Source organism: Mobula birostris, chromosome 5 (genome assembly GCF_030028105.1).
Source record: "Mobula birostris isolate sMobBir1 chromosome 5, sMobBir1.hap1, whole genome shotgun sequence".
NCBI lineage: Eukaryota > Metazoa > Chordata > Chondrichthyes > Myliobatiformes > Myliobatidae > Mobula > Mobula birostris.
The window spans coordinates 80,127,244-80,271,422 of record NC_092374.1 but is presented as its reverse complement, the minus strand read 5'-3'; the positions used below and the strand labels follow the sequence as shown (position 1 = coordinate 80,271,422).

The following is a 144,179-nucleotide window of genomic DNA, read 5'->3' as shown; positions in this document are numbered from 1 at the left end:
TACAAAATGCAGCAGGTCAGGCAGCATCAGTGGAAATAAACAAACAGTTGATGTTTCTGCCGAAACCCTTCATCAGGACTCAAAAGGAAGCGGGAAGAGGCCAGAATAAAAAGGAGAGGGAGGGAGGCTAGCTGGAAGGTGATAGGTGAAGCCAAGTGGGTGGGAAAGGTCCAGGGCTGGAGAGGAAGGGATCTGATAGGAGAGGAGAATGGACCACCGGAGAAAAGGAAGGAGGAAGTAATAGGCGGGTGAGAAGGAAGTTGGAGAGAATCCTCGTGTTCGAGTCCGGAGGGATTCAGACCCAGCAGCGTTCACGGCTTGAGTCCAGCCCTCTGCCGCCCTCTGGTGGTGTTCCAGAAAAGTGCAGACAAACTCTCCGGTCCTCACCGTGTCAGCTGACGGGAGCTAAGAATCAGCACACCTCTCCCCTCAATCCGAGGGTGAGGTTCAAGGCCCACTATGGAAACGTGGAGACAGAACATAGAACATTGCAACACGTCCTCCACGATTATTCTGAACACCGGTGCCCTACGAGGTTATGTTCTCAACTCCCTGTGGGCAGGTTCTACTCTACCTCCTTTTATATACATTTGTGGGGAGGGGGGAGAAATGTAGATGTAATGGGAGATAGTATAGCCAGGGGAATAGACACAATTCTCTATTGTACGGATGGAGTGTCTCAAAGGCTGTGGGTTTGGGATATCTCATCTGACCTGCACAGGAATTAAGAGTGGGAGGGGAAAGGCCTAGTTGGTCAGTACATTTGGATAGCAACGACTTAGGGAGAACAAGAAATGGGGTTCTGCTGAAGCTTACGCTAAATTAAAATTCAGAACCAAAAAAAAGGAACAATCTCTGGGTTGTTACATGAGCTACATGTGGGCAAGTTGGATGACACAGCCATTGCTGGCAGATTTTCAGAAGGTGATGAGGAGGCGTACAGGAGTGAGATAGATCAGCTAGTTGAGTGGTGTGGTGACAACAACCTTGCACTGAACATCACTAAAACCAAGGAATTCATTGTGGACTTCAGGAAGGGTAAGTCGAGGGAACACAAACCAATCCTCATTGAGGGTTCAGTAGTGGAAAGGGCGAGCAGTTTCACATTCCTGGGTGTCAGGGTCTCTGAAGACCTATCCTGGGCCCAGCATATTAATTCAATTACAAAGAAGGCAGAACAGCAGCTATATTTTATCAGGAGTTTGAAAAGACTTGGTATGTCACCAAAGACTCACAAATTTCTACAGGTGTACCACGGAGGGCATTCAAATTGCATACATCACTGTCTGGTATGGCGGGGGAGGAGGAAGGCACCACACTGGACCGTAACAAGCTACAGAGAGTTGTGAACTCCCAGCTCCATCATGGGCACTAGTCTCCTCAGCATCGAGAACACCCAGAAAAGCCAATGTCTCAAAAAGGAGGCATCTGTCATCAAAGACCCCCACCACCCAGGTCAATCTCTCTTCTCATTGCTACCTTCAGGGAGAAGGTAATGATTCAGGAACAGCTTCTTCCCCTCTGCCATCTGATTTCTGAATGGACATTGAACCCATGAACACAACCTCACCACTTTTCCCTCCCCTTTTGGACTAGTTATTTAATATATTTTAATATGTACAATACTTACTGTAATTTACAGTTTTTAGTATTATGTGCTGCTGCCACAAAACAGCAAATTTCACAACGTATGCCGGTGATATTAAACCCGATTCTGATTCTCATTCTGATGGTTTTCTGGAGGGGAAGTCTGGCCTGATCAATCCTGTGGAATCCTTCGAGGTAGTACGAGCAGGACAGAGAAAGGAGAATCAGTGGATGTTGTTTAATTGGATTTTCAGAGGGCCTTTAACAAGGTGCCACACATGAGGTTGTTTAAGAGCCCATGGTATTACAGGAGAGGTACGAGCCTGGGAAGAAGATTGGCTGACTGGCAGGAGGGAAAGAGTGGGAGTAAAGGGGGCTTAGCTTGCATACTGTTCATACAGTTCAGATCATCACATGGCGGAACAAGGAGAAACAATAACTATGCAGAATAAAGTTTAACAGCTACAGAGCTAGTTCAAGTTCAAATTCAAAAGTCAAAGTACATTTGTTATCAAAAAATGTATAAATTATTCAATCTTGAAATTTGTCTGCTTACAGGCAGCCACAAAGCAAGAAACCTGAAAGAACCCAATTTAAACAGAAGACCAATACCCAAAGTGCACAGAGAGAGAAAAAAGAACAAATTATGCGAACAATAAAATAAGTATCAGCATTTGGAACAGAATTGAGTCCATCGACCCAAAGCCGGGAGCAGCCAAAGTCACAGTCTCAGTTCATCACACAGAGGCGAATCGCTGCTAAACTCGCAGACACTAAACCCGGAGCAGTCCGAGTAGGCCCAAAGCCTCAGTCTCAGTTTATCACACTGTGGGTAATCACCACGAAGCTCACAGGCCTGAAGCAGCCAGAGTAGGCCCAAAGCAGTTCATCCCATGTGGGAAATCACCACAAAGCTCACAGGCACGAAACCTGGAGCAGTCCGGGTAGGCCCAATGTCTCAGTTCATCACACTGTGGGTAATCACCATGAAGCTCACAGGCCTGAAGCAGCCAGAGTAGGCCCAAAGCCTCAGTCTCAGTTCATCACACTGCTGACATCCCACCCTGCAAAAACTCATTTCAGGGAGGTAGCACCCCCACCTCCCCGCAACCCCATATCCCCCCTCCCCGGTCGACCTCCAAGGGTGCACATAATACTTTGTTTAGTGATTTTGTCTAATCCGTAAACCAAGTTGGGTATATGCAGCAAATGTGACATTAAAAAAATGTACTTATATTATCATGTTTATTCTATTACAACTTTAAGCAAGTCTACAGGGAGTTTGGCCTCATCACGTAGGACATCAACAGCGTAGCTCCTTGGCAGCTAGCCAGCTAGTTTAAATCAGGGGTCCCCAACCTTTTTTGCACCGTGGACCGATTTAATATTGACAATATTCTTGCAGACCGGCCAATCCGGGAGTGGGGTGTTAAACGCGACCGATTGCGTTTCCTCAGATCTGGGCGGACAATTACGTGCCAGGCGGCACCTAATCAATCAGCTTTTTTATTTCGGCTTTTTTCTTAAAGATGTGTTGGGTGCGTTCTGGCCACGTTTTCAGTGATTCCGTGGCTATCTCAGGATATTCAGCCTTGACTTTGATCCAGAATGCCGGCAGAGATGTTATGTCAAACATACTTTTCAGCCGGCTGTCATCTGCAAGCTCGAGGAGTTGATCTTTTTCCCACGCTGACATGGAAGATTCTCCAGGGCCATTCACAAGTGGGTCACAGACCCATTCCTTTGCACGTCTTGGGTCACTGATGACCTCGGGTGTGTTAAAGTTCAACAGTGCGTGACTGGAAATGAGAAAAGGTGCAGCTGACTCATATCATTTCATATCGCCAAATCATATTGTTCCCTTGCGGCCCGGTGGTTGGGAACCACTCTTATCACGAAGAGAGACCAATCAGAACACTCGCTGTCCCTCTCCCTCTCAAAAAAATCGCTTTCCAGGATATTGTATATAATTTCCGGGCGTCAGGGAGCAACTATCAATATGCGGGAGACTCCCGGAACTTCCGGGAGAGGTGGGATGTCTGACACTGCGGGTAATCACCATGAAGCTCACAGGCCCAAAACAGCCAGAGTAGGCCCAAGGCAGTTCATCCCATCACCACGAAGCTCAAAGCAGCCGGAATAGGCCCAAAACATTTCATCACACTGTGGGTAATCACCACAAAGCTCGTAGGCATGAAGCTTGAAGCAGCCAGAGTAGGCCCAAAGCAGTGCATCCCATGTGGGAAATCACCATGAAGCTCGTAGGCATGAAGTCTGGAGCAGTCGGAGTAGGCCCACGCCTCAATTCATCACACAGAGGCAAATCGCCGCGGCCTCAGTGTCAGTGCCGAAGAGAGTGGAGTAAGAATGTCACAGCAGAACCAGCCCTGACTCTTGCCTCTGGCCCCGACACCCTGCCTTTTCAGTCCATCTGGGCTGGCACTTAAGTTGTCCAAGCACTAGGTCATCCCCGTACTCGGACCCAAGCCCCAGTCTTGCAAGTAACTGGGAAGGTGGGAATCATAATAATCAAAGTCAAGAGAGGGAACCATTCAGTAGTCTTACGACACTGGATGGAAACTATCCTTGAGCCTGGTGGTATGTGCTTTCAGGCTTCTGTATCTTCTGCCTGATGGGAGAGGGTGAGAAGAGAGAATATCCCATTCCTTTGCAGTTGCTTTCATCTGATTAGAGACCTTGATTTGAGATTGACGTAAATTAACATCATTTGCTTTATAAAATTCTAAAAGTTATGTTCAGTCTTGCTGGAACATAACTTTTAGAATTTTATAAAGCAAATGATGTTAATTCAGTCTCTCAATTATCAAGTCACCAATTAATCTTTTCTCAGTTAAAACAGCCTGTTCCTTGAGAGTTGCTCAGCAAACTTTTCCAAAAGACTCTCACTGACACACTCTACACTGTTACTGCCAACCTGACCCGCCCAGCCTGTCTACAGTTATATCTTCTTCACTTGTGTGTAACTCAATATAACCCCTCTAACTCCCTGATCTGTACAATATTTTACAGGCCACTGCTAATTTCTGCCACTCAGTGTTTCTTGTGTCCACCCATGCTGCGGATTTCTTATACAGTTTTATTTCAATACAACACAGAAGGGGAACATTCGGCCCATCTAGACTGGGAAACAAAATTTTTCGGAAGTGCTGCTTCCTCAGATTTTTTTCTGTTAATGGTAAACTACTCGAAGCTGAACACAAATATAATTTCAGACCACTTGTATCAGATAGGAATTTAGAGAAACAAGAAGTTAACTTTTATTGAATATATTATGCTGACGCTTTGCAATATTTACTTTATCGTCACCAAACAACTGATGCTAGAGCATACAATCATCACAGCGATATTTGATTCTGTGTTTTGAGCTTTTCAACTAAGCTAAAAATATTTTGTTGATGATTTTCATTTGTACTCAGTGTCTGAGGCTTCTCGCTTCAGTGCCTAACAATAATCAGCCAGCATTGATGGATTCCAGTTGCCCTGATACTGTTTTTCCATGACTGCAGTGTCCTGGAGAAACCTTTCACCATGCTCGTCACTGACAGCACTAAGATATGCAGGGAAGAAGCCTAAATGGGAATGCAGAAAATGAATCTTTAGTGACATGTTGCACTTCACAGTTTTGGGTGCTCGAAGCATGTTGTCAACCAGCTGCACGTAGTTTGGTGCTCTGTAGTTGCCAAGAAAATTTTCAGCAACATCCTTGTATGCCTTCCATGTGATTTTCTGCAGTCTCACGAGACATTCTTTGAATTCCCTGCTATTGATGACCTGCTTGATTTGTGGAATCTTGGCACTGGTTATTCTGACTTGAATTAGGAATTGAAATAACAAATATAGGCAATTTAAAAAAAAATGGTGCATGATAGGGAAATTTCGTAGTGATTTTCATGATCATCAGCCCAAAATCCACAAGATACACCCCAAAATTATCAGGGAGCAAAATCGTTGTTGTTCAGTGTTATCAGAACAATCCTATTCCCCCACTGACTTCCCTGTAACATACATGTTCTCGTGCCCTTGTTAACTCTGTCGATAGTCCCACCACACATTTACACTTGGGTTCGTTAGCAAGGGCCAGTCACACTCCCAAAACAGGGCAGCGTCTGGTGGAACTGGAGCACCCAGGGAAAAGCTGCGTGGTCACAGAGGAACGCGCAAACTCGACGCTGGCAGCAGTGGAGATTGGGAACAGACATTGGTCTCTGAAGCAATGAGGCAGCAGCACTACCCGCTGCCCCCCCAATTGTCAGTCAGCGTCACTAACACTGGGTAAAATGAACCCACAACACTTGGCTCCTGTCCTCCTACCGGAGCTGGAGGCAGATTTCCTTCAGCAAGTGGTTAGCAGAAATAAGAACACAGGAATGAAGAGCAAAGGAGGCCATTCAGCCCTTCTAGCCACTCTGCCACTCAGTAAGACCCTGGCTCAGGTCCCTGTTCCTGCACCGTCCCTGCAGCCCTCAGTCTCTTCAGATCCAGCTCTCTGTTCTCCTGTTCAGACTGGGTCTCCAGGTGCTCCAAAGATTTACCACCTCGGCTGAAGGAATATCCTCACCCTGGATAGAGTCCATCCACCCCCTTTCCTGAGACTGTGACTTAGAATCATAGAGGTCTGCAGTACAGAAACAGGCCCTTCTGCCCAACTCCGTGCTGACCAAGATGCCTATCCAAGCTACTCCCATTTGTCTGCACTTGGCCTGTTAATGTACCTGGCCCAAACACTTCCTCTGGCAGCTTGTTCCACACCCCCACCACCCTCTGTGTGAAGAACTTAGCCCTCAGATCCCTGGTAAATCTCTCCCTCTCATCTTAAACCCATGCCCAGTGGCTTTGGACTCCCTGACCCTGGGGGAAAAAAGTCTGTGATCATCCACCTTATCTGTGACCCTCAAGGTTTGATACATCTTAGTAAGGTCACCCCTCTGTCCTCTACACTCCAGGGAAGCAGTCCCAGCCCATCCAGTCCCTTTTTACAATTGAAACCCTCCAGTGCCGGGACATTCCTCAGATGATTGTTTTTGCACCTTCTCCAGTTCAATGACAACTTTTTTTCAGTTTAATAACGTGCCTAAGAATCCGAGGGCCCAGTCAGGCGAATCTTCACTACATTCCTCGTATGTAAAGTATGTTCTGGGTTAGGTGAGGAGACCAAATCCATACACAACACCCCAGGAGATGTCTCACTCAGGTCTATGGAACTGTAGAGAGATATCTTCACTCCATGTCAAGTCCAGTCGAGTTCATGTCCTGGGCTTAAGTGAGCAGACCAGAGCTACACACAACACCCCAGCAGATGTCTCACTCAGCTCCTTGTCAAATCACGTCGAGGTTATTGTCAATTGCCCATGTATGGTGAGGTACAGGTACAAGGAAAACCTCACTTACAGCAGCATCACAGACACACAGGTACAGTACAGACAACACACAGAATATAAACTATAAATAAGACACTAAAGGACAAGAAATGCAATAGAAAGAAATCAGGAGGGTTAAAAGAAGGCTTGAAATTGCTCCAGCAGACAAGGTGAAGGAGTCTCCTAAGGGATTCTACAGGAATGTTAAGGGCAAAAAGATTACTAAGGATAAAATTGGTCCTCTGGAAGACCAGAACTGTAATCCATGTGTGGAGCCAAAACAGATGGGGAGATCTTAAATCATTCTTTGCATCTTTATTTACTTGGGAGATGGATACAGAGTCTATAGAAGTGAGACAAAGCAGCATGAACTTCATGGACCCTGTGCAGATAACAGAGAAAGAGGTGTTGCCACTCTGAGGTAAGTCAGGGTGGATAAATCCCCGGGGCCTGACAAGCTGTTTCCTGGGACCCTACGGGAGGAAAGCGCAGAAACTGCCAGGACCCTAGCAGAGATATTTAAAACATCCTTAGTGACAGGAGAGGTACCAGAAGATTGGAGGATAGCCAATGATTTTCCACTGTTTAAAAAAGGCTCTAAACAGAAACCAGGAAATCATAGGCCAGTGAGCCTGACATCAGTTGTGGGAAAGTTATTGGAAGGGACTGGATATATAAATATTTGGATAGACGGGGACTGATTAAGGATAGTTAGCATGGCTTTGTGCGTGGTAGGTCGTATCTAACCAATCTTATAAAGTTTTTTGAGGAAGTTACCTGGAAACTTGAAGGCAAGGCAGTGGATGTTGTCCACATGGACTTTCGAAAGGCATTTGATAAGGTCACACATGGGAAGCTGGTCAAGAAGGTTCAGTTGATTGGCATTCAAGAAGAGGTAGTAGATTGGTTTTGACATTGACTTTGCGAGTGAAGCCAGAGAGTGGCAGTAGATAATTGCCTCTCTGACTGGAGGCCTGTGACTAGTGGAGTGCCATGGGGATCAGTGCTGGGTCTGTTGTTATTTGTCATCTGTATCAATGATCTGGATGATAATGTGGTTAACTGGATCAGCAAATTTGCAGATGACACCAAGATTGAGAGTGTAGAGGACAATGAGGAAGACTATCATAGCTTGCAGAGGGATCTGAATCAGCTGGAAAAATGGCAGGTGGCATCTAGTGCAGACAAGTGTGAGGTTTTGCGCTTTGGTAGGACCAACCAGGGTAGGTCTTACACGGAGAATGGTGGGGCACTGAGGAGTGTGGTGGAACAATGGGATCTGGGAGAACAGGTCCATAATTCATGGAAAGTGGTGTCACAGGTAGATAGGGTTGTAAAGAAAGCTTTTGGCATATTGGCCTTCATAAATCAAAGTATCGAGTACAGGAGATGAAATGTTATGTTGAAGTTGTGTAAGACATTGGTGAGACCTAGTTTGGAATATTGTGTGCAGTTTTGGTCACCTACCTACAGGAATGATGTAAATAAGGTTGAAAGAGTACAGAGAAAATATACAAGCATGTTGCCGGGTCTGGAGGACCTAAGTTATAAGGAAAGATTGAATAGGTTAAAACTTTATTCTTTAGAATGTAGAAGGTTGAGAGGAGATTTGATAGAGTTATATATGAGGAGTTAATAAAAGCAGGCTTCTTCCATTGAAGTTGGGTAGCACTACAACAAGAGGTCATGGGTTAAGGGGAACATGAGGGGAAGCGTCTTCACGCAGAGGGTCATGAAAGTTTGGAATGAGCTGCCAGCACAAGTGATGCATGTAAGCTTGATTTCAATGTTTAAGAGAGGTTTGGATAGGTAAATGGATGGTAGGGGTGTGGAGGGCTATGGTCCCAGTGCAGGTCATTGAGAGTAGGCAGTTTAAATGGTTTCAGCGTGGACTAGATGGGCCAAATGGCCTTCTCTGTGCTGTACTTCTTTATGACTCTATGAAAACTAAGATACTTATTTTATTTTACTTATTGAGATACAGTGCAGGACTGGCCCTTCCAGACAGCAGCCCCTGATTTAACCCTAGCCCAAATACTGGACAATTTACAATGACCAATTAACTAACTAACCAGTCCATCTTTGGACTGTAGGAGGAAACTGGAACACTTGAAGAAAACCCACATATTCCATGTGGAAGATGTACAATAGCGTGGGAAATGAACTCTGAACTCTGATGCTGCGAGCTAGAACAGTGTCGAGCTAATCTCTATGTCACCATAGGTCCAACTCCATTCTCCCACACCCAGAGCTGCATTAGTGTCGAGCAAAGCTCTATGTTACCATGGGCCTAACTCCAATCTGCAATGCCCTGAGGTGTACTACTGTCGAGCTAACCTTTGTGTTACCATGGGCCCAACTCCAGTCTCCAATGCCCAGAGTTGTATTGGTGTCGAGCTAACCTCTATATTACCATAGGCCTGGCCCAACTCCAATCTCCAATGCCCTGAGGTGTATTAGTGTCAAGCAAAACTCTATGTTACTGTGGGCCTAACTCCAATCTGCAATGCCCAGAGCTGTAGTAGTGTCGAGCTAACCTCTATGTTACCATAGGCCCAGCCCAACTCCAATCTCCAATGCCCTGAGGTGTATTAGTGTTGAGAAAACCTCTATGTTACCATGGGGCCAAATCCAATCTCCAATGCCCTGAGCTGTATTAGTGTTGAGCTAACCTCTATGTTACCATGGGCCCAACTCCAATCTCCAACACCAAACTGTAATAGCTATCCTCAACGCTATCGTGGGCCCAGCTCTGATTTCCGATGCCCCAAAGCATAATAGTCTCAGGCTAACCTCTACGTTACTATGGCACCCAATATTAGTGCAAAAATAATACTTGAAGTTACTCACTGCTTCTTTAATGAAGAGCAGAATATCCAGAATATCCAAGCACAGTTTGATTTGAGCTTACACTTTCTTCAAACAAACTATAGTTTTTCTTTATTAACAGGAACAGATTGGAGGAAGCTAAGGGAGATGTCAGAGGAAAATGTTTTACACAGACAGTTGCGGGAGCACTGCTGTGGCTGGTGGTGGAGACAGATACATTAGGGATATTCTATGACATGGATGAAAAAAATGGAAAGTTACAGGCTGCGTAGGAGGGAAGGATTAGATTGATCATGAGTAGGCTACAAAGTCAGCACAACAGTAAGAACTCGTCAGATGTGTACAGCAATTCACTTTTCCCCCGCACAATTAAAGCATGAAATAATCTTCATCCTACCATAGTCACACAACCAAACCCAATTAAATTTAAGGCAGCTTTTCTTCTTCAAAAATCTCCTTCTTAAGTCCACCCTCCACCACCTCCAGTTTATATTCCATGCAGAATATTTTGGAGGATCAAGAACCAAAAACATCGTGGGCCAAGGTGCCTGTACTGTTCTATGTTATATGAAAGTTTAACTGATCCTGTTTCCATTGGCCTAGATTATCTCCAACCAGGAGCCCTTCCATTGGACCAGCTCCTGATGACTGACTCAGCCTCTGTAAATGAGCCAATCAGTGAGATTATTGGATGGAATGACATCATCACATGGTTGAGTTTCCCCTCCCTGGTCCAATCAGTTCAGGTGTCTCATTCCCATTGAGGCCTCTGTTTCAATGATCAACAGGCCCCTGAAGCTCTGCATTGACTAGTGTGTAGCCACTCTGAGCCCAGACAAGAACACCACTCTCAGATACACCATCATTGACTACAATGAGTAAGGAGCTGTCTGCTTTCTCCAGCTGTTCCTGTCTCAGTGGTTTCAATTTACTCAATTCATATCCCTATATCCCCAGCTGCCTCCTGGACAGTGGAGTTGATGACTCCTCTTCGACCTTCGTGCTGCCAAGAGGTGAGTGTGAGCTGGACGTGCTCCATTTTGACCTGGATGTATTCTGCTTCTTCGAAGGTGACGGTTCCTTGGTAAGAAGAGCTCAGACATGAAGATCTCCATGTTGAGAGGGAGTCAGAAAATGAAGTCAGTCATAGAAATGTACAGGATAGAAACAGGCCCTTTGGCCCATCTAATCTCTACCAGACCATTTAAACTGCCTACTCCTGTTGACCTGCACCGAGACCACAGCACTCCATACCTCTACCATCCCTGTACCTATCTGAACTTCTTTCAAACATTGAAATCAAGCTTGTGTGTACCACTTGTGCTGGCAGCTTATTCCACACTTTCACGACTCTCTGAATGAAGAACTTCCTCCCCGTATTCCTTTAAGTTTTTCACCTTTCACCCTTAACCTTTGATCTCTAGTTGTAGTCCCACTCAATATCAGTAGAAAAATCCTGCTTGCATTTACCCTATCTATACCCCTGGGGTGTAGGGCCTCTGGATAGAGGTCGAACCTTTGCCTGGCAGGTGTACTCCACCTTGTAGGTTGGGTGGGCATCACTGGTCCTCAGCCGTCTCCTAAACCTCTCATGGCTGCCTCCAAGTGGCACAGCCATGTACACTGCTTCAGCTGCCAGGCTAAATGACGTGAGGGGCTGGTGTTTGTTAACACGGCACCTCAGGGCGAAGGACCTTGTTGGTGAGTCACCAGCCAGGGCAGATGAGTTCCCCGAAGAACTACAACAGCACGTGTTCAAGACCAGGGCAAGCCACTGAGTTGGAGGACATTGGCTGTGGTCCTGCCTGGAGAGGAATGGGCGTTACCAGGCCTCAATAGCCTAAGACACACGAAAGCACCCCTATGAGGCATAGGGGGTTGTGCGATCCAAGCTGAACTGATACCCCTCATAATTTTATATACCTCTATCAAATCTCCTCTCAATCTTCTACACTTCAAGGAATAACCTATTCGATCTTTCCTTAAACTTGGGTCCTCCAGACATGGCAATGTCCTTGTAAATTTTCTTTGTACTCCTTCAACCTTATTCGCATCTTTCCTGTAGGTAGGTGACCAAAACTACACACAATACCCCAGATTAGGCCTCACAACTTCAATGTAACATTCCATCTCCTGTACTCAATACTTTGATTTATGAAGGCCAATGTGCCAAAAGCTTTCTTCACAACTCTATCTACCAGTGAAGCCATTTTCAATGAATTATGAACCTATTTTCCCAGGTTCCACCACACTCCGCACTATTCATTGTGTAAGACCTACCCCGGTTGGTCCTACCAAAGTGCAACACCTCAAACACCTGCGGTAAATTCTATTTTTCCACATTTTCCAGCTGGTGCAGATCCTGCTGCAAGTCATGATAGTCTTCCTCGCTGTCCACAACACCCCCAATCTTGCTGTCATCTGCAAATTTGCTGTTCCAGTTAACCTCGTTATCATCCAGATCATTATATACTGTAGATGACAAACAACAATGGACCCAGCACCGATCCTTGTGGCACTCCACTAGTCACAGGTCTCCGGTCAGAGGCAACCTTCTGCTACCACACTTTGGGTTCTCCTCCAAAGGAAATGCCTGATCCAATTTGCGACCTCATCTTGAAAGGCAAGCGACTGAACCTTCTTGGTTAAACTCCCATGTGGGATCTTGTCAAATTCCTTGCTAGACTCCATGTAGACAAAATCCACTGCCCTGCCTTCATCATCTTTTATGATAGCTTCCTCACAAAACTGTGATTGGTTAGACATGACCTCCTGCAAGCAAAGCCATTCTGACTACCCTTAATCAGTCCATGTCTCTCCAAATACTTGTATATCTGTCCATTAGAATACATTCCAATAATTTTCCCACTACTGATTTCAGTCTCACTGGTCTATAATTTCCTGATTTACTCTGAGAGCCTTTCTTAAACAACAGAACAACATTGGCTATTCTCCAATCCTCTGATACCTCTTCTGTCACTAAGGATAACTTAAATATCTCTGCTAGGACCCTGGCAATTTCTGCATTTGCCTCTTGCAGAGTTGAGGGAACACCTTGTCAGACCATGGGGACTTGTCCATCCTCACTTGTCTCAAGACAGCAAACACTTCTTGTAATCCGTATTGGGTCCATGAAGTTCATGGCAGTTTGCCTCACTTCTATAGACTCTGTGTCAGTCTCCTGAGTAAATACAGATGCAAAAAAAATTACTTAAGATCTCTCCCATCTCTTTTGTCTCCACACATGGATTACCCTTCTGATCCTCTCGAGGACCAATTTTGACCCTTGCAATCTTTTGCTCTTAAAATATCTGTAGAATCCCTTAGGATTCTACAGATATTTTAAGAGCAAAAGATGGCATCCCTTAGGATTCCCTTAGGATTCTCCTTCACCTTGTCTGCTAGAGCAACCCCATCCCTTCTTTTAGCCTTCCTGATTTCCTTAAGTGCTCTCTTGCATTTCTTGTATTCCATAACCACCTCATTTGTTCCTACCTGACTATACCTGCTATACATCTTTATTTTTTTCTTAACCAGGGTCTCAATATCTCATGAAAACCATATCTTTACCTTTTATTCTGACAGGCCCATACAAACTTTGTAGTCTGAAAATTTAACTTCTGAAGGCCTCCCACTGACCAAGTGCAACTTTGCCAGAAAACAACTGGTCCCAATCCACACTTGCCACATCCTTTCTGATACATCAGAATTGCCCTTTCTCTAATTTAGAATCTCAACCTGCAGACCAGACCTATCTTATTGCATATTTATGTTGAAACTAATGGCATTGTGATCACTGGTCGCAAAGTGTTCCCATTCACAAACTTCTGTCACCTGTCCTGTCTCAATCCCTCATAAATTCACTCACTGGGTCTTCTATGTACTGATTAAGGAAACTTACCTGAACACATTTGACAAATCCTTTCCCGTCTAGTCCTTTTATAGTATGGGAGTCCCAGTCAATATGTGAAAAGTTAAAATCACCTAGTATAACAGCCTTATGTTTCTTGCAATGGTCTGCAACCTCTGCAAATTTGTTCCTTGAAATCCCTCAGACTGTTGGGTGATCTGTAATCTAGCCCCATTAATGTGGTCATACCGTCCTTATTTGTCAGTTCCACCCATATTGCCTCACTGGTCGAGATCTCCAGGCTGTGCTGACTGAACACCGCCATGGCAGTTTCCCTGACTAGTAACACCATCCCTCCTCCATTAATCGCTCCCACTCTGTCACGTCTAAAACAACGGAAGCCTGAAATATAGAGCTGCCAGTCCTGCCCCTCCTGCAACCAAGTCTCACCGATTGCTACATGTCATAATTCTAGGATTTGTTCCATACCCTGAACTCATCACAAAGCTTTCATTGTGTCCCCAGGTTTTCAGCAGCTGTCTCCTGAGAGTTGCTGCAGTGGATCGGAGAGATTCCATGAGCAAAGCTTGTACTTTCCAGAAGATGCAGAATGTGAGCGTCCCACCTCCCCCTCGGGAGGGTTCCTGGTGAAGTGTTGTCCCACCTGACTGATGGATTAGCTTGACTCCACTGGAAGAATCAGACACTGATGTTTGTGCTTGTTGTCACATGGGCAACTGCAGAGACACAGAGGAGTTCTGATTCCCTTCCAGAGGAAGGAGGGACCTTGTTCCTGAAGCTGGTAGGATATTGGTTGCCTGGATGATAGAATGTGCTCGCTCTCTTTCCCACCACAGTCACTAACTGGAATGTGTGACCCTGCAGGGAGGGATGGAATTAGGGGAAGGCTTTGCTGGGACCCCTGGTCATCCTGAGACTCTACGACTCACCTGGCAACTGATTCTCTGAGTGAGATTGAACCTCGGACACTGGAGAGGTCTCCAGGGGGTGAATTAGCCCACTGACTGTTCCCACTTGCCCTTTTGTGTTTCCCTCACCGACCATGGTTTCTCATTGCTCTGTAGTTGTGGAGACTGTGGTGGCACAGTCTGTGGCTCTGACTGTGACAGCTCTCTCTTTGATCTCTGCTGTTCTGACAGTGTCATTCCTGGACAGGAAACCCTGGTAAACCCTGTTTAATTACTGATTAATGACCAATAAAGCAGTGGTTCTTTCTGCTTGATGTGGTGTCTCCTGTCCCTGGGTTTGAGGGTTGGCTATTTTGCGCCAGAAGTATCACCATGGTAACCAGGAACCAATGAGTGGGTTTCTGACCCTGCAGTTCTGCGTGGTCACTGGGTGAAATGTAATTGGTTACCTCTGCTTTGAAGGGAAGCGAGACATTGGTTTTGGTCCTTTAGAGCAGTATTGCCTTGAGTGGTGTTTGAGATGCAAATTGGATGGGATGAGGGTGGAATCCTATGCAGAGGGAGTGAAGTTGGGGCTGAACTCGGTGGTATGAGCAAATCATCATTGGAAGGTTTAGATGGAATGATTAGCAGCCTTGGTGCCAACTGGGCCACAGGATACAAATTAATTCTTCCTGCGACCTTTCCTGGTGTTGGTTCAGTTTACCAACATGTGCACAGAGGTACTGCAGAGACTTTGTATCTTCTGCTTTTGTCAGTGACTTTGTCCTCTAGTCCTTTGGGCAGGATTTGTAGTTAGTTATTATCCAGCCTGGATCTTTAAGGTTTTCATAGCTGGGGGTGGTAATGGGGACAAGCTCCCATTACCTAGTAAATGCTCCCAATAGTGTGCATCTCAAGTAGCTTCTGCCAACTAAGTCCAGCTCCTGGCCTTCTCCTGTGGTTTAGCTACTAAATCTGGAGGAACATTTCTACTTCAGGAGAAAGGGCAAAGGTGGATTACTGGCACCTCAAATCCAGTCACTTTGGGCAGATGGGGCTCATCATCTGAGGCTGTGGCTCATTTAGGAGAAGGGAAACTCGGATCTCAAGCCTGTACTGTTATACCCGCTCATGGGGAAGGCTTCAGGAGTAAACCTCTGCTGCCTTGCAGTTATGTCCATTCATGGGGAAGTTTTTGGGACTAATCCCTGAGGGGGAAAAATCCAGAGCTGGAGTCCCTAAGTCCTATGTTGAGTTCAGTGCTGACTGGCAACTCCTGCAAAGTGGCTGATGCCAAACTGTGTCGGTCTCTGCTGTTCCTTTGAATGCATCAGCTGCATGGAGAGGGGGAGAGTGCTGCTTGGGCAACAGCTTGTTCTTCATATCTTATGGCCATGGCTTGCATATCACGTAGACAGTTAGGACTTAACATCTATGATCACCCCCGACCTACAGAGGCCTCAGTATCCTCCTTGACCTATGGAGGCCTCAATATCCTCCCTGATCTACGGAGGACTCAATATCCACCCTGACCTACGGAGGCCTCAATATCCACCCTGACCTACGGAGGCCTCAATATCCACCCTGACCTACGGAGGCCTCAACATCCACCCTGACCTACGGAGGCCTCAACATCCACCCTGACCTACGGAGGCCTCAATATCCTCCCTGACCTATGGAGGCCTCAATATCCTCCCTTAACTGGAAAAATAAAGGTACTAATTCTTTTTTGGATTTATTTAAAGAAGATAGACTGATGTCTTTTGAACAATTAGTTGATAAATATTCTCTTTCATACTCACACTTTTTACAATACCTTTAAGTTAGACATTCCTTACAAAAATACTGAAGTAATTTTTCTTATATATTGGATGCTGACCTGTTAGATACTACTATGAGTATGAACCCTTGGATGAAGGGTTCTATTGGAAGAATTTATAATTTACTATTACAATGGGATAAGCGTCCTTTATTTAAGATGAAACAAGATTGGGAAAAGGAACTCAATTTGACTTTTATGATGGAGGATTGGACGCGGATTCTGAAGCTGGTTAACTCTTCTTCGATCTGTGCTAGCCAATCACTGATTCAATTTAAAATTGTACATCGTTACCATTTGACGAAGGAGAGACTGTCTAAGATATTCCCTAAAGTTGATAGTTTTGTGATAGATGTAAAACTAAGACAGCTATATTGACACATATGCTTTGGTCTTGTTCTATACTGGAACAGTTCTGGAAGTCAGTTTTTTCAACAATTTCTAAAGCACTTAAAATTAATTTACAACCTAACAAATTAACTGTGCTTTTTGAAATAACTCCTCAAAATATCCGTGGTATCTCTGTGTCTGACCAACATGTCATTGCATTTGTTACATTGATAGCTAGGAGGGCCATTTTGTTGAAGTCGGAGGATACATCAGCTCCCACTTTGCCAGAATGGTTCTCTCAAGTGATGCTATGTCTTAGTTTGGAGAAAATTAGAAGTCGAACCTTTGAACCTATGTTTGATTTTGAGAAAAGATGAGGATTATTTGCTTGTTATTATTATTTGAGTTAATTGATAGATTTCCTCCACGACCTAATTGTAAACTTTGGTACCTTTTTTTTTCCCTTGCTGGCGGTTTGATGTTTATCTTTAAAAGCTTTTTGTATGACATATGGCTCTGGGTTGAACACCTACTGGGGTTTCTTTTTTTCCCACTTTTTCTTGCTTAGGAGGGTTTTTTTATTTATCACCAAAATTTTTTCAGTCTTTAAAGTAATGTTTTTTTCTCGAGTCATTGTAAGTGTTGCTTACTTCGATATACTCTTGTTAATTTTGGATAATAATAATAAAAAGATTTGAAAAGAAAAGAAAGAACAATGTCCAGGCAAGCATAGGTTGCTGATAGGGTTAACAGTGTTCTGGCAAGGATAGGTTGCTGATAGGGTTAACAATGTCCTGGCAAGGATAGGTTGCTGATAGGGTTAACAATGTCCTGGCAAGGATAGGATGTGATAGGGTTAACAGTATCCTGGCAAGGATAGGTTGCTGATAGGGTTAACAATGTCCTGGCAAGGATAGGTTGCTGATAGGGTTAACAGTGTCCTGGCAAGGATAGGTTGCTGATAAGGTTAACGATGTCCTGGCAAGGATAGGATGTGATAGGGTTAACAGTATCCTGGAAAGGATAGGTTGCTGATAGGGTTAACAGTGTCCTGGCAAGGATAGGATGTGATAGGGTTAACAGTGTCCTGGCAAGGATAGGTTGCTGATAGGATTAACAATGTCCTTTCAAGGATAGGTTGCTGATAGGGTTAACAATGTCCTGGCAAGGATAGGTTGCCGATTGGGTTAACAATGTCTGGGCATGGATAGGTTGATGATAGGGTTAACAGTGTCCAGGCATGGATAGGTTGCTGATAGGGTTAACAGTGTCCGGGCGTGGATCGGTTGATGATAGGGTTAACAGTGTCCGGGCATGGATCAGTTGATGATAGGGTTAACAGTGTCCTGGCAAGGATAGGTTTCTGATAGGGTTAACAGTGTCCTGGGAAGGATAGGTTTCTCATAGGGTTAACAATGTCCTGGCAAGGATAGGTTTCTGATAGGGTGAACAGTATCCGGGCATGGATCGATTGATGATAGGGTTAACAATGTCCGGGCATGGATCGATTGATGATAGGGTGAACAGTGTCCGGGCATGGATCGGTTGATGATAGGGTTAACAGTGTCCGGGCATGGATCGATTGATGATAGGATGAACAGTGTCCGGGCATGGATCGGTTGATGATAGGGTTAACAGTGTCCAGGCATGGATCAGTTGATGATAGGGTGAACAGTATCCGGGCATGGATCGATTGATGATAGGGTGAACAGTATCCGGGCATGGATCGATTGATGATAGGGTTAACAAGAGTAGATTGCAGACAGTGCACAGCCAGCCCAGGCAAGAGAGCTCTTCTTGGAGAGGTCTTTGAAGAGCATAGCTTCCCTTTGCACAGCAACAGGGGCTGGAGCCATTTGGCATCACACAGAGACAAGATGAGAATGTAATAGCCTCTGGTCATGGAAACTAGTGTGCAAATTCAGTTCAAAGTTGCTGGTGAACGCAGCAGGCCAGGCAGCATCTGTAGGAAGAGGTACAGTCGACGTTTCAGGCCAAGACCCTTCGTCAGGACTAACTGAAGGAAGAGTTAGTAAGAGATTTGAAAGTGGGACGGGGAGGGGGAGATCCAAAATGATAGGAGAAGACAGGAGGGGGAGGGATGGAGCCAAGAGCTGGACAGGTGATTGGCAAAGGGGATACGAGAGGATCATGGGACAGGAGGTCTGGGGAGAAAGACAAGGGGGGGGGGGACCCAGAGGATGGGCAAGGGGTATATTCAGAGGGACAGAGGGAGAAAAAGGAGAGTGAGAGAAAGAATGTGTGTATAAAAATAAGTAACCTGTCCAGCTCTTGGCTCCATCCCTCCCCCTTTCAAATCCCTTACTCACTCTTCCTTCAGTTAGTCCTGACGAAGGGGCTCGGCCTGAAACGTCGACTGCACCTCTTCCTAGAGATGCTGCCTGGCCTGCTGCATTCACCAGCAACTTTTATGTGTGTTGCTTGAATTTCCAGCAACTGCAGAATTCCTGTTGTGTGCAAATTCAGTTTTGTTTTTACATGGACTTTCCTACTCTATGATTCTGTATTTCCTCCCCACCACCTAGGGGGCCATGCACCTTGGGTTGGAACCACAGTTCTTGGGGCTGGTCTGGAAATTTGCAAAGGAATCCTGTCATAGCATCCAAATGTGACTTCTAATCTCGTGTAGAATTTCTGCTGTCCTTTGGTGCTGTTCTGACTTGGATAACAGGTGCATCATCAAAGTTGCTAACGTGTGCTCCAAGGTTGTTGCTGAGGCAGACAGGTAATACCTCATTCCCCAGAGGGCGTGCGTTTACAGTGAAAGGGGTAACCTCAAATGAGATGTGTGGGGCAAGTTTCTTTACAGAGAGGTGGGTGCCTGGAATGCCTTGGGAGGAGTTGGAGGCAAATATGTTCGAGGCCCTTAGATAACTCTTAGATAATTTTGAAAGGGATAGATAAGATAGAAGTAGGAAAGTTGTTTCCATTGGTAGGTGAGACTAGAACTAGGGGGCATTGCCTCAAGATTCAGGGAAGAAGATTTAGGATGTAGATGAAGAGAAACTGTTTTTCCTAGAGAATGATGAATCTGTGGAATTCTCTACCCAGGGAAGCAGTTGAGGCTTCTTCACTAAATATATTTAAGAAATAGTTAGACAGGTTTTTACATAGTAAGGGAATTAAGGGTTATGGGGAAAAGGCAGGTAGATGGAGCTGAGTTTACGGACAAATCAGCCATGATCTTATTCAATGGCGGGGCAGTCTCTACGGGCCGGATGGCCTACTCCTGTTCCTATTTCTTATGTTCTTATGTTCTTGTATTGAACATCTCCTGCCCCATTTGTGGGTGAGCTTGCAGTAAGCTTCCACATTGGCCTTAACAGTCATCTCAAAAGAGAGCAAGAGAGACTTGCAACCCATCAAACACTGCCTGTCCTGCTGAGTTCCTTCAGCATTTTGCGTGCTGCTTAGATTTCTGGCATCTGCAGAACCATTCGTGTTTGTTAATAATTTACCCTTGTCCACCTAAACATTCCCATCAGCACCAAGTACCTCCTGTACCTAAAGTGGACACTGGGTGTATGCTTGTGGTTTTCTGCTGCATCCACATCAAGATTTGATGTGTTGTGTGTTCACAGGTGCTTTTTCGCACACTACTGTTGTAAGACGTGGTTACTTTTTACCTTCCTGTCAGCGAATAGTGCCCACTGAGTACAAGTTAAAATAATGCTAAATAGTCATAGTCATACTTTATTGATCCCGGGGAAAATTGGTCCAATAAACATAACGTTAAACTTACCTTTGTGCAAAATGAACATAATGACATAGTGCATTTGAACAAAATAGCCCAAGACAGTCACAGGGTGGACATCAGCTTCCTGGGACATCATACCTTGTAGGTGTCTTCAATGGTGGGGAGAGCTGTACTAAAGATGGAACTAGCTGAGCCCCTGTAGCCTCTTGCAATGTCATTTTCATACCAGGTTGTGATACAACCAGTCAGAATGCTCTCCACTGTACATCCTTAGACAGTTGCCAGAGCCTTCAATGACATGTCAAATCTCCTGAAACTCTGAAGAAAGTAGATTCACTGTGGTGCTTTCATTTTTACTTCTACATGCTGGAACCCAGGATAAGTCCTCTAAGATACTGAAATTAATATTTACATAATTTGTTATTCCCATTACTTAATATCAGCCCAACTGGTGCAACATGCAGACACAACCTTGGAAGTTTCTGGAGAGTCAACACAGCTTTCAATTGATTTGTGACCAATTGCTAAGAAGCAGTTCTCATTGTGGCACCTGTCTCTGGTCTGGAAGTGTGATGAAAATTTTGCCTTCATAGACAACGTTTAGCTCTGTGAGCTTCAGGCAGACAAGAGGACACTTTCTACCTTCTACAGCAGCCATGGTGGCAAGTGGAACAGGTGGCCAAGATGTTCACTGCAGTCAAGGTGAACAATATGGAGGAAAGCAGCCTCCTGGACCTTCTGAGATGTAAGGGATTCTGCAGATGCTGGAAACTGAGCATTGCAAACAAAATACTGGAGGAATTCAGCAATTCAGGCATTAGAACGAAGGGTCTTGGCCGAAAACATCAACTGTTAATTCCCCTCCATAGATGCTGCCTGTTTTGATGAGTTCCTCCAGCATTTTGTATGTGTTGTACTTGGACTTCCACCTGCAGTGTTACTGCAGCGTAACAGTGTTGCTTGTGGAAATGTTGCTGGATGTCTGAGCCTTTGAAAAAGGGGAGTGATTGTCATTACTGGTTCTGAAGGCAGAGCCTCTGTTTACTCTCTCGACCTAGAAGTATGCACACTGACTACACGTGTTTAACCCTCATGTTTTTATTGTGGACACACTGTTGTTCCTTTCAGGATACATTGAGAACACAAGAAAATCTATCAGTCTCACTGATCTCTTTGACTGATGTGACATAAATCTTTCACCGACTGCTGATGAGAAGAGAGCCACTTGGCAATTGGAGAACATCAGTTACATGGGTTTCGTGGGAGAGCCCAGAATGTGTAACTAGTAAAACTGGACAGATGCGGATTCAATGCGGACAGCTCAACTCTACCAATTGCACCAGACCAATGTTTGCAAAGAGACCAGGTAACCTCTACAATGCTAGCCCCAAGAGTTCCTTCAACAGTGCAGAGAGAGTAAGAGGGGAAGCTGTTAACAAACCCTCCAGGAAGCAAGCACCACCCGTCTCCCTCTGGCATTCCAAATGGGAATGAGCGCAGGGGAAAGGAAGGAAAATCTGACCACTTAAATCTGCCAAATCTGAATCGTCAGCCTCCCCCCCCCCCCCCACCCCCCGCCGCCTTTTCTGCAGCTGGTGTCTAACGGCCAGGCAAGTGCATGTGGCTGAGTCTCCTGTCCCAAATTAGTGACATTGTGTCCCAAATAAATGAAGGGAATCCGGGCTACTTCCTCTCAGTTTTTTTGTTCTTTAAGAATTGTCCCAAATAAGCAGCCAACCCAATTAACTGATGGCCCAATTAATTGGAATCCAATGTATTGCATTCTATTCTGGTTGCCTCATTATAGGAAGGGTGAATAGGGTGAAGAGGAGGTTTACCTGTATGTCACCTGCTTTGGAGGACATGTGGTATGAGAAGAGGTTGGACAAGCTGGGGTTGTTTTCTTAGGACTGGCAGAGATCTGAGGAGAGGTCTTGTAGAAGATTATAAAAGTCCTTGGTAGAATAGACAGCCAGTACCTTATTCCCATGATTGAAATTTCTAATTCTAGGCAACAGGCATTTACTAAATTACAAAGAGGATGAGTGAGGCAAGTGTTTTTTTTATACAATGTGGAATTACTGCCCGGTAATAGTATCATTGGAGCATTTAAGAGACAGAAAAGCACATGAATGTGCAGAGAAAGGAGGCTTCTGGTCAACGTGTGGGGAAGAGGGATTAGATTAGTTAGAAGTCATTAGGTTGGAGGTTAAAATCCATAAAACCTAGAAACAAGAGTTCAGGGGGTCTAGAAGCTGATCGTCGCAGCGTATAGACTCTCCGTGTGTAGCACTGAGGGATGTGAAATGGAGCTGGTATTGAAATATTGATTCAGGTGTCTAGGATACCTGAGAAGGCTTCTTAGAAACTAAATAACAGTGATCGCGTTGCTGAGGATGTGTAACAGGCCTCCTCACAGTAAGAGCTGGAGGAGAGATACAGGGACATAGAACAGTGCAGCACAGGATCAAGCACTTTGGTCCTCTTGCAATTTCCTACCGATGTACCATGGAGAGCGTTCTAACTGGTGGCATTGCCATCTGGTATGGTGGGGCCACTGCGCAGCATCAGAAAAAGCTGCACAGAGTTGTAAACTCAGCCAGCTCCATCATGGGCACTGGGCTCCCCAGCATCCAGGACATCTTCAAATGGCAATGCCTCAGAAAGGTAGCATCCATCATTAAGGATCCTATCACCCAGAGCACGCCCTCCTCTCATCAAGTTGGAGGTACAGGAGCCCGACGACACACACTTGACATTTCAGGAACAGCTTCTTCCCCTCTGCCATCAGATTTCTGAATGGACAATGAACCCATGAACACCACCTCAGTATTGTCCCCTCTCCTTTGACACAACTTAATTAATTTATTTTCTGTATATTTCTTATTGTAAATTCTAGTTTTTATTATTATGTATTGCAATGTACTGCTGCCACAAAACAAATTTCACAACATATGCTGGTGATATTAAATCTGATTTTGCTTCTGATTTGGATATCTGTGTTGATCATGGTGTCAAGTTGAACAACCCCATCTGCCTGCACGTGATCCATGCACTCCCCCCCGCTTCCCTTCATGTTCTCCAGCCTGTCTAAATGCCTCTTAAACATCGCCAACACATAAATACAAGAGATCCTGCAGATGCTGGATATGCTGGGCAACACAAACAAAAACAGAACTCAGCAGGTCAGGCAGCATCTGTGGAAGAGAGGAAGTGGTTGGTGTTTTGGCCTGAGACTGAATCATCGAGGTGCATCAAGATAGTACAAGGTAAAAGAATAACAGAATACTGAATGAAGTGTTACAGTTACAGAGAGAGTGCAGTGCAGGCTATGTTGGTGTTGGAAGCCTGACAACAATTATGGGCTGCCGAGCACAATCCTTGCTGATTTGATTTGATGCACAATGTCATATTTCACTATGTTTCGATATACTGTAATATGACAAATTAAGCTAATCTTTAATCAATAAAGTGCAAGTTAAAGAGCTCTTGGGCAAAATGAACGGAATGTTTTTAGAAATGTAAGAGATTTTTCAGATGCTGGAAATCCAGAGCAATGCACTCAAAATGCTGGAGGAACCCAGCAGGTCAGGCAGCTTCTAGTTGATGTTGCCGGTGAGACCCTTCATTATGGTCGGAAAGGGGGATGGGGGAGAGCAAGGAGTACAAGCTGAAGGTGATAGGTGAAGCTCAGTGAGGGAGGGGGGATGAAGTAAGAAGCTGGGAGGTGATAAGTGAAAAAGGTCAAGGGCTGGAGAAGAAGGATAAGAGAGGAGATTAGACCATGGCAGAAAGGGAGGTAGGAGGTCACTAGGGGGAGGTGATAAGCAAGTGAGGAGAAGAGACGAGGAGGATCAAGATCGGGAAAATTGCAGGACATTGGGGAAATCAATTTTCATACCATCAGGTTGGAATCTACCTAAACAGAATGAGGTGTTGCTCCTCCACTCTGAGAGTTGTAGAAGAGAAGGCTAGTTATTTACTTAGTGTAATTTTTATGTTTTGCAATGTGGTGGTTGTCCATCATGTCCGACGATGACAGGAAGCCTGTGCGGGTGGGTTTATAAAGTGGAAGAGCTGTTGCACCTGGACAGTTCCAGTCTCTCAACCCCAGTGGTGTAAACTGAGGTCTTCCTTGGTTGCAGTGGATGACCATGATGTCTTCTGCGCCTCATCTTGCCCTTCGCTCTCCACGGAACGTTACAGAACTGCCTTCCTGGCCATTGGTGGCCATTGGATCTCATGGTAGATCTCATCTGCCCAGTCCGCCAGTGCTGACTTCGCATGCTAGGATAGGACGTCCACATCTCACTGGGGTATGAGAGCGCTGGCTACCCTCACCTGGTTTAGCCCATCTGTCGAGGCGGTGTACCGGGGTGTGGCTGCTGTTGCATGCAAACAGCTACCTGGAACCACAGGGGAGAGCAGAGTGTCCGGTGGGGACCAAAAGTGAGTGAGCTGCCCCAGAACGGACACAACAAGTCCCTTTTCCAGGGGTGCTACCCCTTCCCTGGACACCCCATAAATCATAAGACCGTAAGACGTAGGAGCACAATTAGACTACTTGACCCATCGAGTCTGCTTTGCCATTTCATCAAGGCCGATCCAATTTTCCTCTCAGCCCCAATCTCCTGCCTTCACCCCGTATCCCTTCATGCCCTGACTAATCAACCTCTGCTTTAAATATACATACACACTTGGCCTCCACAGCTGCCTGTGGCAACAAATTCCATAGATTCACCACTCTCTGGCTAAAGAAACTCCACCTCGTCTCCATTCTAAAAGGATGCCTGTCTACTCTGAGGCTGTGTCCCCTGGTCTTAGACACTCCACCATAGGAAACATCCTCTCCACATCCACTCTATTGAGGCCTTTCACCCCTTCCACTGTACTGCTGCTACAAGACAACAAATTTCAATACATAGGTGAGGAATAAGATATATGATTCGGATCCTGGATTAAAAGATTAGCTTTATTAACACAGACAGAATTCTGGAGATGAAGGGTCTCAGCCTGAAACATCTACTCTTTATTCCTCTCCGCAGATGCTGCCTGACCTGCTGATTTTCTGCAGCATTTTGTGTGTGCTGCTCTGGATTCCCAGCATCTGCAGAATCTCTTGTGCTTATAATTTATTTGTTACCTATACATTGAAACATCTAGAGAAATGCGTTGTTTGTGTCAATGGCCAACACAGCCTGACGATGTACTGGGGGCAGCCTGAAAGTGTAGGCACACTTCCAGAACCAGCAGAGCATGCCCACAACTCTCCAACTGCTTTGCAATGTGGCAGGAATCCACATCACCCAGAGGAAACCCAGAATATCCATACTCCTTACAGACAGGGGTGGGAGTTGTACCTCATCCACTGGCTGTGCAAAGTGTTATGCAAGCTGCTATTCAATGGCTCCCCTAGGAAGGGTAGGGAACTGAGGGAGAGCTCCCTCCCTGGGGGACAAATAAGTCAGAGGGTAAAAGAGCAGTAAAAAGGCAAATATAAGGTTGTCAACATCAGAATCAGAGTCAGGTTTATTATCACTGGCACGTGACGTGAAATTTGTTAACTTAGCAGCAGCAGTTCAATACAATATATAATCTAGCAGAGAGAGGGAGAGAAAAAAATAAATAAAATTAAATGTAATAAAAAATAAACAAGTAAATCAATTACATATATTGAATAGATATTAAAAAATGTGCAAAAAGAGAAATATTGTATATTAAAAAAAGTGAGGTAGTGTCCAAAGCTTCAATGTCCATTTAGGAATCGGATGGCAGAGGGGAAGAAGCTGTTCCTGAATCACTGAGTGGGTGCCTTCAGGCTTCTGTATCTCCTACCTGATGGTAACAGTGAGAAAAGGGCATGCCCTGGGTGCTGAAGGACTTTAATAATGGACGCTGCCTTTCTGAGACACCGCTCCCTAAAGATGTCCTGGGTACTTTGTAGCAACACACACAAAATGCTGGTGGAACGCAGCAGGCCAGGCAGCATCTCTAGGAAGAGGTACAGTCGACATTTTGGGCAGAGACCTTTCGTCAGGACTAACTGAAAGAAGAGATAGTAAGAGATTCGAAAGTGGGAGGGGGAGGGGGGGATCCGAAATGATGGGAGAAATGATGGGAAATGATGGCAGCATCTATAGGAAGAAGCACAGTCAACGTTTCGAGTCAAGACCCTTCGACAGGACTAGCTGAAAGAAGAGTTAGTAAGAGATTTGAAAGTGTGGGGGGGAGGGGGAGATCCGAAATGATAGGAGAAGGCAGGAGGGGGAGGGATGGAGCCAAGAGCTGGACAGGTGATAGGCAAAAGGGGATACAAGGCTGGAGAAGGGAGAGGATCATGGGACGGGAGGCCTAGGGAGAAAGAAAGGGGGAAGGGAGCCCAGAGGAAGATGGAGAGGGTGGGATTGGGAGGGGGAAGGGGAGTAATGGAAGGAAGGGGAAGAGGGAGGGACTGAGAGGGAGTTGAAAGGAGGAGTGGATGTGTGGGGGAGGGATGGAGAGGGAGTGTTGGAGGGGGAGAGGTGAATGGCCTGGATAGAAGGGGAAGAGTGGAGGGTGGAGAGGAAGGGGAAGGGGCGGGACTGAGGATGAGGGGAGGGATGGAGGAGGAGGGGTAGAGATGAGAGGGGGGGATAGAGGGTGGAGTTGGGGAGGGATGGGGGAGTGGTGGAGGGTGAATGGTGAAATTGCATGGATGGAGGGGGAGGGAGCAGGGGAGAGGGAGGGATGGAGAGAGAAGGGATGGAAGGGAGGGGGATGGGCAGAGGGAGGGATGAAAAGGGAGTGGGAGGGAGAAATGGAGTGGGACAGGGAGTGGGAGAGGGAGGGATGGAGGGATTGAGGGGAGGGGGAAGGGAGAGGGGGATGTGCAGGGTAGAGGGAGGAATAGAGGGGGAGGTAGGGAGGGATGGATGGGAAAGGGAGATGGAGGGAGCAGGTGGGATTGAGGGGGAGGGAAGGTGGAGGGGAGGGGCTGGGGAAGGGTTGGAGGGGAGGGGAAGGGTTGGAGGGGGAAAGGGAGAAAGGGTTGGAGGGGGAGGGATAAGGTAGGGGAGAGGGAAGGATGGAGGGGAGGGGGAGGGATGAAGGGAAAGGGAGGGATGGAGAGGCAGAGATGGAGGGGGAGGGATAAGGTAGGGGAGAGGGAGAGATGGAGGGGGAGGGATAAGGTAGGGGAGAGGGAGGGATGGAGGGGGAGGGATAAGGTAGGGGAGAGGGAAGGATGGAGGGGAGGGGGAGGGATGAAGGGGAAGGGAGGGAAAGGGAGAGGGAGAGATGGAGGGGAGGGATACGGTAGGGGAGAGGGAGGGATGGAGGGGGAAGGAAGGGATGGTGTGGAGGGAAAGGGGTGGGATGAAGAGGGAGGGGCAGGAGAGGGATGGAGGGGAAGGGAAGGGATAGAGGGTGAGGGGTGGTGAAGGAATGGAGGGAGAACATGAGGGAAGGATGAAGGTGGGGGAACTGGGAGGAATGGAGGGGTGGGGAGGGGGAGGATGAGGGGAACGGTTGGAAGGATGAGGGGGATGGAAGGCGAGGAGGAGGGATGGAGAAGAGAGAGTGAGCGGATGGATGGAAGGGGAAGGGAGGGCTGGAGGGGGAGGGGGACTGATGGAGGGTGAGGGTGATGGATGGAGGAATGGGGATGAGTGTGAGGGGGTGGAGGGGAGGGAGATGGAAGGAGGGGGAGGGATGGCGGGGAGGGGAAAGCGGTGTGATGGAGAATGAAGGGAATGGCGAGGGATGGCGGATGAGAGGAATGGGTTGGGATGGAGGGTGAGTGAGTGTGAGTGGAAGGGAGAGGGTTGGGGGAGTGTTGGTGTGTGGGGGAGATGGAGGGGTGTGTGAAGGCGAGAGGGGAGTGGGGAGGGGGAGGGGAAGGGATTTGTGGATGAGGAGAGGTACAGTTTGTCAACAACAGGGCTTGTGCAATCGGTTTACTTTTGTTGCGGAGTGTACCGAGATCCGGCGAGCAGCGATGGCTGGGACAGAGGGAGGAATCGTGAGGCAAGTGTGGGGGAGAGGTGGGAGAGCGCTTGGGGAGGGTAGGTTGGGTCCACACGTCCGTGTGTGTATCCCACACTAGCGAACGCACTGCGGGCGATGAGTTGGATCAGCGGCGAGTGCGAGTACGCCGGGGATTCGCCGCCACTCCTCCTCCGCCGGGGAGGGTCGCAGTACTAAGCGGCTGGGCACTTGGCACCGCCCCTTCGCCAGATGTGGAGCTGTTGCTGTTCCTGCTCCCAGCCAGGTCCAAACGGCAGCATGTGAGGGACGGAGGGAGGAGAGTGTCCGGAGGCACAGGCATGAGGTGAGTACCCGGGCCGGGCGGGGACGAGTGTCCCGGGACGGTGGAGCTATCCACTCAGGCGGTGCGTTCACCTCCCCCTCCCCTTGAAAACAATGCTGAAACCGCAATGGTAGGAGTGTCTCTCACTGAATTCTTCCAGGGCTTGTCCACAGCTCTGCTTTGTACAGGCCGGTATCTCTGTGGGCTGACGGGGTTATGGAATTAAAATGCACATTGCATATGTCAGGGGCGCTAGAGACTCTGTGGGACGAGGTGCGGTCTCGTAGGGTGCTGGTAAAGTCTGTCTCCCGAAGCGGAGACAGAGATCCTGGGAAGGGAGTGGAGTTTCGGCAATGGTCCCCGAGAGTTTGAGCGTACGTTGGAAGTTAGCTGAGAAGGCGGTAGGATGGATGAGTTCCGCGAGGGTGCAGAAGCAACTCCGATGCAGTGGGGAGTGTTCCCCTGATGCCGGGGTTTCCACTTGAAACATCGACGATTTCTTCAACCCCCCTCCCCTCCGTCTCCGCCGAGTTCCTCGAGGTCACAGCATTCCCACGGACATCGCAGTTAGGGGCAGGGGTCCATGGAATAACAAAGGCTGGGAACTCCTGCTCTAGGATTTAATTTGTTGCTCCAAGTTCCAGTGCTTAGGAGTCACGATGTTACACAGACCTTTCACATCCCGCGTTTGGCACATAGCCTGCCGAGACCTCTCCTCAAAGTTTAAATATATTGCCGAAGAAAATATATGTCACCATATTTTACCCTGAGATTCATTTTCTTGCAGGAGTTCACAGTAGAACAACGTAATACAGTAGAGTTAATGAAAACGGCACACAAAAACACAGATAACCAGTGTTCCAAGGCAGGGGGGCGGGGGTGAAGGTTTATCAGAGTGGATGCAAATGCAGTGCTAAGGTTGGAGTGAAACCAGCCGCAATCTCGCTGACTACAGGAGCAGATTCAGAAACGGAATCAGGTTTTTATCACTGAATCTGTGGCATTTGTTGCCACAGGCACCTGTGGAAGCCAAGTGTGTGTACATATTGAAGGCAGAGGTTGATAGGTTCTTGATTGGTCAGGGCATGGAAGGCAGGAGATTGGGGCAGAGAGGAAAAATGGATCAGCCTTGATGAAATGGCAGAGCAGACTCAATGAGCCAAATGGCCCAATTCTGCTCCTATGTCATATGGTGTTATGGACAAGTTGTGAAATTCATTTTCTGGCAGCAATGCAAAACAAACTTAATAAAAAAAATAGTGAGGTGGTGTTCATGGGTTCAGAAAGAGTTCAGAAATCTGACGGGAGGGGAAAAAGCTGTTCCTAAGACATTGAGTGTGTGCCTTCAGACTTCTGATGGTAGCAATGAGAAGAGAGATGGTGGGGGTCCTTAATCATGGACGCCACCTTTGAAGATATGCTTTATAGTGGGGAGGCTTTTGGGCATGATAGGGTTGACTGAATCCTCATCTGTCTGCAGCCTCTTGCGATCGAATGCAGAGGGACCTCCGTACCAGACGGTGATGTAGCCAGTCAGAACACTCCCTACCGTACGTCTGTAGAAGTTTGCAAGAGTCTTCAGTGATATATCGAGTGCCTCTTAAGGGGTTGGTTGGCTGAGGATGAGAGACAGTGATGTGGTGACGAGGCGAAAGTGAGTGAAGTGGGTGGGCTGGTGAGCAGGGTTGTGGGGGGTGGGGGAAGGTATGGGGGTGTGTGGGGGAGGGAACCACAGTAAGTGATCTCGTTCTGATGCACGGTGCTGTTTGTGTCTGTGCTGGGAAAGGAAGAGCCAGATCTGGGTGGTTAGTCTCCACTATGCTTACAGGGGTGGGGGATGTGGTGTAGTGGCATGGTGCGAGGTGACAAACTGAGGTAAATTCACTTCGGGGTTAGGTCTGTGGGATGAGAGGTTCCTGTTTCGAGCATCCTACATTGTCAGTGGGTATTGATGTGATGTGTGATCAATGTGCCCAAGCTGCTGGTTCCTGAAATGATCATTAAAGAACATCCTTTAACGAAACAATGGAAATAACCAGGATGGGCAGGAGATTTAATATCTGCCTTTAGTGATCGAGCAGCTTGCCTGCCTTTGTATCGGCCGATGAAAGACTTTCGGCATGGAAAAGCTGAGGCTTTTTGCCAGGAAACACCAAGCTGAGCTGTTACAGGAATTGCCCTGTTAGGGGAGAGGGGTGGAAGGCAGGAATCGATGGAGCATGTCTGCAAAGCAAGGTCTTCACTGAACTCCTTGGGAAGTTGAACAAAACTCCCTGCTTCCTGTGAGAATGGTGGGAGGGAGAGGTGGTGTGGTGCCTATGAACAGCATGGGGTGCATTTGGGACGAGACATGAGGAAGAGGGGGATGTGGTGCTGGAAGACAGGAGTGGGGTAGAACAAATGCTGTGGGCTGAATGGCCTGTGTCTGCTGTAAATCTGAAACAGCTCAGTGTCTGCTCTCCATATATGGGAACCTAGAGCTCTGGAATTTACACTGAATCCAGCTGTTGTTGCAATCAGCTCAATAAATGATCCCTTTGACAAAAATATGTTTCTTCTCTCATTTGGTTTTGGTTTTCTTTCCTCAGAAGGGACGGGGTGGGTGGGGGGGGGAGGGAGAAACAGCAAGTTTGATTCAGCACTGCAGATGCTTGAGTGGTTACCCAGGAAGAGCTGGCAGTATTTAAATCAGAATCAAGTTTGTGAATTTTATTGTTTTGTGGCAGCAGTCGAGCGCCGTACATAAGCATTACTATCAGTGACAATAAGGCAAACAGAGAGCAAAATACTGAGATTGTGTTAACGAATTCATGGACTGCTCAGAAATCTGATGGCGAAGTAGGAAGGAACTGTTGCTGAAATGTTGAGTGTGTGTTGTCAGGCTCCTGTACCTCCCCTGTGTAGTAATGAGAAGAAGGTTTTCCTGGCTGCTGCATGTCTTCAGTGATGGATGCGTCTCATTCTCAATGTGTCCCTGATGCTGGGGAGGCTGGTGCCTATGATGGAGCTGGCTGAGTTTACAATCCTCTGCGGCTTTCTCTGATCCTGTACTTGGCATCTCTGTCCCAGATGGAAACACGTGGTAATGATCGTAGCTGATCAAGGCTGAGTGTCTCTCATGGTGCCAGCTGGATGGCCGGAGCTGATCTCAAGGCTGCTGGGCCAGGAGGGATCAGAACAGTGGAACAGCTCTCTGTCTCTGCCTGTACGATACCACAGGTGGGAGCAGTCCAGAAAGGACCCCAAGAACAACAGGCTGAATTTGTGAAGCTCCAGTGGGGTTGGGAACATCAGGCAGGAATTTACAGTGAGCCCTTTAATACTGTGGGGTGGGGGGGAAGAAATCTTGATCAGAGCAAAATGCAAGCGTTGGAATAATATCCTTTGTTTGGACGAGGCACTTGGGGCAGGTTGGCAGGAGAAGGGGTGGTTCCCTGCCCTCCACAGCAAACATGAAGCAGAAAGGTTTGAAGCTGCACAGGTTGGGATCTCCCACCATGGTGGGAATCAAACTGCAGAATTTGAAACAACGTAGGAAGAATATGAAACACTTGGGCCGTCGAGCGCATCTATGCAGAGAGAACCTGAAACACTGCAGAAGGAATATGGAAACACTCAGGTTGTCGATCAGCATCTGTGGAGAGGGAACCTAAAACTTTAATTAGAGTCATGTGGCACAGAAACAGATGAAGAGTCTCCGCCCGAAATGCGAACTGTTTATTTTCCCTCCACATATGCTGCCTGACTTGCTGAGGTCCTCCGGCATTTTGTCTGTGTTGCTACAGAAACAGTCCATTTGGTTCAACTGGCCATGCCAACCAAGAACCACATCCAAACTCAGCCCACTTACTAGCAGGACTAGATGTGACTAGGCAGAGGTTTCAGGCTGGCATGGACTAGATGGGCTGTAGGGCCTGGTTCTGTGCTATGGCGCTGAATAACTGGCGGTTCAAGAAGACTCATTGGCCCTTTCTCAAGGGTAGTCAGTGATGAGCAATGAATATACCCATGTCCAGGAAAACTTGAGTAAAACATTGGAGTAAAATCCCTCTTCCCTTGTGTCCAGATTCAGGCCTTCAATCTGATGTTGCCACCTCTCAATTGTGCGGAGGATCAGAGTGCCTGGGGCCAATGCCCATGCTTCCTGCTGCCTAGGAGACTGCAGTGGACTTGGCTCCCACCTCACTGCATCACTGAACTTGCCTGTGCATGAGAAAGCACTCGGACTGAAGAGGGTTTGCAGACACAGCCACAAGTAGGAAAATGTGAAAGTCAACTTCTGGTTTTGCTGAAACCGCAGGTTTTTTTTGTGGTTTTCTCTACAAGATGGTTTATCTCATGCCAGGCTTTGCATTCTACACTTTGGTGATTTGTGGAAGCACATCTATTGCGAGTGTGTGAGGCTGGGGTTAATGGGGATTGGGAAGGCACAGAACCTCACTGAAGAACAAAGGGAGTGTCTCTTTCTCCTTTTCTTATGATGTGTGTGACTTGTCCCTTCAGAAATGACTACCCATGCACTCTCTTGTGCTTGGGAACAATAGGGAAAGAGTCCATTCAGCCCCTCGAATCCTTGCCATCAATCTGACCCTCACTTACAAGTACAAGTTTGGTTTACTATCATGGGCATAAACACCCAGCGAAGAGATACTATGGAAGGTAGCTAGTTTCAGCAGCAGCACAGTACATTGCAAGACAAGGACAAACATAAGTAAACAACAACTTAAAATAACTGGGATGTGTGGAAAATAAACAGTGACACTAATGCAAGTTGAGAGGGAGAGAGAAAAAAAATCTAGTCCTAGGTAGTAACACACACAAAACACTGGAGGAACTCAGCAGGCCAGGCAGCATCTGTGGAAAAGAGTAAACAACTGAGATTTCAGGCCAAGACTCTTCATCAGGGACTCTAGAAGCACTGCAGGGATCACAATCAAAATCATGTTTATTATCATTGTCTAACAAGATGTGAATTTTGATGTTTTGTGACAGTAGTACAGTCAAAGGCATAACATTACTATAAATTACAAAATAAATAGTGTGAAAATGAAAGGAATAATGAGATAGATAGATACTTTATTGTTCCCAAAGGAAATTAATATCACAGTAGCATTACAAGTGCACAGATATACAAATATTCAAAGTAAGAAAGAATAAAACAAATAAGTTACCTCAAAAATATGTACAAGATTCCCAAGTTGGTAGTGCAAGAATTACCATAATATTACCATAAATTTGTAAGGAGATAGCTTGATATTTGTAGTAAGCACAAGGTTGTGATTGTGGGAGATTTTAATTTTACACACATAGACTGCGAAGCTCATACTGTAAAAGGGCTGGATGGTTTGGAGTTTGTAAAATGTGTGCAGGATAGTTTTTTTGCAGCAATACATAGAGGTGCCAACTAGAGAAGGGCCAGTGTTGGATCTCCTGTTAGGGAATGAGATAGGTCAGGTGACGGAGGTATGTGTTGGGGAGCACTTTGGGTCCAGTGATCACAATGCCATTAGTTTCCATATAATTATGGAGAAGGATAGGTCTGGACTCAGGGTTGAGATTTTTGATTGGAGAAAGGCTAACTTTGAGGAGATGCGAAAGGATTTAGAAGGAGTGTATTGGGACAATTTGTTTTATGGGAAGGATGTAATAGAGAAATGGAGGTCATTTAAAGGTGAAATTTTGAGGGTACAGGATCTTTATGTTCCTGTTAGGTTGAAAGGAAAGGTTAAAAGTTTGAGAGAGCCATGGTTTTCAAGGGATATTGGAAACTTGGTTTGGAAAAAAGAGAGATATCTACAATAAATATAGGCAGCATGGAGTAAATGTGCTCGAGGAATATAAAGAATGTAAAAAGAATCTTAAAAAAGGAATTAGCAAAGCTAAAAGAAGATACGAGGTTGCTTTGGCAAGTAAGGTGAAAATAAATCCAAAAGGTTTCTACAGTTATATTAATAGCAAAAGGATAGTGAGGGATAAAATTGGTCCCTTAGAGAATCAGAGTGTACAGCTATGTGTGGAACCAAAAGAGATGGGGGAGATTTTGAACAATTTCTTTTCTTCGGTGTTCACTAAGGAGAAGGATATTGAATTGTGTAAGGTAAGGGAAACAGGTAGGGAAGTAATGGAAGCTATGATGATTAAAGAAGAGGAAGTACTGGCGCTTTTAAGGAATATAAAAGTGGATAAGTCTCTGGGTCCTGACAGGATATTCCCTCGGACCTTGAGGGAATTTAGTGTAGAAATAGCAGGGGCTCTGACAGAAATATTTCAAATGCCATTAGAAACGGGGATGGTGCCAGAGGATTGGCATATTGCTCATGTTGTTCTATTGTTTAAAAGGGTTCTAAGAGTAAACCTAACAGTTATCGGCCTGTGAGTTTGACGTCAGTGGTGGGTAAATTGATGGAAAGTATTCTCAGAGATGGTATATATAATTATCCGGATAGACAGGGTCTGATTAGGAATAGTCAACATGGATTTGTGCGTGGAAGGTCATGTTTGACACATCTTATTAAATTTTTTGAAGAGGTTACTAGGAAAGCTGACGAGGGTAAAGGAGTGGATGTTGTCTATATGGACTTCAGTAAAGTCTTTGACAAGGTTCCACATGAAAGATTAGTTAGGAAGGTTCCATCGTTAGGTATTAATATTGAAGTAGTAAAATGGGTTCAGCAGTGACTGGATGGGAAACGCCAGAGAGTAGTGGTGGATAACTGTTTGTCAGATTGGAGGCCGGTGACTAGTGGTGTGCCTCAGGGATCTGTACTGGGTTTGTCATATACATTAATGATCTGGATGATGGGGTGGTAAATTGGATTAGTAAGTATGCAGATGATACAAAGATAGGTGGCGTTGTGGATAATGAAGTAGGTTTTCAAAGCTTGCAGGGAGATTTAGGCCAGTTAGAAGAGTGGGCTGAGAGATGGGAGATGGAGTTTAATGCTGATAAATGTGAGGTGCTACATTTTGGTAGGACTAATCAAAATAGGACATACATGGTAAGTGGTAGGGCATTGAAGAATGCAGTAGAACAGAGGGATCTAGGATTAATGGTGCATAGTTCCCTGAAGGTGGAATCTCATGTGGATAGGGTGGTGAAGAAAGTTTTTGGTATGTTGGCCCTTATAAATCAGAGTTGGGATGTAATGTTAAAATTGTACAAGGCATTGGTAAGGCCAAATTTGGAGTATTGTGTACAGTTCTGGTCACTGAATTATAGGAAAGATGTCAACAAAATAGAGTGAGTGCAGAGAAGATTTACTAGGATATTACCTGGTTTTCAGCTCCTAACTTACAGAGAAAGGTTGAACAAGTTGGGTCTTTATTCTTTGGAGTGTAGAAGGTTGAGGGGGGACTTGATAGAGGTATTTAAAATTATGAGAGGGATAGATAGAGTTGACATGGTTAGGCTTTTTCCATTGAGAGTAGGGGAGATTCAAACAAGAGGACATGAGTTGAGAGTTAGGGGGCAAAAGTTTAGGGGTAACATGAGGGGGAACTTCTTTACTCAGAGAGTGATAGCTGTGTGGAACGAGCTTTCTGCAGAAGTGGTAGAGGCAGGTTCGATATTGTCATTTAAGGTAAAATTGGATAGTTATATGGACCGGAAAGGAATGGAAGGTTATGGGTAGAGTGCAGGTCGGTGGGACTAGGTGAGAGTAAGCATTCAGCATGGACTAGAAGGGCCGAGATGGCCTGTTTCTGTGCTGTAATTGTTATATGATTATATGGTCATTATACAGTAATGGGTGCACATTCACACCATCCAGATAAGAAGTGATGGTAGTATTGCGCAGGGTGTAGTGAACAGAGATTAATAACAGTCTAACAAGAGGGGGCCATCATTTCCCCAGCTATGGGTTGACTCATTTTAGAGCCTAATGGCCGAGGGTAAGAATGATTTTATAGAGTGCTCTTTTGGAACAGTGCAGTTGTCTTAGTCTTTTGCTGAAAGTGCCCCTCTGCTCAGCCAAGGTGGCGTGCAGAGGGTGAGAAACATTGTCCAGAATTGCCAGGATTTTCCATCGGGTCCTTTGTTCTACCACAGTCTCCAGTGTACGCAGGTTAACTCCTATAACAGAGCCAGCCTTTCTATTCAGTCTATTGAGCCTGTTGGCATCACCCATGTTTTTGCCATTTTCCCAGCACACCACTGATTAGAAGATTGTACTGGTGACAATAGACTGATGGAACATGTGAAGGAGGGGCCTGCATTCTCCAAAGGACTCAGTCTCCTCAGGAAATAGAGGCAACTCTAGTCCTTCTTGTACACAGCCTCTATGTTGGTGCTCCACTCAAGTCTGTCATCCAGGTGCACCCGCAGTTGCTTGTAGGTCCTTACCATCAAAAGTAACTGGGAGCAGTCCAGGCTTAGACTTCCTAAAGTCATTACCCATCTCCTTTGTTTTCCTGATGTTGAACAGCAGATGATTCAGCTTACACCATTGACAAAGTTCTCCACCTGGGCTCTGTATTCATCCTCCCAGCCTCCCTTTACACACGCAATTATTGCTGAATCATCAGAGAATTTCTGCAGATGACATGACTCAGTGTTGTATCTAAAGTCTGAGGTATAGAGGGTAAACAGGAAGGGAGCCAGTACAGTCCCCTGTGGGGCCCCAGTGCTGCTTAAAGCCATGTCTGACACACAGCTCTGAAGCCACACAAACTGTGGTCTGCCAGTCAGGTGATGAGGTAGCATTCATGGACTGTTCAGTGAAAAAAAAGGGTCGGCCCAAAACGTCGACAGTTTATTCCTCTCTCCATGGATGCTGCCTGATCTGCCGAGTTCCTCCAGCATGTCGTGTGTGTTGCTTTGGATTTCCAGCCTCTGCAGATTCCCTCGTGTTTGTAGTCCGATGTAATGCTCGGGTTTTCCAAGTCATTTTGAGAATCTGATGGAGGTGGGAAGAATCTGTTGTTGAACCTTGAGGTGTGAATCTTCAGGCTCCTGTACCTCCTGCCTTACGGAAGCATTGAGAGTTGAGCACAGCCTGGGTGGTGGGAGTCCCTGATGATGGATTTTGCCCTCCTGAGACATTGTCTCTTGTAGATGCCTTCGATGGTGGGGAGAGCTGTACTCGGGGTGGAAATGGCTGAGTACACCCCTGCCCCACCCACCCCCTGTAGCCTCTTGCAATCCCATGTGCTGGAGTTTCTGTACAACTACAAGAAGAAGAAAGGCAATTAGGAAAACAAAGGCCGGTTATTTAAAAAAAAAATACACTGACAAGTAAATAATTGAGAATCCAATGGAAAGAGACGAAGGGATGGAGAGGGTAGGCACCTCGGAGAGGATGCTGTATTATGTGGAAGTGGTGGTGCTCACTCTGTGATCACAATCAGAATCAGGTTTATTGTCATTGTCTAACAAGGTGTGAATTTTGTTGTTTTGTGGCAGTAGTGCAGTGGCAAGGCATAAAATTACTATGAATTACAAATTAAACACACAATATCATAAAGAAAGCTGTGATGAGGTCGTGTTTGCGGTCCATTCAGAAATCCAATGGCAGTGGGGAGGGGTGGGGGGGAGGGAGAAGCTGTTCTTGGATCACTGAGAACGTGTCTGTAGGCTTCTGTACCTCCTCCCCAATGGCAGCGACGAGAAGACTGGACAGTGAGGGTCCTTAATGATGGATGCACGGCCTCCTCATGATGTCCTTGACGATGGGAGGGTCGTGGCCACGATGAAGCTGATTGAGCCCTCACCCCTCTGCAGCCTCTTGTGATCCCGTGCACTGGAGCCTCCCGACCGGACAGTGAAGCAACCCGTCAGAACACTCCCCACCGTATGTCTGTGGAAATTTGTCAGAGCCTTCGGTGATATATCGAGTGCTCCTTCAGGGGTTGGTTGGCCGTCTTTGAGTGTTTGTGTATCTGTGCGTGTGTAGATTGCATGTTTTCTTTGTGTATGTTTGCGTGTGTGTAGTTCACATGTTCTGTCTGTGACCATGTGGATTTCCCTAGGGTGCTCTAAAGTTAACTGGCCACCTTCATTGCCCTTAAGTGTAGCTAGATGTCAAAAGAATCATAGGGGCTTGTGAGACAGGTAATCTTAGGGAATTTGTTGGGCTGGTGGTCAGGGAATCATAGGGGAGCTGACAGGCTGGTGAGACAGGGAATTGTAGGGGAATTGATTATAAGGCTATAAGTAGGCCATTCGGCCCATTGAGTCTGCTCCGCTATTCAATCATGGGCTGATCCAGTTCTTCCAGTCATCCCCACTCCCGTGCCCATACCCTCTGATGCCTTGGCTAATCAAGAATCTAACTATTTCTGCCTTAAATGCACCCAATGACTTGGCCTCCACAGCAGCTCATGGCAACAAATTCCACAGATTTACCATCCTGTGACTAAAGTAATTTCTCCACATCTCAGTTCTAAATGGTCGTCCTTCAATCCCGAAGTCGTGCCCTCTTGTCCTAAAATTGCCATATCTAATCTGTTCAGGCCTTTTAACATTTGGAATGTTTCTATGAGATCCCCCCTCATTCTCCTGAACTCCACGCAATCCAGCCCAACAGCTGCCAGGTGTTCCTCATACGGTAACCCTTTCATTCCTGGAATCATTCTCGTGAATCTTCTCTGAACCCTTTACAATATCAGTATATCATTTCTTAAATAAGGAGCCCAAAAATGCACACAATACTCCAAGTGTGGTCTCATGAGTGCCTTATAGTGACTCAACATTACATCCCTGCTCTTATATTCTATACCTCTGCTCTAACCCCACTAAGAATAGGGTTCCCCTTGTCCTCACCTACCACCCCAACAGCCGTCGGGTCCGACATATAATTCTCCGTAACTTCCGCCACCTCCAACGGGATCCCACCACTAAGCACATCTTTCCCTCTCCTTCTCTTTCTGTTTTCCACAGGGATCACTCCCTACGCAATTCCCTTGTCTATTCGTCCCCCCCATCCCTCCCCACTGATCTCCCTCCTGGCACTTATCCTTGTAAGCGGAACAAGTGCTACACATGCCCTTACACTTCCTCCCTCACCACCATTCAGGGCCCCAGACAGTCCTTCGAGGTGAGGTGACACTTCACCTGTGAGTCAGCTGGGGTGATATACTGTGTCTGGTGCTCCCGATGTGGCCTTCTATATATCGGCGAGACCCGAGGCAGACTGGGAGACCATTTCGCTGAACACCTACGCTCTGTCTGCCAGAGAAAGCAGGATCTCCCAGTGGCCACACATTTTAATTCCACATCCCATTCCCATTCTGATATGACTATCCACGGCCTCCTCTACTGTAAAGATGAAGCCACACTCAGGTTGGAGGAGCAACACCTTATATTCCGTCTGGGTAGCCTCCAACCTGATGGCATGAACATCGACTTCTCTAACTTCAGTTAATGCCCCTTCTCTCATTCTTACCCCATCGCTTGCTTGCTTGCTTATTTATCTATTTATTTATTTATTTATTTATTTCCCCTTTTTTTTTCTCTCTCTGTCCCTCTCACAATCACTCCTTGCCTGCTGTCCATCTTCCTCTGGGTTCCCCCCCCCACCTTGTCTTTCTCCCCGGACCTCCTGTCCCATGATCCTCTCATATCCCTTTTGCTAATCAACTGTCCAGCTCTTGGCTCCATCCCTTCCCCTCCTGTCTTCTCCTATCATTTTGGATCTCCCCCTCCCCCTCCCACTTTCAAATCCCTTACTCACTCTTCCTTCAGTTAGTCCTGACGAAGGGTCTCGGCCTGAAACGTTGACTGTACCTCTTCCTATGGATGCTGCCTGGCCTGCTGCGTTGCACCAGCATTTTGTGTGTGTTGCTTGAATTTCCAGCATCTGCAGATTTCCTTGTGTTTATGTCTCTCTGTTTCCTCAACACTACCTTCTCGTCCACCTATCCTTGTATCGTCGGCAAATTTAGCCACAAATCCATTAATACCGTAGTCCAAATCATTGATGTACATTGTAAAAAGCAGCGATCCCAACACTGACCCCTGTGGAACCCCACTGGTAACTGGCAGCCAGACAGAATAGGATCTCTTTAATCCCACTCTCTGTTTTCTGCTGATCAGCCAATGCTTCACCTATGCTAGTAACTTCCATGGGCTCTTATCTTGCTAAGCAGCCTCATGTGCAGCACCTTGTCAAAGGCCTTCTGAAAATCCAAGTATACCACATCTACTACATCTCCTTTGTCTAGCCTGCTTGTAATTTCCTCAAATAATTGCAGTAGGTTTGTCAGGCAGGATTTTCCTTTCAGGAAACCATCCTGGCTTTGGCCTATCTTTGGCCTCCAGGTACTCCATAATCTCATCCTTAACAATCGATTCCAGCAACTTCCCAACCACTGATGTCAAGCTAACAGGTCTATAGTTTCCTTTCTGCTGCCTCCCACCCTTCTTGAATAGTGGAGTAACATTTGCAATTTTCCAGTCATCCGGTACAATGCCAGAATCTATCAATTTTTGAAAGATCATGGTTAATGCCTTGGCAATCTCTCCAGCTGCTTCCTTCAGAACACAAAGGTGCATTCATGCGTAAGGCCAGTGATGTCGTGGGGTTGGAACTGGACTCTCTGACAGTGGTGTCTGAAAAGAGGATGCTGTCCAAGTTGCATGCCATCTTGGACAATGTCTCCTATCCACTACATAATGTACTGGTTGGGCACAGGAGTACATTCAGCCAGAGACTCATTTCACCGAGATGCAACACAGAGCGTCATAGGAAGTCATTCCTGCCTGTGGCCATCAAACCTTACAACTCCTCCCTTGGAGGGTCAGATACCCTGAGCCAATAGGCTGGTCCTGGACTTATTTCCTGGCATAATTTACATATTACTATTTAATTATTTATGGTTTTATTACTATTTAATTATTTATGGTGCAACTGTAACGAAAACCAATTTCCCCCGGGATCAATAAAGTATGACTATGACTGGTCCATCAGGTCCAGGAGATTTACCCACCCTCAGACCATTAAGCTTCCTGAGCACCTTCTCAGTCGTAATTTTCACTGCACATACTTCACTTCCCTGATTCTCTTGAATGTCCGGTATACTGCAGTTGTCTTCCACTGTGAAGACTGATACAAAATACGCATTCAGTTCCTTTGCATCTCTGCATCTCTCATTACAATATCTCCAGCGTCATTCTGTATTGGTCGTATATCTACCCTCGACTCTCTTTTACCCTTTATATACTTAAAAAAAGCTTTTAGTATCTTTGATATTAGTCGCCAGCTTCATTTCATAATTCATCTTTTCCTTCCTAATGACCTTCTTAGTTTCCTTCTGCAAATTTTTAAAAGCTTCCCAATCCTCTATCTTCCCACTAGCACTGGCTTCCTTGTATGCCCTCTCTTTTGCTTTTACTTTGGCTCTGAATTGTCAGCCACGGTAGTGTCCTTCTTCCTTTTGAAAATTTCTTCTTATTTGGAATATATCTATCTTGCACTTCCCTCATTTTTCACAGAAACTCCAGCCATTGCTGCTCTGCTGTCCTTCCTGCAAATGTCCCTTTCCAGTCAACTTTGGCCAGTTCCCCTCTCATGCCATTGTAATTTCCTTTATTCCACTGAAATACTGACACATTGGATTTTATTTTTTCCCTCTCAAGTTTCAATGTGAACTTGATCATGTTGTGATTACTGTTCCCTAGGTGTTCCTTAACCTTAAGCTCTCTTATCACATCTGGATCATTGCACAACACCCAATCCAGCACAGCTGATCCCCTAGTGGGCTCAACAACAAGCTGTTCCCAAAAGCCATCCCTTTGACAATCTACAAGTTCTCTCTCTTGAGGTCCAGTACTGACCTGGTTTCCCCAAACTACTTTCATGTTAAAATCCCCAATGATTATCATGACATTGCCTTTCTGACACACCTTTTCTGCTGGCCTCACCACGCCACATCGACTGGTGAAACAGGGAATCATAGGGGAGTTGACAGGCTGGTGAGACAGGGAATCATAGGGGAGCTGATGAGATGGTGAAACCGGGAATAGTCTGTAACTGAAGAGCCGGCAAAAAAGGGAATAATGGGGAATTTATTTGCTGGTGAGACTGACAATCGTTGGGGAGTTGATGGCTGTAAGTACTGTAGTTTGTAAGTCAGGTTTCTTTAGGTTGTCCTAGCTGGGGGAGGTAGTGGGGATAGGCTCCCACTACCTATTAGATGCTCCCAGTGACGTGCTCCTCAAATAGCCTCTGACAACCAGGTTCAGCTCCTGGCCTTCGCATGTGGCTTAGCTATTAAACCCCACAGAACCATTTCTTTCTTTCTTTTTTTTCTGGCGTGTGCCTGCGTGTGTGCAAGTCTGTGCGTATGCATCTGCGTGTGTGCGTGTGCGCATGTGTGCGTGTGCGTCCGTGATAATGTCTTTTTCATGGCTTTTACAAGGCACGGAACGCAACAGAGACTGTGTGGCGCGCCACTCCTCACACAGACATTTTCGTAGTATTTTCTGTTTGTTTTACGAGGTCGAGTTGCGATCTCGACACTCAACCTGGCATGGATGGAAAGGGTACTCAGGAGTGGACCCGACTGGTTTCGAACCCGGGAACCTCTGCTCCCGGGTCCGGCGCCGATGTCGTTGCGCCACCAGCCGGCCCAGGCAGAACCATTTCTGCTGACAGGAGAGAGGAAAAGGTGGGTTACTGGTGCCTTAAAACCAGTCGCTTCGAGCAGATGGGGCTCGTCAGTCGTGGATGGCAACTCATCTAGGAGAAGGAAAACTGATCTAAAGCCTACGCTGTTTTACCCGTTCATGGGAAAGGCTTCAGGAGTAAACCCTGAGGATAAATCCAGAGGTAGAACCACCAAGGCAGGCCTTTGTTGACTGTAACACTGACTGGCATGTTCTATGACGCCACTGATACCAAACTTTTATTGGTCTCTGCTGTTTCTTTGGATTCATCAACTGTGTGGAGATGGGGAGCCTTCTGCATGGGCAACATGTACTAACCTGGCTTGTGTATTGTGCAGACAGCTTCAACACAACACCCCTGGTCAACCCCAAACAACAGAGGGCCTCAGTAGTCAGTAGGACAAAGGAGAACGTAAACTGCAAGCTGCATAACTCATGACACGGTTAAGAGAGAGGTCACTATGATGAGGAAAACATCCAATGTCTTTGGGCAGAGCTGCTAATGAATCAGAACTAATGAATGGCTGACTCTTCGAACACAGAACTTAAAAACCTACAGCACATTACAGGCCCACAATGCTGTGCTGACCATGTAACCTACTCTAGAAACTACCTAGAATTTCCCTAGCACATAGCCCTCTAATTTTCTAAGCTCCATCTACCTATCTGAGAGGCTCTTAAAAGACCCTATTGTATCTGCTCCCACCACTACTGCCGGCAGTGCATTCCACACATCTAGCACTCTCTGTGTAAAAAACTTACCCCTGACATCTCCTCGGTACCTATCTTAAAAGGTCATGTATAGCTGTAACTGTACCTCACAGCTTGAATTCAATCCCATGGTTGATGAAGGCCAACACACCATACGCCTTCTTTACAACACTGTGAACCTGCGCAGCAGCTTTGAGTGTCCTATGGACACGGACCCCAAGATCCCTTTGATCCTCCACCCTGCCAAGAGTCTTACCATTAATATTCTATTCTGTCTTTAAATTTGACCTGCCAAAATGAACCACTTCACACTTATCTGTGTTGGAGTCCATCTGCCACTTCTCAGCCCAGTTCTGCATCCCATCGATGTCCCGCTGTAACCTCTGACAACCCTCCACACTATCCACAACACCCCCAACTTTTGTGTCATCAGCAAACTTACTAACCCACCCTTCAACTTCTTCATCCATTTGAAGGACAAATGGACCATGACCATCAAGTGCTAGATAAATGGCATTTCCTGTTTCTGAACACCACCTCACTGTTGAAGAAAAGCTTTGCATTATCAGCACTGACCCCTGTGTTGCCCCGTCCATCTGAACCTTAGTTCCAGCTCCGTCACGTACGATGATTTTGTTTGCTGAAGATATTTAGCATGGTTTATTAATTTGGCTCACTCCTTCTCTGCCTGCCTGCCTGAAGCAGGAAGCAGCTGTCTTTCATTCAGTTAAACTTAGTATGAAGACTAAACAAGATTGGAGAGCGCTCGTGATCTGTGGCCACATGGTTGGAAGTGTCTGTCCCACAGACTAGCATTATCCGACCACTTTCTTCTCCAATTTTCCTGCCTGAACTGAATGGAATACTTCCTAGCGAAGAACATAGAAACAAAAGCATAAATTGCTTGAAGAACTCAGCAGATCAGTTAGCCTGCACAAAAGAGAATTGATCCTGGAACTTCTGAGGTCTTGGGCTTGGGACTTCCCTGCTGCAGTCTTGGCCCTGGTACTTTACTGCTGTGATCTTAACTTTGGGACTCTTCTGCTGTGGTCTTGACTCTTCAAGTTTTGCAAAATCTTGTGCACACACAAAATACTGGAGGAATTCCACAGACCAGGCAGCATCCATGGAGGGGAAAAAACAGTCAATGTTTTGAGCCTTTCACCAGGATTCCATCTGTTGCCTGACTTGTTGAATTCCTCCACCAATTTCTGTTTGTTACACAAGATTTTCAGCACCTGCAGAATCTCTAGTGTTTATGATTTGCAAAGTCTTGAGTTGGTTTATGCTGCTGATTCACTTTTATAATCTCATCCTCACATACATACAGTGCCCATTGCACAGACATGTGCACAAAGTATATACGCAGGATTGGAAATCAAAGTTCAAAGTACATTTATTATCAAAGTATGTATAAATTGTCCCGTACCGGACCGCAAAGCACCCCAGCGTGTGGTGAAAACTGCCCAGCGGATTATCAGCACCCAATTGCCCACCATTGAGAACATCTACCATAAACGATGCCTGGGCAGGGTGAAAAGCATTATCAAGGACGCATCTCACCCTAACTATGGACTTTTTACTCTCCTCCCATCCGGTAGGCACTACAAAAGCCTCTGCTCCCGCACCAGCAGGCTCAGGAAGAGCTTCTTCCCTGAGGCTGTGACACTGCTGAACCTCACATCACAGCGCTAAGCAGTATTGCACCCATATTGTACTGTCTCGGTATTTTTATATTTGTGTGCTGTAGCACTTTTTTAATTCACAGTTATTTTGTAAATAACACTATTCTTTCCATTTCTGGTCAGATGCTAAATGCATTTCATTGGCTTTGTACCTGTACTCGGCACAACGACAATAAAGTTGAATCTAATCTAAATTAACACACACACACACACACACACACACACACACACACACACACACACACTTGGATACAGCTTCTCATGTGCATTCAGACAAATAATCGAGGACCCCTCCCACCCCAGTCATTTTCTCTTCTTTTCCCCTCCCATCAGGGTAGAAGTTGGAAAGACTTGAGCTCGAGGACAGCCGACATCCCACTCTTGATTGAACCTCTTATACAACAGCAAGGAATTGTTGAACTCTAGAGAAATGTGTAAAATATACATCCTGAAATGCTTTTTCTTCGCAAACATCCACAAAAAGAGAGGAGTGCCTCAAAGAATGAACGGCAGATCAATGTAAGAACCCCAAAGTCCCCCCCCCCAGCTCCCCTGCCCCCCCGCACGTAAGCGACAGCGAGCAACAATCCCCCCTCCCCCCACCGGCAAAGAAAAGCATCAGCACCACCACCGAGCACTCAAGCGAGAGCGAAGCAATAGCGAAGACACAGACTTGCGGTTACCCCGAAGACTTTGCATTTCATCCGGCATGCGACGTACCGCAGATTCTCTCTCTCTCCCTAATAAGGGAGAAGGAGGTTTTTCACCAGTGAGTGGGGAAACTTAACAAACAACTTGCTGGTTTACGATGTTAAAAGTCCGTTACGCCACTTTTTCCGAGCTCCGAGTCCGAAGATCGCAAAGATCTCGGGTCTTTGGGCCCATAGCAGATATCCTGACTCCTCCGTTGACATAGGGGTCTCCTGCCATGACACCGACCCTCGATTCAACCGTCTCCAGAGCCCTGAGATCTTAGGCTTCCAAATTTGAGCTGGGCTCTCAGGCCAAACCCTTGGCGTGCTGAACAATGGCCAGTTATGGAACCTCGGGAATGTGTGTAACTTCAGGTCAGGGTCTTCAAAATAAAGATGAAATAAAGATGAAAATAGAGCGGTGTTTCCGAAGATGCAAACAAAGGAGTCACTGTTTAGCGTTATCTTAACTCTGTTGTTATTTTTCTTTTTTTATTATCTCAATGTATTTATGTATGGAAAAGGATCTTGCTGATTGTAGGGATGACTTACAGGAGCCTGAAAAGCTTGAGAATGTATATATTAAGAAAGAGGATGTGCTGGAGCTTTTGGAAAGCATCAAGTTGGATAAGTCACCGGGACCGGACAAGATGTACCCCAGGCTACTGTGGGAGGTGAGGGAGGAGATTGCTGAGCCTCTGGCAATGATCTTTGCATCATCAATGGGGATGGGAGAGTGATGGGAGAGGGTCCGAAAGATTGGAGGGTTGCAGATGTTGTTCCCTTATTGAAGAAAGGGAGTTGAGATAGCCCAGGAAATTATAGACCAGTAAGTCTTAGTTCAGTAGTTGATAAGTTGATGGAAATGATCCTGAGAAGCAGGATTTATGAACATTTGGAGAGGCATAATATGATTAGGAATAGTCAGCATGGCTTTGTCAAAGGCAGGTCGTGCCTTACGAGCCTGATTGAATTTTTTGAGGATGTGGCTAAACACATTGATGAAGATAGAGCAGTAGATGTAGTGTATGGATTTCAGCAAGGCATTTGATAAGGTACACCATGCAAGGCTTATTGATAAAGTAAGGAGGCATGGGATCCAAGGGGACATTGCTTTGTGGATCCAGAATTGGCTTGCCCGCATAAGGCAAAGAGTGGTTGTAGATGGGTCATATTCTGCATGGAGGTTGGTGACCAATGGTGTGCCTCAGGGTTCTGTTCTGGGACCCCTACACTTCATGGTTTTTATAAATGACCTGGATGAGGAAGTGAGGGATGGGTTAGTAAATCTACTGATGCCACAAGGGTTGGGGGTGTTGAGGATAGTATGGGGGGCTGTCAGAGGTTACAGCGGGACATCGATAGGAATCAAAGCTGGGCTGAGAAGTGGCAGATGCAGTTCAACTCAGATAAGTGTGAGGTGGTTCATTTTGGTAGGTGAAATATGATGGCAGAAAATCATATTAATGGTAAAACTCTTGGTGGTGTGGAGGATCAGAGGGATCTTAGGGTCCGAGTCCATAGGATACTCAAAGCTGCTGCGCAGAATGACGGAGGCTTTTTCCCAGGTTAAGAAGGCAGGCGGTGCATTGGCCTTCATCAGTCGTGGGATTGAGTTTAGGAGCCGAGAGGTAATGTTGCAGCTATATAGGACCCTGGTCAGACCCCACTTGGAGTACTGTGCTCAGTTCTGGAACCTCACTACAGGAAAGATGTGGAAACCATAGAAAGGGTGCGGAGAAGATTTACAAGGATGTTGCCTGGATTGGGGAGCATGCCTTATAAGAATAGGTTGAGTGAGCTCAGCCTTTTCTCCTTGGAGCGACGGAGGATGAGAGGTGACCTGATAGAGGTGTATAAGATGACGAGAGGCATTGATTGTGTGGACAGTCAGAGGCTTTTTCCCAGGGCTGAAATGGCTAACACGAGAGGGCACAGTTTTAGGGTGCTAGGAAGTAGGTACAGAGGAGATGTCAGGGGTAAGTATTTTACACAGAGAGTGGTGAGTGTGTGGAATTGGCTGCTGGCAACGGTGGTGGAGGCGGATACGATAGGGTCTTTTAAGAGACTCCTGGATGGGTACATGGAGCTTAGAAAAAAAGAGGGCTATGGATAACCATAGGGAATTTCTAAAGTAATGACATGTTCTAAGATAAGGACATGTTTGGCACAGCTTTTTGCTGTATCTCAGATGATTCAAGATTCAAAGTACATTTATTATCGAAGTATGTATAGAGTACACAACCCTGAGATTTGTCTTCCCCACAGTCATGAAAGAAAGGAAAACATTAAACCCTTCCCCCAACGCACAAAGCAAATAAATCACACAAACGGTAAAAATAACGAATCATAGAACACAGAAGTTAAAACACTAAATTGAGAGTCCAGCCATGTTCAGTTCAGTGTCATTTGTTAGTGGCAGGCCACCCCCCCCCCCCCACTCCGATCAAAATAACCCAAAGGAGCAACCGGTAACCAGCAACACATGGTAACATGAACTGCCAATCCCAATCCATATATGGATTATCCCTTCTTCAGGAGTGGAAAATCAGATGAAAAGTCAAGGTAAGAAGGTTGGGGGGGGGTAAGGAAGGAGTACAAGATGATAAGTGAAAGTGGGAGGGGGCATGGAGTAAAGAATTGGGAAGTTGATTGGTGAAAGGGATACAGGGTTGGAGAATTGGGAATCTGATAGGAGAGGACAGACGGCCATGGAAGAAAGGGAAGGGGGAGGAGCCCCAGAGGGGGGTGATGGGCAGGTAAGGAGAGAAGGTGAGAGAGGGAAATGGGAATGGGGAATAATGAAGGAGGGGGACGGCAAATAACCGATGTTCATGCCATCAGGTTGGAGGCTACCCAGACAGAATGTAAGGTGTTGCTCCTCCAACCTGAGTGTGGCCTCAATGTGGCAGTAGAGCAAGCCATGGACTGACATGTGGGAATGGGAGGTAGAATTGAATTGTGTGGCCACCGAGAGATCTTGCTTTTTCTGGCGGTGCTCGGAGGACAATCTATGTCGGAGGCCACACCGGGAGCACCAGACACAGTACATGACCCCAATAGACTGACAGGTGAAATGTCACCTCACCTGGAAGGACTGTTTGGGGCCCTGAATGGTAGTGAGGGAGGAGGTGTAGGGGCTGGTGTGGAACTTGTTCCACTTGCAAGGGTAAGTGCCAGGAGGGAGATCAGTGGGGAGGGACAAATGGACACAGAAATCGCGTAGGGAGTGATACCTGCAGATAGCGGAAAGTGGGAGAGGGAAAGTCGTGCTTGGTGGTGGGATCCCATTGACCAATTAGTTAGACAATAAGACAGGGGAGCAGCATTCGGCCACTTGGCCCATGAAGTCTGCTCAGTATTTAGTGCCTGCAAGCTCTTTGAAAGTTGTGTAAACCTTCTAATCTGGCCTCCCAGATGCCTGAATGGTCCCACCATTAGTGGCTGTGTCTTCACTTTTCTGTTTCACTTCCACAATCGCTCCTCCTCTTTCAAAGGCTCTGCTTAACACAGACCCTTTGACTAAGCTTCAGCCTCAGTACCTCCGTGTATCCCTGAGTGGCTTGGTATCAGCTTCTGTCTGGCAGAATTCCTATGAAGGGCTTTTGGGGACTTTCATAAGTTTGACACATTGCAGGAGCCTGTGCCTTACCCCTTTACCTCTCAGCGATGCCAACCTTCCTGCAAGATTGTCCCCTGCTTCTGTGTTCCCTGACCTTGCTCCAACCACCTGCTGTGGTGACGAAATACTGTTGAGTGTGGGCGAGTGAAGGAGAGTGTGATAGTGTTGACTGGCGGTGCAGTGGGTCGAGCTGCTCACTGTCTCACAGCTTGGAGACACGGGTTCAATCACGAGCACAATCCAGCGCTTTGTGTGTATGCATGAACTTTATAGCATTCAGAAATCTGATGGCGGAAGGGAAGAAGCTATTCATGAAACATTGAGTTTGTTATTGTCATTGCTACAGTGCACAGTGCTTCCTCCCCGGTGGTGGTAATGAGAAGAGGGCATGGGGTTCATTGTTGGCTGAGATGATTTCACTCGGCTGAAGTGAATGAATCTGTGCTGCGTGACTCCATGATAAGTGCAGCATATGACTCTCCCTCCCTTTCTCCCTGAGTGTAGATTGACAGGAATTGTCTTTTACCAGCGTGGGCTGTGTGTGTGCTTGTGCTCAGCCAGGAACTCTCAGGCAGCGTCACGAGGAAAGCCTCTGGAGGGAACTGGGCACATTGTTTGAAGGAGTGATGGGGATCGCCGGGAGAGTCTGGGGAGTGAGGTTAGTTGATGTTTAGAAAGAAGGGGAAAGTATGATGGGCTGAATGGCCTTGTGTATTATGATATTCTATCATTCCATGAAATCTCCCTTCCAGATATTGCTGTACTACCATGAAACAATCCATCCCATAATGATTAATGCCAATTATAGCATCTTTATCCTCCTTCTCCCCTCCCCCGAAATGTTTTTCTCTCTATCCCCCCTGTCTCTATTATGCCTCTTCCCTCTCTACCCTCCCCTTCCCCTCTATTCCTTTTCCTTTCTCTACCCCACTCCCTCCTCCCCTCTTCCCTCTCCCCTACCCATCCCACTGTCTCTATCCCTTTTGTCTCTCTACCCTTCTCCTTCCTTCCTCTGCCAACCTCTCTCTGTATTTCCTTTCCCCTCTTTATCCCCTCTCCCTCTTCCCCTCTACCCATCCCCCTCTATATCCCCTTTCTTCTCTCTACCCCCTCCCCTCCTCTCTCTCCCCTTCCTCTCCACCCTCTACCCACCCTCTCTCTCTCCCCCTTCATCTTTCTTTCTTGCTCTCTCTTCCCTCCTCCCCTCAGTCTACCCCCTCCCTCTTCCCAACTGTCTACCCCCACCTCCTAACCCTTAACCTCTGACTACCACATCAATCGGTCTAATCATGGGCACCGTCTACTCTCATCCCTCTGCCTTGCCCTCCTCTCTCTCCGTCTCTGTCTATCCCTCTGTGTCTGCCTGTTTGTCTCTCTCTCTGGCTGTCTCTATCTCTCTCCTTCTGTCTCTATCTGTTTCTCCCTCTCTCTCTCTCTCTCTCTCTCTCTCTCTCTCTCTCTCTCTCTGTTTGTCTCTGTCTGTCTGTCTCTTTCTTGTCTCTCTCTCTCTTAGTCGCTTTCCTCACTTTTTCCTTCTCCATTTTCTTTGTGTGCATTTTAATAAGCTCAGACCTACGTGCTTGGCTGTTGGCCCGTGACTGGGGAAGTGTTGGGGTCTCTGCATTGTACTGACTAATCACAAACAGATGTGTTAGTGAAGCCAGCCAGCGTTTACCACATTTTGGTCCCGTGAGACTCTCTGCCTTTCTACTGTGCTTTTCTTTCAGAGGGTATTGACCATATCGAACAATGGCTGGAGTCAGCAGTTTTACTGAGAGAATACCCAGACAAATAAGATTATTCAGAGTACAAAGGCTGACCCACAGCGGCTCGTCTCTCTTCCCCCATGTCCACCCCCCCCAATCCTTCTATTCCTTTTACCTTAGCAGTCTATCGAGCTTCACTTTGGTGTTAGTCTCAACCACCTCTGAGGTTAAGAAACTTTTATTGTATTCCTGACTGGATTTATCTGTAGCAGATTCATGTTAATGGCCCCTGTTTCTTGTTTCATCCACTAGTGACAGCACATCCTCTCCCACTACCTTACTAATCAGAGAGGCCATAAAGATCTCTGTCAGCTTGTTCTGTAGGAAGGGCTCCCAGCCTCTCCTGATTTTGTCAGTTTGCATTAGCATTGTGTCTAAATCGAGAATTAAGATGGAATCGGTCAGCACTGGGAGACCTGAAACTTTCCCACTGCTGGTGATGGATGCCTTGACGGGATGGGGTTTCCTGCAATAGTTGGGTTGAGAATCAATGAAAGAATTACAGATCTCACTGTGCAATAGTGATATGCTGGACGAACTCAGCAGGTCGGGCAGCATCCATGGAAACGATCAGTCAACGTTTCGGGCCGGAACCCTTCGGATGCTGCCCGACCTGCTGAGTTCCTCCAGCGTGTTGTGAGTGTTGCTTTGACCCTAGCATCTGCAGATTATTTTGTGTGTGCAATAGTGATGCCTTTTAATATTATAGGCAGGGGTGGTCTGAGTGAAAATGTATGAAGATTTGGTATTGGATTATTAGTGTGATATGTACAGAGATACAGTGAAAAGCTTGTTCTACACACTGTTCATGCAGATCAAATCATATACAGCGTATTGAGGTAGAACAAGGGAAAACAATAACGGAATGCAGAATAAAGTGTAACAGCTACCAAAAGAGTGCAGTATAAGGAAAAAAATGGAAGATTGTAACAAAGTAAATTGTGAGGTCAAGAGTCCATCTTATCACGATATCACAGCAGGGTAGAAGTTGTCCGTGAGCCTGGTGGTACCACGCTTTCAGGTTTCTGTATCTTCTGCCCGATGGGAGAGGGGAGAAGAGAGAACATCTAGGGTGGATGGGGTCTTTGTTTACACTGGCTACATTACTGAGGCAGTGAGAAGTACAAAGGTGGTCCGTAGAGGGGAGACTGGTTTCTGTGACATGCTGAGCTGCGTCCACAGTTTCTTGTCTCGTTTGATAGGCTCCCTATCCACAATCATTCACTCACTTCACCACCCACGCAGAGTAGCAGCAGCTTGTACCACCTACAGAATGCACTGTTGTCATGGTACAACGTTATTAGGCTTTCTATCTCCTCCCAGTACTCTGACTCACCATGATTTGAGATTCGGCTCACTGTGGTGATGTCATTTTATTGGCCTTCACTTTTCTATTTAGCTAATTGCAACCTCTAAAGCAGGCATCCCCAAACTGGGGTCCATGGCATGAAAAAGGTTGGGGTCCCCTGCTCTAAATCATCTTTATTAGATTGCAAACATGATCTCCCTTCGCAAAAGCTACGTAGACTCCACTCAGTTCTCTCATTGCTCCCAGAGGAAGGTCCCTGCGTTCGAATGGCAATGTTCCCTCTAATTTGTAATGCAGTGTGCTCAAAAATCTTGTGCTGTGCAATTGTTTCCCCCGGTAACAACATGTGTGCACTGAATAATTTCTTCAATGAAAGCACTGTAAATAAGCCAGTTCTAAAATCTACAGACCGATCAACGCAAACTCTGCGTTGTCGACACCAACCACATCAGAAACTGGAAAAGGAAATGTGATTGTGTAAGATTGTGAAATATACTTAACATGCCAACGAGGTAGAGGGTGACAACCTTTTGTGCGCAGGTTAAGTTCCTTTGTGCGCCAGTAGCAAGAGATGTGTGCATGTGTGCATAGAGGGAGCATTGTCTAATGGTCTCATTCTCTCTCTCCTTCCCTCTCGCTCGATGATGCCAGGGGATTGCGCTGGGCACCTGGGTCTTGGGCAAGGTTTAATTGTCACGGTGTGTGGATTGGACTCTGTAGTTCACATTGTGATGTGTTTCTAGTTCCTGGTCACGCCTTTTTTGTTGCTATTTTGGGTGATTTTGATCGAGACAGCTTGCAGATAACAAACACCATGGTGTTAGGTCGAACCAAACTGAATATGCCTGGACTCTTTCGCTTCTGTGTTTTATGTTTTGTGTTTATTGATCACTGTTTCCCTGTTTGTGTGATTTGTTGTTTATTTTGCACGTGGGGAGGGGGTGTTTGATGGTTTCCTTTGAACGGATTCTATGGTGCTTCTTTGTTCCGTGGCTGTCTGTGGGAAGACGATTCTCAGGGTTGTACACTGCATACGTACTTTGGTAATCAATGTAATTTGAACTTCGAAGTGATCTGCTCCTCAGCAGTGTGTTACGGGGTTTTTCCTGCACCCAATGCCAGAATAACTGCTCCAAAGTTTCCTTCCTTGTCACCTGGTCCTTCCGTGGAAAGTTTCTTGGAATCTTTTGGGATCTTGGAGATGAGCATCGTTGTGCCCACTATCTCCAAAGCTGCCTCCATCTGAACTGAGTGGATCAGCCAGGAGAAATTGTTTTCCTCAGCTCCAGTGACCCAGGTTCTATCCTGACCTCTGATAGTCTCTGTGTGGAGTGTGCACGCTCTCCCTGTGACTGCATATGTTTCTCCCCAGGTGCTCCGGTTTCCTCCCACATCCCACCAACACGTGGATTAGTGGGTTAATTGGCCGCTGTAAATTGCCCCCCCAGTCTGTAGGTTAAGGGCAGAATCTGTGCAGAGTTGGTGGGAAAGTGGAAAGTGGAATCAGTGTAAAAGGGCGGTTGATGGTTGCCATGGAACTGATGGGCTGAATGACCTGCTTGCCTGCTCTATGGTTCTAAAACCTTTGGGTGAAGATTATCCATTCTTGGAACCTGTAGGGATAAAGCATGCAAATGGGCACTTCAGACCACCTTGTCCATGCCGACCATGTTGTCCTCATGAGCAAGACCCATGTCCCTGTGTTTGGCACGTATCTCCCTAAACCTGTCCATGTACCTGCCCAAATATCTTCTAAACTTCGTAATTGTACCTGCTTCGACCATTTCATCTGGCAGCTCAATCCGTATGTCCACCAGCCAATGCAGGAAAAGTTGTCCCTTTGGTCCTTTTCTTTCTCACGTGAAGCCTAGACCCTCTAGTTTTAGGCTCCACTATCCTAGGAAAAATACGTTCACCTTGTTGATACCTCTCATGATTTTATTTACCTCAATAAGGTCATCCCTCAGCTTCCTCTGGTCCAGAGAATATAACCCCAGCCTGTCCAATGCTTCCTTACAACTCAAGCTCCCCAGTCCCTGCAACATCTTTGTGATTCTCTTCTGCACACACTTCCAGCTTTAATATCATCCTCCTATCCCCAAATAACCGGAAATAATCTCAGCATTTCAAAAGTGGTCTCACCAACATCTTGGGCCAACCTGATTTCTGTACTCAATGCCCTGACTAATGAAGGCACACATGCCAAGCACAGCCTTCACCACCCTGTCAGCAAGCACATAATGATGAGGCTTCATAAAGCACTGGTGGGGCCTCACTTCTAGTATTGTGAGCAGTTTTGGGCTCCTTATCTAAGAAAGGATGTGCTGATATTGGAGAGGATTCAAAGGAGGTTCACAAAAATGATCTGAGATAGAAAAGCTTATCATATGAGGAGCGTTTGATGGCTCTGGGCCTGTACTCACCAGAATTCAGAAGAATGAGGTGGGATCTCATTGAAATCTATCTGATGTTGAAAGGCTCCAATAGAGTGGATGTGGAGAGGATGCTTCCTGTGGTGGAGAGTCCAGGACCAGACGACACAGTCTCAGAATAGAGGAATGTTCACTGAAAACGGAGATGAGGAGGAATTTCTTTGGACAGAGGGTGGTGAATCTGTGGAATTTGTTGCTGTAGTTGACTGTACAGGCTAAGTCATTGAGTGTATTTAAGTCAGTAGTTGATACATTCCTGATTGGTCAGGGCATGAAGGGATACGGGGAGAAGGCAGGAGATTGGGACTGAGAGGGAAAATGGATCAGCCGTGATGGAATAGTGGAACAGGCTTGATGGGCCAAATGGCCTAATTCTGCTCCTATATCTTTATGCTCTTATGGTCTCCACTTTCAGGGAACAATGTACCTGTACCCTGAGGTCCCTCCATTCTACAACACTCCCTTGGGCCTTACCATTTCCTCACTTAATCTTGTACGTCAGTCTATCTCCATCTAATACCCTAAGGTCCCTGCGTTCCTGTATCCCAAAGTCCCTCCATTCCACAACACAACATTCCCACAATCATGATTGAGGAGTTACAGAACCTGGGCCTCTGTACCTCCCTCTGCAATTGGATCCTCGACTTCCTAACCGGAAGACCCCAATCTGTGTGGATTGGTGATAACGTATCCTCCTCACTGACGATCGACGCTGGTGCACCTCAGGGGTGTGTGCTTAGCCCACTGCTCTACTCTCTATACACACATGACTGTGTGGTTAGGCATAGCTCAAATACCATCTATAAATTTGCAGACGATACAACCATTGTTGGTCAAGTCTCAGTTGGTGATGCGAGGGTGTACAGGAGTGAGATATGCCAATTAGTGGAGTGGTGTCACAGCAACAACCTGGCACTCAATGTCAGTAAGACAAAAGAGCTGATTGTGGACTTCAAGAAGAGTAAGACGAAGGAACACATACCAATCCTCATAGAGGGATCAGAAGTGGAGAGAGTGAGCAGCTTCAAGTTCCCGGTGTCAAAATCGCTGAGGATTTAACCTGGTCTCAACATATCGATGCAGTTACAAAGAAGGCAAGAGGTGACTATACTTCACTAGGAGTTTGAAGAGATTTGGCGTGTCAACAAATACACTCAAAAACTTCTGTGGATGTACTGTGGAGAGCATTCTGACAGGCCACATCACTGTCTGATATGGGGGGTGGGGGAGCTACTGCACAGGACCGAAAGAAGCTGCCGAGGGTTGTGAATTTAGTCGGCTCCATCTTGGGTACTAGCCTACAAAGTATTCAGGACATCTTCAAGGAGTGGTGTCTCAGAAAGGCAGCGTCCAGTATGAATGACCCTCCAGCACCCAGGGCATGCCCTTTTCTCACTGTTACCATCAGGTAGGAGGTACAGAAGCCTGAAGAGACACACTCAGCGATTCAGGAACAACTTCTTCTCCTCTGCCATCCGATTCCTAAATGGACATTGAACCCTTGGACACTACCACACTTTTTAAATGTATATTATTTCTGTTTTTGCATGATTTTTAATCTTTTAAATATATGTATACTGTAATTTATTTATTTGTTTGTTATTATTTTATTCTTTTCTTCTATAACATATTTCATGACACATGCCAGTGATAATAAACCTAATTCTGATTCTGAACACTCCCCTACTCAATCTAACTCCATTCCTGTACCCCAAGGTCACTCTCCCTCTACTACACTCTCTCTACCCCTCCCTACTCTCTACCTCTCCCTCTCTCTCTACCTTGCCCTCTCTCTCTACCTCAATCTCTCTCTCTACCTCACCCTCACTCTCTACCTCACCCTCTCCCTCCCTACATCTGTCCCTCTCTCGACTGTCCCTCTCTTGACTCTCTACCTCTGTCCTACTCTCTACCCCTGTCCGTCTCTACTCTCGACCTCTGTCCTTCTCTTGACTCTCTACCTCTGTCCCTCTCTCTACTCTCTACCCCTGTCCGTCTCGACTCTCGACCTCTGTCCTACTCTCTACCTCTGTCCCTCTCTCTACTCTCTACCCCTGTCCATCTCTACTCTCGACCTCTGTCCATCTCGACTCTCTACCTCTGTCCCTCTCTTGACTTTCTACCTCTGTCCCTCTCTTGACTCTCTACCTCTGTCCATCTCTACTCTCGACCTCTGTCCTACTCTCTACCTCTGTCCCTCTCTCTACCTCTGTCCCTCTCTCTACTCTCTACCCCTGTCCGTCTCTACTCTCAACCTCTGTCCTACTCTCTACCTCTATCCCTCTCTCTACTCTCTACCTCTGTCTGTCTCTACTCTCGACCTCTGTCCATCTCGACTCTCTACCTCTGTCCCTCTCTTGACTTTCTACCTCTGTCCCTCTCTTGACTCTCTACCTCTGTCCATCTCTACTCTCGACCTCTGTCCTACTCTCTACCTCTGTCTGTCTCTACTCTCTACCTCTGTCCCTCTCTCTACCTCTGTCCCTCTCTCTACTCTCTACCCCTGTCCGTCTCTACTCTCAACCTCTGTCCTACTCTTGACTTTCTACCTCTGTCTGTCTCTACTGTCGACCTCTGTCCTACTCTCTACCTCTGTCCCTCTCTCTACCTCTGTCCCTCTCTCTACCTCTGTCCCTCTCTCTACTCTCTACCCCTGTCCGTCTCTACTCTCAACCTCTGTCCTACTCTCTACCTCTGTCCCTCTCTCTACCTCTGTCCCTCTCTCTACTCTCTACCCCTGTCCATCTCTACTCTCAACCTCTGTCCATCTCTTGACTTTCTACCTCTGTCCCTCTCTTGACTCTCTACCTCTGTCCATCTCTACTCTCTACCTCTGTCCCTCTCTTGACTTTCTACCTCTGTCCCTCTCTTGACTCTCTACCCCTGTCCGTCTCTACTCTCGACCTCTGTCCTACTCTCTACCTCTGTCCCTCTCTCTACCTCTGTCCCTCTCTCTACTCTCTACCCCTGTCCGTCTCTACTCTCAACCTCTGTCCTACTCTCTACCTCTATCCCTCTCTCTACTCTCTACCTCTGTCTGTCTCTACCCCTGTCCGTCTCTCTACTCTCTACCCCTGTCCATCTCTACTCTCGACCTCTGTCCTTCTCTCTACTCTCGACCTCTGTCCCTCTCTCTCTACCTCTGTCCTTCTCTCTATTCTCTACCTCTATCCCTCTCTCTACTCTCTACTTCTGTCCCTCTCTCTACTCTCTTTCTCTATCCCTCTCTATCTCTGTGAACCGTAGCACTTTATTCTGCATTTCATCACTCTTGTCCCTCGTACTGCCTGAATGCTCTGACGCGATGCTCTCGGCACGTGACCATAATGAACCGTTTCAACCTTGCACCGTCAGATTTCTGAACAGTCCACGAACCTATGAGAACTACCTCGTTATTTGTGATTTTTACGTTATTCTATTTATTTATTTATTGAGATGCAGCGTCAATTAGACCCTTTGAGCTGTGTCATCCAGCAATCCCCCTATTTAACCCCAGCCTAATCACAGGACAATTTACAATAACCAATTAACCCACTAACTGGTACATCTTTGAAATGTGGGAGGAAACCCATGCGGCCAAGGGGAGAACGTACAAACTCCTTGCAGACAGTTGCAGGATTGAACCTGGGTCACCTGCACTGTTAAACATTGGGCTACCGTGCTTCCCCAACTTCTTTTGTAACTTCCAATGTTTCTATGTCTTGCTCAGTACTGCTGCTGCAAGGCAACAGAAAACTCAGTGATAATAAACCTGATTCTGATTGGAAGGTTTTGTAGTCTATACTTCCCATTTCTCATTAGGATACTCCCATACGATTCCCCTCTCCATGACCCTCCTTTGCTTGGCTCTCAGACGGGCTTGTCCACAGACATGTGGTTAATCCTGGCTGGGAGATCCACTGGTGTGTGTGTGGGGAGGAACAGAATGTTGTCCTTAATGTAGAAAAGCACATATTACCTCCAATCACCATTTTAACTAGCTGGTCCAAAAATAAATAAAGCTTGTTTACTCTCATAGTGCTTCTTTTTAAGGCTTAAAGCTGCATCATTGGCTCTTTGTTCCAAAGCCTCTGCGGCAGCCCCCCACGAGAACTTGTAACCTGCTTTAATTGCTGGGGTGGTCCTGATGTTAAAGTCAAGCTTATTGTCATCTGCGCAAGTCCATGTTTGCACAGGTGCAATGAAAAACCTGCAACAGCGTCAGAGGTCCATTCTGATAACAGCAGGGCAGAAGTTGTCCTTGAACCTGGTGGGACGTGCTTTCAGGCTTTTGTATCTTACTTCTGGTGGGAGGGAGGAGAAGAGATATTGTCCAGGGAGGGTACTCTATTGAGGCGTGAGAGGTGTCGGCAGAGTCCATGGAGGGGAGGCTGGTTTCTGTCATGTGCTGAGCTGCATCAAAAGCTCTCTGCAACTTCCTCCGATTGCAGTCAAGAAGACTCGGCAGAGACCACTTCTCAGTCTGAGGACCCTCCCCTCTGAATTCCTAGACGGGTCACCCGAGGGTCCCGGATACACGAGTCCTCTTGTATCGCTGATGCTGGATATGTCGCTGTCATTTGAAAGAGGCAGGGAGAACCTTAGTTTCTAGTTCAATATTATTGTCAAGGGCATACTGTACACATCCAGGATACAAATGTGATTAAAGTGATCCATTTTTCAGCAGCGGCACAGTTCCTTACAGGCATAAGTTCTGCTGGCGGTGCATGAATGTGACCAGCCAGCGTTGTACAATGCTAATACCCTCTTTATTGCTGGGGTCACATTAGACGGAAGTGGAAGTCAACTGAACCTGTCAGCCCTGCTTACCTTTCATCCACTGTCAAAGGGAGATCAGTTCCTCGTATAAAGCTTCACGGGTAACGTAAGAGCAGTCTGCAGCGAGGTTACAGTGACACTCGGTCACAGGGATCGCTGGCTGGGTTACAAATTGCTGCCCCAGCACTGGGAGCCTATAATGTTACCACTTAATGTGTGATCCACACCACCTGCACCCTCAGCAGGCCAGCGGAGAGAATATCTTGCCCCTGATGGCGTGTCTCATTTGACATCACAGAAACTAAATGACTCGGAGCTAAAATTATCTTTAAAGAATCCTTTCCCTAATTACAGTTTGCCTGATTAATCTAAAAGCATTAGTGGCTAGGCTGATTAAATGTCTGTTCAGAGCGGGATTGGCAAATTGTTGAGTCCCACAGCACAGGAAGAGTTGTCTGGGTTGTTCAAGCAGACTCCTTCGCCTCAGCCCTATCCTGTACAAGTCTCTCCCCTTCGAGAATATTCAAAGTTCAAAATTAATTTATTATCAAAGTTTGTAAACACCCAGTGGCCAGTTTATTAGGTGCCTCCTGTACCCAATGAAGCGGCCACTGATTGTATGTTTGTATTTTCTGCCTCTGTAGCCCATCCACTTCAAGGTTCGATGTGTTACGTGTTCAGAGATGTTCTGCATACCACTGTTGTAATCTGTGGTTATTTCAGTTACTGTTGCCTTCCTGTCGGCTGGAACCACACCCAGAGGTCTATTCTGCTCTGACCTCTCGTTTTTACCCACAGAACTGTCCCTCACTGGATTTTTTTTTGTTTTTTTTGCACCATTCTCTGTAAACCCTAGAGACTATCGTGCATGAAAATCCCAGGAGATCAGCTGCTCCTGAGATGCTCAAACCACCCCATGTGGCACCAACACTCATTCCACGGCCAAAGTCACATAGGTCACATTTCCCTCCCACCCTTTTATTTGGTCTGAACAAGAACTGAACCTCTTGACCTCATCTGCATGCCTTAATACATTGAGTTGCTGCCACATGATTGACTGATTAGATATTTGTATTAATGATCAGGTGCACTGGAGTACCTAACAAAGTGGCCACTAAATGTATAATCACCATATACTACCCAGAAGAACAAAGAAATACAACAGAAGCAATGAAAAACTACACACAAATGTGTAAAAGCGGACAAACTGTGCAGATACAAAAAAACAAGTAATAATAGAATATAAGTAAATAAATAATACTGAGAACATGAGTTGTAGAGACCTTGAAGGTGAGTCCATAGGTTGTGGAATCAGTTCAGAGTTGAGGTGAGTGAAGTTATGCACGCTGGTTCAGGAGCCTGATCGTTGAAAGGCAATAACTGTTCCCGAACTAGGTCGTGTTGGGTGCTCAGTTCCTTTTTGGAATCTTCACCATCTGCTTTCACCACCATTCCAGATCACCCGCCACTTGCAGACAGTAAAGACCGGACCTGGTAATTCCTGGTGTCAGAATGTCCCAGATCTCCGAAAGCAGTGAGGTCTTCTCAGTGTTATCATATGGTAAACTGGCAAGAAAATGAGCCCTCAGGGTTGTCTATGGTGATGTATGCTGGTGGTCCGTCAATTTCGATGATGACAACAAGAACCTGTGTAGGAAAGCTTTTAAACTGGGGCAGTTCCACTCTCTTGACCTACGTCAGTGGTACACGTGATTATCACAACTGGAGATCTCCTTGGTTGCAGTGGATGGCCGTGGTATCTTCTGTGCCTCTCCATGTCCTTTGCTCTTCACGGAGCGCAGCAGCATCGCCTGCCTGGCTGTTGGATCTCGCTGGTGATCTCATCCACCCAGTCCGCCGGAACTAACTTCACATGCCAGGAGAGACATATTCCTATCTCACTGGAGTTTGAGGAAAACCAGCTACCCCCACATGGTTTAGCCCAGTGTATCGGGGCATGGCCACTGCTGTATGCAACAACTACAGTACCTAGAGCTACAACTGAGGGCCAGAGATGGGTGAGCTGACTTGAGGGCGACATGACAAGCCCTTTCACATACATGTTCTTTGATAATAAATTTACTTTGAACTTTAAACCTGTGGCTAATCTCGACATTTCCAGCTTCTACAAGTGCAGCAGTGACACTGTATTTAGAGGGAAGCTTCTTCACTCAGAGGACATTGAGAGTGTAGAACGAGTTGCCAGCAGACGTGGTAGATGTGCCATTTGAGAGAAGTGTGCAGAGGTACATGGATGAGAGAGGTATAGAGGGCTATGGTCCGGGTGCAGGTAGGTGGGACCAGACGGAAGACCAGGCCAGCATGAACTAGATGGGCTGAAGGGTTTGCAATGGTTGATGACTCTGTTAAAACTGATGAGGATGAACTCCCTGCTATTCTTCAGGGGCATTGAGACTTCAAGTGGTTCAATTTAACATCAGAGAATATATACAGTTTACAACCTGAATTTCTTGCTCTTCACAGAGATATCCATGAAACAAGAAACCCCAAAGAATTAATGACAGTAATATCAGAACCCCAGAGTCCCCCCACACACAAGTAGCAGCAGAAACATCGACTCCCCCCTACTTGCACCAGCAGAACCACAGTCCCCCCTCCCCCCAAGCAATAGCAAAGCCCCTAAAGATATCTCGATCTAGAGTCCATCAAAAAACTACAGTCCATAAGCCAGCTCTTCAACATCTCAGACAGGCCCCTCAAACCATGTAGCACTCCCTCAAAACCTTGTTCCTGAGGAATATAAGGGGACATTAAAATGCAAAAACGGCGATATTCTTCTGCAGGTGAAAGTGTGTGTGTGTGTCTGAATCTCTGTCCCCTGGGGTGTGTGTGTGTGTATACACATCTGTCTGAGTGTCTGCGTCAGTTTGTGTGGGCCTGCGCGTTTCTGCATATGTGTACAGGTGCCTGCATGTGTGCCAGTCTCCACAGAAATGGCTTAAGAAGCACATGTATGCTCACCAAAGAATATAGTGTGGGCACGTGCGTACATACCCCGACACACACAGACAAGCTCTCTCGGTCTGTTGTTCTGTCACTCATTCTCACACACGTACACACACACAGCCTCAGTGGCTGCTGGAAATTAAATCAAAGAGAGAAGAAACACTTGGTGGATCTGTGGGAGAGAAGTGGATGGCAAAGTTCAGAGACTCTCTACCAGAACTGGGAAGGGTCTGAACTGAGGCAGAGACAAGGCTACAGGGGCAAGTTGGGTGGGCAGAGACCCATGATGGGCAGAGGAAGGGACGGAGGAGGTGATGAAAGTTTCAGGGAAATGAGGTGCACCTGAGGGAGGGGTACAATGGTGGACAGCAAGCAAAACATTGCAGGTGCTGAAAGTCTGGAATTCAGAAAGTGCTGGGAATGCAGCCAGCTGGCGAGAAAATACATTTCCAGGTTTGGGATTACATTTTACATGGGACAGGCCATTCAGCCCACAATACTGTGCTGAACTAGATCACCTCGTCCCTGCCATCTGCACAGGGTTCATATCCCTCTATTTCCTGACCTTCCAAGTGCCTGTTTCAACACCACTGACGCATCTGACTCCACCACCCCAGTGGCACATTGTAGACACAACTCTCTATGCCTTGTAAGTGAAACGTCAAATACCAAGAGGCGAAGAGAGGACAAAGCCCAAGACCTGAGATTCTGGCCTGGGAATAGCTGCATCCAGGTTTGGACTGAGCCAGGCTGTGAGATGAGCTGAACTGCCTCCTCCATGCTGATTGTAGGAGATGACCCTGGATCTACAGGAAGTGGTTTTGACAGCTCCGGACACCTTTCCTCTAGAAGTGTTGGCATCCTGAACAGTGCATGGCAAGCTCCTCTGGCCAATGTGGATACAGTGCCTGCTGTCATCTTTCCTTCGTCTTCTGGAAAGCCACCTCACCCTGCTTTCAGATGAAGTTCGGCAGAAGTTTTCGGATGACTCTGCCATAGTTGGATGCATCAGCAAGGGAGATGAGGTTGAGTACAGGGCTACGGTAGGAAACTTTGTCACATGGTGTGAGCAGAATTATCTGCAGCTTCATGTGAAAAAGACTAAGGAGCTGGTGGTAGACCTGAGGAGAGCTAAGGTACCGGTGACCCCTGTTTCCATCCAGGGGGTCAGTGTGGACATGGTGGAGGATTACAAATACCTGGGGATACAAACTGACAATAAACTGGACTGGTCTAAGAACACTGAGGCTGCCTACAAGAAGGGTCAGAGCCGTCTCTATTTCCTGAGGAGACTGAGGTCCTTTAACATCTGTCGGACGATGCTGAGGATGTTCTACGAGTCTGTGGTGGCCAGTGTTATCATGTTTGCTGTTGTGTGCTGGGGCAGCAGGCTGGGGGTAGCAGACACCAACAGAATCAATAAACTCATTCGTAAGGCCAGTGATGTTGTGGGGATGGAACTGGACTCTCTCACGGTGGTGTCTGAAAAGAGGATGCTGTCCAAGTTGCATGCCATCTTGGACAATGTCTCCCATCCACTACATAATGTACTGGGTGGGCACAGGAGTACATTCAGCCAGAGACTCATTCCACTGAGATGCAACATAGAGCATCATAGGAGTCATTCCTGCCTGTGGCCATCAAACTTTACAACTCCTCCCTTGGAGGGTCAGACACCCTGAGCCAATGGGCTGGTCCTGGACTTATTTCACAATTTACTGGCATAATTTACATATTACTATTTAACTATTTATTACTACTTTTCTATTACCATTCTATTACTAGTTATTATTTCCATGACTATTACTATTTGCTAATAGTAGTATTACTATTACTATCTCTATTACTATTTATTATTTATGGTGCAACTGTAACGAAAACCAATTTCCCCCGGGATCAATAAAGTATGACTATGACTATTTGTCCTTCGCCACTTCTTCCCGATCTGTTGTAATGAGTTCAAGGGGTGGAGATTTGTAGCCAGGTTTAGCAGGAATCTGTTACAGTAATTGACAGATCCTGAAAAGGTCCACAATTGTGACACGTCCGTTGGCCTTGGGGCATCCACCACTGCTTGAATTTTCCCAGCACTCTTGTGTAGTGCTTGTGTGTCAGTGGTGTGACCACAGTAAGTGATGCTTGGTTTAAAGAATTCACAACATTGTGTCGTGGTCTGAGCCAATAAGGCATCCGTTAGTCTTGCGAGACCATGGATCTGCGCCTGGAAAGTCTTCACTCTCCAGGGCACAGGCCTGGGCAAGGTTGTATGGAAGACCAGCAGTTGCCCATGCTGCAAGTCTCTCCTCTCCACGACACTGATGATGTCCAAGGGAAGGGCATTAGGACCCATACGGCTTGGCACCAGTGTCGTCGCAGAGCAATGTGTGGTTAAATGCCTTGCTCAAGGACACAACATGCTGCCTCAGCCAAGGCTCGAACTCACGACCTTCAGATCGCTATTTGGATGCCTTAACCACTTGGCCGCGTGCCCACAATCGGAGCCCCTAATCTTCTAATATTTTTAACTCTGTCTTGAGGCTTTGGAGGTGTTTCTTGTCATCCTTACTGGTAACAATGATGTTACACAGGTAACACTGAGTGCTCGGGCAGCCTTGCGGTACCTGGTCAGTCCCTCTCTGCCAGAGTGAAGGTGCAGATGCTGCTGCAGACACAAGCCTCTTACAGCAATAAAGCCCTTGCGAGGGTTTATGGTGAGAAGCACTTTGGGCTCTTCTTCCACCTTCATCTGTAAGTAGCTCTTAGCTAAGTCCACTTTGCTGAAGCGTTTCCCTCCAGAAATGTTTGTGAAGATATCATCTATCCTGGGCGGAGGGTATTGATCTGCATTCAGTATCGTCGCAGATACTGACAGACCCATTCTTCTTGGCTACTGGGCCACTGGCATTGCCCGTGGGCTCCACTCAACCTTGGAAACAATTCCTTCAGCCTCCATGGGATCGAGATCACCAGCTACTTCATCATCGATGGAACAGTATAAGGAACGGCTGGGCTTTGCAAAACTTGGGTGTGGCATTTTCATTTAATAAGTCTGAGTTTCCCAATACCATCCTTGAACACTACTGTGGCATCATCCGGTACCTTTATAATGCTCGTTCAGTTGACTCTATGGCAGGGGATGTGGTATGCAAATAGTGGATGGATCTCCAGTCCAGTTGCGGTTGTCTCAGCCACTCACACCCTCACAATGCTGGGCCTCCTGGTTCTTCCACACTCGAGCCCAATGTGGCTTCTTTCCGATTTCGCAGGCCGCCTCCGCTCTTTAAAAAAAGATTATTATCACCCGGTACTCACCGTTTACGGACCCGTGAATTCTTCCATTTTCCGCCTTTTGTTTAACGATCGTTTCTCTCTCTCTCTCTTCCGAAGAGACAGATGCTGCACTGTTTTTTTCTAAAAACTCGAACGTCTCACTGTGCTTCCACGAGTCGGGAGCCGTCTAGGATTCGTTTTAAAAATGCCTCGACGCCAGTGTTATGTTTTGTAACTTGAAAACTTTAAAAGAATTCAAAGGAAATAAGGAGCCGGGAATGCGAGTCTCACTTCATCTTTGCTTTTAAGCGAGGCTTGCATGTATCACGAGCTAGTGTCATGGCGTGTGCAATTCACTATTTTTTAATATAACCAGGAATGAATTATTTAAACAACCAAGAATGCTTTATCAAACAAAACATTGACAGTACTGTATTACCCAAATACTACTGAACTATCAAACACACAACAGGGGCCCGGTCCAGCACTCTTTCGGATGCGGTTCCTCGTGGAAGGATACCCGTCCTTGGGCTCTGCCACCTTCATGCTCCCAAAAAATGCTTCAGAACGCAAATGCGTGACATGTTTGGGAGTGTGCTGGAGCACAGCCATTGAGCCCCGAACCAGAGAAGTTTCCCCTGATCAGGACTGGGCATTTCCAATCACCCTCACTCGGTGTGAGGTGCCCGCACTGCCCCAGGCTCGCGCCCATCCACCCAGCGGCTGACGCACTCTGTCAGGGCGCAGCAGGCACGGCGAAAGGCCCCTCCACTCGCAGCCTGCTGCCTTCCTGGGCACCGAACATTGAAGAGACGCTCTGCTGACGTTACCGGGGCCAATCCCATCCCTGGCAGATACTGAAAGGGCCTCAGTTTTATAACTTCCAGGCGGCAATGCGAACAATGAAATCCTTGGCTCCCAAAGGAGAAGCAGGCAGAAGCCAGCAGAAGCCAGGCTCTGTCGCCATGGTGAATGAGTGTTCCCACGTTTGTACTCCAAGTCTCATTGCAGCTTCAACAATTTCAAATAATTTGATCTTTAATGTGTGACTAGTGGCCGATGTTCAGTGGTCAGGGTGGACTAGGGGCGCTGAGGTACCGCGACGCCGTTGGTAGAGTCGCTACCTCGCAGTGCCAGAGACCTGCCTTCGGCGCTGAGTGTGTGTGTGAGAGAGAGAGAGAGTGTGTGTGTGTGCGAGAGACAGAGAGAGAGTTTGTGATAGTGTGAGTGTGAGAGAGAGTGTGTGAGTGTGTGAGAGAGTGAGTGTGTTTGTGATAGAGAGTGTGTGTGTGAGAGAGTGTGAGTGTGTGACAGGGTGAGTGTGTGTGTGTGAGAGAGAGTGTGTTTGTGATAGAGAGTGTGTGTGTGTGTGAGAGAGAGTGTGTGAGTGTGTGTGTGAGAGAGAGAGTGTGTGAGTGTGTGCGTGTGTGAGAGTGTATGTGTGAGACAGAGAGTGTGTGAGTGTATGTGTGTGTGTGTGAGAGAGAGTGTGTGTGAGTGAGAGTGAATGTGTGTGTGCGAGAGAGTGTGAGTGTGTGAGAGAGTGAGTGTGTGTGTGAGAGAGAGAGTGTGTGAGTGTGTGTGTGTATGTGAGAGAGTGTGAGTGTGTGCGTGTGTGAGAGTGTATGTGTGTGAGAGAGAGTGTGTGCGTGAGAGACAGAGAGAGATAGTGTGTGTTTGAGAGAGAGAGAGTGAGTGTGTGTGTGCGAGAGACAGAGAGAGAGTGTTTGTGATAGAGAGTGTGAGTGTGTGTGAGAGAGATAGTGTGTGAGAGAGAGAGTGAGTGTGTGTGAGAGAGAGAGTGAGTGTGTGTGAGAGAGAGAGTGTGTGTGAGTGTGTGAGAGTGTGTGTGTGTGTGAGAAAGAGTGTGTGTGTGAGAGAGAGAGAGAGTGTGTGTGTGAGTGTGCGAGAGACAGAGAGAGAGAGAGAGTGTGTGTGTGTGGAGGCTACACGTTCTCGGTGTGCCAAGGTGCTGGTTCACTCTGTGTCTAACTGTGTCGGGCTTGACAAGTTCAAATATGCTATCAAAGGACGTATATGCCACCCTATACTACCTCGAGATGCATTTTCTTGCAGGCATGTACAGGAAAATGAAGAAATATGGTAGAATTAATGAGAGCAAAGGCTGACAAACAAACAACTTGCAAAAGAAGAGCCCTGCGTTGGATGACAACCTTTGGTGCTCTGCGTGAACGTGTGGAGCTTCACATTCTCTCTGTGACTGCGTGGGGTTTCAAAAGATCAAAGTAATTTTATTACCAAAGCACCTATATGCCACCATATACAACCCTGAGATTCACTTCGTTCAGCGGTATAGTTGAATGATAATTAAACTTGATTTGATTTGGTTTTCTTGTGGGCATTCTCAAAACATCAAATAACCATAACAGAATCAATGAAAGACCGCACCAACAGGGCTGACAACCAGAGTGCAAAAGACAACAAACTGTGCAAGTACAAAAAGAAAGGAAGAGAAAATAAATGATAATAAAAAATAAGCAATAATATTGAGAACATGAGACGAGTCCTTGGAAGTGAGCCCATAGGTTGTGGGAACACTTCAGTGATGGGCGAGTGAAGTTGAGTGAGGTTATCCCCTTTGGTTCAAGAGCCTGATGGTTGAGGGGTAATAACCATTCCTGAACCTGGTGGTGTGAGTCCTGAGGCTCCTGTACCTTCTTCCTGATGGCAGCAGCAAGAAGAGGGCATGCCCTGTGTGGTGAGGGTCCCTGATGATAGATACTGCTTTCCAGCGACAGTACTCCGTGTAGATATTCTCAATGGTGGGGAGGGTTTAATCTGAGATGGGCTGGTTTTTCACTGAATGGTTCAATTTTCTTCCACATGGTAATGGAATGAGGGGTCAGTGGATTAATTGGCTGCTGTAAATTGCACCCCTCCCCCCACCAGTATGGGTGAGACTCAAATAGGATTGGTGGTCAGTGGTCACTATTGATGGCCAGCACAGACTCAATGGGCCGAAGCATCTGTATCTCTGTGGTTGTTCAGAGTTGATGGACCAGCTCAGGCATTTGTTAGACACGCGAATATGCAGGAATTGGTGGGATATGGATCCCATGTAGGCAAAAGAGATTGTTTTGTGTTCAGTACGGGCATTGTGGGCTGAAGGGCCTGATCTTGTGCTGTTCCGTTCGATGATCTATTTCTCTAGCAGAATCCACCTTTTATAGTATAAGTGCACACTCCAGGGCTTTTTATCGTTAACGTTCGGCTTCTGTGCATCTACCCAGGATCAGAGAGTGCTGTTCTGAGGACTCAGGGCATTGAAGAAAAAACTATAAATAAGATGCCGGGGAAGCTGGCGGGTCAGGCAGCATCTGTGGAGGGAGGTACTGTACTCATCTGTGGCGGAAGATGTTCCTCTGCCCTCTTGTGGCCATCCAGCAGATTGCATGTTGCTCCAGGTTCCAGCGTCTCTGAGTTTACAGTCTCCATTTTTAAAAAACACACATTTACAGCTGGCTCAGAGTTTAAAGAGTGATTTCCCCCAGTCTTAGTTTAATCAATTATAACAAATAAAAAACTGCAAAGATTGTTGCTTATCTCCTCTGTAACGGCACCCACAACACCAGTGTTAACTTTGGCGAGATTTTAACTCCCATTGTGAGGGGCCCTTTTAACTGAAATGACGCAGTGAAGGACCGCTTTCGGCGATGGTTCTGGATGAGCGACAGATGCAGTCATGCCTGTCCCTGTTACCGAGTCGACGATGTGATTTTTGCACGGCCCTTTTAGGTATTTGGGACTGACTTGCTTCCACTCTGGTCCTGTGTTCTCTGAAACGGCTAATGTCTGACTCTTCAAGCTCTTCCTGAGGGGCAGGCGAATAGTTTATAAGGTGGTGTGATCTTGTTAAAGTCAATGTCAAAGTAAATTTTGTTATAAAACTACGTACAGTATATGTCACCATATACTACCTTGAGTTTCACTTTCTTGCAGGCATTTACAGGAAAATGAAGAAATACAATAGAATTTATAAAAAGCTATACACAAACAAAGACTGACAACCAATATGCAAAAGACAAACTGGGCAAGTAAAAATAATCAGAGTCAGACTCTGGTTTAAAGTCACTGGCATAGGTTGTGATTTTTGTTGTTGTTGTACGGCAGCAGTACACCGCAATACACAATAATAAAAAATCTATGAGTTACAGTAAGAAATTTAATTTAAAAATATAATAAGTAATATTGAGAACACGAGTTGTGGAGTTCTTGAAAGTGAGTCCATAGGTTGTGGAATCCGTTCAGCAGTGCGGTGACTGAATTTATCCGCACTGGTTCAGGAGCCTGATGGTTATTCCTGAACCTGATGGTTTGGGACCTAAGGCTCCTGCATCTCCTAACTGATAGTCATAGTCATAGTCATACTTTATTGATCCGGGGGGAAATTGGTTTTCGTTACAGTTGCACCATAAATAATAAATAGTAATAAAACCATAAATAGTTAAATAGTAATATGTAAATTATGCCAGGAAATAAGTCCAGGACCAGCCTATTGGCTCAGGGTGTCTGACCCTCCAAGGGAGGAGTTGTAAAGTTTGATGGCCACAGGCAGGAATGACTTCCTATGACGCTCTGTGCTGCATCTCGGTGTAATGAGTCTCTGGCTGAATGTACTCCTGTGCCCACCCAGTACATTATGTAGTGAATGGGAGACATTGACCAAGATGGCATGCAACTTGGACAGCATCCTCTTTTGAAACACCACCGTCAGAGAGTCCAGTTCCATCCCCACAACATCACTGATGATGGATGCTGCTTTCTTGTGGCAGAGCTCTTGTAAATGTGCTCGATGATAGGGAGGGTTTTGCCTGTGATGACTGGGCTGTATCCGCCACTTACTGCGACTTTTCCATTCTTGGGCATTAGCATTTCCACGCCACGCCACGATGCAACCAGTCAGAATAATCTCCGCTGTGCTCCTACTGAGGTTTGTCAAAGCTTCAGATGTCAAGCTGAATCTGTGGGAACTTCTAAGGAAGTAGGAGGGCTCTCATGCCCTCTTTGTAATGGCAGTTCCGTGCCAGACTCAGGACCGATCCTCTGAAATGGTAACACAGAGGAATTTCAAGATGCTGACCCTCACCGGCTCTGATCCCCCGATGAAGACTGGCTCATGGATTTCTGGTTTCCTCCTCCTGAGGTCAATAATCAGCTCTTTGGTCTTGTTGACGGCGAGTGAGAAGTTGTTGCTGTGGTACCATTCAACCAGATTTTTAATCTCCCTCCTATATGGCGATTCGTCACCACCTGTGATTCGGCCAGTGACAGGGGCGCCATCAGCAACAGCAATGGAGCTGGGCTTAGCCTCACAGTCATACGTGTAACGCGAGTAGAGCAGGGGGCTGAACACACAGCCTTGTGGTGAACCTGTGCTGATGGAGATCGTGGAGGAGATGTTGTCAATTTGAACTGACTGGGGGCTACAAGTGAGGAAATCGAAGATCCAGTTACACAAGGACTAATCAAGACCCAGGCCTTGGAGCTTATCGATGAGGTTTGGGGATTGATAGTGTTGAAATGAGTTTCGAAAGGATGGTAAGATTTGGAATGAATCAGGTGTATTTCTGTGCCTGTACTTAATGAGGTGCAACAGCCGGGAAGGTGGTTCTGCAACGCTCCGTGGAGAGCGAAGGACATGACGAGGCACAGGAGATGTCATGGTCATCCGCTGCGACCAAGGAAGACCCCCGTTTGAAACGCTTGCTCGTACAACTGGACCCGGACTTCCGAATTCGAGAGAGTGAAAGTGCCCTAGTGAGATGACTTTTTCACGTTAAAAGCTCTCCGGCGCAGGTCCTGCTGTCAGCTGACAACCATCTGGCAACCGCCGCTGAGCGAAGGTGTCATCACTTTCGCCGAAAGGCTGGCGCCCTTAGCGCTTTTACAACCCTGCTGTCGACAAATCTAGTCTGCTGAGCAAGATCTCGATCACCCGTAATAAACTTTTAATCGCTGCAATACAACGTGTAATAAACTCCTTCTCAAACACGAAAGGTGAGGTTGTACTCTGCTCTCAGGCTGACGCAGAAAGTGGGCGGCACTGAAATCGGTTGCAAAGGCAGGAACTGTCCCTGTCAGTCTTTTTCTGTGATCAGGGGGACTTAAAGGGGGGGAGGGTGGTTGGCAGGAGTTGTCTCGGGGGGCGTCCCCCTTGCCCCCTCCCTCTGTTCTGCTACAGCAGGGAAAAGTGACGGGAAATCACAGGCTCGCGGGACTGATGATCTATTGGATCGTTAGGAGAAGTGGTGCCTGGTTTGAACGTTTGTGGCTGGGATTCAGTAGTTCAGCGGCAGCAGACAGGGCGCTTTGACCGGACAAAGGGCCCCGTGGAGAGGGATAATCCCAATGGAAGATCTTGGTCTGCTGGCAAGTTCTGAGATGTCTGGGGAAGGGGTGGGGGGCGAAGTGTCGCTGCTCAGGGCTTTTGCACTGGGGTCTTTGTTCTGGAGCTTCGCCAACCAGTTCCTCCGCTGCCCGGGTCCTCACCTTCGGCTGCTCCTGGAGGACGTTCTGGGATGTTCGCCCAGCCGGGATCTGTCCCCGTATTGTGCCCATGAGGTATAGGAGCAGAATCAGGCCATTCGGCCCATCGAATCTTCTACAGCATTCAGAATGGCTAATTTTTTTTCTCTCACAGCCCCACTCTCCTGTCTTCTCCCCTTACCACTAAGAACCTATCAATCTCTGCCTTAATTATATCCAAATTACTTGTCTTCCATAGCCACCTGTACAACGAATCCCACAGATTCACCAATCTCTGTCTGAAGAATTTTTTCCTCATCTCAGTGTTCAAGCGTTGCCGCAGGAAAGTAGCATCGAATCTCAGGGACCACCAGCATACGGGCCATGCTGCTACCATCGGGCAGGAGGTACAGGAGCCTTGGGTTCCACACCACCAGGTTCAGGAACGGTTATTACCCTGCAACCATCAGGCTCCTGAACCAAAGTGGATAACTTCACTCAGCTCCACATTGAACTAATTTCACAGCCCATTGACTGACTCAATTTCAAGGACTCTACAACTCAAGTTCTCAGTATTATTTATGTATATTTGTATGAATCCATCTATCTATCTAACTATCTTTATATTTTTGCACAGTTTGCATTTGACTAGAATATAAAAGCAAAGATGTAATGTTAAGGCTTTATAAAGCACTGGTGAGGCCTCACTTACATAGAAACATAGAAAATAGGTGCAGGAGTAGGCCATTTGGCCCTTCGAGCCTGCACCGCCATTCAGTATGATCATGGCTGATCATCCAACTCAGAACCCTGTACCTGCTTTCTCTCCATACCCCCTGATCCCTTTAGCCACAAGGGCCATATCTAACTCCCTCTTAAATATAGCCAATGAACTGGCCTCAACTGTTTCCCGTGGCAGAGAATTCCACAGATTCACCACTCTCAGTGTGAAGAAGTTTTTCCTCATCTCGGTCCTAAAAGACTTCCCCTTTACCCTTAAACTGTGATCCCTCGTTCTGGACTTCCCCAACATCGGGAACAATTTTCCTTCATCTAGCCTGTCCAATCCCTTTAGAATTTTATATGTTTCAATAAGATCCCCCCTCAATCTTCTAAATTCCAATGAGTACAAGCCTAGTCAATCCAGTCTTTCTTCATATGAGAGTCCTGCCATCCCAGGAATCAATCTGGTGAACCTTCTTTGTACTCCCTCTATGGCAAGGATGTCTTTCCTCAGATTAGGGGACCAAAACTGCACACAATACTCCAGGTGCAGTCTCACCAAGGCCCTGTACAACTGCAGTAGTACCTCCCTGCTCCTGTACTCGAATCCTCTTGCTATGAATGCCAGCATACCATTCGCCTTTTTCACCACCTGCTGTACCTGCATGCCCACTTTCAATGACTGGTGTATAATGACACCCAGGTCTCGTTGCACCTCCCCTTTTCCTAATCGGCCACCATTCAGATAATAATCTGTTCTCCTGTTCTTGCCACCAAAGTGGGTAACCTCACATTTAACCACATTAAATTGCATCTGCCATGAATTTGCCCGCTAACCTAACCTATCCAAGTCACCCTGCATCCTCTCAGCATCCTCCTCACAGCTAACACTGTCGCCCAGCTTTGTGTCAACTGCAAATTTGGAGATGCTGCATTTAATTCCCTCATTTAAATCATTAATATATATTGTAAACAACTGCGGTCCCAGCACTGAGCCTTGCGGTACCCCACTAGTCACTGCCTGCCATTCTGAAAAGGTCCGTTTATTCTCACTCTTTGCTTCCTGTCTGCCAACCAATTCTCTATCCACATCAATACCTTACCCCCAATACTGTGTGCTTTAAGTTTGCATAATAATCTCCTGTGTGGGACCTTGTCAAAAGCCTTTTGAAAATCCAAATATACCACATCCACTGGTCCTCCCCTATCCACTCTACTAGTTACATCCTCAAAAAATTCTATGAGATTCGTCAGACATGAGTTTTCTTTCACAAATCCATGCTGACTTTGTCTGATGATTTCACCACTTTCCAAATGTGCTGTTATCACATCTTTGATAACTGACTCTAGCATTTTCCCCACCACCGACGTTAGGCTAACCAGTCTATAATTCCCTGGTTTCTCTCTCCCTCCTTTTTTAAAAAGCGGGGTTACATTAGCCACCCTCCAATCCTCAGGAACTAATCCAGAATCTAAAGAGTTTTGAAAAATTATCTCTAATGCATCCACTATTTCTTGGGCTACTTCCTTAAGCACTCTGGGATGCAGACCATCTGGTCCTGGGGATTTATCTGCCTTTAATCCCTTCAATTTACCTAACACCACTTCCCTATTAACATGTATTTCCCTCAGTTCCTCCATCTCACTAGACCCTCGGTCCCCTACTATTTCCGGAGGATTATTTATGTCCTCCTTAGTGAAGACAGAACCAAAGTAGTTATTCAGTTGGTCTGCCATGTCCTTGTTCCCCATGATCAATTCACCTGTTTCTGTATGTAGGGGACCTACATTTGTCTTAACCAATCTTTTTCTTTTCACATATCTATAAAAGCTTTTACAGTCAGTTTTTATGTTCCTTGCCAGCTTTCTCTCATAATCTTTTTTCCTTTTCCTAATTAAGCCCTTTGTCCTCCTCTGCTGGACTCTGAATCTCTCCCCATCCTCAGCTGTGCCACTTTTTCTGGCTAATTTGTATGTTTCTTCTTTGGAATTAATACTATCCCTAATTTCCCTTGTCAGCCATGGGTGCACTACCTTCCTTGATTTATTCTTTTGCCAAACTGGGATGAACAATTGTTGTAGTTCATCCATGCAACCTTTAAATGCTTGCCATTGCATATCCACCGTCAATCCTTTAAGTGTCATTTGCCAGTCTATCTTAGTTAATTCACGTCTCATACCTTCAAAGTTACCCTTCGTTAAGTTCAGAACCTTTGTTTCTGAATTAACTATGTCAGTCTCCATCTTAATGAAGAATTCCACCATATTATGGTCACCCTTACCCAAGGGACCTCGCACGACAAGATTGCTAACTAACCCTTCCTCATTGCTCAATACCCAATCTAGAATGGCCTGCTCTCTAGTTGGTTCCTCGACATGTTAGTTCAGAAAACCATCCCACATACATTCCAAGAAATCCTCTTCCTCAGCACCTTTACCAATTTGGTTCACCCAATCTATATGTAGATTGAAGTCACCCAGTATAACTGCTGTTCCTTTATTGCACGCATTTCTAACTTCCTGTTTAATGCCATCCCCAACCTCACTACTACTGTTAGGTAGCCTGTACACAACTCCCACCAGCGTTTTCTGCCCCTTAGTGTTATGCAGTTCTATCCATATCGATTCCACATCCTCCAGGCTAATGTCCTTCCTTTCTATTCGTTAATCTCCTCTCTAACCAGCAATGCTACCCCACCTCCTTTTCTTTCCTGTCTATCCCTCCTGAATATTGAATATCCCTGAATGTTGAGCTCCCATCGTTGGTAACTCTGGAGCCATGTCTCTGTGATCCCAACTATATCTTGGAGTACTGTGAGCAGTTCTGGGAAGGATGTACTGACATTGGAGGGTGCTTGATAGAGGTTCACAAAAATTATTCCGGGATGTAAAGGATCATCACATGAGGAGCGTTTGATGGCTTTTGGCCTGTACTCACTGGAATTCAGAAGAATGAGGGACAACCTCATTGAAACCTATTGAATGTTTAAAGCTCTTAGTAGAGTGGATGTTGAGAGGATGTTTCTCTTGGTGGGGGTCTAGAACCAGAGGATACAGCCTCAGAACAGAGGAACATCCTTTTAGAATGGAAATGAGGAGGGAATCCTTCGGCCGGAAAGAGGTGAATTCTTTGGAATTCATTGCCACAGGTGGCCATAGAAGTCAAGTGACTAGGTATGTTTAAGGCCGAGGTTGATGGATTCATGATTGGTCAGGACATGAAGGGATACAGGGTGAAGGCAGGAGGTCATGGCTGAGGGGGAATGAATTAGCCATGATGAAATGGTGGAGCAGACTCAATGGCCTAATTCTGCTCCTATAGATATGGTCTTTGATAATATATTTACCTTGAACTTTGTACTGAAGAGTCGTCCATTGATTCTGAGGCTGTGCCCCCTGGTCTTAGAGTCTCCTGTCATTGGAGGTAGATTCCCCACATCCATTCTATCCAGGGCCTTTCAGATTGTGGTGGTTTTAATGAGATGGATACGCAGAGAATGGAGCGGTATGAACCCTATGTAGGTTGTTTGGAGAGATATGGACATTATGTGCGTTTGTAGATAGAATGGAGGGATATGGACAATTTGTAGGCAGAATGGGGGGAATGGAAATTGTGAATGTAGAATGGAGGGATTTGGGCATTGTGTAGATAGAATGGAGGGATATAGACATTGTGTAGATAGAATGGAGAGATATAGACATTGTGTAGATAGAATGGGGAAATATGGATATTGTGTAGATAGAATGGAGAGATATAGACATTGTGTAGATAGAATGGAGGGATATAGACATTGTGTAGATAGAATGGAGGGATATAGACATTGTGTAGATAGAATGGAGAGATATGGACATTGTGTAGATAGAATGGAGGGATATAGACATTGTGTAGATAGAATGGAGGGATATAGACATTGTGTAGATAGAATGGAGGGATATGGACATTGTGTAGATCGAATGGAGGGATATAGACATTGTGTAGATAGAATGGAGGGATATGGACATTGTGTAGATCGAATGGAGGGATATAGACATTGTGTAGATAGAATGGAGGGATATAGACATTGTGTAGATAGAATGGAGGGATATGGACATTGTGTAGATAGAATGGAGGGATATAGACATTGTGTAGATAGAATGGAGGGATATGGACATTGTGTAGATAGAATGGAGGGATATAGACATTGTGTAGATAGAATGGAGGGATATAGACATTGTGTAGATAGAATGGAGGGATATAGACATTGTGTAGATAGAATGGAGGGATATAGACATTGTGTAGATAGAATGGAGCGATATAGACATTGTGTAGATAGAATGGAGAGATATAGACATTGTGTAGATAGAATGGAGGGATATGGATATTGTGTAGATAGAATGGAGAGATATGGATATTGTGTAGATAGAATGGAGGGATATGGATATTGTGCAGATAGAATGGAGGGATATAGACATTGTGCAGATAGAATGGAGGGATATGGATATTGTGTAGACAGAATGGAGGGATATGGATATTGTGTAGATAGAATGGGGAGATATGGATATTGTGTAGAGAGAATGGGGAGATATGGATATTGCGCAGATAGAATGGAGGGATATGGATATTGCGCAGATAGAATGGAGGGATATGGATATTGCGTAGATAGAATGGGGAGATATGGATATTGCGTAGATAGAATGGGGAGATATGGACATTGCGTAGATAGAATGGAGAGATATGGATATTGGGTAGATAGAATGGGGAGATATGGATATTGTGTAGATAGAATGGAGGGATATGGACATTGTGCAGATAGAATGGAGGGATATAGACATTGTGTAGATAGAATGGAGGGATATAGACATTGTGTAGATAGAATGGAGGGATATAGACATTGTGTAGATAGAATGGAGGGATATGGATATTGTGTAGATAGAATGGAGGGATATAGACATTGTGTAGATAGAATGGAGGGATATAGACATTGTGTAGATAGAATGGAGGGATATAGACATTGTGTAGATAGAATGGAGGGATATAGACATTGTGTAGATAGAATGGAGGGATATAGACATTGTGTAGATAGAATGGAGGGATATAGACATTGTGTAGATAGAATGGAGGGATATGGATATTGTGCAGATAGAATAGAGGGATATGGACATTGTGCAGATAGAATGGAGGGATATGGATATTGTGCAGATAGAATGGAGGGATATGGACATTGTGTAGATAGAATGGAGGGATATGGATATTGTGTAGATAGAATGGATGGATATGGATATTGTGTAGATAGAATGGGGAGATATGGATATTGTGTAGATAGAATGGAGGGATATGGATATTGTGCAGATAGAATGGAGGGATATAGACATTATGCAGATAGAATGGAGGGATATGGATATTGTGTAGACAGAATGGAGGGATATGGATATTGTGTAGATAGAATGGAGGGATATGGATATTGTGTAGATAGAATGGGGAGATATGGATATTGTGCAGATAGAATGGAGAGATATGGATATTGTGTAGATAGGATGGGGAGATATGGATATTGTGTAGATAGAATGGAGGGATATGGATTTTGTGCAGATAGAATGGAGGGATATCAGAATCAGGTTTATTATCATCGGCATGTGACTTGAAATTTGTTAACTTAGCAGCAGCAGTTCAATGCAATACATAATCTAGCAGAGAGAAAAAAATAAATAAAATAAAACATAATAATAAATAAACAAGTAAATCAATTATGTATATTGAATAGATTTTAAAAATATGCAAAAACAGAAATACTGTATATTTAAAAAAGTGAGGTAGTGTCCATTTATGAATCGGATGGCAGAGGGGAAGAAGCTGTTCCTGAATTGCTGAGTGTGTGCCTTCAGGCTTCTGTACCTCCTACCTGATGGTAACAGTGAGAAAAGGGCATGCCCTGGTACTCAAGTCCTTAGTAATGGACGCTGCTTTTCTGAGACACCAGTCCTTGAAGATCCTGGCTACTTTGTAGGCTAGTACCCAAGATGAAGCTGACTAGATTTACAACCTTCTGCAGCTTCTTTCGGTCCTGTGCAGTAGCCCCTCCATACCAGACAGTGATGCAGCCTGTCAGAATGCTCCCCACAGTACAACTATAGAAGTTTTCTAGTGTATTTGTTGACATACCAAATCTCTTCAAACTCCTAATAAAGTATGGTATAGCCACTGTCTTGCCTTCTTTATAACTACATCCATATGTTGGGACCAGGTTAGATCCTCGGAGATCTTGACACTGAGGAACTTGAAACTGCTCACTCTCTCCACTTCTGATCCCTCTGTGAGGATTGGTATGTGCTCCTTTGTCTTACCCTTCCAGAAGTCCACAATCAGCTCTTTTGTCTTACTGACGTTGAGTGCCAGGTTGTTGCTGCGACACCACTCCACTAGTTGGCATATCTCACTCCTGTACACCCTCTCGTCACCACCTGAGATTCTACCAACAATGGTTGTATCATCAGCAGATTTATAGATGGCATTTGAGTTATGCCTAGCCAGAAAGTCATGTGTATACAGAGAGTAGAGCAGTGTGCTGAGCACACACCCCTGAGGTGCGCCAATGTTGATCATTAGCGAGGAGGATATGTTATCACCAATCTGCACAGACTGTGTTTTCTGGTTAGGAAGTCAAGATCCAATTGCAGAGGGAAGTACAGAGGCCCAGGTTCTGCAACTTCTCAATCAGGTTCTGCAACTTCTCAATCAGGACTGTGGGAATGATGGTATTAAATGCTGAGTTATAGTCAATGAACAGTATCCTGACATAGGTGTTTGTGTTGTCCAGGTAGTCGAAAGCTGTGTGGAGAGCCATTGAGATTTCATCTACTGTTGACCTATTGTGACGATAGGCAAATTGCAATGGGTCCAGGTCCTTGCTGAGGCAGGAGTTCAGTCTATTCATAACCAACCCCTCAAAGCATTTCATCACTGTTGATATGAGAGCTACTGGGTGATAGTCATTAAGGCAGCCCACATTATTCTTATCAGGCACTGGTATGATTGTTAACTTTTTGAAGCAAGTGAGAACTTCTGCCCGTTGTAGTGATTGGTTAAAAAATGTCCTTGAATACTCCCGCTAGTTGGTTGGCACAGGTTTTCGGAGCCTTACCAGGTACTCCATCTGCCTTGCGAAGGTCCACTCTCTTTAAAGACAGTCTAACATTGGCCTCTGAGATGGAGATTACAGGATCCTCATGTGCAGCAGGGATCTTCACAGCTGTAGCTGTGTTCTCCCTTTCAAAGCGTGCATAGAAGGCAGTGAATTCATTGGGTAGTGAAGCATCGCTGCTGTTCATACTATTGGGTTTCGCTTTGTGGAGGTAATGTCTTGCAGACCCTGCCAGAGTTGCCGTGCATCTGATATTGCCTCCAACCTCATTCGAGATTGTCTTTTCACCCTTGAAGTAGCCCTCTGCAATCATACCTGGGTTCCTGGTAAAGGCCTGGGTTGCCAGACTTGAATGCCACAGATCTAGCCTTCAGCAGACGACATACCTCCTGGTTCATCCACGGCTTTTGGTTTGGGAATGTATAGAAAGTCTTTGTAGGCACAGATTCATGCACACAGGTTTTAATGAAGTCGGTAACAACTGCAGCATACTCATCCAGTTTCAAAGATGAACCCCTGAATACAATGCAGTCCACTGATTCAAAGCTGTCCTGTAGGTGCTCCTGTCCTTCCCTTGTCCAAACCTTCTTAGTCTTCACTGTTGGTGCTGCAGTCCTCAGTCTCTGCCTATACTCAGGGAGTAGAAGTACAGTCAGGTGATCAGACATCTTGAAGTGAGAGCATGGAATAGCACAGTAGGACATTGTGTAGATAAAATGGAGAGATAGGGACATTGTGTAGATAAAATGGAGAGATAGGGACATTGTGTAGATAGAATGGAGGGATATAGACATTGTGTAGATAGAATGGAGGGATATGGATATTGTGTGGATAGAATGGAGGGATATAGACATTGTGTAGATAGAATGGAGGGATATGGACATTGTGTAGATAGAATGGAGGGATATGGACATTGTGTAGATAGAATGGAGGGATATAGACATTGTGTAGATAGAATGGAGAGATATAGACATTGTGTGGATAGAATGAAGGGATATAGACATTGTGTAGATAGAATGGAGAGATATAGACATTGTGTAGATAGAATGGAGAGATAGGGACGTTGTGTAGATAGAATGGAGAATTATGGACATTGTGTAGGCAGAAAGGATTAGTTGAGTTATGTATTTAATTACTGGTTTAATTAGTTTGGCACAACTGTGTGGGTGAATATATTGTTCCATGAGATTTTCTTCCCTTTCATCCTTCTGAACTCAGTGAGATACAAGCCCAGAGACAGCAAACGCTCCTCATATATTAACCCGCGTCCATATTCTGCTGAACTCCATTAAGTACAGGCCCGGAGACAGCAAACGTTCCTCGTATGTTCATCCGCGTCCACATTCTATGTACATACTCGTGGAACTTCTGATCAGACACCTCGAATGTCAAGCGGACTGGTGTTGGGTCAGTGAGGTGGCGTTGTGACCATGAGTCCTGCTCCTGGTCCACACGTCCTGGACAGAGCCTCCTTGGCTGGTTCTCTTTCCGAAACTGTAGCTGCAGCCCATCCGGTCACAGTTCATTATCTACACATCAGGAGCCCACTCCATCTCCCAGTTGCCTGCACTATATTCCTGTATTTCCTTACAACATCTTAGGAGATCCATCCCGGCTCACAGAGCAATCCCATTCTCCATTAGTTTTTCCCAACTCTCCCACAGTCTCCTCTCTGATTCCACCCCCTCACCCTCATGCTTCTCATACAACGGCTGCTTACCCATCAATCCCACACTTCGTCCGGATGTGGGAGGAAGCAGGAAGAGCTGAGGTAACCCACGTGGTCACAGGGGTGAGTGTGCAAACTCAAAACTAACACACACAGGGACACACACACACACACACACACACACTCACTCTGTGTTCATCCAATGTCATCATTGAAGACCTCGACACCATAATGGTGTCGAGACTAGCGCGTGATTTGGATTTAAGTGAGGGAGAGTTGTGCAGCGTCAGCCTCACTCTCTCTTCTCAATTCCCATCTGGATCCTGTGGCAAGACAAGATTCGAGATGGCTGGAGATGGGACTAGTCGCAGTGGATGACCAGGACGCCTTCTGTGTCTTGTCCTGCTCTACACGTTCCACGACGCTTGCAGAGACCGCCTTCTTGACCATTGGACCTTCCATTGGTCTCATCCGCTCAATCCGCCAGAGTCTGTCTTCACATGCTGGGATAGACAACTCCCTATCTCACCGAGGGTTTGAGACCCGTTGGCTACCCTCGCCTGGTTTAGCCAGCTTGTCGAAGCCATTGCCTGGGGTGTGGCCGCTGTCGCATGCAAACAGCTACGGGGAGCCACAGGTGAGAGCTGAGTGCCAGGTGGGGACCAAAGGTGGACAAACCGCCCTGAAAAGGACGCGACATGTTCCCCCACCAGAGGTACTCCCCTCCCTGACACCCCATACACCCCAAAAACACAGCCAGAGAGGGGTTAGGATCAATCCTTTTCTTTCAAAAATAGACTACTCACAAAAAGAAATACATACAAAAAGTCACAAAAGAAACAGCGCATGGGTTTTCTTATCATAAGATCATAAGATGTAGGAGCAGAACAACTGTGGTGGTGTTGGTGAATATGTAGATGGCCTGGAGCTGTGCGTAGCCACAGTCATGTGTGCATACACTGTAGAGCAGTGTCTGCGTCTGTGTAGCTGAGCCTGAGCCTGTGTCTGGGCCTGTGTCCATGTCCGTGTCTGTATCTACAGTATATCTGCATCTCTGTCTATGTCTGAGCTTGTGTTTATGTCTGTGATCTGTCTTTGTACCTGTACCTGTACCTGTGTTTGCATCTGCCTCTAATTCTGCGTCTGTCTCCTACTGTGTCTGATTGTCTGTCCGTGTCCGCATCCACATCTCGGCTTCTTTGTGCATGCTTCTGTACCTCTCAATGTACATGTCTCTATGTCTGTGTGTCTCCGAGTCTGTCTTTGTAACTCTCTCTGCCTCTGTGCCTGTCTTTGTAACTCTGTCTCAATGTGTTCCTCTGCATCTTCTCTGTGTCTGTCTCTCTATCTTACTGTCTGTGTCTGTGTCTGTCTGACTTTGTGTCTGTGTCTCAGCTGCAGTGCTGCTCACAAGCCATTATCACCTGTTTTAAAAATCAAGAGAGGGCTGGTGATAGCCCTCAGATTCAGAGTCCAAAAGGTCAACTTGTTAGATTAGAGAGAGCATCCATTCAAATTTTATCTCACACTCCTCGCCACACAGAGGAGGCCATTCAGCCCATTTGAGTCCATGCTACCTCCCAGCAGAACAATCACATTGGTCTCATCACACAGCCCCCTCCCGCACTGTAGTAGTTCCCTCTCTCACCTGCACAGTGATTTTCTTTTTGGTCTGATGATTTTGGCTCTTACACTGAGGAAATTTACAGTGGCCATTGAGAACTGAAGATATACACAGCATCGAAGGTGACAGAATGGACAAGCAACAGCCGCTGGTCTCCCCATCGCTGGAGGGTCTGCGCACACCACATCATCCGCCTCGGAATGCACAAAGCCAGAGTGGATGTAAACGGGCCTCGGTATTGTGGAGCTGCCCAGCAAGGAAAAGATGCTTTCTTTGCAGTCACTGTCTGACCCGCCAAGTCTCCAGAGTTTCCTGTTCTCTTTTCCCTTGCCAGTTAAAGGAGAGGATGTTCCCATCGGAAGGAGAGTCCAGGATCCAAGTCTCAGAGTAAAGGGTGTCTCTTTGGAATTGAGATGGGGTTGGGGGGGCGGATTTCCTCAGCTGGGGGGTAGTGAACCTGTGAAGTTCGTTTCCAGGGAGGCTGTGGAATCCAAGTCATTGGATGTATTTATGACAGAGAGAGTTTCTTGATCAATAATAGGGTTACACTGAAAAGACAGGAGAAGGGTGTTGAGAAAAAGAAAACCCGCCATAATTGAATAGCAGAGCAGATTTGATGGGCCAAATGGCCTAATTCTGCTCCTAGACCTTCTGCTCTTTATTTCAGATCCCTGATATCTGCAGTTTTTTTTTGCCTTTATAAATATCTCCTTATTTGAGCCAGTGCTTTGTTTTGGTAGCCTCCAACCTGATGGTATGAACATTGACTTCTCAAACTTCCGCTAATGCCCCACCTCCCCCTCGTACCCCATCCGTTATTTATTTATATACACACATTCTTTCTCTCTCTCTCCTTTTTCTCCCTCTGTCCCTCTGACTATACCCCTTGCCCATCCTCTGGGTTTTTCCACCCCCCCTTCCTTCTCCCCGGACCTCCTGTCCCATGATCCTCTCGTATCCCTTTTGCTAATCACCTGTCCAGCTCTTGACTCCATCCCTCCCCCTCCTGTCTTCTCCTATCATTTTGGATCTCCCCCTCCCCCTCCCACTTTCAAATCTCTTACTAGCTCTTCTTTCAGTTAGTCCTGATGAAGGGTCTTGGCCCAAAACGTCAACTGTACCTCTTCCTAGAGATGCTGCCTGGCCTGCTGCGTTCACCAGCAACTTTTATGTGTGTTGCTTGAAATTTCAGCATCTGCAGGTTTCCTCGTGTCAGTGCTTTGTTTTGTTGGATACACCCTTTGCTATTTTCTCTTGCCAATTAAAGGGCCCCCATACTGCTCATGAGGCTATTCAGCCTATCACAAAGCAATCCCATCAATACATATAACCAGTTTTCTCTCCCCTTATTATGAAAGTTCAGTCAACTTTTCCTTGTTACGAGCTTTCTTCTGCAATTCCTTTATGTGAACATTCCGACCGATTTGATCAACGCTGTAGAATGGCTAACCACATTGTTTTAAAATAATGTCATATGAAAACACCAGGGTTACTAGGTTTATTTGCCTAAACAATGCCTGTAGTTTATTCTATGACATAATCAGTTGTTGATTGTTACTTGATGAGTTTTTAACTCATCCTCCTTGGTTTTACATTTCCCATGTCCCTGAAATGTTACAACAAAGCTCAAGGCTCCCTACAGGAGTGGGTATCAGACAATTCGTCTCCAAGCTGCATTAAACAACCTATGGCCTTGGCCTTCATGTTAAAGTGCTGCATTTATTATCTTTGCTGGCAGAATTGGGGGTGGGGGGTGTGATTGGCATTGTTCCCTCTCAAGTCTGTGTGTCCTGATGAGACTCTGCCACTGGTGAGGGAGAAGAGGTGGTTGTAAGGCTGTCAGCTGGTACTCTGTGGGAAAAGTACCTTCGGCCCATCCTGTCAATACCGACCAAGCTGTCCAACTGAACTGGTCCCATTTGCCTGCATTTGACCCATATCATTCTAAACCTTTTCTATCTGTGTACCTGTCCAAGTGACTTCTGTACATTGTAATTGTACTCAGCTCTGTACCCACTACCCTCTGTGTGAAAAAGTTCTAAGTAAATTTATTATCAAAATACATATAAGTCACCATATGCAACCCTGAAATTAGTTTCCTTGTGGGCGTACTCAACAAATCTATAGACTAGTAACTATAACAGAATCAATGAAATACCACCCAACTTGGGTGTTCAACCAGAGTACAAAAGACAACAAACTGTACAAATACAAAAAGAAAGAAATAAGTAATAAGTATTGATGGGATGAAGAATCCTTGAAAGTGAGTCCATAGGCTGTGGGAACATTTCAATGATGGGGCAAGTGAAGTTATCCTCTTTGTCTTAAGACCCTGATGGTTGAGGGGTAATAACTGTTCTTGAAGCTGGTGATGTGAGTCCTGAGGCTCCTGTACCACCTTCTTGATGGCAGCAGGGAGAAGAGAGCCCGTCGCTGCTGATGGATGCTGCACTCCTGAGACAGCATTTCATGTAGATCTGCTCAATGGTTGCCCTTCAGTTCTTCTCTAAACCTGAGCCCTCTAGTTTTTTACTGCCCTACCCTGGGGCAAAGACTGTGACCATCCACATTTTCGGTACACCTTGTGATTTTATAATCTTCTATAAGATCACCCTTCAGCCTTCTAAGGCCAGAGAAAAATGTCCTACCCTTACAGTCTCCCCTTTTAACAAACTCTGTAGTCCTGGGAATACTTTCTGCAGCTTAAACAACATTTATAACTGGCTGGTCAGAAATGCATACAAGACTACAAGTGCAGTCCTTCCAACTTCTTGCACAGTGTGCAACTCGCACTCTCTGCCCGTCCCAATAAAGGCGAATGCCTTCTCCACCCTGACTACCTGTGACACCACTTCGTAACTGTATCACCCGGTCTGTCTGTCCTACAGCCATCTCCGCTACCCTGCCATTTACTGTGCAACCTGCCCTGGTCTAACTTCCCAAGATGCAACACTTTGCACATGTCTGAGTTAAATTTCGTCTGCACTTCTCCAGTTCATCCAGATGCTGTTGTAATCATGGAGGAGAGAAGGTAGAGAAAGGGTCGGGGGAAGAAAGGAATGCGACCAAATCTGTGCGCAGAACTCCAAGAGTTAGAGACAGAAAGGAAGGAGAGATAAGGGAAAGGTGGGGTGGGGGGCAAACGAAAACAAGTCCTGAACCCCCAGGTCTCTCTTGTGTACCAGTTATAGAGTAATAGAACAATACAGACCTTTCAGCCCATCTAGTGCATGCTGATCATGGTGCCTCCCCAGCTAGTCCCAATTTCCTGCTGTCAGCCCATATCCCTCTAAGCCCCACCCCTCCGTGTACCTGTCCAAGTGCTTTTTAAATGACACTATTGTACCTGCCTCGACCACTTCCTCTGGTAGCTCATTCCACATAGTTACCACCCTCATGGGAAGAAGTTGCCCCTCAGGAACCTCTTAAATTTTCTGCCTCTCACATTAAACTGATACCCTCTAGCATTGGTGACTTTTTAACTCCTCTATCCTGAGGGAAAGACTGTTAGCATTTACCTTATCTATGCTTCTCAGAATTTTAAACAATTCTGTAGGTCACTTCTCATTCTCTTATGTTCCAAGGTATAAAGATAAGACCCAGACAACCTCTCCCTATTACTCTCATTCTGGTAACATCTTTGTAAATGTTTTCTGCCCTCTATCCAGTTTAACCATGTCTTTCCTGTAACAGGCAACCAAATCTGTGCACAGGACTCCAAGCTACTTGCCTGTCGCCACAATAGGTCTATAGCAGAGGCAATCTCAATGGCTCTCCACACGGCTTTAGGCCACCTGGACAACACAAACACCTATGTCAGGATGCTGTTCATTGACAATAGCTCAGCATTTAATACCATCATTCCCACAATCCTGATTGAGAAGTTGCAGAACCTGGGCCTCTGTACCTCCCTCTGCAATTGGATCCTCGACTTCCTAACCGGAAGACCACAATCTGTGCGGATTGGTGATAATGTATCCTTCTCGCTGACGATAAATGCTGGCACACCTCAGGGGTGTATGCTTAGTCCACTGCTCTACTCTCTATATACACATGACTGCGCATAAATTTGCTGATGATACTACCATTGTTGGTAGAATCTCAGGTGGTGACGAGAGGGCATACAGGAGTGAGATATGCCAACTAGTGGAGTGGTGCCACAGCAACAACCTGGCACTTAATGTCAGTACGACGAAGGAGCTGATTGTGGACTTCAGGAGGGGTAAGACGAAGGAACACATACCAATCCTCATAGAGGGATCAGAAGTGGAGAGAGTGAGCAACTTCAAGTTCCTGGGTGTCAAGATCTCTGAGGATCTAACCTGGTCTCAACATATCGATGTAGTTATAAAGAAGGCAAGACAGTGGCTATACCATACTTTATTAGGAGTTTGAAGAGATTTGGCATGTCAACAAATACACTCAAAAACTTCTATAGATGTACCGTGGAGAGCATTCTGACAGGCTGCCTCATTGTCTGGTATGCGGGGGGGGTGGGGGCGCTACTGCACAGGACTGAAAGAAGCTGCAGAAGGTTGTAAATCTAGTCAGCTCCAGGACATCTCCAAGGAGAAGTGTCTCAGAAAGGCAGCGTCCATTATTAAGGACCCCCAGCACCCAGGACATGCCCTTTTCTCACTGTTACCATCAGGGAGGAGGTACAGAAGCCTGAAGACACACACTCAGTGATTCAGGAACAGCTTCTTCACCTCTGCCACCTGATTCCTAAATGGACATTGAACCCTTGGACACTACCTCACTTTTTTTTAATATACAGTATTTCAGTTTTTTGCACTTTTTTTTAACCTATTCAATATAATATTGATTGGCACCTGATTAGTTCCAAGGGTTTAGATGGGGCAGAGTTTGTTAAGTGTGTCCAGGACGGATTCCTGTCACAGTATGTGGACAGGCTGACCAGGGGGAATGCCATACTAGATCTAGTACTAGGTAATGAACCGGGTCAGGTCACAGATCTCTCAGTGGGTGAGCATCTGGGGGACAGTGACCACCGCTCCCTGGCCTTTAGCATGATCATGGAAAAGGATAGAATCAGAGAGGACAGGAAATTCTTTAATTAGGGAAGGGCGAATTATGAGGCTATAAGGCTGGAACTTGCGGGTGTGAATTGGGATGATGTTTTTGCAGGGAAATGTACTATGGACATGTGGTTGATGTTTCGAGATCTCTTGCAGGATGTTAGGGATAAATTTGTCCCAGTGAGGAAGGTAAAGAGTGGTAGGGTGAAGGAACCATGGGTGACAAGTGAGGTGGAAAATCTAGTCAGGAGGAAGAAGGCAGCATACATGAGGTTTAGGAAGCAAGGATCTGATGGGTCTATTGAGGAATATAGGGAAGCAAGAAAGGAGCTTAAGAAGGGGCTGAGAAGAGCAAGAAGGGGGCATGAGAAGGCCTTGGCGAGTAGGGTAAAGGAAAACCACAAGGCATTCTTCAATTATGTGAAGAACAGAAGGATGACAGGAGTAAAGGTGGGACCGATTAGATGTAAAGGTGGGAAGATGTGCCTGGAGGCTGTGGAAGTGAGCGAGGTCCTCAATGAATACTTCTCTTCGGTATTCACCAATAAGAGGGAACTTGATGACGGTGAGGACAATATGAGTGAGGTTGATGTTCTGGAGCATGTTGATATTAAGGGAGAGGAGGTGTTGGAGTTGTTAAAATACATTAGGATGGATAAGTCCCCGGGGCCTGACGGAATATTCCCCAGGCTGCCCCATGAGGTGAGGGAAGAGATTTCTGAGCCCCTGGCTAGGATATTTATGTCCTCGTTGTCCACGGGAATGGTACCAGAGGATCGGAGGGAGGCGAATGTTGTCCCCTTCTTCAAAAAAGGTAGTAGGGGTAGTCCAGGTAATTATAGAGCAGTGAGCCTTACGTCTGTGGTGGGAAAGCTGCTGGAAAAGATTCTTAGAGATAGGATTTATAGGCATTTAGAGAATCATGGTCTGATCAGTGACAGTCAGCATAGCTTTGTGAAGGGAAGATCGTGTCTAAGAAGCCTGATAGAGTTCTTTGAGGAGGTGACCAGGCATATTCATGATAGTAGTGAAGTGGATGTGATCTATATGGATTTTAATAAGGCATTCGACAAGGTTCCACACAGTAGGTTTATTCAGAAAGTCAGAAGGCATGGGATCCAGGGAAGTTTGGCCAGGTGGATTCAGAATTGGCTTGCCTGCAGAAGGCAGAGGGTCGTGGTGGAGGGAGTACATTCAGATTGGAGGATTGTGACGAGTGGTGTCCCACAAGGATCTGTTCTGGGACCTCTACTTTTCGTGATTGTTATTGACGACCTGGATGTGGGGGTAGGAGGGTGGGTTGGCAAGTTTGCAGATGACACAAAGGTTGGTGGTGTTGTAGATAGCGAAGAGGATTGTTGAAGATTGCAGAGAAACACTGATAGGATGCAGAGTGGGCTAAGAAGTGGCAGATGGAGTTCAACCCGGAGAATTGTGATGTGGTACACTTTGGAAGGACAAACTCCAAGGCAGAGTACAAAGTAAATGGCAGGGTACTTGGTAGTGTGGAGGAGCAGAGGGATCTGGGGGTACATGTCCACAGATCCCTGAAAGCTGCCTCACAGGTAGATAGAGTGGTTAAGAAAGCTTATGGGGTGTTAACTTTCATAAGTTGAGGGATGGAGTTTAAGAGTCGTGAGGTAATGATGCAGCTCTATAAAACTCTGGTTAGGCCACACCTGGAGTACTGTGTCTAGTTCTGGTCGCCTCACTATGGGAAGGATGTGGAAGCATTGGAAAGGGTACAGAGGAGATTTACCAGGATGCTGCCTGGTTTAGAGAGTATGCATTATGATCATTGATTAAGGGAGCTAGGGCTTTACTCTTTGGAGAGAAGGAGGATGAGAGGAGACATGATAGAGGTGTACAAGATAATAAGAGGAATAGATAGAGTGGATAGATAGCGCCTCTTCCCCAGAGCACCACTGCTCAATACAAGAGGACATGGCTTTAAGGTAAAGGGTGGGAAGTTCAAGGGGGATATTAGAGGAAGGTTTTTTCAATCAGAGGGTGGTTGGTGCGTGAGTCAGTGGTGGAGGCAGATACACTAGTGAAGTTTAAGAGACTACTAGACAGGTATATGGAGAAATTTAAGGTGGGGGGTTATATGGGAGGCAGGGTTTGAGGGTCAGCACAACACTGTGCGCCGAAGGGCCTGTAATGTGCTGTACTGTTCTATGTTCTATGTTCTAATATACGTATACTGTAATTTATTAATTTATTATTATTTTAAAATTTTATTTATTATTATTTTTTTCCTCTTCTATAGTATGCATTGCATTGAACAGCTGCTGCTAAGTTAACAAATTTCACATCACATGCCAGTGATAATAAACCTGATTCTGATTTGGATTCTGAAGTGTAGCCTTACCCAGCTGCAACATAACGTCCTGACTCCTGTTCTCAGTCCACACCCAAGTCACTTGCTCTTCTCGTTGCTGCCCACAAGGCAATGAATCTCAGTCAGGGTTGTATATGGTGACGTGTACATACTTTGATAGTAAAAATTTAGTTTGAACTTCGAAGGCCTGTGTGTTCAAACACAGGAGCAGCACGGTCCCATCTGATTGGATGGGATCTGATCTGATCTGATCTGATCTCCCGAACCTGCCCTCCCCAGCAACCTTTCACCCACTGGCTTATCAAGAATTTATCTGCTACTGCATTAACAACATATAAAGTCCTTCCACTGTCTTTGGGGAAGAGAGTTCTGAAGATTCATGGCCGTCAGAGAAAAATATTTGCCTCCTCTGTCTTTAATAAGTCAGTTCTTTTTTTGTTTTTAAGACTTTGCCTTCTGGGTCTAGATGCTCCCACATAAAGAAACATCTCCTCCATCTCCACCCACCTCCTTGGGATCTTGCGTGTTTCAAATGGCATTTTTCGCTGTATAACTCTAAACTCCAGCACATACAAGCCGTGCAACCCCTCCCTCGTTAGGTAACCCACCTACTTCAAGTACTGATGATCACTTTGTACTCAAAATGACTCTTTTTTTTAGGACTAAAATATAAGAGCAAGGATGTAATTCTGAGCTTTAAAAGGCATTGGTCAGACTGCACTCAGGATACTGTGAGCAGTTTGGGCCCCTTATCTAATTGCGGGGGGGGGTCCAGAGGAGGTCATGAGAATGATCCCGGGATGAAAGGGTTAACATAGGAGGAGCATTTGATGGCCTCGGGCTTGTACTCCCTGGAGTTTAAAAGAATGAGTGGGGATCTCATTGAATCTTATAAAATATTGAAAGGCTTAGATAGAGTGGATGCGGAGAAGATGTTTCCTATGGTAGTGGAGTCTGGGCTCACTAGTCCATGAAGGACCATAATAGGTTTCAAGGGTACATTTAATGTCAGAGAAATGTATACAATATGCACCTGAGATTCTTTTTCTTTGCAACCTTCCACGAAAACAGAGGAGTGCCCCAAAGAATGAATGACATCTCTTTAGAACAGAGATGAGGAGGAAATTTCTTTAGCCAGATGATGGTGAGTCTGAGGAATTTATTGCTGCAGACGGCTGTGGAAGCTAAGGCACTGGGTATGTTTAAAATGGAGGCTGATAGGCTCTTGATTAGTGAGGATGTAAAAAGTTATGGGGCGAAGGCAGGAGAATGGGGTTGAGAGGGATAATATATCAGCCGTGATAGAATGGTGGAGCAGACCCAATGGGCTGAATGGCCTAGGCTCATGGTCTTAGTGTACAAATTGTGTTTAATCAAGAGAGCAAACACAGGTTGTACAGTTTATATTTAATTGATGTTTTTCTTGCGAATGCTGTGTATCGGATGCTCTATGCCTGCAAGTAAGTTTTTCATTGCTCCTGTGCATTCAACAATAAACCCTACATAAGTATTAGACCTTCTGCCAATGTCTTTGAAAGCAGGTTTTCCATAAATGGGAGGATGTGCTGGGTCTGGAGGACTGAGTGATCAAGAAAGATTGAATAGGTTAGGACTATTTTACCATGGAGATTGAAGGGAGATTTGATACAGGTATACAAAATTATGAGGGGTATAGATAGGGTAAATACAAGCAGGCTTTTTCCACTGAGGTTTGGTGGGACTACAACTGGAGGTCATGGGTTAAGGGTGAAAGGTGAAAAGTTTAAGGGGAACATGAGGGGAAACTTTTTCACTCAGAGGGTGGTGAGAGTGTAGAATGAGCTGCTAAGGCAAGTGGTGCATGTGAGCTTGATTTCAACATTTAGGAGAAGTTTGGATAGGTAAATGGATGGTAGAGGTGTGGAGGGTTATGGTTCCGGGTGCAAGTCAATGGGAGTAGTCAGTTTAACTGGCTTGGTACAGACTAGATGGGCTGTGCTGTATTTTTCTGTGGCTCTATGAACAAAGAAATAGCAGAATAATTAAATTAACACCTTGGTTCCAGCTTTACAGAAGTGAGCAGTGACAAGAGTCCAGAAACACCAGAGAACCAGGAGTCATGTGAAAAGGCAGAAGTGAAGGAAATTTGAGTCAGCGAAAAACACAGTGGGGCTGGGAAAAGGGACGATGGATAAGAGGGGAAAGTAAGAGGCAAGGGTGGGATGTGCGAGATGTCAAAGTCAAGTTCATTGTCACACGTGCAATCTAAGAGTTGCAGTAGCTTCTCAGGCACGCAGCATCATTTAAGCAGCATTCACAAGAAAAAGGTAAATTAAACATAAATTATACAGAATTTTAACAAGAATGAACGCGATTGGAACAAAACAAAATCCATTTTAGTGCAAAGTGATTCAGGTGGTCACAGTGTTGATGAACTGTCATGATTAGGGCTGTGCAGTATGGCTGAAGAGCCGGGTAAGACATATTTCTCAGAAGTCCAATAAGCAGAACATGCACAATATAGACCATAAGACATAGGAGCAGAATTAGGCCATTCAGCCCATCGAGTCTGCCCCACCATCCCATCATGAGTAGGATTACAAAACATAGAGACTTTGGTGTCCAAGTGTCCCTAAATGCAGTAGAACACTATATAGAGAGGTGAAGAACATATGTGTAACATTGGAGCAAAGAAACCTCAGGAACTCAGTGGGAAATGCTGTAAGGAGACGAAGAGAGACAGCCGGTGTTCTAATGGGAAATAAGGAGATGGATAGAGACAGCAGTATTTCTGAACTGGAACTCAATGGATCAGGCAGCATCTGTTGAGGGAAATGAACAGTCAGCATCTCAGGTTGAGATCTGGAGAGTAGAAGTGAAAGAAGGTTGATGTTGAACAAGAGCTGGCAGGTGATGGGTGGATCCAGGTGAGGAGGGGTGATGGACAGATGGAGGAGGGGAGAGAGGGAATCATGACCAAGTCTGGGAGGTGATGGATGGATCCAGGTGAGGAGGGGAGATGGACAGATGGAGGAGGGGAGAGTGGGAATAGAGACAGAGACTGGGAGGTGATGGATGGATCCAGGTGAGGAGGGGTGATGGACAGATGGAGGAGGAGAGAGTGGGAATAGTGACAGAGACTGGGAGGTGATGGGTTGATCTGGGTGAGGAGGGGTGATGGACAGATGGAGGAGGGCAGAGAGGGAATAGTGACAGACACTGGGAGGTGATGGGTGGATCCAGGTGAAGAGCGGTGATGGGCAGATGGAGGAGGGGAGAGTGGGAATAGTGACAGAGGCTGGGAGGTGATGGGTGGATCCAGGTGAGGAGGGGTGATAGACAGATGGAGGAGGAGAGAGTGGGAATAGTGACAGAGACTGGGAGGTGATGGGTTGATCTGGGTGAGGAGGGGTGATGGACAGATGGAGGAGGGGAGAGTGGGAATAGTGACAGAGGCTGGGAGGTGATGGGTGGATCCAGGTGAGGAGGGGTGATGGACAGATGGAGGAGGGGAGAGTGGGAACGGTGACAGGGGCTGGCAGGTGACAGGTGGTGTTGGCAAAGGGCTACAGGTGATGAGATCTGATAGGACAGGAAGATGGAACGGAACCAGGTAAGGGAGGTAGTGAGGGCAGATAGGGGGGTGGGGGGAGGAGGGGGGAGAGGATCCAGTGGGACGAGTCTGTGGGTGATGGACAGATGGTGCTGATGGAGGAAGGGAAAGGTGATAGGAGTAGGAGGAACTGGGGAGATCAAGGGTACAGAGAAAAACGATAGCGTAGGAGCAGGTCACCTGAAGCTGGAGTATTCAGTGTTCAGGTTATTGGGTGAAGACTCGCTGGGGGGATATATGATGTAGTTTCTCCAGTCTGTGTTTGCCCTCATCCTAGCAGTGGAGGAGGCCGAGGATAGACGGGCGGTGTGGGAATGGAAAGGGGTATTAAATGGCTCCTCCTGTCTCTTTTCCTCCTTCTGCCCCTCCCCAGCCTCCCCACTCTGCTCTCTGCAGGCTGCACATCCCTTTCTCTCCCTGCATATCTCAATGTCAATGCCACTGCTAAGGTACTTGCGTCTGTGTGGAAATTTAAGACCACAGTAAATTGCACAGTGTTGAAACTGTAGGGTGAGGAGGAGAGATCCTCTGTAAAGTTCTGGAAATTAAGAGAGTCTAAAATTAGAATTTTAGAAGTTATAGAAACAAAGCAAAGAACTAGCTTAATTTCCATTGTTGGAGTAAAGAATATCACGGCTGGCACTGTGGCACAGAGGGTAGAGTCACTGCCTTCCAGGTTTCGATTCTGAGCTCTGGCACCGTCCATGCGGAATTTGTACATTATCCCTGGTTCCTGGAAGTTGTTAATACTAGAGGATATCCATTTAAGGTGAGTGGAGGGAAGTTCAGGAGAGATATTAGAGGTCAGTTTTTTTTACATCAGTGAGATGGGTGCCTGGAAACCACAGCTGGGAGTGGCGGTAGAGGCTGACACAATAGAGACATCGAAAAGTCACTCTTCAATAGGTACATGGATAGAAGGAAAATGGAGGGTTATTGGGCTGTATAGGAAGAAAGGGTTAGATCGATTGTGGAGTACATTTATATAGGTCAGTACAGCATTGTGGGCTGAAGGGCCTGTACTGTGCTCTGCTGTTCTATGTTCTAATTAACTTCTTTAATCGTACAGTTAACTGTGATTAATTCTTCTCAGAGAGAAAGGAAGAGACTGAGTGGCATCATATGAAGATAGGGCCATAAAGAAAGCTTTGGTCACATTGACCTTCATAAATAGAAGTATTGAGCACAGGAGATGGGATGTTATGTGGAAGTTATATTAGACATTGGTGAGGCCTAATTTGGAGTATTATGTGCAGTTTTGGTCACTTACCTACACGAAAGATGTAAACAAGGTTGAAAGAGTACAGAGAAAATTTACAAGGATGTTGCCGGGTCTGGAGGACCTGAGTTATAAGGAAAGATTGAATCAGTCAGGACTTTATCCTTTGGAACGTAGAAGATTGAGGGGAGATTGATAGAGGTATATAAAATTATCAGGGTATAGATAGGGTAAATGCAAGAAGGCTTTTTTCAACTGAGGTTGGGTGTGTCTACAACCAGAGGTCATGGGTTAAGGGTGAAAGGTGAAAAGTTTAAGGGGACCATGAGGGGAAAGTTCTTCACTCAGAGAGCTGTGAGAGTGCAGAACAAGCTGCCGGTCCAAATGGTGCATGTGAGCTCGATTTCAACATTTAAGTGAAGTTTGGATAGGTACAAGAATGGCAGGGCTATGGTCCCGGGAGTAGGCGGTTTAAATGATTCAGCATGGACTAGATGGGGTGAATGGCCTGTGTCTGCTGCATGACTCTATAAGAGCAAATGTTTTGGAGCAACCTCCTTGATCTCAGTAAAAAACCCTCTTTCTTGGCATATAAATAGTTTGGTCCTTCTGTTAGTTAACAGGCTGTATAATGTGACCTAAGATCACCACCTGTGCTGTTCTTTATCAAAACTACTCCTGGAATTAAAACTTAACATCAATTAATTTTCTTCCACCTGCTAGATTGCAGCATAATTAAGGTTGAGTGCTTTCCTAAATTGGTTTACAAGGAACTGAGGGAAGGGTGAATCACTTTATTTGAGGTACTGGGCTTGATGTCTTGTGACTTTGGTTGATATTGTAAGAATGTGTATTGTTCAAATGTTGGATTTAGTAATAATTAACTTTGAATGGTCTAATTGCTCTGAGAGTTTTAGGGTAGTTACTGACAGTCCATTGCCTTCTTCAGCTGAAGTGCATTGTGTGTCATGTTCTAACAGGGCTGCTGACCAGACGTGTCTTAAGAGTCATATAGCCCTTCAGCCCAACTAGTTTACCCTGAAGAAGAATCCCGTCGAGCCGAGTCCCATCTGCCCATATCCCTCTAAAGCAGGGGACCCCAACCTGGGGTCCTCAGACCCCTGGTTAATATCAGTGAAGCATAGCGTAAAAAAATTTGCACCACCCAGCAATCCCCCAATTAAATCCTAGTCTAATCACAGGACCATTTACAATGACTAATTAACCTACCAAATGCTACATCTTTTGAAGGTGGGAGGAAATGCTTTACCATACCAGCTGCTCTGTTTTGTGATTTCAGAACATTAAACTAATTCAAACGAAGACACGGGAGTCCAAAAATGCGGGTCTAACTTTGAGTTTACTTTAAGCCAGGGCATGAAAGTATCAGTTAATGTATTTTTACATATAACTTGTAATTAATTTGTCCTAAACTTTTCCAATCCATCTAGCTGCCTGAGTATCTTTTAAATGTTGTTCACGTACCTGCCTCAACGACCTCTCCTAGCAACCATTCCATATATGAACTATCCTCTGGGTGAAAATATTGTCCCTCCGGTTCCTAGTAAATCTCTCCCCTCTCACCTTAAACCTATGCCCTATCTTAGAAGTTATAGAAACAAAGCGAAGAACTAGCTTAATTTCCATCGTTGGAGTCAAGAATATCCTGGCTGGCACTGTGGCACAGCGGGTAGAATCACTACCTTTCCGCCCCAGAGACCAGGATTCGATTCGGTTCCAATTCCCCAACTCTGGGAAAAAGACTATCTGAATTCAACTCTTGAGCCCCTAGTGATTTCATATACACCTGTAAGCTCAACCCTCATTTCTCCTGTTTGCATGAAAAAAGGCTCAACCTGCCCAATCTCAGTCCATAACTCGGTCGCCCAAGTCCTAGCAACATCCCCAAAAATCTCCTCTGCCCTCTTTCCCGCTTAATGGCACCAAGTCAAGTTTATTGTCTTGTGCACAGGTATAATAGAGGCCAAAGTAGTGGTTAACACAACGCTTTACCATACCAGCTGCTCTGTTTTGTAATTTCAGAACATTAAACTAATTCAAAGGAAGGCACGGGAGTCTGAAGATGCAGGTCTAACTTTGAGTTTACTTTAAGCGAGGGCATGCAAGTATCAATTGATGTATTCTTACATATAACTTGTAATTAATTATATAAATAAACAAGAATGTTTAATCAAACAATCACTCAAATGTTGTTGAATAGTGTTAGATATACAACACCAGTTCCCCGGTTCATCTCCCGCCACTGTCTGTAAGGAGTTTGTACTTCTACCCCGTGACCACGTGGGGTTCCTCCAGGGGCTCCGGTTTCCTCCCACCTTCAAAAGATGTAGCATTTGGTAGGTTAGTTGACCATCATAAATGGTCCTGTGATTAGGCTAGGGTTAAATTGGGGGAATTGCTGGGTGGTGCAGCTCGAAGGGCCAGAAGGGCCTATTCCACAATGTATCACATTAAATAGGCAACCATTAGTCTCGTGAGACCATGCATTTGCGCCTTGGAAGGTTTCCAGGACGCAGGCCTGGGCGAGGTTGTATGGAAGACTGGCAGTTGCCCATGCTGCAAGTCTCCCCTCTCCACGACACCAATGATGTCCAAGGGAAGGGCACTAGGGCCGATACAACTTGGCACTGGTGTCGTCGCAGAGCAATGTGTGGTTAAGTGCCTTGCTCAAGCACACAACACGCTGCCACGGCTGACTCACGACCTTCAGGTCACTAGATGAACGCCTTAACCACTTGACCATGCGCTAAATAAATAATAAACAAGGAGGTACAGGTACAATGAAAAGCTTACTTGCAACAGCATCGCAGACAGCCAACAACACCTGGAATATGTTAGGCATAAGCTGTACCTGAAATGACAGCATACAGTTAAAAGAAAGCTGGATTGACACAGAAGGAATTGAATGCACGTGTTGGCTCCCAGCAGAGCAGTGTCTTCAATTCTGTTCTGCTTCGTCCTGTTCCCTTGGATGTCTGCTCATTCACTTTTCCATCAGCTCCCACGGATTAATTATCTTGTCTGCACATGTTACGGTCATATAGAGTGGCCAATTAACCCACCAATCTGTGTGTCATTGGTGTGAGGCAGGAAACAAAAGTACCGGGGGCGGGGGGGGGGTGTGTGTATATACAGTTTCTTCTGCACAGCAAGCCCCCACAATAATAGACAATTCATTCATAGCAATTCCTACGGTACTGTGCAAACAACTTGGGTATATGTATATACAGTACATGTATGTTATGTGTATGTGTGTGTATAAATATATATACACATACACACACACACACACACATATATATATATGTATGCAGAGAGAGAGAGAGAGAGAGAGAGAGAGAGAAAAGCCTAGGAGTTTTGCACAGTCCTGTATTTGTCAACATGAAGCAGAGAGCAAATTTGTAAATATGGTGGGAGCAAAGGATGTTGGGAATGGTGGGTGTGGAGCGCCATGGGAAGGTGGAGCTGGCGGTGGAGGAATACCAGGGATGGGGGTGGGGTGGAACAGGTGCAGACACACCCTGCCCTGAGATACCAGGCAAGGTCATTTGATTCCGGATGGTTTATTGATCATCTACAGAATGTGTCCAGTGCTTCCCGTTCCCTGCCCTTCCCAATCATGATTCCCATCTCACTTTCCCTTTTCCCAACCATGATTCCCCTCTCCCTTCCCCTTTTCCCACCATGATTCCCCTCTCCCTTCCACCTTTCCCAACCATAATTCCCCTCTCCCTTCCCCTTTTCCCAACCATGATTCCCCTCTCCCTTCCACCTTTCCCAACCATGATTCCCCTCTCCCTTCCCCTTTTCCCAACCATGATTCCCCTCTCCCTGCCCCTTTTCCCAACCATGATTCCCCTCTCCCTTCCCCTTTTCCCACCATGATCCCCCTCTCCCTTCCCCTTTTCTCACCATGATTCCCCTCTCCCTTCCCCTTTTCCCAACCACGATTCCCCTCTCCCCCTTTACCCAACCATGATACCCTTCTCCCTTCCCCTTTTCCCAACCACGATTCCCCTCTCCCTGCCACACACATCAAAGTTGCTGGTGAACGCAGCAGGCCAGGCAGCATCTCTAGGAAGAGGTACAGTCGACGTTTCGGGCCGAGACCCTTCATCAGGACTAACTGAAGGAAGAGTTAGTAAGAGATTTGAAAGTGGAGGGGGAGATCCAAAATGATAGGAGAAGACAGGAGGGGGAGGGATGGAGCCAAGAGCTGGACAGGTGATTGGCAAAGGGGATATGAGAGGATCATGGGATAGGAGGCCCAGGGAGAAAGACAAGGGGGGGAGAAAACCCAGGGGATGGACAAGGGGTATAGTCGGAGGGACAGAGGGAGAAAAAGGAGAGTGAGAGAAAGAATGTGTGTATAAAAATAAATAACAGATGGGGTACGAGGGGTAGGTGGGGCATTAGCGGAAGTTAGAGAAGTCAATGTTCATGCCATCAGGTTGGAGGCTACCCAGACGGAATATAAGGTGTTGTTCCTCCAACCTGAGTGTGGCTTCATCTTTACAGTAGAGGAGGCCGTGGATAGACATGTCAGAATGGGAATGGGATGTGGAATTAAAATGTGTGGCCACTGGGAGATCCTGCTTTCTCTGGCGGACAGAGCGTAGGTGTTCAGCAAAGCGGTCTCCCAGTCTGCGTCGGGTCTCGCCAATATATGGGCCACATTGGGAGCACCGGACGCAGTATATCACCCCAGCCGACTCACAGGTGAAGTGTCGCCTCACCTGGAAGGACTGTTTGGGGCCCTGAATGGTGGTAAGGGAGGAAGGGTAAGGGAGGAAGTGTAAGGGCATGTGTAGCACTTGTTCTGCTTACAAGGATAAGTGCCAGGAGGGAGATCAGTGGGGAGGGATGGGGAGGACAAATGGACAAGGGAGTCGCTTAGGGAGTGATCCCTGCGGAAAGCAGGGGGGGAGGGAAAGATGTGCTTAGTGGTGGGATCCCGTTGGAGGTAGCGGAAGTTACGGGGAATAATATGTTGGACCCGCAGGCTGGTGGGGTGGTAGATGAGGACCAGAGGAACCCTATTCCTAGTGGGGTGACGGGAGGATGGAGTGAGAGCAGATGTGCGTGAAATGGGGGAGATGCGTTCGACAGCAGAGTTGATGGTGGAGGAAGGGAAGCCCCTTTCTTTAAAAAAGGAAGACATCTCTCTCGTCCTGGAATGAAAAGCCTCATCCTGAGAGCAGATGTGGCAGAGACAGAGGAATTGCGAGAAAGGGATGGCATTTTTGCAAGAGACAGTGTGAGAAGAGGAATAGTCCAGATAGCTGTGAGAGTCAGTAGGCTTATAGTAGTCATCAGTGCTCCCGATATGGCCTTCTATATATTGGCGAGACCCGACACAGACTGGGAAACCGCTTTGCTGAACACCTACGCTCTGTCCGCCAGAGAAAGCAGGATCTCCCAGTGGCCACACATTTTAATTCCACATCCCATTCCCATTCTGACATGTCTATCCATGGTCTCCTCTACTGTAAAGATGAAACCACACTCAGGTTGGAGGAACAACACCTTATATTCCATCTGGGTAGCCTCCAACCTGATGGCATGAACATTGACTTCTCTAACTTCCACTAATGTCCCACCTACCTCTCGTACCCCATCCGTTATTTATTTTTATACACACATTCTTTCTCTCACTCTCCTTTTTCTCCCTCTGTCCCTCCAATTATACCCCTTGCCCATCATCTGGGTTTTCTCCCCCCCTTGTCTTTCTCCCCGGACCTCCTGTCCCATGATCCTCTCGTATCCCCTTTGCCAATCACCTGTCCAGCTCTTGGCTCCATCCCTTACCCTCCTGTCTTCTCCTATCATTTTGGATCTCCCCCTCCCCCTCCCCCTCCACTTTCAAATCTCTTACTAACTCTTCCTTCAGTTAGTCCTGACGAAGGGTCTTGGCCTGAAACGTCGACTGTACCTCTTCCTAGAGATGCTGCCTGGCCTGCTGCGTTCACTAGCAACTTTGATGTGTGTTGCTTGAATTTCCAGCATCGGCAGAATCCTTGTTGATTCCCCTCTCCCTTCCCCCTTTCCCAACCACGATTCCCCTCTCCCTTCCCCTTTTCCCAACCACGATTCCCCTCTCCCTTCCCCTTTTCCCACCATGCTTCCCCTCTCCCTGTCTCCTTTCCCACTCTCAGTCCACAACACAGACCCATATCAGTATCAGGTTTATCATCACTCATATATGTCATGAAATTTGTTTTTTTTTCGCAGTGGCAGTACAGTGCAATACATAAAATTACTATAGCATGGTACTATAGTAATATATATATATATATATATAATATATTATACATATATATATGTGCCTAAGTCTTTTGCACAGTTTGTTCGTTATGTGTCGTTTCATATGACGTGGGTGATCATGGTATCATGACTATGATTGTTCTTGGTAAGTTTTTCTGCAGAAGTGGTTTTCCATTGCCTTCTTTTGGGCAGTGTCTTTACAAGACGGTGACCCTAGCCATTATCAACACTTTTCAGAGATTATCTGCCTGGCATTAGTGGGCACATAACCAGGACTTGTGATATGCACCGGCTGTTCATACGACCATCCACCACCTACTTCACATGATCCTGATCAGGGGGAAGAGGGTAGAGTTACCCCAATCTTGCACAGTATTGTACATAAAACTGAGTAGTTTATAAACGTATGAGAGGTGGAGATAGGGTGGATGGTCAGACATTTATTTAAATGTTTATTGACATACAGCACAGAATAGCCCTTCAGGCCCTTCCAGCCACACCTGCCGGCAGTCCCCCGATTTAACTCTAGCCTAATCACGGGACAATTTACAATGACCAATTAATCAATCAACCGGCACATCTTCAGACTGTGGGAGGAAACTGCAGCACCTGGAGGAAACCCACACGGTCACAGGGAAAACGTACAAACTCCTTACAGACAACAGTGGGCTAGAAATGTCAAATACGAGATGACATGTATTTAAGGTGAGAGGGGAAATGTTTAAGGGAGATGTGTGGGACAACTCTTTACACAGAGAGTTGGGTGCCTGGAATAGCCTGCCGGGATTGTTTGTGGAGGAACGTGCACTGGTGGTGTTTAATAGGATTTCAGATGGACGCGTAAACATGCAGGGACTGGAGGGAGGTGGATCACGTGCAGGCAGAAAGCGGTTAGTTTAATTTGGATTTGTGTTCAGCACAGACACAACGGGCCAAAGGGCCTGTTCCTGAGTTGCACTGTTCTACGTTCTCTATCGATCTGACTGATCCAGTTGTGGGAGGTATGGTTCCAGGGGCTGGGATGTCAGCCACTACCTCACACCTTCAAGGAGTGGCCTCGTCCTGACCTCCAGTGCTGTCCTTGTGGAGTTTTCACGTTTTCCCTGTGACCGTGTGGGTTTCTCTCTGGCTGCTCTGGAGTCCTCTCACAGCCTAAAATGGGTGAATTGATGGTTTAGCCATAAAATAAATGGTCCTTCATCTATACTTCTGTGTTAGAATGTGTGGAGAGGGACTTCACATGAATCCTACCCTAACCCGTTTTAAACAACACACACAAAAAATGCTGGTGGAAATCAGCAGGTCAAGCAGCATTGGTCGATGAATGTTTTGGGTCAAGACATCAATTGTTTATTCCCCTCCAGAGACGCTGCCTGACCTGTTGATTGCCTCCTGCATTTTGTGTGTGTTGCTTAAAATGGGTTAGGTCAGGATTACTATGAATAAGGATGGTCGATTGTTTGCATGGACTTGAAATGCTAAAGACACTGGTATTGTCACATGTACTAAGATACAGGGAAGAGATATTATTTGCAAACTATCCAGACAAATCATTCTGTAAATAAGTATAATGAGGTTGTAAAAAGGGAACCAGAATGCAAAATAGTTGTGGTAGTTTAAGAGTTATATATATCATGAAAACATGCCCTAAAACCAGCCTGGTCTATGTTTCAGCCCAAATGACTTTCTGATAGAGCATTTTAACTGGCTGCATCACTGTATGGTATGGAGGGGCCACCGCAGAGAATTGGAAAAAGCTGCAGAAAGTTGTAAGCTCAGTCAGCTCCTCCCAGGCCTCCAGGACATCTTCAAGGAGCGATGCCTCAAAAAGGCAGCATCTATCATTAAGGACCCCCATCACCCAGGACATGCCCTCTTCTCATTGCTCCCATCAGGGAGGAGGTACAGAAGTCTGGAGACACATACTCGATGATTCAGGAACAGCTTCTTCCCCTCTGCCATCAGATTTCTGTATGGATATTGAACCCATAAACACTACCTCACTACTTTTTAAAAAAAATGTAATATGTACTTCTTACCGTAATTCATAGTTTTTTATTATTTTGTATTGCATTCTACTGCTGCTGCTTACCAACAAATTTAATGACATGTGCCTGTGATATTAAATTTGATTCTGGTTCTATGCTGACCACTGAGATCATAAGGTGAGAAACAGAAGGCAGAATATAGTGTTGTAGTTAAGAGAGTTAGGAAACAGGCCATTCAGCCCAACTGGTCAATGCTGACCAAGTACATTGAGATCATAAAGTGAGAAACAGAAGGCAGAATATAGTGCTGTTGTTAAGAGAGTTAGGGAAGCAGGCCATTCAGCCCAACTGGTCAATGCTGACCAAGTTGCTCCATCCAAACCAACCCCACTAGCCAGCATTTGACACACTAACCTACTTAAGTCTTCCAAGAATCTCAATCTTTCCAATTCATTGACCTGTCCAAGTGACTTTTAAATGTTGTTATTGTACCTGCCTTGGCTACTTCCTCTGGAGCAATGTTCTATTTATGTAAAAAAAATGCCTGTCAATTTCCTGTTAATTCTTTCCCCCTCACCTTAAATTTATGCATTGTAATTCTTGACCCTAGAAAAAACACTGCACTCACTTTATCTCTGCCCCTCGTGATTTGTACACCTCCGCAAGATCACCTTTCATCCTTCCATGTTCTAAAGAATAAATTCTGTCCAAACCATCCCTGTAATTTGGTCCCTGAAGACCTAGCTGTATCTTGTAAATATTTTTTATACTATCTTCAGTTTAATAACATATTTTCTATAGAATAGAGACCAAAACTGAAAACAATATTCCAAGTCCAGCCTCACCAATATCCTGTAAAACTGCACCATGATCTCCCAAATTTTATTCATAATGCCCTGTCTAGTGAAGGCCAACATTCTACAAGCTGCCTTCTCCAGTCAAGAAGCAGTTTCTCTCTGTGACTACCCCTTTCAGTTCGACTTCCCATTCTCACTCTGACATGCCTCTCCAAGGCCTTCTCTACCACCATGAGGAGGCCAAACTCAGGTTGGAGGAGCAACACTTCATGTTCCACCTGGGTAGCCTTCAACCTGACGGCATAAAACATCAATTTCTCCAACTTCCAATAATTTCTCCCCTCCGTCCTTTTCCCTTTTTCCATTCCTCATTCTGGTTTCCCTCTCACCCATTCTCTTCTCACTTGCCCATTACCTCTCTCTAGTTGCCCTCTTCCTTCCCTTTCTTCCGTAGTCCACTGTCCTCCCCTATCAGATTCCCTCTTCAGATCTTTATCCCTTCCACCTATTCCGTCCCAGCTTCTTACTTCTTTCCCCAACTCCCCACTCACCCATCTCCCCCCCCCCCCCACCGACTTGGTTTCACTTATCACATGTCAGCTGGTACTCCTTCCCCTCCCTCCTCCTTATTTTTTTGGCTTCTGCCTCGCCCCCTCCTCTCCATCCTGATGACGGATCTCGGCCCGAAGTGCCGACTGTTTACTCCCCTCCACAGAAGCTGCCTGACTTGCTGAGTTCCGCCAGAATCCTGTGTGTGCTTCTCAAGACTTCCAGCATCTGCAGAATCTCTTGAGTTTCTGATTCCCCACCTTGTTTGCCTGCTCTAAGTTACGAAGAGCATGCCGTGTACCTGCAAGAGCCATAGTGAGGTAGATCAAGAGATCAAGAGTTCACTTTCTAGTGTATGAGAGGTCTTTTCAGGGGTCTGATAGCAGCAGGCCAGAAGCTGTCCTTGAGCCTGGTGGTTCGTGATCTTGGGTTTTTGCATTGCCTGCCTGATAGGAAGGGGGAGGAAAGAGAATGTCTGGGGTGGAAGAGGTCCTTGATTACGTTGGCTGCTGAAATGTAGACAAAGTGAATGGAGGAAAGGTTGGTTTGCAGTGCAGCCCACTATGACGTTGTCATCTGCAACTTATAAGCGGAGTTGTGAATGTAGAGGTAAGAAAGTGAGGGGCTGAGGACGCAGCCTTATTGGGCACCATTGCTGAAGGAAATCACGGTGGAGGTTTTACTGCCTATCCTTGCTGATTGCAGCCTGTTGTTCTGAAAGTCAAGGATCCAGTTGTAGAGGGAGATGTTGAACCTCACGTCTAGGTGTTTGGTTGAAGGCAGAACTATAGTCAATAAATAGGAGAAAAATATTATTCTGATCTTCCAAAGAAGTGTGTAAGGCCAAGAAGATGGTGTCCACCATGAATCTGTTTCAGCAATAGGTGAATTCTATTGCATCAAGGTTGTTTGGGAGGCTGGAGCCTCTTGAAGTATTTCATGATAGTGGATGTTAGAACCACTGGGTGGTAATTATTAAGGCATGTTACTTTGCAAAGCAGACAGGGACCTGAGATGGAAGTAGTGAGAGGTTAAAGATGTCAGTGAATAGTCTATACCGATTGGGGGCCTGTTTCTAAACTGTATCACTCTGTGACTCTACAATACCAAGGAGTATCTTCCGCATCTCTCTATTTATGATTATGGTTATATTATTGTTTTGGGAGACCTGTTCTGGGCCCAGCACGTAAGTGCAATTGTGAAGAAAGCACGGCAATGCCTCGACTTCTGTCAGAGTTTGCAGAGATTTGGCAAAAACATCTAAAACTTTGACAAACTTCTATGGATGAATAGTGGAGAGTATATTGACTGGCTGCATCACAGCCTGTTGTGGAAGCACCAATATGCTTGAATGGAAAGTCCTATAAAAAGTATGGCCTAGCCCATCACAGGTAAAGCCCTTCCCTCCATGGAGCACATCAGGATTGAGCCCGGCCCCCTGGGGCTGAACAGCACTAACTGCTGCACCTCCTCGTCGTAATCCCTCAAGGTGCCAGAACAGCCGCGGAGAAATGAACGGCTTCCTCTGGTGCTGTGGGTTCGGTGAATACTGAAGTCAAAGTCAAGGTCATCGTCATCCGCACAAGTCCATGTACGTTCAGGTGTAATGACTAACTACTTGCAACTGCATCACTGGCACATGAGAAAACAACACACAAGTACACACAATTTTTACAAGAAAAAAACTAATTAGAACAATAAAAGAAAGTCAATTTTTGTAGAAAATCATCAATGTAGTCATAGTGCTGCTACACTGAGGTAGTGATGAGGGTTTTGGTTCAAGAACCGAATGGTTGAAAGGAATGTGGTGATGTTGGACTGGGAGCTTCTTACCCTCCTGCCTGACGGTAGCTGAGAGAAGATGTTATGGCTCAGATGGTGGGGATCTTTGAAAATGGATGTTGCCTTCTTGATGCAGTGGCCCCTGTAGAGAGTACCAATGGTATGAAAAATGTGTGGTCATGGTGCAAAGTGAGCTGAGATTAAGGTGGCCAAAGCTTCAAGGGGGAAGTGGGGGAGGGGGCGTGACAGAATGAGAAAGAATTGCAAAGGCAGAGATGTTTTGGTAGGAATGGACATCTTTTGGAAAATGTGTGAAGACATGCCTCCTCAATGAGAGGTCTCACCACTAATATTTTGGAGAGACAGGGGTGGCCATTCTTTTGTCTTGGACCCCCTTACTGACAAACTGTTCATTATTGTGGGAGCTTGCCATACTTGTTGACTGCTACTTCTCAACATAAGGAGCAGGAGCAGGAGTAGGACCATTTGGCACCTCGATAATAACCCACCATTGACCAGATCCCTCCACATACAGTATAAGTATCTGTTGGTGTCCACCTCAATACATTCATCGACCTCCACAGCTCTGGGAGCAAACTCCAATGATTCAGTATCTACTGAGAGAAGACATTCCTCCTCACCTCCATCGACAATATGGGACCCCTTGTTCTAGATACCCTATCAGGAGGAAACATCTTCTCAGCACCCTCCTGGTCACTCCTGCAGGATCTCCACTGCAACACCACCCTCATAATGTAATGACCATCACAGAGACTTGGCTGGTACCAGGGCAGGAATGGATTCTCAATATTTCTGGATTTCAGTGCTTTAAAAGGGATAGAGAGGGAGGAAAAAGGGGAGGAGGGGTGACATTACTGGTCAGGGATACTATTACAGCTACAGAAGGGGTGGGTGATGTAGCAGGATCCTCTTTTGGGTCAGTATGGGTGGAAGTCAGGAACAGGAAGGGAGCAGTTACTCTACTGGGGGTATTCTATAGGCCCCCTGGTAGCAGCAGAGATACCGAGGAGCTGATTGGGAGGCAGATTTTGGAAAGGTGCAAAAATAACAGGGTTGTTATCATGGGTGACTTTAACTTCCCTAATATTGATTGGCACCTGATTAGTTCCAAGGGTTTAGATGGGGCAGAATTTGTTAAGTGTATCCAGGACAGATTCCTGTCACAGTATGTGGACAGGCCGACTTGGGGGAATGCCATACTAGATCTAGTATTAGGTAACGAACCGGGTCAGGTCACAGATCTCTCAGTGGGTGAATATCTGGGGGACAGTGACCACCCCTCCCTGGCCTTTAGTGTTATCATGGAAAAGGATAGCGTCAGAGAGGACAAGAAAATTTTTAATTGGGGAAGGGCAAATTATGAGGCTATAATGCTAGAACTTGCGGGTGTGAACTGGGATGATGTTTTTGCAGGGAAATGTACTATGAACATGTGGTTGATGTTTAGGGATCTCTTGCAGGATGTTAAGGATAAATTTGTCCCGGTGAGGAAGATAAAGAATGGTAGGGTGAAGGAACCATGGGTGACAAGTGAGGTGGAAAATTTAGTCAGGTGGAAGAAGGCAGCATACATGAGGTTTAGGAAGCAAGGATCTGATGGGTAGCAAGAAAAGAACTTAAGAAGGGGCTGAGAAGAGCAAGAAGGGGGCATGAGAAGGCCTTGGCGAGTAGGGTAAAGGAAAACCCCAAGGCATTCTTCAGTTATGTGAAGAAAAAAAGGATGACAGGAGCGAAGGTAGGACCGATTAGAGATAAAGGCGGGAAGATGTGCCTGGAGACTGTGGAAGTGAGCGAGGTCCTCAATGAATACTTCTCTTCGGTATTCACCAATGAGAGGGAACTTGATGACGGTGAGGACAATATGAGTGAGGTTGATGTTCTGGAGCATGTTGATATTAAGGGAGAGGAGGTGTTGGAGTTGTTAAAATACATTAGGACGGATAAGTTCCCGGGGCCTGATGGAATATTCCCCAGGCTGCTCCATGAGGTGAGGGAAGAGATTGCTGAGCCTCTGGCTAGTATACTTATGTCCTTGTTGTCCACGGGAATGGTACCAGAGGATCAGAGGGAGGCGAATGTTGTCCCCTTGTTCAAAAAAGGTAGTAGGGATAGTTCAGGTAATTATAGACCAGTGAGCCTTACGCCTGTGATGGGAAAGCTGTTGGAAAAGATTCTTAGAGATAGGATCTATAGGCATTTAGAGAATCATGGTCTGATCAGGGACAGTCAGCATGGCTTTGTGAAGGGAAGATCGTGTCTAACAAGCTCTTTGAGGAGGTGACCAGGCATATAGATGAGGGTAGTGCAGTGGATGTGATCCATATGGATTTTAGTAAGGCATTTGACAAGGTTCCACACGGTAGGTTTATTCAGAAAGTCAGAAGGCATGGGATCCAGGGAAGTTTGGCCAGGTGGATTCAGAATTGGCTTGCCTGCATAAGGTAGAGGGTCATGGTGGAGGGAGTACATTTGGATTGGAGGGTTGTGACGAGTGGTGTCCCTCAAGGATCGGTTCTGGAACCTCTACTTTTTGTGATTTTTATTAACGACCTGGATGTGGGGGTAGAAGGGTGGGTTGGCAAGTTTGCAGACGACAGAAAGATTGGTGGTGTTCTAGATAGTGTAGAGAATCGTCGAAGATTGCAGAGAGACATTGATAGGATGCAGAAGTGGGCTGAGAAGTGGCAGATCGAGTTCAACCCGGAGAAGTGTGAGGTGGTACACTTTGGAAGGACAAACTCCAAGGCAGAGTACAAAGTAACTGGCAGGATACTTGGCAGTGTGGAGGATCCGAGGGATCTGGGGGTACATGTCCACAGATCCCTGAAAGCTGCCTCACAGGTAGATAGAGTGGTTAAGAAAGCTTATGGGGTGTTAACTTTCATAAGTTGAGGGATAGAGTTTAAGAGTCGCGAAGTAATGATGCAGCTCTATAAAACTCTGGTTAGGCCACACTTGGAGTACTGTGTCCAGTTCTGGTCACCTCACTATAGGAAGGATGTGGAAGCATTGGAAAGGGTGCAGAGGAGGTTTACCAGGATGCTGCCTGGTTTAGAGAGTATGCATTATGATCAGAGATTAAGGGAGCTGGGGCTTTACTCTTTGGAGAGAAGGAGGATGAGAGGAGACATGATAGAGGTGTATAAGATAATAAGAGGAATAGATAGAGTGGATAGCCAGCGCCTCTTCCCCAGGGCACCACTGCTCAATACAAGAGGACAGGGCTTTAAGGTAAAGGGCGGGAAGTTCAAGGGGGATATTAGAGGAAGGTTTTTTACTCAGAGAGTGGTTGGTGTGTGAAATGCACTGCCTAAGTCAGTGGTGGAGGCAGATACACTAGTGAAATTTAAGAGGCTACTAGACAGGTATGTGGAGGAATTTAAGGTGGGGTGTTATATGGGAGGCAGGGTTTGAGGGTCGGCACAACACTGTGGGTCGAAGGGCCTGTACTGTGCTGTACTATTCTATGTTCTATGTTCATTGCTGCTGTGGACTTTCCATCTTGGGACTGAGACGCCCCAGTCTGGGTGTGAGATGTCATAGTCTGGCTGTGGGACATCACATGATGGGTATAATATGTACCATCCTGGAATTGAAATGTTCCAGTCTGGATGTGAGGCGCCCCTAGTCTAGGCATCAGAAAACCCTCGTCTTGGTGTAAGACGCCCTTGGTCTGGGATTGAAATTCTCCTGTTTGGATCTGAGACGCTTGCATGCTGGGGTCAAACCCCGGCGCTTACACACCGTTGCCCGCACCACCCTCGCTCACTTGCTCGGGACGATCTCCGCGGGCCCGGCCGCTCATTGGTCACCGCCGCCGCCGTGTGAAGCCGCCGGGGGCGGGAGAGCTGGTCTGTCGCACCAGGTGCGGGTATCCCTGGGACCAGCTCATTGTGTCGGGAGGATCGCCGGCCGTCGGCGATTCCTCTCCCAGCGACCCCCTTCCTTGCTCGCTTGCTCGCTCGGACACCATGCACCAGTCACGCACATCGCACTAGCAGCGAGCTGTATTGTCCCACTGCCAGCACCCGGCACGGCGCTGCTCTATAGCGGAATGATCCGCCGAAGGCGACGCAAGTAAGTGCCCCGGGCTCTCTTTGAGGGAGGGTTTGCTGAGAGACCCTCGGGGGAGGGGGTTGCAACACAATCGGATGACTGCAGTCTGCGCCGTGACTGATCTGCTCTCACTCAGCGGCTCACCCGTTGCAGTCACATCGCGAAGAAATGGTTGTGTGAGAGGGGCTCGGGGGCGGGGGGAATGTGGAGATAGAATGAGAGAAGGATGTGGAAAGATGCCGGAGAGCTTGGGGAGGAGGGAAGGTGGGGGTGCGCTGGAAGATGGGGCTGCTGCGGTTATTGTGACATACGGTGACTGGATTTGCTTTGGTTCGTTCTCTCTCTCTCTCTTCCCTCTCCCGCTCTCTTCCCCCTCTCCCTCTCCCTCTCCCTCTCTCTCTCTCTCTCTCCCTCCCTCCCTCTCTCTCTCTCTCTCTCTCTCTCTCTCTCTCTCTCATGAGCGCTGAGAAGCGGGCTGCCAGCGGCGCTGAACGCATTTCCATCCTCCGCATCTCCCGAGATTAACCCGGCAACTGCCGAGCGCAACAGCCAGACAGAATGGAGAATGACCCCGAATCTTTGTTTGGGAAGAAATGGCGGGGGTCCATCATCACATCACCCCCAGTGCCCTGGCCGCTGCATGACGAGGTTATTCGGCCCATCCTGCCGCAATGGCTCTTCCAGAAGCAATTCCAGATATCCCCCCTCCCCCCCCCCCACACACATACAGTCCCTGGTCTCGCTCCTAGATCTTGCTCGGGTCTCTCCCGAAAAACAGCACCAAACCTCCCCTTCTCCTCACCCTGCCATACTCCTTGCAAATCTGAATTACTTTTGTTCCCCCACCTGTATCCTGCCTGTCAGCTGAGACGTGTGTCCAATTTCCCCCGATTTGCGCTCTCTCCGCATTGTGCATCTGTACCATCACCCCGACTAAATAACTCGCTTATTTCTGTGCTCACCAAAGAAGGGTGACTCACCGGCCTTCTACTATCTCCAGAACCAGCCGAGGCTGAGGTTCTTGCTGGGGCAGCATGCTGATCTGGTGTTGATCCAGAGCAAAATTACAACGAATTTCTAGAGGAATTGAGCGAGCCGGGCAGCATTTATGGAGGGGAATGGACAGTTGATCTTTCTGTTGAGACTCTTCACCTGGGTCTCACCAGAGCACCAGTAGGTTCTGCCCAGAATAATGAAATGTGTGAAATATTTTAAGTCTGTGTCGGGAATGGGCTGTCAAATGGAAACTGAAGAAACGGCAGATGCCAGAATCTGGAAGAACACAGAACCTCCTGGAGGAACTCAATGGGTCGGGCAGCAAAATGTGGAGGGAATTGAGGAGTGCCGCTCAGAAACATCAACTGTCCATTTTCTTCCATGGACGCTGCCCAATTCGCAGTGTTCCTGTTTGGAACATTTGGTGTGTTCCATGGGACATGAAATCCTGTGGTCATGTGGCAGTACCTTGAGTGCTCTGGTTTCTTCCCACATCCCAGTGATGTGCAGGAGTGTGAACTAACCTGCTGCTGTAAGTTAATCACAACCCCTATTGTGGGTGACGGGTGAAATCTGGAGGGATTTTCATGGGAACGTGTGAGAATATTAATTGGGGAATGGGTTTGTCTTAATTCAGTGGGTCCAATGGCATCCTTCGATGTCACTACAGAATATGAAAATAAGATGGCCATAGAAATTAAGCTGATCCTTCAGCAGCTAAATTAGCTACACTACACACAAGATACTCTGCAGACGCTGGGGTCAAAGCAACACTCACAACATGCTGGAGGAACTCAGCAGGTCGGGCAACATCCGTGGAAACGATCAGTCAACGGTCTGAAACGTTGACTGATCGTTTCCATGGATGCTGCCCGGCCTGCTGAGTTCCTCCAGCATGTTGTGAGTGTTAGCTATCCTAAATCTGCCTCGAGGCAGCAGCTGTGGGTTTGAATTTCTCTGCAGGGGTTAGTGACTCACAGTTCAGGCAACTACATGTCAGCACCGTCGTGATGAAGGGTTTCGGCCAGAAACGTGGACTATTCATTAATTTCAATGGATGTCGCCTGACCTGCTGAGTTCCTCCAGCATTTTGTGCGTGTGACACAGCTGATCATAAGACATAGGAGCAGAATTAGGCCATTTAGCCCATCGAGTCTACTCTGCCGTTTTATCATGGCTGATCTTGGATCCCACTCAACCCCATACAACTGCCTTTGATGCCCTGACAGATTAGGAAATGATCAACTTATGCCTTAGGTATACGCACAGACTTGGCCTCCACCGCAGTCTGTGGCAGAGCATTCCACAGATTTACTACTCTCTGGCTAAAAGAAAAACCCTCTTTACCTCTGCTGTGAAGGGTTGCCCCTCAGTTTTGAGGCTGTACCCTCCAGTTCTGGATACCCCAACCACAGAATACATACTCTCCACATCCACCCTATCCAGTCCTTTCAACATTTGGTAGGTTTCAATGAGCTCCCTCTGCATTCTTCTAAATTCCAGTGAGTACAGGCCCAAAGCTGCCAAATGCTCCTCATATGTTAACCCCTTCATTCCTGGAATAATTCTCGTGAACCTTCTCTGGACTCTCTCCAATCACAACACATCCTTTCTGAGAAATGGGGCCCAAAACTGTTGACAATACTCCAAGTGCAGCCTGACTAGTGTCTTATAAAGCCTCAGCATTATCTCCTTGCTTTTATATTCTATTCCCCTTGAAATAAATGCCAACATTGCATTTGCCTACTTTATCACAGTCTCAAAATGTAAATTAACCTTCTGGGAGTCTTGCTTGAAGACTCCTAAGTCCCTCTGCACCTTTGATGTTTGAATCTTCTCCCCATTTAGATAATAATCCGCACTGTTGTACATTTTACCAAAATGCATTATCATATATTTCCCAACACTGTATTCCATCTGCCACTTTTTTGCCCATTCTTCCAATTTGTCTAAGTTCTGCTGCAATCATATTGCTTCCTCAGCACTACCTACCCCTCCACCTATCTCCTTATCATAAGCAAACTTAAAGCCATCAATTCCATTATCTAAATCATTGACAAATAATGTGAAAAGCAGTGGTCCTAATATTGACCTGAGGAGCACCACTAGTCACTGACAGCCAACTAGAAAAGGCTCCTTTTATTCCCACTTGCTGACTCTTGCCTGTCAGCTATTCCGCTCTCCATGCCAGTATCTTTCTATAATGCCATGGGGTTTTATCTTGTTAAGCAGCCTCGAGTGTGGCATATTAGCAAACGCCTTCTGAAAAACCAACTAAATGACATCCACTGCCTCTATTTTGTCTATCCTACTTGTTACTTCCTTGAAGAACTCTAACAGATTTGTTAGGCAAGATTTCCTTTTACAGAAACCATCTTGACTTTAACTTATTTTATAATTAGCAACCAAGTACATTAAAACTTCCTTAATAATACACTCCAGCACTTTCCCAACCACTGAGGTTAGGTTAACTGCTCTACAATTTCCTTTCTTTTGCCTTCCTCCCTTCTTAAAGAGTGGAGTGATATTTGCAATCTTACAATCCTCCGGGACTATTCCAAAATCAAGTGATTCTTGAAAGATCATGACCAACAAATCTGTTATCTGTTTAGCAAATTCTCTCAGGACTCTGGGATGTGGTCACCTCTGGTCCAGGTGACTTATCCACCTTAAGACCTTTGAGTTTGCCAGGCACTTTTTCCTTTGTAATAGCAATGGCACTCACTCCTGCTCCCTGACACTCACGGACCTCTGGCACACTGCTAGTGTCTTCCTCAGAGAAGTCAGATGCAAAGTACCTATTAAGTTCATCTGCCATTTCTTTGTCCCCCATTACTACCTCAACAGCATCATTTTCCAGTGGTCTAATATCACCTCTCACCTCTGTTTTATTCTTTATATAACTGATAACGCTTTTGGTGTCTTGCTTATTTTACTGCCCTCATACTTCATCTTTTCCCTTATAGATTTTATAGTTGCCTTTTGTTGGATTTTAAAAGCTTCCCAATCATCCAACTTTCCACTCAATTTTGCTCCCTTATTTTCCCTTTCCTTAGCTTTTATGCAGTCCTTAACTTCACTTGTCAGCTATGGCTGCCTACCTCTGCCATTTGAGAACTTCTTCCTCTGCCTTGTGAACTATCCCCAGAAACTTCAGCCATCTCTGCTCTGCCATCATCCCCGCCAGTGTCCCCCTCCAATCCACCTTGGCAAGCTCCTCTGAAATTCCCTTTATTCCATTGCTATGCGGGTACATGTGAGTTATACTTCTCCCTCTCAAATTGCAGTATGAATTCAAACATATTATGATCACTGCCTCCTAAGGGTTCCTTTACATTAAGCTTCTTAATAGGATCTGGGTTATTACACAACACCCAATCTAAGATAGCCTTTCTCCGAGCAGGCTCAGGCACAAGCTGCTCTTAAAAGCTACCTCATAGGCATTCAACAAGCTCCCTCTCTTGCGATCCAACACCAACCTGATTTTCCCAATCCCCTTGCATATTGAAGGCCCTATTACAATTGTGACATTACCCTTATAACATGTCTCTTCCAGCTCCCTATCCAATCTCAACCCCACACCTTGGCTACTATTTGGAGGCCTATGTATGATTCCCATTATGCTTTGGTCATAGTCATACTTTATTGATCCCGAGGGAAATTGGTTTTCGTTACAGTTGCACCATAAATAATTAACTAGTAATAAAACCATAAATAATTAAATAGTAATATGTAAATTATGCCAGGGAATAAGTCCAAGACCAGCCTATTAGCTTAGGGTGTCTGACCCTCCAAGGGAGGAGTTGTAAAGTTTGGTGGCCACAGGAAGTTTCTTTACCTTTGCAGTTTCTTAATTCCACCCACAAAGGTTAGACATTCTCTGACCCTTTGTCACCTTTTTCTAAAGATGTAATTTCATCTCTTACCAAATAAGCCACACCACAGCCTATAGTTTCCTGCCTGTACTTTACCACTAGCCTCTCCTGCCCACCGCTGCCCTCTCCTGCCCACCGCTGCCCTCTCTTACCAACCAGTAACCCTTCTGCCCACTGATAAAGTCTCCTACACTCCATCAACAGCTGATACCCACCTCCCTAATCACCACTAATCTCTCCTACCCAAGACTATCCTCCCCTACCCACCACTAACCACTGATATTGATCAGTAAACTCTTCTACCCACCACTAACCTGGATACCCTCCCACTGATTCTAATGTCTGATACTCACAGCTAACCTCTCCTACCTACCTCTGACCTCTGATAGCCACCACTAACCTCTGATATCCACCTCTTGAACTCACCATTAATCTCTCAAACCCACCACTAAACTCCCGCTCACACCACAAACACCTCCTGTGCACCACTAACTTTGGATGCCCACCACAACCTGTCCTACTGACCACTGATCTCTTCTACCCACCACTAAACTCTCTTACCCAATGCAAACCTCTGATCCCAATCACAAACCTCTCCGATCCTCCACTAATTTCTCTTACCACCACTAAACTCCCATACCAGCCACCAACTTCAACTACTTGCCTCTAACCGTTCATACTCACCACTAACCTTTCATACCCACCACTGTCCACTGATACCCACCCCTGCTCTCTGATACTCTTCACTAACTTTTCTTACCTACCACTAACCTCTCCTATGCACCACTAACCTCTGTTAGCCTCCAATACCCTCTGATTCCCACCACTGCCCTCTGATACCTACCGCTAACCACTCCTACCACCTGCTTGCCTCTCCTACCCACCTCTAACCATTCATACCCACAACTAAGCTCTCCTATCCATCAGTAACATCCCATACCAACCACTAGCCTCTGATGCCCACCACTAATCTATCCTACCCATGACTGAACTCTCCTACGCACGACTGATCTCTCCTATGCACAACTGAGCTCCCCTACGCAGGACTGATCTCCTACCCACGACCAAACTCCCTACCCATGACTGAAACCCCTTACTTGTGACCCAACCTCCTTACTCGCGCCCGAACTCCCTTACTCGCGCCCGAACTCCCCTACCCGCGACCGAACCCCACTACCCGCAACCGAATCCCACTACCCGTGACCGAATCCCCTACTCAAGAGCACGACATTATCCAGCTGGGCACCAGTCAATCTTGTTCTCAAATGGTTCTTGGTGTGCTTCATTTTTGAAAATAATTGCTCACACAGCTAAGTGCTGCCAGACAATGATGCCATCTCTTTTGCATGGTCCACAAAGTTAGGACACTTCCCACGTGGGTGAACATATCTTCTATAGAAGTCAAGCACTGACACATCTTCAGAATGAAATTTCAATCTCAATATGTCGTCACACTGCATCTCAATCAATTCCAGGTCTCATAATGTTGCCTGATATTTGCCACCTTCTTCACAGCAACATTTTCTAGGCATTTGAGACAAACTGGTTTCCCAGCTTGCTCGATGAAGAAGTGGTCTAGTGTCCAGGTGTCTTGGAAATGTCGGCACTCAGTGTCTACCTTCCTGCGTTTTGCATTCATTGCCATTGGAATCTTTTTCTTCGATTTTATTTCGAAACACAAGTTATTCAACGAGTATTGTAGCCCATGTAAACATCTGGATATTTAGCGTGGATTTCTTGTTAAAGCACGGTGACGCTGTTTCTGTTTACAAATTTGAACGATCCCATCTGAAAACCCACGCATGCATGGAGAGTATTTAATACATATTAATAAGGTAGTCTGCCTTCCCGTCATTTGTATATACCAGTGTTTGGTTTGGAACAGAACGGAACCTGGGGCCAGTGTAACAAGACGCCATGCATGTCCATCAGTGTGGTCGCGTGAAACACTCAGAATAAGGAAAAATCGCTCGCGGGCCAGATAAGCATAGTATCCCAAACTTTGCTTGCGGGCCAGTCAAAATTTTTCACAGGCCGGATCTGGCTCGCTGTGTTGAAAGTACAGGCCAGGTTGTCTACCCTGGCCTGTACTTTCCTACCTATACTTTACCACCAGCCTCTCCTGCCCAGCACCGAACTCCCATACCAGCCACTGATCTCCTCTGCCCACCACTAAACCCTGATATCCACCAGTATCTTTCCCTGCCCACCGCTAACCTCCGATACCCACTGCCAAATTCTGCTACCCACCGCTAGACTGTCCTACACACCACTGAACTCTCCAGCACACAGCGAAACTTTGTTACCCAGCCCTAACTTGTGATAACCAGCACAAACCTCTGATACCAACCACTAGACTCTGATGCCTACTGCTAACCTCTCCTACCCAGTGCTAAACTCTTTGACCAACTACCAACCTCTCCTACCCAACACTAGCCTCCCCTACCCACAACTAACCTCTCCACTACCAGCCCCCACTGACTACCAACTGTTCCCTCTCACCACTAACCTCTGATACCCACCACTACCCTCTCCTACCCACCACTACCCTCTCCTTCCTACCACTAACCTCTCCTTCCAACCACTAACCTCACCTGCCCACCACTGACCTCTCCTTCCCACCACTACCCTCTCCTTCCACCACTAACCTCTCCTACCCAGTACTGAACTCCTTGACCAACTACCAACCTATCCTACCCAACACTAGCCTCCCCTACCCACAACTAACCTCTCCACTACCAGCCCCCACTGACTACCAACTGTTTCTTCTCACCACTAACCTCTGATACCAACCACTAACCTCTGCTTCCCACCACTACCCTCTCCTTCCCACCACTACCCTCTCCTTCCCACCACTACCCTCTCCTTCCCACCACTACCCTCTCCTTCCAACCACCAACCTCTCCTTCCCACCACCAACCTCTCCTTCCAACCACTAACCTCTGCTTCCCACCACTACCCTCTCCTTCCAACCACTAACCTCTCCTTCCCACCACTGCCCTCTCCTTCCAACCACTACTCTCTCCTTCCCACCACTACCCTCTGATAGCCAACACCTGAACTCACCATTAATCTCTTAAACCCACCACTAACCTCCCATTCACACCACTAACATCTCCTGTGCACCACTACCTCGGATACCTGCCACAACCTGTCCTACTGACCACTGATCTCTTCTACCCACCACTAAACTCTCTTACCCAATGCAAACCTCTGATACCAATCACAAACCTCTCCGATCCTCCACTAATTTCTCTTACCACCACTAAACTCCCATACCAGCCACCAACTACTCCTGCCCACCACTAACTTCTCCTACCCACCTATAACCATTCATACCCACCACTAGCCTTTTATACTCACCACTATCCTCTGATACCCACCCCTGATCTCTGATACTCTTCGCTAGCTTCTCTTACCTACCACTAACCTCTGTTATCCTCCACTAGCCTCTGATAGCCTCCGATACCCTCCGCCGACCCCTGATTCCCACCACTGCCTCGATACCTACTGCTAACCACTCCTACCACCTGCTTGCCTCTCCTACCCGCCTCTAACTGTTCATGCCCACCACTTAGCTCTCTTACCCAGCACTAACATCCCATACCAACCACTGAACTCTCCTACCCACCACTGAACTCCCTTACACACAATGAACTCCCCTATCCACGATCGAACTCCCTACCCACGACCGAACTCTCTACCCACGACCGAACTCTCTACCCACGACCGAACTCCCTACCCACGACCGAACTCCCCTATCCACGACCGAACTCTCTACCCGTGACCGAACTCCCTACCCGTGACCGAACTCCCTACCCGTGACCGAACTCTCTACCCACGACCGAACTCTCTACCCACGACCGAACTCCCTACCCACGACCGAACTCCCCTATCCACGACCGAACTCTCTACCCGTGACCGAACTCTCTACCCGTGACCGAACTCCCTACCTGTGACCGAACTCTCTACCCACGACCGAACTCTCTACCCACGACCGAACTCCCTACCCACGACCGAACTCCCGTGACCGAACTCCCTACCCACGACCGAACTCCCCTACTCAGCACTGAACTCTTCTACCTACCACTACCTAGCTACCCTCCACTAACCTATCTACCCAACACTAATGACTGATCCTCACAACTCACCTCTCCACTGGCTTCGATTACTCACTGTTGACTTCTGGTACCCACCGCTAACTACTCCTGCCCACCACCAACCCCACCTGCCCACCACGAGCCCCTCCCACCCACCACAAACTCTTCCCGCCCACCGCTAGCCTCCTCCGCCCACCGCTAACCTCCCCCACCCAGCACTAACCTCTCCTACCCACCACTAAACTCCACTGACCACTTCTGCCCACCACTAAACTCTGAGACCCATCAGTAACTTCCCCTGCCCGTTGTTAACTTCCCCTACCCACCACTAACAATCCTACCCAGCACTAACCTCACATAACCACCAATGACCTCCGATACCAACCACTAGCCTTCGATTCCCTCCACTGACCTCCAATATGCACAGCTGATCTGATTCACACCGCCAAATTCTCCTACCTTCCGTTATACTGTCCCACCCACCGCTGACCTCTCCTGCCCACCGCCAGCCTCTTCTGCCCACCACTGAACTCTCATACCAGCCACTGACATCCTCTGCCCACCACTAAGCTCTGATATCTACCAGTAACTTTCCCTGCCCACTACTAACCTCCGATTCCCACCACCAAATTCTGCTACCCACCACAAGTCTGTCCTACGCACCACTAAACTTTGTTACCCAGCCCTAACTTGTGATAACCAGCACAAACCTCTGATACCCACCACAAACCTCTAATATCAACCACTGGACTCTGATGCCCACCACTAACCTCCTACCCAGTACTGAACTCTTTGGCCAACTACCAACCTGTCCTACCCAACACTAGCCTCCCCTACCCTCGACTAACCTCTCCACTACCAGCCCCCACTGACTACTAACCACTCCCTTTCACCACTAACCTCTAATACCAACCACTAACCTCTGATGCCCACCACCAACCTTTCCTACCCATCACTACCCTCTCCTACCCACCACTGATCTCCCCTACCTACCACTGATCTCCCCTACCCATCACTGATCTCCCCTACCCATTACTGACCTCCCCTACCCACTACTGTCCACCCCTTCCCACCACTATCCTCTCCTACCCACCACTAAACTCACTTGCCAGCACCAACCACTGCCCACCACTAACTTCTGCTACCCACTTCTAACCTCTGATACCAACCACTAACCTTCCCCACCCACCACTAACTTCCTCTACCCACCACTGCCCTCCCCTACCCACCACTGCCCTCTGATATGCACCACTGAACTCTGTTCCACGCACACAAAATGCTGGAGAAACTCAGAAGGCCAGGCAGCACCTATCGAAAAGAGTATTTTCTACATTTTGGGCTGAAACCCTTCAGCAGGATTGGAGAAAAATTGCTGAGGAGTAGGTTTAAAAAGTGAGGGGAGGGGGAGAGAAGAACACCAGGTGATAGGTGAAACCTGGAAGTTGATAGGTGAACGAGACAGAAGGGCCATGGAAGAAAGAAAAGGGAGGAGGAGCCCCAAGGACAGGTAAGGAGATGAGGTGAGAGAGGGAAAAGGGGATGGAAAATGGTGAAGGAGGGTGTGTGTGGTCATTACCGGAAGTTCAAGAAATTGATGTTCATGCCATTAGGTTGGAGGCTACCCAGATGGAATATAAGATGTTGTTCCTCCATCCTCAGTGTAGCCTCATCATGACAATGGAGGAGGCCATAGATAGACATATCAGAATGGGAATGGGAAGTGGAATTAAAATGGGTGGCCACTGGGAAATCCTACTTTTTCTGGTGGAGGGAGCATAGGTGCTCGGCAAAGGGGTCTCCCAATCTACATCGGGGCTCACCAATATATAGGAGGCCACACCGGGAGCACCAAACACTGTACATGACCCCAACAGACTCGCAGGTGAAGTGTCACCTCACCTGGAAGGACTGGTAGTGAGGGAGCAGGTGTAGCACTTGTTCTGCTTGCAAGGATAAGTGCCAGGAGGGAGATCAGTGGGGAACTCAACTCAATGGGCTGAATGACTTTTATTTTATTAGAAGATATAACAAATACCTCCAGCATTCAAAGGACCTTTTCACTCTGTGCTCACTAATACTATGGAGCTGAAATTTGTTATATCGAATGATTCTCTAGGATAATAAGATAGATTCTTGATCTCATTGTGACATTGAACCTTATTTTCAGCCTGTCCGACACTTTCTCTGCAGAATACTTTATTCTGCATTCAGTCGTTGTTTTACCTTGTTCTACCTGAATGCACTGTGTAATGATCTGAACAAGACAAGCTTTTCGCTGTATATTGGTACATGTGACAATAATCAACCGATTCCATTTGACAGAGGAGACATTCAGGCTAAAAAAGCCCTTGTCAGCTGGCAGGAGAACAATCCCTTCTTTTCCTCCATAGCCCTGTAAATTCTTTCCCATCCACTTCTCTTTGAAAGCCCTGTTACCATCTCCCCAAAGGTGGTGGGGTCTGACCAGGGTCCTATATAGCTGCAACATTACCTCTCGGCTCTTGGACTCAATCCCACGATTGATGAAGGCCAATGCACTGTATGCCTTCTTAACCACAGAGTCAACCTGCGCAGCAGCTTTGAGCGTCCTATGGACTCTGACCCCAAGATCCCTCTGATCCTTCACACTGCCAAGAGTCTTACTTAATTTAACACACACACACACACACACACACACACACACACATATAATACTGTTTTCTTTATTATTCTATATTGCAATGTACTGATGCCACATATCAACATATTTCACGATTTATGCCAGTGATATTAAATCTGACTTGGGTTCTGACCTGGATCATAGACTGTCCATCTCCTCTCATGGCATTGCACAAATGCCATGTTTGAGACCTATCTACTCCGCTTTATGATCCAGTGGCTTTGCATGAGAGACAAGCAGAGACAGTCTCTCTCCCCCAAGGATGGAACAGTTTTCCTTTCCTCAGTTCATACTAATCACAAATTATCTGATCATTATCACCTTGCTGTGGGAAGGTGCAGAGCGAGAGCCATCTGCTTCCCTTTCCTGCTTTGCGTCAGGAATCACTTTCAGATACCCCGAGGCAAGCACTCCTGGGGTGCCAGTGCATCGGGCCGACTGGTCGCGTTAGTGTGACTGCTGTTTGGGATGCTTGTCCTCCTGTCGTTCAGACCCCACCAGGAGTGTAGAGGACTGTAGTGGAGTTTAGTCCCAATCTGTAATGTTAAAAACTGAGCAATTAATAGTGACGGTGAAAGTGGCCATCTTCTCAGCAAGCTGTTGGTGAGAATGCACCTGAAGCATTGTATAAAAGTTTGGTCTCCTTACCAACGCAGGGACATTGCAGGTAATGAATGGGTTCGACAAATACAGACATTCGTAGGTCAATGGGGCAGTTATGTAGTGGTCTCCCCCAAGACCGTATGAGCACTTGCCACATTCTCGCAATTGATCTAATGTGATACACTCTCCAATGAAGCTGCATGACTTGCTGAGTTCCTCCTGCATTTTGTGCGTGTTGCTCAAGATTACCTGCTGCCCTTGCCTGCACCTGTGACTCCAGAGTCTCCCCAGGCCCCAGAAAGGCCCAGTGCCCTGCTCGGCTCAAGGGTAAAGGCCAACAAGCACGTCAGCGTGCAGGGCTTTTCCCTTCCAGCTTGCTTTGGGGGTGTCTGACCCTGCGTTCCTCTCCCTGCAGGAAGCCGAAGATATTGCAGTGGTGCACCCTCCACGTCTTGTGGATGGTGGTGATCATCCTGATGGCCGTCGGACTGGCAATCCAAACCCTGGGCATGACTGACAAGAAAAGGTGAGTGTACCCTTTGCAGCCCCTGTTGTGTAAACAGTCCATTCAGCAGGACAAACCTGCCGACGTGGCCTGGCCTCGCCACGAAAGAGAGGGTGTTTGAAACGGAGCATTGAATCTGAACAGGAATCCACCCCCCCCCCACCTTCCCAACAAAGTGTAATAAATATTAATACAAAAGCAATCCTATTAAGCACAATGTACAAGTAACTGTAACATCCACTATATAGACAGATTGTATGTGGAAATATTAACACTAGGTGATGTGGATGCAGTGGAGGTGGGGTGGGTTAACGGGTGGAGGTGTTAATTAGCCTGGGGAAGTTGCAGACTGATCTTCTATCTCTATCAGTGTGTGTGCTCCAACACTATCAAGTCTTCATCCAGAAACAGAATAATGAGCAGTATTCAAAGTTCAATTATCAAAGTATATACACAACCCCAAGGTTCATTTTCCTGCGTGCATACTCAATAAATCCATAGAATAGACTGAAGCATCGTGGGGAAAAAACGAAATATTGGGAATAGCAGATTAGCTGTTGGAGGCTCAGTACTCGGACTGCTCTCTCCGTCTCTCTTTCTCTTGTTAGTGTGGGAGAATTTGTTGCTGATTCTCAGAGAAAAAGCAACGTGGCAGACTTTAACACTGCAGTCAGTGAGTTGTTTCGATTTTGTCTTCCCTCTCACTTGTCTATGGAGAGAGAGGAGGGAGCCTGTAGCATGCTGAATTGTCAGGGTGAACAGTTAGTTTTTGTCGTACTGCAGATCGTGGTCTCTCTCGGGGGCTTTGCTATTGCTCGCTTGGTGGTGGTGGGTGCTGAAGTAAGTGGGGGAGAGGCAGGGATGATGCTTTGCTGCTGCTTGTGCATGGGGGAATTGGGGGGGCTTTGGGGTTCCAATGCTTTTACTGTCACTCACTCTTTGGGGCTCTTTCCTGTTTTTGCGGATGTCTGTGAAGAGCAAGAATTTCAGGTTGCATATTGTATACATTCTCTGATATTAAATGGAACTATTGAACTATTGAATAGTAACTATAACAAGATTAGCGAAAGATCAACCAGAGTGCAGAAGACAACAAACCGTGCAAATTGGAATACAAATAAATAACAAAGCCTGCCGAATAATCACAGACACACTGCGCCTCACACCCACTAACATCATTTACAGACTTGCAGGCATTGCTCCCCCAGAGATCCGAAGACACACTACAACAAAAATTGAAAAAGGTAAACAAAATCAGATCCACGGCACCCACTACATCATCACGTGCCAGTTTCCAACCACCTAAAATCGAGGAGAAGCTTTGCTACAGTGGGGGAACTACCGCACGGAACATCCCCCCAAACATACAGGATTGACCTCTGGCAACGAACAGAAGCCAGAACCCCACCAAACAATACAGTGCCAGACCCCACAGAAATGTTACCAGATGGGGCACTGCTTGACAGACGGAAGTGGTGCACTCTCAACAGAGCGAGAGCGGGAGTTTGTAGGACGGGAGACAATATGGTGAAATGTGGTTTAAAGACCAGCAAATCCTGTGAGTGTGGCGAAAGGCTGCAGAACATCGAACACGTTCTGTGAAACTGTCCATTCTCACCTGATTTAGCTGACACTGACCTGCTCAACATCAACCAGACAACACTAGAGTGGCTGGCTGTCTGGTGTGACAGGCTACGATGATGATGACAATGATGACCTCCAAGCAAGGCTGCAGGGCCGGATGGTGTCAGTACCAGGGTGCTCAAAGCCTGTGCCCCTCAGCTATGTGGAGTACTTCGCCTTGTCTTCAACCTGAGCCTGAGGCTCCGGAGGGTTCCTGTGCTGTGGAAGACATCCTGCCTTGTCCCTGTGCCGAAGGTGCCGCGCCCCAGCGGCCTCAATGACTACAGACCGGTGGCATTGACCTCCCACATCATGGAGACCCTGGAGAGACTTGTTCTGGAGCTGCTCTGGCCTATGGTCAGGCCACACTTAGATCCCCTCCAGTTTGCCTACCAGCCCCGACTAGGAGTTGAGGATGCCATCGTCTACCTGCTGAACCATGTCTACGCCCACCTGGACAAGCCAGTGAGCACTGTGAGGGTCATGTTTTTTGACTTCTCCAGTGCGTTCAACACCATCCACCCTGTTGTGCTGAGGGAGAAGCTGACAGCGATGCAGGTGGATGCTTTCCTGGTGTCATCGATTCTTGATTACCTGACTGGCAGACCACAGTACGTGTGCTTGCAACGCTGTGTATCTGACAGAGTGATCAGCAGCACTGGGGCTCCACAGGGGACTGTCTTGTCTCCCTTTCTCTTCACCAATTACACCTCGGACTTCAACTACTGCACAGGATCTTGTCATCTTCAGAAGCTTTCTGATGACCAGCAAGTTGGATGCATCAGCAAGGGAGATGAGGTTGAGTACAGGGCTACGGTAGGAAACTTCGTCACATGGTGTGAGCAGAATTATCTGCAGCTTAATGTGAAAAAGACTAAGGAGCTGGCGGTAGACCTGAGGAGAGCTAAGGTACCGGTGACCCCTGTTTCCATCCAGGGGGTCAGTGTAGACATGGTGGAGGATGACAAATACCTGGGGACACGAATTGACAATAAACTGGACTGGTCAAAGAACACTGAGGCTGTCTACAAGAAGGGTCTGGGACGTCTCTATTTTCTGAGGTGACTGAGGCCCTTTAACATCTGCCGGACGATGCTGAGGATGTTCTACAAGCCTGTGGTGGCCAGTGCGATCATGTTTACTGTTGTGTGCTGGGGCAGCAGGCTGAGGGTAGCAGACACCAACAGAATCAACAAACTCATTCGTAAGGCCAGTGATGTTGTGGGGATGGAACTGGACTCTCTGACGGTGGTGTCTGAAAAGAAGATGCTGTCCAAGTTGCATGCCATCTTGGACAATGTCTCCTATCCACCACATAATGGACTGGTTGGGCACAGGAGTACATTCAGCCAGAGACTCATTCCACTGAGATGCAACACTGAGCGTCATAGGAAGTCATTCCTGTCTGTGGCCATCAAACTTTACAACTCCTCCCTTGGAGGGTCAGATACCCTGAGCCAATAGGCTGGTCCTGGACTTATTTCCTGGCATAATTTACATATTACTATTTAACTATTTATGGTCTTATTACTATTTTATTATTTATGGTGCAACTGTGATGAAAACCAATTTCCCCTGGGATCAATAAAGTATGACTATAACTAACTGTAGTCTGACTGACTGCATCAGTTCTCCAGCTGTAGTCTGACTGCCTCAGTACATCCTACTATAGTCAGACTGACTGCTTCAGTTTTCCAACTGATTCTGAATGGCTGCATCAATACCTTTTACTGTAGTCCGACTGATGGTATCCATATTCCAACACTCGTCTGACAGCATCATTACCTGCTACTGTAGTCTGCCTGACTGCATCGGCATTCCAACTGTAGTCCGTACTGTAATCAGTACTCCAGCTGTGGTCTGAATCACTGCATCATAGTCCAACCAGCTACATCAGTATTCCAACTGTAGACTGACAGACTGCATCAGGTCTCCAATTGTAATCCAACAGCCTGAATCAGGACTTTGACAGTAGTTCAAGTGACCATGGAACTACAATTGTAGCCCGTCTGACTGCAACTGTAGTCCAACTGTATTCTGACTGATTGCATTGGTATTCCAAAGGTAGTCTGATTGCATCAGTACAACTGTGGTCCAACCAACTGCATCAGTACTGCCAAAGGCAGTCTAACTAACTTCAGCATTAGTACAACTGTAATTTGATGGACTGTAACAGTGGTACAACCGTAGTCCACCTGACTGCATCAGAACTCCAACTATAGTCCGACTGACTGCATCAGTACAACTGTAGTCAGACTGACTGTATGAGTACTACAACCACAGTCTGACTGTCTGCATCAGTACCTCCTACTGTAGTACAACTGACTACATCAGTACTCCAACTGTAGTCTGACTGACAGCATCAGGACACTGGCTGTATTCTGACTGACTGCATCAGTACTCCAGCTATGTAGACTAACTGTATAAGTACTCCAACTGTAGTCTGACTGATGGTGTAAGTACTATAAATATAGTCCAACTGACTGCATCAATGCTACAAATGTAGTCTGCATGACTGCATGAGGACACCAACTGTATTCTGACTGACTGCATCAGTACTCCAGCAGTAGTCTGACAGACTAGAGCATTACTGCAACTGTAGTCTGGACTACAAGTGTAGTCTGATTGATTACAGCATTATTACAACTGTGGTCTGTCAACACATGTATTCGAATTGTAGTCCAACTGACAGCATCAGTACTCTAACTGTAGTCTGACTGACTGCTTCAGTACTCCTACTGCATTCCAAATGACTGCATGAGTATCTTCTACTGTAGTCTGACTGACTATATCAGTACTTCATCAGTGCTACAAATGTAGTTTGTCTGACTGCATCAGTGTACAACTGTAGTCTGCCTGACTGTATCAGTACTGTAAATTTAGTCTGATTGATGGCATAAGTACTACAACTGTAGTCCAAAGGACAGCATCAGTATTTTGACTGTAGTCTGACTGTTTGCATCAGTATTGAAACTATCCTCCATCTGATTGTATCAGTAGTCTAACTGTAGCCTGACTGATTGCTTCAGTACCCCAACTATATTCCAACTGACTGCATCAGCACCTCCTACTGTAGTCTGACTGACTTCATCAGTACTTCTGATTGTAGTCCGACTGCATCAGTACTCCTGATGTAGTCTGACTGAGTGCATCAGTAATGCAAAAGTAGTCTAATTCACAGCATGAGTATTCTAAATATAGTCTGACTGACTACTGACTGTACTACAACCAAATGCATAAATAGTCTAACTGTAGATGACTGCATCATTATTCCAAATGTAGTCCAACCGACTGCATCAGTATTCCAATTGTAGTCTGACGAAATGCATCAGTACTCCAACTATAGTCCAATTAACTGCATCAGTACTCCAATTATAATCCAATTGACTGCGTCAGTACTCTAACTGTAGTCTGACTGCCTCAGTACATCCTACTGTATCCTCAGATTGACTGCCTCAGTACTTAGACTGTAGTCTGACTGACTGCATCAATACTCCTAATGTAGTCTGACTGAGTGCATCAGTACTGCAAATGTAGTCTGACTGACAGCATGAATTCTTCAAATATAGTCTGACTGACTGCTTGAGTACCTCCTACTGTCGTCTGACTGTATTAGTACTCTGCCTGTCATCAGACTGACTGCATCAGTACACCAACCATAGTCTGAATGTAGACTAGAGATGCTCAGAATGTACACTTGGAGGGTAAAGCAGAGAAGCTCAGAACTAACACTTGAAAGGTAGACTTGGAACACTTGGAGTGCAGACGAGAGAAGCTCGGAATGTAGACTAAGAAGCTCAGAATGTACACCTGGAACATAGGCTTTGGACACTTGGATATAGACTTGGGACACTTGGAACTTGGACAGGAGAAGAGTGGAATGTAGACTAGAGATGCTTGGAATGTACCCTCAGAACGTAGACCAGATAAACTTGGTATATACTCTCAGAATGTAGACTTGGGACACTTGGAATGTAGACTAGAGAAGCTGAAAATGTACACTCAGAATGTTGACTTGGGACTTGTGGACAGGAGAAACTCGGAACATAGATTCAGGGGATGCTTGGAATATAGGCTAGAGAAGCTCAGATTGTACACTTGGAATGTTGACTTGGGACACTTGGAACGTAGACTAGAGAAGTTTGTAACATAGACTAGTGAAGCTCAGAACACACTTGGAGTGTAGACTAGTGAAGCTTGAAATGTACACTTGCAACGTAGACTTGGGACACCTGGAATGTAGACTAAAGAAGCTCAGAACATGCATTTAGAATATAGACTCTTGAAGTTCAGAATGTACACTTGGAATGCAGACTTGGGACACTCAGAATGTAGACTAGAGAAGCTCAGAATGTACATTCGGAACATCGATTAGAGATGCTAGAAATGTAAACTTGGAATGCAGGCTAGAGTGACTGGGAATGTAGACTGCAGACACTCAGAACATAGACTCAGGAAATTCATTGAGAACAGAATTCACCCTGATCTCCAGCACCAATGTCAAAATGCTACTGTCCTTCTGTCACAATGTGCGCTGACAATACAGGAATGCAGGTACAGAGGAAAGGCAGACTCTGATGTAGAGATGGAAATGAGAGTTTATTTATAATAATTCTAAAAGAACATCAGTGACTTGGCTGAGCAACAGCACAAGAAGTAACATTCTCAAAACTGGGACCCCACGATTAGCGCTGATCGGCCAGAATCCCTGAGCATATCAAAATAAACTTAACAAGTTTAAACCGAAAGCATCAGGAGAGCGCATTACAAAGATTGAGTCGTTTGAGAAAAACACAAACAACTCTGAATGATTAGCGACTCTCACTAGACAACAATGATTTAATTTAGGTGATCTAAAGCCTCAGAACTCAATGCACTCTGGTGCCCCGCACAGGCCCAAAGAACTCATTACAGCGAGTTTTAGATAAAATCCCTACCCCCATGTAAGACATGATCCTCGGGATAAGCGGCTCTGTTCCCAAGGCTGAAGGGTAATGTTTTGAGTCTCAGTAGTTAGATTTTAATGAGAGCTTGTGTCTGCAAAGGTGAGACTTGCCCATTTGCTTCATCCTTGTGCCCGAGGAGAGAGTAACCCTCACCCCTCAGTTGTAGTGCACACCACAAAAACCTGAGCAGGTTCTCAAAAGCTAATGAGGGAAAGGGAGGCTGTAGAGTCATGAAGAGACACAGCAGGAGAACGGGTTCTTCAACCCACTGGGTCAATAGCAAACATCAAGAACCCATTTTACACTGATCCCACCCTAGCTAATTTAATTCTCCATACATCCCCGTCAGCCAACCCCAGATTCTCCTCCTGTAGTTGAGGGAGGGAGCCAGACCACCAGGTCACAGGGAGAACGTGCAGACCACACACACACACACACACACACACACACACACACACACAGACACAGACACACACACACACACACACACACACACACACACACACACACACACACACACACAGACACAGACACACACATCCCCATCCCCATCAGCCAACCCCAGATTCTCCTCCTCTCACACTAGGGGGACAATTTACAGCGGCCAGTTAACCGATCGAGCCTGCACGTGGTTGCAATGTGTGTTTCAATCCAGTGAATGTCAATCAGGCGATTTGATTCAGGTAAAGTTGAATGGCACAGCGAGGAAGAGAGGTCCCGAGGGAAGAGTGAAGCAGACCAGCGGCCAGGGTAATAGCTCTGACCCTTTGCCTTTTCCTCCAGGATAAGATCCGAAGACGTGGAGGAGCCGCGGATTGTGCCAGTGACCAGCCGCGAAGTGATGGCGCTCGAGGACACCTGCCAGCCCAAGACTCACGTAATGTTCCTCAAGACGCACAAGACAGCTGGCAGTACCATCCTCAACATCCTGTACCGCTTTGGCGAGGCGAGGAACTTAACTTTCGCGCTACCTGCCTCCTACCAGTTTGGATATCCCCTCCTCTTCAGTACGAGAAGGATTAAATTTTACAATTCCTTCAAGCCCCAGGAGTACCATATCATTTGCAATCACATGAGATTCTACAAGCCACAGGTAAGGCAAATGCAGCCGCGTGCTGCCTGATATGCTGCGCGACCCTGACTGGACACAGGAAATTGGTAATTCACAGAAAATGCTGAAGGAACTCAGCAGGCCCAGCAGCATTTATGGAGGGAAATAAACAGTCGACGTTTCAGACCGAGACCCTCACCAGGCCCAAATTGTTAACTGTTTATTTCCCTCCACAGATACTGCCTGACCTGCTGAGTTCCTGCAGAATTTTGTATGCGTTACTGGAGATTTCCAGCATCTGAAAAATCTCTTGCGTCTATAGTAAATTGGTAAATTGTACCGAGGTAGAGTGAAAAACTTGTTTTGCATACCATTCATACAACTGTGCATTGAGTTTGTACAACTGATCTGAGAGTTGTGTCAAAACATTGGGGGGGGCGGCGGCTAGACACAGTGAGCAATGGGAGGCACCGGAGGGCTTGACATAGCAGGTGGAGAGCTTGGAGCGAATCGGGGAAACATTCTTACACAAAGCTGCTGAAATTGAGAATTCCCTGCCTGCAGATATGATGAAAGCAGATCCCATTGTGGGCTTCAGAGGGAATTGGATAAGTCCAGGAAACTTCACTAACCTGGGACACAGGGAACTTCAGATGGTGCTAGGTTGACAAATTTTACAAACTGTTGAATGTTATTCTTAATGACACATTAATATAACAGATTTCCAGTGGATCCAGTGAGTTTAAAGGGCACAGGGTAAATATTGAAACGGATGTTCTACATCTAAAGTGTGCATCATCTCCGACATGTCTCATCCTGTTCCTGATATCCTGTTCTCCACCCTAGGAGACAAACTTGCCACCAACATTTATAAACCTCCTCAATCCCACAGCCACCTCCTCCCACCCTAGTAGGATGCCACCCCTCAATTTCTCTGTCTCGACTGCATCTGTTCTGAAAATGATTCCTTCTGCTTCTGGAGTGTTGCCTTCTTCTGGAGTTGTGATTTCCTCTCTTCTGTGGTTGAGGGAGCTCTCACCAATATTTCCTCTATTTCCCATATGTCTGCTCAGACTCTCTCCATTACCCAACAGCCCAGGCAGAGAAAGCATTAGGTCTTCACCTTTCCCCATTACATCCAACACATAATCCTCCACTACTTCCACAAACTGCAACAGCATCCCACCACCAGCCTCATTTTCCCCTCCCTTCTCTTCTGCTTTCCGTAAGGACCACTCTCTTCAGGATTTCCTGGTCCAGTCTCCCCTCCATACCCACGCCTCCCTCTCCCCTGCAACTGAATGGGGAGCAACATCAGTCACTAGAACTACCTCCCGCCACCAGCCATGACTGAAACAGCCCTTCAGATGAGACAGAGGTTCAACTACACCTCCTTCAACCTGCTCCACCGCGTTTGGTGCTCTTGCTGTGGCTGACTCCTGTACGTTGATGAAACCAAGCGTAGATGAATCTTTAACACTAGAGGTTCGATAGATGCTGGAAATCTAGAGTAATGCACACAAAATGTTGGAGGAACAAATCCAAAAAGTCAACAGTTTATTCCTTTCCATAGATGCTGCCAGACTGGCCGATTTCCTCCAGCATTTTGTGAGTGTTATCCTAGAGGAGACAAGAGTTTTATGTGCAGGTGCACTCTGTCCGCAAGCACCCATCTCCAGCTTCCATTCACAAACTCTCATTCTCACTCCTGCCTCTCCTTGGTCTTCCCCATAGCTATGGAGAGGATGAATGCAAATTGGGAGGACCACAACTCAACAATTTGATGTTGAGGTAGGCAAAATTATGAAAGGTACAGATAGGGTAAATGCAATCTGGATTTTTTTTCCGTTGAGGTTGGGTGGGACAACAGCCAGAGATTATGGGTTAAGGATGAAGGGTGAAAAGTTTCAGGGGAACATGAGAGGAAACTTCTTAGAACGAGCACAGGTGGTTCATGCAAGCTCGATTTCAAAGCTTAAGAGAAGTTTGATTGGGTAAGCGGATGACAGGGGCATGGAGGGCTATGATGGAACTAGGCAGTTTAAATGGATCGAACATGTTTCCAGGATTGAATGGCTTAGCATATGAAGAGGGTATGGCGGCTCTGTGCCTGTGTTCACTGGAATTTGGAAGAATGGGGGTGACCTCATTGAAATATCGAATGGTGAAAGGTCTTGATAGAGTGAATGTGGAGAGGGTGTTTCCTATGCTGGGAGAGTCTAAGACCAGTGGACCCAGCCTCAGATTAGAGGGGCATCCTTTTAGAACGGAGATGAGGAGGAATTTCTTCAGCCAGAGAGTGGCGAATTTGTGCAATACTTTGCCATAGGCAGCTGTGGAGGCCAAGTCTTTTAAGGCAGAGATTGATAGATTCTTGATTGGTCAGGGCATGAAGGATATGGGGAGAAAGCAGGATATTGGGGCTGAGAGAAAAATTGGATCTGCTCTGACGAAATGGCGGAGCAGACTCAATGGGCCAAATGGCCTAATTCTGCTCCTATATCTTATGGTTTTATATCCTTGTGGCATAGACTAGATGGGCCAAAGGGCTTGTTTCTGTGCTGTACTTTTCTATGACTCTATTCCTCTTGGAATAAGAGCCTACAACTCAATGGTATGAATATTGAGTTTTCCATTTTAAGGTAACCGACACCCTGGGTCCTCTCCTCCCCCATGCTACCACCTGTAGTGCTCTTTATGTGATTGCAGGAGACTGCAGAGAGTTGTAAACACATCTCAGCACATCACAGAAATCAGCCTCCCCTTTGTGGACTCTGTACTTTTTGCTGCCTCAGTAAAACAGTAAGCATAATCGAGGCTCCCACCCTCCCCAAATGTCCTTCCCTCTCTGACCAGGCAGACAATGCAAAAGCCTGAAAACATGTACCAGGGCGAAGGGCAGCTTCTACCCTCCTGTAATTAGTCGATTAATTAGTTCCCTAAAATGATGAGATGGATTCTTGACCTCACAATCTACCTTGTTATCATCTTGAACTTGGTTGTTTACCTGAACTGATCTGCACTTCTTTTGTAGCTGTTCCACTTTATTCTAAATTCTTATCATTTAATCTTGTTCCATTTCAGTCTGTAATGATTTGATCTGTATGCAGGGAATGCAAGACAGGCTTTTCACTATCTCTCTGTACATGTAGCTATAAAAAAAACACCATTGCTAGTACCAATTCGTTTTCTTCTCTCTTTGTTCACCTCTCCCATTCTCTTCCCCACCTGGTTCCATCTACGTATCACTTATCCCTTCTAGATTCACCTATCACCTACCAACCTTTATCCCACTCCCCTAGTTCCGCTGCTTAATGGTAGTAATGCACAATAACTCTTGCAGTTCTGATGCAGGGTGTCAGACCAAGATATCAACTCACAGTTTTTGCCTCCACCCACTTGCTTGACTCACTGAGTTCTTCCAGACAGTTGTTCCAGCTTTCAACTGCTGCAATCTCTTCTTTCTTCATTCTCCTGAACTACTGGGATCTCTAAGTAATCAGCTGGTGGATTATTTTATTCTTGTTTTACATGGTGGAGTACAAGTGGTGGAGTACATGGTGGCTGTAAGTCTAGTCGCCTCCACCTTGTGCACTAGCCTACAAAGTACCCGGAACATCTTTAGGGACTGGTGTCTCAGAAAGGCAGCGTCCATTATTAAGCACCTCCAGCACCCAGGGTATGCTCTTTCTCACTGTTACCATCAGGTAGGAGGTACAGAAGCCTGAAGGCACACACTCAATGATTCAGGAACAGTCTTTTCCCCTCTGCCATCTGATTCTTAAATGGACATTGAATGTTTGGACACTACCTCTCCAACCATGCCCTACTCCTTCAAGAGGATATGACCATGTTCATTATGTGGAAACGCTGGAGATCGATTGGGCACATGATGAGAAGAGAGGCCAACTGCATCATAGAGACGGCACTTCACAGGACCCTTAAAGGGTGTAAGAAATGTGGGAGACCAAAGACAACTTGGTGCCATACCAGAAATGAGGACCCTGAACTACACCTATGGCTCAGTAGAGAAGATGGCTAAGGACAGAGAGAGATGGAGGACTGTCATTGCTGCCCTAAATGACAGCGGTGTAACAGGCAGTAACTAATTAACTCTGTCAGGGAATTGACACAAACATGGTGGACAAATCAAACTAAGTGTTCTAGGAACTCAACAAATCAGGCATCATCTATGGAGGGAAATAAACGGCCACCGTTTTGGGCCAAGATCAGGTTCTGATGAAGAGGGTCTCAGTCAAAATATTCAAGATCTGATTACGGGCTTGGCCTGAAATGTTGACTGTTTATTCCTCTCCACCGAGGTTTCCTGACTTGCTGAGTTCCTCCAACATTTGTGTGTGATGCTCAAAATTTCTAGCAACTGCACAATCTCTTGTGTCTATGATAGATGAAATGACCTCCCTCTGTGTTGTTATCATTCTATGATCCTGAGATTCCTCATTGCTGGTATAATGCCTGGAGCTCCCAAACCCACAGTATCTTCACTAGAAGGACTCACTCCCACTTTACCAAGGCTGTTTAGAGTTGGGCAATGAATACTGGCCTTGACATTGACATCAACTGCCCAAGATGGGCAGCACGAGAGTGTAGTGGTGAGCACAACGCTCAACAGTACCGGCAACAAGGGTTCAAATCCCATCGCTGTTCTCCTTGTAAATGCGTGGGTTTCGTCTGGGTGCACCAGTCTTCTCCCACAGTCCAAAGGCATACCGGTTGGTAGGTTAATTGGTCATTGTCAATTGTCTCATGATTCAGCTAGGCTTAAATTGGGGGTTGCTGGGTGGCATAGCTCAAAGGGCCAGAAAGACCTATTCTACACTGTATCTCAATAAATAATTCAGTAAAAAGATTTAATAGAAAGAAATCTGTTCACTGGGATGCAAACAGAATTGTCAAAAAAGGAATCATTACAAGATCAGAACAAACCACAGATGCTGGAAATCTGAGATAAAAATATAACTCTGGAAACATTCAGCAAGTCAGTAAACAGTTAATGTTTCAAGTCTGTGAGCTGGGGAACAGACAGGTGCAAGTTATTTTTTCAGTTGGAGAGAAGGTAGGGGAAGGATATGTAAAACAAAGGGAATGTGTGTGATAGGATGAGTGAGGATGGTGTAATGGGGCGGTTATCAGTACATTAAGCTTCTTTGTCTGTTCAATGTGTTGGAAGGTTGTGGGACCTGTCCAGCAAGTCAAGTTTATATGAGCAAGATAAAAAAAAAACTGACCCAACATAAACAATAAAATATTGGAAAATGTTGGACAAACTAAGAATTGCTAGAAGCCGATTTCTTTTCTACTAATTTCCCTCAACGTGTCACTGCAACTTCTCATCACAAAAGACCTCGTCTCTATTTTTGCATGGTATTATAAGTAGAAAACAGGCAGGCTGGCAGGTTAATTTGTGTGTAAGTGGTTCTGGACCAGATTTAATTTTTCTCCACGTAGACTAATGACTTTATTTTCTTGTATATTTTTCTAGGTTGAGAAGGTGATGGCAAGGGGGACCTTTTATTTCTCGATCCTGCGGAACCCGGTCACCTTGGTGGAGTCGTCCTTCACCTATTACAAATGGTCAAGCACGGCCTTCAGGAAGGTGGAGTCGCTGGAGCAGTTCCTGAGCGAGCCCTGGAGGTACTACTCTCCCAAGGAGCGAGGCAGCCACTATGCCAGGAACCTCATGTGGTTTGACTTTGGCTTTGATCACAATGCGAATGCCTCACATCACTACATGGAGCTGGTCCTAAGTGAGATCGCAAGCACTTTCCACCTCATCCTCATCTCAGAATACTTTGATGAATCGATGATCTTACTGAAAGACGCACTCTGCTGGGAATTTGATGACATTGTTTCCTTCAAGCTGAACTTAAGGAGCAACGTCACGGTGAAGAAGCTGTCTGATCAGGCCGCTGATCAGATCAAGGCTTGGAACTCGTTGGACTGGAGCCTCTACTCACACTTCAACAAGACGTTCTGGCAGAAGGTGGATCAGTATGGCCGTCAGCGAATGAGGAAGGATGTCCTGATCCTGCAGGATAAGCGGAAGAAGCTGATGGACTTGTGCCTTGAAAGCAGCAGCCCAGTGGACGCCAGTCTGATCCAGGATCAGAATATCAAACCCTTCCAGTACGGCCGAGCTAGGATCATGGGTTACATCCTCAATTCAAACCTCAGTAACAGCACGCGGGAGAAATGCATTCGCATGGTGATGCCTGAACTCCAGTACAAAGATCTGCTGGATGCCAAGTTCTTCCCCTCTGTCCCCAGCAGGAAACTCCTTCAGGCACCTTTGCTGCAGTTCTGAAACAACATGGCTGAGTCAAGACTCCTGTCGTTCCAAGAACTACACCTCCTAATTATTTATATCACATCAAAAGCTGGCTGTCTGGGACGAGAAGGCCTTCAGCCCGTGATCCTGTGGTCAAATCTGTCGGGTATTCTCGTGTCCAATATCATAGCAACCGGGATGCAGATGTTGGTGAAGAGGGTGTTTTTTTTCCTTGGACTTTGGGAAGGAAAGAGGATACTCTTCAGTCAACAGGCTGGGCTTGGGAAATGCTAAATGCGTAAGGAGAGGACCTCACTTTCGTTACCCCGGCCCAGCCTGGAGTGTCTGGGCAAGCTGGCATGTCAGCCCTTGGGGGCACTGGGAAATTGGGCTGCCATGCATCGGGGAGAAGGGTCCGGGTCCTGTAGCAAATGGAGGGGGTGGGGTATGGGCAGTGAATGCCAGCTGATGCTACAAGTACTCTGCCTTCAAGTACATTACGGTGTGATTCACCAGGCGATGTCAGTCGCCTCTGTGATACAATGAGAATGGGGAGTCCAAACTGGAAAATAGTTTCTTTTTAACCCAGTTGCATGAAATGTAACTGAAACTAAAGCAACCCAAGTTTGTTAGCCTTCTCCAACATTAATCCCTTCATTTAACATGCTCCGTAAACTCTTCCTCAGTGACTGAGCTGCACCCGTATCTCCTCCCGTGGTGGCCTGCCTGATTATTGCTCTGATCAGCACCCAGGGGATTCTTTTCAATGTTAATAACACTGTGTATGTGGAAAGTGAAGTTCCATGTCAGCCATAGATGTGATTCCACAAGGTTGGAATTGTGGATGGTGAGAAGGCTAGGCAAGAGCTTTGAATTCCCAGAAGTGTTGTATTTCCAGGAGTAAGTATTTGGGGAATGGTTGAAATTAGTGGAACTGCCGAGGTGTAGCCTGTGCTTATAAAGAGTGTGCTTAAACGCTATAATAAAAGCCGGTGTGAGTTTGAACAACTCTAACATTGTGTCTGTATACTTTCTCAGTCAATGGCACTGGCTGGTGTACTTAGATACAAAGGTGTACACAGACCAGACCTGACCAGACCACATTGTGTATTTGAAATTTCTCAGCCAATGGCACTGGCTGGTGTACTTGGATACAAAGTTGTCACAAAGCAGACATAGACATAGAACAGTACAGCACAGGAGCAGGCCAGTTATCCCACAATGTTGTGCATAACCCCTAAAAAGCAAATCAAAAACACTCAAACACTAATCCCTCCTACTTACACAGTGTCCATTTCCCACCATCTTCCTTATATCCATGTGCCTCTCCAAACATCACTTAGAAGCCTCTAATGTATTTGCTGTTACCATCATACCAGACAGTGCATTCCAGCCATTCACCATTCTCTGATCTTTCACATCCCCTTTGAAGCTAGCCCCCCTCCCACCTTCAATGCATGCCCTCTGATATTAGAAAGATATTCCCTGTCTACTTTATCTATGCCTCTCATAAACTTATAAACCTCTATCGGATCTCCCCTCAGTATAGTCACTCCGGAGAAAACAACCAACATTATCCAGCCTGTCATGATAGCACATGCTCTCTAAACCAGGCAGCGTTCTGGTAAGCCTCTTCTGCACCCTCCCCAAAGCATCCACATCCTTCCGATAGTGGGGCGACCAGAACTTTATGCAATACTCCAGATGTGGTTGAACCAAAGATTTATAAAGTTGCAACATAACCTCTTGACTTTTGAACTCAGTGCTCAAGCATTCCATAAGCCTTCTTAATCACCCTATCAGATTGTGTAGTGGCTTTCAAGGAGTTATGAACTTGGATCCCAAGGTCTCTCTGTTCAGCAACACTGTTAAGGATCTTGCCCTTAACTGTGTACTGTCTCCCTGCATTTGCCCTACCAAGGTGCAACATGTCACAGTTATCTTGGTTAAACTCCATCTGCCATTTCTCTGCCCATATCAGCAACTGATCTATATTATGCTGTATTCTTTGCCTGTCTTCTCCACTATCCACAACTCCACCAATATTGGTATCATCCATAAACTAGCACATCTACGCTTTCATCTGGGTCATTTATATACATTACAAACAGCAGAGGTCCCAGCACAGATCCCTGCAGAGCACCACTAATTACAGACCTCCAGCTCCAATAAGTCCCTTCAACCATCACCCTCTGCCTTCTATACTCAAGCCAGTTGTGAATCCTAACAGCCAATTCACTGCAGACACCATCCCTCTTAATCTTCTGGAGTGGCGGCCCTGAGGAATTTTGTCAAACACCTTCCTAAAATCCATGTAGACAACATCGACTCTCATCAATCTCTCTCATCGCCTTCTGAAAAACCTCAATCAATTTGGTAATACAAGACCTGCCCTGCACAAAGCCATGGCTCTCCCTAATTAGGTCAAGAGTTTCCAAATACTCACATATCCTATCCCTAAGAATTTTCTCCAGCAATTTCCCTACAACTGAGGTAAGACTCACTGGTCTGTAATTCCCAGGATTTTCTTTTGTTCTCTAATAGAGGGACAACATTTGCCACTTACCAGTTCTCTGGGACCTCACCTGTGGCTACAGAGGACATGCAGATACTGGTCAAGGGCTCAGCAATCTCGTCTCTTGCCTCCTTCAATAACTTGGGGTAAATCCCATCAGGGCCTGAGTCAATACTCATTAGCAGGCCCAATACGTCCTCCTCCCTGACACCTAAAAATCCTTACATATTTATACATTCGCACTGATCGGCTGGTCCTCCATGTCCTTTTCCTTGGTAAACACTGAAGCAAAGTACTCATTAAGTGCCTCACTCACATTCTCTGCATCCAAACAAATATATCCCCCCCTTTACCCTTGAGTGGTCCCACCCTCTCCCTATTTATCCTCCCGCTCTTGCTGTCTGTATGTACAGAATGACTTGGGATTCACTTAATCCTACTTGCCAAGGACTTTTCAAGACCCCTCCCAGCTTTCCTAATTCCCTTCTTTAGTTCTTTCATGGCTTCTTTATACCTTCTCGTGCTTTGTTTGATCCTAACTTCTGAAGTTTTACATACTTTTCCATTTTCCTTCTTGACTAAATCCATAACTCCTCTGGACATTCGAAGTTCTCTTATCTTTCCATCCATGGGACTTTTGAACTGAAAAGATTAAGTCTGCAGATATTAAGGAAGATGATGTGCTGGAGCTTTTGGAAAGCATCAAGTTAGATAAGTCAATGGCACCGGACAAGATGTACCCCAGGCTACTGTGGGAAGCGAGGGAGGAGATTGCTGAGCCTCTGGCGATGATCTTTGCATCATCGGTGGGGACAGGAGAGGTCCTGGAGAATTGGAGGGTTGCGGATGTTGTTCCCTTATTCAAGAAAGAGAGCAGAGATAGCCCTAGAAATTATAGTCCAGTGAGTCTTACTGCAGTGGTTGGTAAGTTGATGGAGAGGATCCTGAAAAGGCAGGATTTATGAACATTTGGAGAGGTATAATATGATTGGGAATAATCAGCATGGCTTTGTCAAAGGCAGGTCATGCCTTACGAGCCTGATTGAATTTTTTGAGGATGTGACTAAACACATTGATGAAGGTAGAGCAGTAGATGTAGTGTATATGGATTTCAGCAAGGCATTTGATAAGGTACACCATGCAAGGCTTATTGATAAAGTAAGGAGGCATGGGATCCAAGGGGACATTGCTTTGTGGATCCAGAACTGGCTTGCCCACAGAAGGCAAAGAGTGATTGTAGATGGGTCATAATCTGCATGGAGGTCAGTCGCCAGTGGTGTGCCTCAGGGATCTGTTCTGGGATGACTTCTCTTAGTGATTTTTATAAATGACCTGGATGAGGAAGTAGAGGGATGGGTTAGTAATTTTGCTGATGACACAAAGGTTGGAGGCGTTGTGGATAGTGTGGAGGGCTGTCAGAGGTTACAGTGGAACATTGATAGGATGCAAAACTGGGCTGAGAAGTGGCAGATGGGGTTCAGCCCAGGTAAGTGTGAGGTGGTTTATCTTGGTAGGTCAAATATGAGAGCAGGATATAGTATTAATTGTAAGACTCTTGGCAGTGTGGAGGATCAGAGAGACCTTGTGCTCCGAGTCCATAGGACACTCAAAGCTGCTGTGCAGGATGACTCTGTGGTTAAGAAGGCATATGGTGTATTGGCCTTCATCGATCATAGGTTTGAGTTTAGGATCCGAGAGGTAATGTTGCAGCTATATAGGACCCTGGTCAGACTCTACTTGGAGTACTGTGCTCAGTTCTGGATGCCTCACTGCAGGAAGGATGTGGAAACCATAGGAGATTTACAAGGATGTTGCCTGGACTGGCCTTAGGAGAATAGGTTGAGTGAACTTGGCTTTTTCTCCTTGGAGTGATGGAGGATGAGAGGTGTCCTGTTAGAGGTGTATAAGATGATGAGACACATTGATTGTGTGGACAGTCAGAGGCATTTTTCCCCAGGGCTGAAATGACTAGTGTGAGAGAGCACATTTTTAAGGTGCTTGGAGGTAGGTACAGAGGAGATGTCAGGGGTAAGTTTTTTTACACAGGGAGTGGTGAGTGCATGGAATGGGCTGCTGGCAAAGGTGATGGATGCAGATACAACAGGGTCTTTTAAGAGATTCCTGGGTAGGTACATGGAGCTTAGAAAAATAGGGAGCTATGGGTAATCCTAGGTAATTTCTAAGGTAAGGACATGTTTGGCACAGCTTTGTGGGCTGAAGGGCCTGTATTGTGCTGTAGGTTTTCTATGTTTCATCTCTTTCCTTCTAACAGGAACATACCTTTCCTGCACTCTGCAATTGATCTTTACACACCCTCTGCATGTCTGATGTGGACTTGCCAGAGAAAAAGTGTTCCCAATTAATTCTTAGTTCCTGCCTAATGCTGTCATAATTTGCCCTACTGCAATTTAAAGCACTCTCTCAAGGACCATACCTATCTTTAACTATAGCTATCCTGAAAGTTAAGGAGTCGTGATCACTCTTCCCTAACTGTTCACTGACTAAAAGGTCAGTCACCTGGCAAAGCTGATTACCCAACACCAGCATTCCAGTATGAATACAGAATTGTTCACAGACCAGACCACACTGTCTGTTTTGAATTTCTCAGTCAGTGGCACAGGCTGGTGTGTTTGAATGGAGTGTTGTAGACTGAGAGAGCACACTGTGTATTTTGGAATCAGGAATCAAGTTTCATTCTTGCTGTTTTATGATGCGAAATGTTGTTTTCCAGCAGCAACACAGTGTAAAGACATAAACATATAGTTTACTTTATACTTTATACTTTATTGTTGCCAAAGAATTGATACTAGAACGTACAATCATCACAGAGATATTTGATTCTGTGCTTCCCGCTCCCTGGATTACAAATATTAAATATTAAAAATATTTAAAATAGTAAAAATTAGTAAATATAAAAATTTAAATTATAAATCATAAATAGAAAATAGAAAAATGGAAAGTAAGGTCGTGTAAAAAAAGTGAGAGGCAGGTCCGGATATTTGGAGGGTACGTCCCAGATCCAGGTCAGGATCTGTTCAGCAGTCTTATCACAGTTGGAAAGAAGCTGTTCCCAAATCTGGCCGTACAAGTCTTCAAGCTCCTGAGCCTTCTCCCGGAGGGAAGGGGGACGAAAAGTGTGTTGGCTGGGTGGGTCGTGTCCTTGATTATCCTGGCAGCACTGCTCCGACAGCGTACGGTGTAAAGT

General features: G+C 46.3%; 1 protein-coding gene across 1 annotated transcript; it reads left to right on the top strand.

The window, feature by feature from the left end:
- Positions 1-28,473: 28,473 nt before the first annotated feature.
- On the top strand, positions 28,474-143,850 carry LOC140197793 (galactose-3-O-sulfotransferase 2-like). Its single transcript, XM_072258240.1, has 4 exons — positions 28,474-28,730; positions 124,461-124,571; positions 131,903-132,212; positions 137,674-143,850. Exons 1-4 carry the CDS (start codon positions 28,726-28,728, stop codon positions 138,493-138,495), a joined length of 1,248 nt encoding a protein of 415 aa, XP_072114341.1. The 5' UTR covers positions 28,474-28,725; the 3' UTR covers positions 138,496-143,850.
- The last annotated feature ends 329 nt before the right edge of the window (positions 143,851-144,179 follow it).

Coding starts and splice junctions, on each gene's coding strand:
- LOC140197793 (XM_072258240.1), top strand. Junction 124,572..131,902: donor GGCATGACTGACAAGAAAAG/GTGAGTGTACCC, acceptor CTTTTCCTCCAG/GATAAGATCCGAAGACGTGG. Junction 132,213..137,673: donor TGAGATTCTACAAGCCACAG/GTAAGGCAAATG, acceptor ATATTTTTCTAG/GTTGAGAAGGTGATGGCAAG.